Source organism: Alosa sapidissima, chromosome 11, assembly GCF_018492685.1.
Source record: "Alosa sapidissima isolate fAloSap1 chromosome 11, fAloSap1.pri, whole genome shotgun sequence".
NCBI lineage: Eukaryota > Metazoa > Chordata > Actinopteri > Clupeiformes > Clupeidae > Alosa > Alosa sapidissima.
In genome coordinates this window covers 36,285,255-36,427,839 of record NC_055967.1, presented here as the reverse complement: position 1 = coordinate 36,427,839, position 142,585 = coordinate 36,285,255, and the positions used below count along the sequence as shown (strand labels likewise).

At 41.4% G+C, this 142,585-nt stretch overlaps 9 protein-coding genes and 1 long non-coding RNA gene across 18 annotated transcripts in view; 3 read left to right on the top strand and 7 right to left on the bottom strand.

Moving 5' to 3' along the window:
* Positions 1-4,510, bottom strand: part of LOC121723666 — a 19,217-nt gene extending 14,707 nt beyond the window's left edge. The window contains exons 1-2 of one of the 2 annotated variants that reach the window (XR_006035004.1): positions 4,309-4,510; positions 4,181-4,198 (exon numbers count right to left, since the gene is read on the bottom strand). This is a non-coding gene — a long non-coding RNA (uncharacterized LOC121723666). Of the gene's footprint in view, positions 1-2,208; positions 2,575-4,180; positions 4,199-4,308 lie in introns of those variants that run through there. The other variant, XR_006035003.1, reaches the window with a different exon arrangement.
* A 12,725-nt stretch (positions 4,511-17,235) lies between these two features.
* api5 (apoptosis inhibitor 5) lies at positions 17,236-28,632 on the bottom strand. 2 transcript variants are annotated; one of them, XM_042110797.1, is made up of 14 exons: positions 28,300-28,632; positions 27,517-27,678; positions 27,333-27,426; positions 25,804-25,857; positions 25,031-25,182; positions 24,399-24,605; positions 19,994-20,098; positions 19,723-19,812; positions 19,210-19,391; positions 18,989-19,082; positions 18,685-18,741; positions 18,497-18,579; positions 17,831-17,973; positions 17,236-17,749 (listed from the first exon to the last, which is right to left on the bottom strand). In XM_042110797.1, the coding sequence occupies exons 1-14, from the start codon at positions 28,369-28,371 to the stop codon at positions 17,670-17,672; spliced, it is 1,575 nt and encodes a 524-aa protein (XP_041966731.1). In that variant the 5' UTR covers positions 28,372-28,632; the 3' UTR covers positions 17,236-17,669. The 2 variants fall into 2 exon arrangements, with proteins under 2 accessions (XP_041966731.1, XP_041966730.1); XM_042110796.1 differs by having other exon boundaries at positions 25,804-25,869; positions 28,300-28,631.
* Positions 28,633-34,306: 5,674 nt separating this feature from the next.
* LOC121724583 (TNF receptor-associated factor 6-like) lies at positions 34,307-38,290 on the top strand. The gene is made up of 7 exons (XM_042111251.1): positions 34,307-34,867; positions 34,963-35,283; positions 35,396-35,546; positions 35,738-35,896; positions 36,108-36,179; positions 36,839-36,916; positions 37,041-38,290. Exons 2-7 carry the CDS (start codon positions 34,979-34,981, stop codon positions 37,848-37,850), a joined length of 1,575 nt encoding a protein of 524 aa, XP_041967185.1. The 5' UTR covers positions 34,307-34,867; positions 34,963-34,978; the 3' UTR covers positions 37,851-38,290.
* Positions 38,291-38,848: 558 nt separating this feature from the next.
* Positions 38,849-48,238, bottom strand: prr5l (proline rich 5 like). Of its 2 annotated transcripts, none has more exons than XM_042109136.1 (9): positions 47,846-48,238; positions 45,739-45,869; positions 44,063-44,143; positions 43,436-43,484; positions 42,744-42,801; positions 42,442-42,533; positions 41,961-42,101; positions 41,554-41,674; positions 38,849-39,923 (listed from the first exon to the last, which is right to left on the bottom strand). In XM_042109136.1, exons 1-9 carry the CDS (start codon positions 47,891-47,893, stop codon positions 39,589-39,591), a joined length of 1,056 nt encoding a protein of 351 aa, XP_041965070.1. In that variant the 5' UTR covers positions 47,894-48,238; the 3' UTR covers positions 38,849-39,588. The 2 variants fall into 2 exon arrangements, with proteins under 2 accessions (XP_041965070.1, XP_041965071.1); XM_042109137.1 differs by lacking the exon at positions 47,846-48,238 and adding an exon at positions 46,170-47,813.
* A 2,818-nt stretch (positions 48,239-51,056) lies between these two features.
* On the top strand, positions 51,057-58,203 carry LOC121723458 (ubiquitin-conjugating enzyme E2 H). The gene is made up of 7 exons (XM_042109139.1): positions 51,057-51,340; positions 54,926-55,002; positions 55,451-55,525; positions 55,926-55,965; positions 56,068-56,120; positions 56,490-56,618; positions 57,085-58,203. The coding sequence occupies exons 1-7, from the start codon at positions 51,288-51,290 to the stop codon at positions 57,207-57,209; spliced, it is 552 nt and encodes a 183-aa protein (XP_041965073.1). The 5' UTR covers positions 51,057-51,287; the 3' UTR covers positions 57,210-58,203.
* A 1,004-nt stretch (positions 58,204-59,207) lies between these two features.
* On the bottom strand, positions 59,208-73,269 carry LOC121723456 (nuclear receptor subfamily 2 group C member 1-like). 3 transcript variants are annotated; one of them, XM_042109134.1, is made up of 14 exons: positions 72,737-73,269; positions 71,868-72,003; positions 71,479-71,703; positions 71,212-71,293; positions 70,945-71,124; positions 69,949-70,093; positions 69,747-69,843; positions 68,942-69,129; positions 66,640-66,793; positions 64,880-65,001; positions 64,590-64,732; positions 62,365-62,502; positions 62,005-62,110; positions 59,208-61,493 (listed from the first exon to the last, which is right to left on the bottom strand). In XM_042109134.1, exons 2-14 carry the CDS (start codon positions 71,940-71,942, stop codon positions 61,319-61,321), a joined length of 1,830 nt encoding a protein of 609 aa, XP_041965068.1. In that variant the 5' UTR covers positions 71,943-72,003; positions 72,737-73,269; the 3' UTR covers positions 59,208-61,318. The 3 variants fall into 3 exon arrangements, with proteins under 3 accessions (XP_041965068.1, XP_041965069.1, XP_041965067.1); XM_042109135.1 differs by lacking the exon at positions 72,737-73,269 and adding an exon at positions 72,501-72,519; XM_042109133.1 differs by lacking the exon at positions 72,737-73,269 and having other exon boundaries at positions 71,868-72,665.
* A 4,369-nt stretch (positions 73,270-77,638) lies between these two features.
* Positions 77,639-93,246, bottom strand: LOC121724348 (FYVE, RhoGEF and PH domain-containing protein 6-like). The gene is made up of 21 exons (XM_042110849.1): positions 92,918-93,246; positions 89,932-91,939; positions 88,222-88,354; positions 87,897-87,964; positions 87,784-87,814; positions 86,653-86,804; positions 86,284-86,440; positions 86,060-86,147; positions 84,995-85,045; positions 84,797-84,855; positions 84,632-84,703; positions 83,873-83,941; positions 80,972-81,055; positions 80,803-80,882; positions 80,550-80,652; positions 80,139-80,279; positions 79,812-79,938; positions 79,461-79,552; positions 79,210-79,338; positions 78,668-78,819; positions 77,639-78,570 (listed from the first exon to the last, which is right to left on the bottom strand). The coding sequence occupies exons 1-21, from the start codon at positions 92,931-92,933 to the stop codon at positions 78,534-78,536; spliced, it is 3,849 nt and encodes a 1,282-aa protein (XP_041966783.1). The 5' UTR covers positions 92,934-93,246; the 3' UTR covers positions 77,639-78,533.
* A 2,280-nt stretch (positions 93,247-95,526) lies between these two features.
* On the bottom strand, positions 95,527-103,007 carry LOC121724216 (uncharacterized protein C3orf20-like). The gene is made up of 15 exons (XM_042110615.1): positions 102,736-103,007; positions 102,033-102,098; positions 101,844-101,943; positions 101,527-101,721; positions 100,925-101,074; positions 100,354-100,474; positions 99,607-99,732; positions 99,151-99,319; positions 98,233-98,446; positions 98,035-98,124; positions 97,624-97,942; positions 97,209-97,325; positions 96,156-96,298; positions 95,807-95,974; positions 95,527-95,706 (listed from the first exon to the last, which is right to left on the bottom strand). The coding sequence occupies exons 1-14, from the start codon at positions 102,998-103,000 to the stop codon at positions 95,851-95,853; spliced, it is 2,199 nt and encodes a 732-aa protein (XP_041966549.1). The 5' UTR covers positions 103,001-103,007; the 3' UTR covers positions 95,527-95,706; positions 95,807-95,850.
* A 4,537-nt stretch (positions 103,008-107,544) lies between these two features.
* LOC121724300 (methionine aminopeptidase 2-like) lies at positions 107,545-121,923 on the top strand. 2 transcript variants are annotated; one of them, XM_042110752.1, is made up of 11 exons: positions 107,545-107,729; positions 109,354-109,458; positions 111,353-111,412; positions 112,111-112,213; positions 112,721-112,882; positions 113,042-113,223; positions 113,324-113,418; positions 116,557-116,653; positions 116,750-116,853; positions 119,885-120,000; positions 121,134-121,923. In XM_042110752.1, the coding sequence occupies exons 1-11, from the start codon at positions 107,573-107,575 to the stop codon at positions 121,384-121,386; spliced, it is 1,434 nt and encodes a 477-aa protein (XP_041966686.1). In that variant the 5' UTR covers positions 107,545-107,572; the 3' UTR covers positions 121,387-121,923. The 2 variants fall into 2 exon arrangements, with proteins under 2 accessions (XP_041966686.1, XP_041966687.1); XM_042110753.1 differs by lacking the exon at positions 111,353-111,412.
* A 2,787-nt stretch (positions 121,924-124,710) lies between these two features.
* On the bottom strand, positions 124,711-135,653 carry LOC121723527 (cilia- and flagella-associated protein 100-like). 3 transcript variants are annotated; one of them, XM_042109291.1, is made up of 16 exons: positions 135,632-135,653; positions 135,257-135,332; positions 135,057-135,125; positions 134,797-134,888; positions 133,877-134,039; positions 133,714-133,781; positions 129,181-129,344; positions 129,006-129,086; positions 126,732-126,910; positions 126,570-126,651; positions 126,377-126,470; positions 125,958-126,109; positions 125,730-125,865; positions 125,408-125,610; positions 125,177-125,270; positions 124,711-125,018 (listed from the first exon to the last, which is right to left on the bottom strand). In XM_042109291.1, exons 2-16 carry the CDS (start codon positions 135,303-135,305, stop codon positions 124,908-124,910), a joined length of 1,737 nt encoding a protein of 578 aa, XP_041965225.1. In that variant the 5' UTR covers positions 135,306-135,332; positions 135,632-135,653; the 3' UTR covers positions 124,711-124,907. The 3 variants fall into 3 exon arrangements, with proteins under 3 accessions (XP_041965225.1, XP_041965226.1, XP_041965224.1); XM_042109292.1 differs by having other exon boundaries at positions 135,586-135,638; XM_042109290.1 differs by having other exon boundaries at positions 135,492-135,632.
* Between the last annotated feature and the right edge of the window lie 6,932 nt (positions 135,654-142,585).

The window sequence follows — 142,585 nt, the reverse complement described above, 5'->3', positions numbered from 1 at the left end:
CAGTTCGAGAAGACTTATTCTCCACGTATTCTATCCCTCACCTGTCCATTTTCGCACTACAAATATTAAGCAATCAGATAGGCGCCCGGTATGCACTGTTAAGCATGTGGTCGTTTGGTGCATTTCTAAGATGTTTTGCATTGGTGTGTATCAGCGTCTTTACACTCATGCCATTATTTGTGAGTGTGTGTGTGTGTGTGTGTGTGTGGAGAAGGGATACACCAAGGGGTGAAGAGAGAGACTTGTATTTCAAGTACAAGCAGAAGAACAAGGGATGGACAGGTGAGGTGCCCGCTCCACCCCTACCTCACCCCTCCCTCTCCACCCCACCCTATTTCGCTTCTCCACGTGGAACTTGCCCCTCTCAGGATCCCCTTGTGTTTACACCACTTGTTTTCACGGTGTCCCTTCATTCAGGTGCTTTTACTCTTGCAAAAGGTGGAATGAGTATTTTTGCTGGACGGACTGCAATTTTTTAATATATCCAATGTATGATGAAAATTGCCATTGCTCTCCTCATTTGGAAACACCTAGGAAGTCGGGAATGCAATGCGATTTGAAGTTCAAACTTAAATTTTAGTCAACAATATTACAAAACAAAACAGTAAATGTGTTCATTAACAAATCATTTAAGCAACATCAATAATAATAATAATAATAATAATAATACAAATAATAATTATTATAATTATAATTATCCAGGAAACATATGAGAGGTCCTCAGTCTTGCGACGCACTTTCGGTGAATGCGCCCTCCGCAAATGCTTTTTGGGGTAAGGGCTTCCCAGCTTACTAGTTATGAACGGCAAGCCCAGACCGCAAAAAGATTCGCGAAGGACAAACGGCAGTCTTGTCCGGCGGAGTCCAGAATATTAAAGTGATCCAGAGATCTGATTTGTCTTCACAACGTATTTCCTGCATCCATCGGAACACCTAAGCACAGCAACGTTTTGTGCACTCAAGAGCGTCTCCAACTCGTATTTAGTTTGAGCGAACAGAGGACTTCCACTGAGGCCAATATCCCACTGCCAGCAAACTGCCGTCTAGCGCTGTCCGTGGTGCTGAACATTTCCCGTTACAGTTTATTTTCCCTCTCTCGACTCACGATCCAGTCTAATAGGGTTCAGTTCGTTTGTTTTTGAAGGACGCTTGTCATACGCCTTGGCAGTTCAGTGTAGGCTACCATTTAGTTCTCAGTATCTGTGTGCACCAGTGTATTTTGTTAGGTTCTATTTCCTTCGCTCGTGCTGTCGTCCAGTACTGAACTGAGCCGCTGGAGTGCTTTGGGTAAGGAGAGAGCAGTCTGTAATCTGTTCGCAATAAATAGAGAGCAGCGAGGGATCTTATTGGAGCAAACAAAAAATCGTCATCCACCAATCGCTGTCTCGCTCAGATAGGGACCCCCCTTTTTGAAAAAAAGGGGAGGGGGGGTAAATTGTATCCTAGTTGGCACAAGACTCTAGATAAATACATTAGTCTAGCGCTGTACACAAAGCAGATGTTTATATGTATGTGCATGTGTGCTCTCACATTACATCATTCTTTTTCTGTATGTTTAGTGATTAGCCGCCGATACATTGTAGCCCACACCACATTCACCGTAGCGACCGAGTAGCAAATGAGATTCAAAATGCTTTTTGAAAGCAAGCTACATTCACGGTTAACAGTATCTTCACGGATTATCCCAAATTATTTGTAGACCTGTACTGACGAAATATAGGAGAACGTCGCCACGTCTAATGCATGTCATTCAAGTGCGGAGGGCACCATACCAGCCCTGCACGACAACAACAACATGACAAGCTTCTGAAGCGAGTTCACTGGAGGATACCACTAAGTGAGGACAAGGGGGTCTCTAAACTGCTCTCAGAACCATTTAAAGTTTAATGCAATAGTCAAACATGATGGACTAAGATGCTATTAAACAGATGATTCCAGCAATAATGCCAACAATAGTCATAGCAATATAGATATATATAGATATGCCAACAATAGTCATAGCAATATAGATATATATAGATATGCCAACAATAGTCATAGCAATATAGATATATATAGATATGCCAACATTCGTGATTATATTTTAACACTGACGATATTTGCTACTAATAAATACTGTAAGACAAGACTTATGTTGAAGAACAATTATTTTATTTACCTCAAAAAGATAGGTTAGATAAGGACAGGATCAAATATAATCATACTTACTTTTGGCGTCCTTTTCTCAAAGTTCCAATTTTGTATTGACTAGTCGATCTATCAAAACGGACCACAACATGCCCAGCCCAGGCATTCCATTCTTGAAATTGTGTACAAGTAACTGTACCAAGTGGGAGGGTCACGATCTATATCAGGATCAACCCCCTCCCTCCTTCTGTGTCTGATTTCATCCCAAACTAAGACTCCCACCAATCGCCCCATGAAAACTGAGAATCTCCTTCTCCCTTTGTTGATGCAGGGGGCAGTGGATTGGACAAGGAGAGCAATTCAGGCCAGGCATGAACATGTGAAAAATCCGGCTGCGTATGATATCCTGATGAGAGTTTTATTGGGAAGTCTTTTCATTTGTGGACGTCTCCAGTCAGTCACGACCCCCCCCCCCCCCCCCCTCTGCACTGCACAGTGACTGCCTCTCCTGACGCAGCCAACGCGCGCATATTACTCACTTTAGCAGTCACGACTCCAGAAGCCGTGTTGTTTCCACTAAAATTTCACCGCCAGCATTGAATTATTTAAGAAGATATCACCTCTCAGCAGGTTATGACCACTAAACAAAAAACGAGTGGATTTAAGAGGTCTATCTCTTTAGTGTCTTCTAACAGGACATGGCCATACAACATCACAAAGCAGACCATGTATTTCTGATTCATTTGGAACAGAGACAGACCAACTTTCCCCCTAAAAGCTCGTTCTGTCTGGATATCATTGGAATTATCAGGAAGAAGACTGGGGACGGAGGTACTGGGGAGTTTGGGTATAGCCTACAGAGCTCTTAACGATGCTCAGTTGTTGTCTGTCTAGATAGTGAGCGAGGATAACATCATTGACGAGCTGTACAACTGAGATTACAGATCTTTACGCCAATTGAGTGCTACACAAAGTTAAAACGAATGGGTAGTGCTGTTTTGTATGTTGAAGACATTCGGGTGGTGTAAAGAAGAGTTAATGTGTTTCGCTGTTTGCGTGACGATGCCAACAATACCTCTTTACACGGACAGACTTTTAGAGTCCGTTTTTTGCAGGGAAGTATTGATGACACGATAAATTCATATTTCAAGGCTGCACGGGTGGCGTTAAAACTGACGAGCACACCGTATAAGATGATTTCGTCTGGTGCACTAAAGACATACATGACGTGGGCGGAAGAGTAACGCAAGTCAGCCCGCCTATAGCTTCTCTGTTTTCCTGCACATCATCTGATAATACTGTTCAAACATCGCGGGCGGGAAGATCAGCAAACTGCTTTATATTTTTCCGGGGCATTTCACTTAATTGGAGTTTCAAACACTAGCAACCGTCCATAGCTCCGCTGGTAGCTTCTATCAGACAAACAGGCATAGTTAATTTCTATCAACGGGGATTTGTAGGTCTCCTGATGTTCGTGATTTTGTTGCAGGACACTTAACGATAACCCATCCCCTTCTATTCTTCTGTGCCTTAAGACATATTTTCAGCACCACCACCGCGTGGACAGCTCCTCGCACAACCTCTCCTTTCTCCCTATTTGGTCAGCGTTTTGCTGTTCTCCAGTAGATTTCCATTAACGATGTATTATAGTCCTTGTCTTAAAATATGAGAGTATATAATAGGTTACTTCATCAAGGGAGGATTCCGGCCCCTTCCTCAACATACTTGCAGAGAGAGAAATGTGGAAAGAGACTCAACAGCGCCGTCAGACAAAGGAGTTTGCAGTTGCTTCTCATTCACACATTTACCATTAGGGTGATTCCTCTACTGCAGAAACGGGCTATTCTCACTGAAATCGCAGGAGTCCGTTTTGCGTGCACACAAGTGTATGCCTGTCCTATGAGTTAAAATATGAAGATGAAAGGGCAAAAGCAGCATAATATCAAAAACATGCTCCCGCACATGCAAAATATATAAATATATGGAGCTACGTGAACGCTGTGCTTGCAACGCTGTGCTGTGCTGTGCTTGCAACGCTGTGCTTGGTACTTACCAAGAAAGGGAACCCTTCCTGAAACAAGGGAAATAGAAATACACATGAAAAACACTGTAAACAAAGCCGTACATTCCTTAAATACAACACCCCACTTAAAGCAACACATTGCATCAACAAACACTCACTGAGCGATTCCTATCCTCGGCAGCAAGTCCAAGTTTTCCTGAGAATCACGTTCCTTTTTATACAAGTGATACCCTCTGTCTATTTCTGGAGCGCGATCAAACCCGGATGCTATTTTTAGTTCACAAAAGGAAAAAAAAAACACTCACAAAGGCATCGCTCAGGAACGTTACGTGGAGTGAATGTAATGTACATTAATTTGGCCTCTCCAACTCTGCACAAGAGCTCCGATTCCCCTTCATTGCATCATTGCAGTGTTTTTTTTTTAACAATCAGCCTCCGATTAGCCACCCCTTGTTTTTAACACAAAACACTACCTACATGTCTACCTGAGCGCGCAGTGTCGGTATTTAAGTTATTTCAGGTTCGTTTTGCATGTCTTCCACCGTATATGGCTAATCCTTAGTCGTACAGTCCTCTCGTCCTCGCAGAACTTTCGCCGGAAAACCCTAGGCTGATTTGTTGTTTGTATCAACACACACAGAATGGCCAATGCTTACATGATCCATTCAAATGCTGCAGTTGTAATGTTTGTACTTTTTATTTTTCCTACTGAACACCTTACATATGTTATAATTAAAGCTTGCTGACAAGAAAAATAGTTTTTTTTTTTTTCGTTTCAGGTCTGCGTCAGTTACTGGGCATTGACGTCACGTTTAGGTTTTCCCACTTTCTATAGCTCCATGCAAAAACCGCTTTCTGTTTAGTTCTAATGATTTTTGCCTGAAACCATAAAACAATTGTAGGTGAAATATGCGAATGTCATGTGTAACTACATTATAAATGTGTCTTCGAGTCAGATATGTAAGGCTTGGATACTAGCACCCTTAAAAGCATCTCCTGTTCATGCTTAGCTCCCCTTTGCATATTGTGTCAGACAAAGGCTCTGTTCTAGCAGGTGACAATAATAGTGCATAGAGAATTTCAACGTGAGCTTCCTTTTCTGCTAGCAGCTCGTGCCCACGCGCCAGACTCGTTCTCCCACGGAATCGACTCGCCGTGAGCTGTCAGATCAGAGAACAGCTACATGATGAGTTTAACCATTCTATGAATACGACGCTATCCATTCCCCCTTTATCTAACCTCAGCTTCATCTGGATTTGGTCACGGACTCTCTTCCACTTGCGTTCTCCCGGCATCCAGTGGATGTCACGCGAGACATGATCACTGCATTTCATTTAGAGAGCGAGCTGTCTGTACAACGAGAAACGGTTACCTCGAAAAGTCAACTCAGAGAAAAAGGGCAGTGCCCGTCGCATCGCTCGATGCTATTTTTATCGCATAAGCACAGCTCCTCCGTGCCTGCCACTGCAGATTCTCCCCACTAGAAAACACACATAGATTCGTCTCTTTCCTGACCCCTTAGGGCTGCTTAACCTTCGAGTCTATGTCTTTGGCCGAAAATGCATCGGTGGTGTCCAGATTCTATACACAGAGTGAATTATTGGCAAAATCTCGAAAGTGCACTGGACAAGTTCCTAAAGTCTGGACAGACGGTAGCCTACACTATTTTAACTGTAGGGTCCCATGTTAAGCTGTGCAGCTCTAAAAGTAACATTTGCATACTATTGTGTCTAATTGTAACATTTGTGATTATGTTTGTGCGTAATATGAGCACAAAAAAGCGCATCCCTGACTTTATTCTCTTTCTCTTATTGTCTCCCACTATTGTTCTTACAACTCCCTCACGCTCCCTGCCATCCAAAACATACCAAAACACGAATCACATATTGATAGGGAGTACCGGTGCCCGTGCTCACATATGCATCGCATACTTTATCTTATTGATCATAAGAATTGCCTATCTGGTGCGGCGGCACATATCAATGAGCGGATCTGTCTTTGGAAGCCATGACAAGCCGCGTGGAGCTGCCTTATGCAGAGTAAAGGGGGGTGATTTCTAAAGTTTCGAAAATGTCCGCGCGATCATATCCAATTTCCCTCAAATGTGGTCTAATTGAACAGTTGAATAAATAATGACGCATCATTCTTACACTGAATGGCATGAAGTGTATGCAAAGCAAATGCCATTTTGAACATGTAAGGCGGTCAGAAGACCCGGATGTGTGTAGGCCTACATGTCTTCACGGACATGTTGACAACTTCTCTCTTAGAACATCATACGGTCACGGGAAATCTGCCGTGAAGATCCTGCAGTTTGAGACAACTCTACAAAGACACCTCTTAAAATCACTCGTACCGCCACATGCAACTCCTTTTGCCACGAAGGCGGTAAGTGCAGTGAAACACTAATCCTCTAACAGAATTAAGCACCTTGTTATTCACTCTACCTTCTGTTTTTCCAAAAGATCAATTGAGAAGTAATGATTTGGCTTTTTGTCCATCGAGATATGGCACAAGTACAGTGCACAGCACATACACACGTGTGAAAATATAGGGATATACGAGAGTATGATATATAGTTGTCATAAAAACTTGACCGAGGCTCAATTGTATTTCATAAGCACATCACCAGTGTTTCTGAATTATATGCAGGCACTGTAAATAACGGTATAATGAGAGATGTCTTTGTGGACGTTACCATCTTGGAAATGTGCCTGCTAGTCCAATGTCTTCCTCACTCCTGTGATAATGGACACTCATGGGTTGATTTGAAAAGTTGGTACAGACATCATGCCAAGTAGAAAGTTGTTTCCATTCATCATGCTCCGGAAGCCCTCTCCATGTGCGTGCATGTCGTGATGATACCAACAAGACAGACGTGCTGGGGACATTACTTTAAATCAAGAAATCGGGACTGTAAAAAGCTAATTAATTATCTACATTTAAGAAAAGAAGTGATGATTAAAACAAGGTATGAGACTTTGCTCTGCGCCACATCTATCTTGATGCTTTTGGGGCATTGCTGTTCCCTACTCGTGTAATTCCTGTACTTTATTGCAATAGCAAAGAGAGGGATATGAACGTGGCGCTCTCCATGGTCCTGACCAGTTGCGCGCGAGGGCACGTGAGTGGTACACCAGGTAAAATGACCAGACTCCTCAAATTTGACAACAACTGGTAAATAATGCCTGCAGCATTAGAGTATTAACTCTTCTGGTGAGACCTGTTAAACTTTTTGCCATCTTTAACTTCCCAATTTCTGCAAGCAACCAACATTGACTTGTTAACCTGAAGCAGTCTGAAACATTACTTATAATTAAAGATTAAGCATAATCTTTCCGATTGCGTGTATAGTTTCAGCAAATGCCCACATAGTTATTTACGTTGCCCTGATAAAAGTGCCTACCTCATATTGTCAATAAGAGTCACATTTTCAGGTGAACGCGATGTGGAACCCTGCCATTCAGACAGTTCAGTCTGACCGCTCTTAGTGGCGGGCTGTTACCAGGCATTTTAGCAGAATGGCAGGGGTACCTGAGGAACCCAAGCACGTGAATACGCCTATGCATTAGCGCATTCAGGAATTGGTCCTCTCATCCAAGGCGTGTGAATTGAAAGCTTAAGTTTTAATGTAAACAGAACAAAAGATTGCTAATATTTACAAACGTCGGATCAGCACCCATACACATTCATAGTCTAGCCAATTACAATACTGTTGCCAAACATTCACCACAGGTGTTCATTGACAGAAGTGTTGCACTGAGCCACAGCTTCGTATATGTGATACTGTTCTGTATGAATGAACCAGTCTGCAACATATCTATATTTGCCATTGCATGTAACCAGATAAAGCTTATAAGCTACTTACCTTATTGGTAACGTGTTAGGACTTGTTTCAAGAAACTGAAAAAAAGCAAGACATTAAAAAAAAAAGAATCAGATCGCTCCTTTTCCAGTCAGGACGAAGAATATGGGTCACATACCGTGTTGGTTTAGTTTTCTGTTTGTCGCGAAGTGTTTTGTGTTGGCACTCTGGTCGCGAGACTGGAATGGCAGGCGAGGACATCATGCTAGGAAAACCACGTGGTTCTAAAAAGAAAAGGCGATATTCCTGCTATTGGTCATGGGATCGGACTGGAGGCTCCCTACCCTCTGCTCCTTCTAGACCGAGGGGAAGATAAGAAAAAGTGTCAGGATATCGCACTAACCCTATCCCGCGTAATACCACTATTCCTTGGCAGAGTTGCATTGACTTGGGATTTCGTTTTTTTTACGAAGTATTTTGAAGTGTTCTGATGAATTCAGAGCTTTGAGGAGGACTTGGTGTTTATTAAAGACGAAAGACGTTGTTTTCACGTACAGACAGTGGCTTTGAGAGAAGTTGTCCAGCATTCTGCCATAGTCTGCATGCGCAGCCGCCAGCACGCGCAGCCGCCAGCACGCTCCTCTCAACCAGTGTGCTATTGACCTGCATTGACGTCACTGCGTCATTAGGTATCCCTTAGAAACACTGACTCTCAAAAATAGTATCAAATTAATTCAGCAGGCAAGGAGGGTGGCCGAGTGCAAGGGTAGGGTGGGGGTGAAAGGGATAGAAGGGGTAAATAGTGAAAGCCAGAGGGAGGGATAGCACTCTTTACCTTAGCGAATGGAGCGATTAAGACTTGCAATGAACAGTCTTTCAGAACGGACCACATACATCCTTAGCCTACAAGCGAGGACCTTGGGCAGGCCGAGTAGAGAAAAAGGAGTGAGTGAGGGAAAACCCGTTCAATCTGCGTATTATGATCAGGGCTTCCCTCTAAATGCACGCTCAAATCCCGAGGGAAATGTAAACTTTCTAACTTTTCAGAACTGGTTGCTGTCTGAAGCTTGCAGATGCCATTGTCACTGTATGAACAGGGTGTATGGACATAAATAGCCTATAAAACATCACAAAAACTTAATAGTGATGGATCCCGATTAAGATGGAACACGGTAACAGGTAACTCCAATTTTTGGAGGCCTACTCCAAGTACACTTATTGAGCTTTCAAAATATTTAATTGAAAAGCTTCACTGGAAAGGGAAATCTCTATTATTCCAACAGAACAGATACTTCGACTTCAAAATATCCTTACATTATGGATGAAAAGACTAAGAGGAAGGCCATGTCTCCATGACGGTGCTCCAGTCCATGTATGTGATCAAAATGTGTTCTCCCCACATAAAATATAGGCTGTTTTAGTGTCGCATAACACTCATTTGTTTTCATTGTGACAGAGGCAATATGGAACAACAATAGGCACAGTCTACCAAAATCCATTTCCGTTTGGATCTAAAATCCTAGAGTTATAGCTAACGCTCTGTGTGGTGAAATAGGCGGGGTAGTCCACGAGGCCACTTAGCTTACTGCTTGACGCTAGCAGCCTGAAACCTCTATAAAGGGCGTATTCAAACAGGACTCTCTTGCTTTGAGATTTTCTGCAGATATCAGAGCAAAGCTACAACCGAGACAAAAGCATTATTATACGTATTAGACGTCACGGCTGCAGGCCTTTAAATCGACCTCCTATTCTACTCCTATTGAACCTTATAGCATACCTGTCAACATTTAGGGCACAAGTTCAGTGTATCAACAACACTCAATAACAGTTTATGTGATGTGTTAATCAATTAAATTCCAAACAATTTCACAACAGCTAGTTCTGGAGTAGGCCATTCAACTAGCCCGCTTGCTTACGACGAGACTCAGGCTGCGCAGTCGGCACCCCCTTCCTTATTTGGGTTTTGGGTTGCCAGGTTTTAGCCTATGACAAAACGGTTGAAATTGAAACTAAGTGATCGTGTATGTATAGGGGGTATTTCATACACAATATGGCAACCTGAATGGATCAATGATTTTAAAATGAAGTTTGATGGCGTTTTGATGGGAGTTTTCCGGGAGAAATAACAAAACGGGAGGGTGATCTTGAAATACGGGAGAAACCCGGGAAAAACGGGAGTGTTGACAGGTATGCCTTATAGCCTAGGCCTACTGTATGTGATTAACCATGACAGTGCATATGTGCAGAGTTGCAAACAGTGCAAAAAAACTAACAATAAAAAGGGACATTCCTTTTTTACAAGAGATCAATTATCCAGAAGTTCATTTGGTTTCCTTATAGCGCACAGATTGGGAGGATATCATAAACCGTATTGTATTCCGCCCGCTAAGATGACAGGATGCTTAGATGATAAACCCACATACTGTGGAGCAGAAACCATCACTGGAAACAATCATCGTCAAGCGTCACTCAGGGGTCAGTGTCAGTGCCACTTGGGCATAACCATCTCGAGGATGATTAAGATATAGACTATAAGATATAGGCTATAGGCTATAGGGGATGATTAAGATATAGGCTATAAGATATAGGGGATGATTAAGATAGGCTATACGATATAGGCTATAGGGGATGGTTAAGATATAGACTATAGGGGATGATTAAGATATAGACTATAAGACATAGGCTATAGAGGATGATTAAGATATAGGCTATAGGGGATGATTAAGATATAGGCTATCTAGTATGGAGACATTTTCTCTCCCCTCCAAAGACATAAACACACCAGTAACTGCACCCGTTTGGCCGGTATATCAAATCAAGTTAAACGGAATCATTGGCCTTGATAAGTACGTGGACGACAACCCCTGAGTCAATATTGCCCATTTTAAAACATTACACACCCTATTTCCATTAATTAGACATCCAAAATATTTGCTTTGGGTTGTCCGATATACAAGGTTGTGTGTATAGATCTTTTAATATGTTTGATGTCCCTCCCACCTGTTTTAGCGGTTCCATCAGGCGACATGTAGATGTTCTAGGAAACGGACACTGTTTTTGTTGTTTACTATTGGGAGCTGGATGTGAGTAAGGATTGATGGGGGTTTGTTTGAATATCAAGCTAAGATTAAGAATCTCCGCCCCTCTCCTCTCTCCCTCTCTGTTTATTTTTCCATCTCTCCTGCCTAAATGATGTCAATGGAAGCCGAGCTATAGAGCTATTTATAGAACACCGCCCCCCATTCCACCGCCACCACCAGCGTCACATGGTTCAGAGCCGATGCACAATATTCACCTCAAGAGAAGCGCATGAATAAGGGCGGTGAATATTTGTGAACGGACTGGCGTTATCACATATGCCCGCAGCATAACGTTAGAAAAGTTTGTGTATAAGCTAATAGCTGAGATATGTGAGAGCATCAACTCGACCACGCCATCGCCATCGCTATGCCTCAATCAGCGCTTTAGTATGCGGCTTTCTCCAAAGACACCTACTCCTTTGTGCTCATTCATTCATCAGAACTATCCTTTCACGTACCTCTTCATTCACAACCACTTGAAGTAGGCTATCTCAATGGTCAAATGTGCGAACTCTCCCAGGGCCAAAGGGTTGGTTAGTACAGTTATGGTTATGATAAGAGCGCCAAACACAACTATAGCGCTCTGGTCATTTATTTCCTGTGCATGGCGCACTGCATGGTCGACATCTCCTCCCCAACCCCTTCTCGCTCATCACATGCCATGTTACGTAACAAGGCTTTAAGTCTCCTTCCATAATAAATAAACGCACGGTTTGCTGCACAAGCGTCTTCCATTGAGAACTCGGACTGCTATAAATAGAACACACTGTTCCCAGAATCTCTTTGAAGGGAATGAATTACAAGCACTATGCTAAAAAGAAATGTTTGAAGAGAACTACATATCAACATAACCTATAAGAACAAAAAATAAAAACGTCCCAAAGAGCCACTCGCTCAGAGAATAATAACATCATGCACCTGCGGATTCCGCAGTGCATCTGCCGTATTTTCATGACTGAGCTGCATGATCGCTCCAGTCGATGTTTAATTAATGCGAAACACGATATTTATAGCAGTCCGGTCCATATATCTGTAACTGCAACACGTGTGCTACCATTTCCCTGCGCTCCCGCGGAAGCGGACATGTTAACACTCACTGGCTGCTATATTTAGTAACCCTCGCAGTGCTGTTACTATTCCAAGCATTGTACATGAGGGGGCGAATCGTGTTTTTTATGAAAGGGAAGAGAAAGTTCCCCTTCACAAGGCGTCATTTCTAACAGTACATTTCAGACAAAGCTCTTCAGGACTGTGTTTGACCATCACGAACGTTGTGCAACTAAAAGAAAAGACACATTTCCATCATTCCAAGATTTTCATTATGTGGAAATGGTCATTTAATTGCATCTCAATTATTGACATTTGCGTAATACATGTGTTAGCCTACTACACGACCATCTTTATAGGCTAATCGTCCTCGGGATGCTGTCCAAATCAAAGCCCGTGTAGCAGAAGTGTCTCATGTCTGCATTAACGATGAAAACGTGCATTAATGCACCATAGATAGACCACAGATGCAAAGATCCAAAGATCCAAAGTTGAGATATGGCTGTCCAAAGACTATTTTGCTGGCCTGTGGGGGAGGTTCAGTGTAATATTTGTCAGTGAAGAGTTCACCTCATTTGAGATTTCAACAGACACTCCACAGTTCTCGTAGGCTGTCACTGGCAGGTACTTTATTTGGAGGCAATAAATACGAATAGACCAAGGTGTTCACCAAATGCTGTCCATGAGGTTTCTGTATTTCTTCAGATCAGATAAATGGATTGCGTAAATAAATTCCTACCTAATTGTTGCCTATTGACAACCTCGCTGCCACATAAATGATGGTAGTAGGTCTATACGGTAGCCTAGCCTATAGTGGGTTTGTTTTGGGGTTGCTCATAAAATCAACATGGGACAACATGGAACAACGTGATTAGGCTATTTGTTAATGCTGCTGTTCAGGCTCATATGAATGGCACACAATTCGCAAAATGTGGAGCCATCAGAATGAATGCGTTTCTTCACTGTATGTGTTCACTGTGTTCTGGCAAATGGAAACTCACCACAGCCTGTTTTTAAACGATTGTCTTTCTGCTTTCCTTTTTTTGCTGTTGCCCACCTCCGCCTCCCATTTTTGATTATTTTCAGCAGCAGAGTGCGTGTGCGGCACATGTGCAAGGTACCGGCTGGCTGGTCTGGGAAATACCTGTTCACGATCAATCAGAAAGTAGTTTCCATATGGACACATCGCCCCCAAGCGTCAAGATGTTCAAACTGCGTGTAGAACAATTCTATTTACGGAACAAATGTAGCGGTCAGTAGGCCTAGTCCACACATATCAAGTCATCAAGATATCAAACATTATAGAGGAAAGAGGAATAAGAGGGAAGTAGGCCTACAGTCAGTAGTGTCTCTGGATTCTAAGCACTCACATCTATCTATAATCTGCTGATTGCAGCCCATTCTTTCAAGGAGGCATGTAGTTTGAAATACCAAAAAGGGGAAGACTTCTGATGTAGCCAACTTATCTGTGATACTAATCAGTAGTCTCAGCGATCCTGTAATGAACCAAAATTCCCAAATAGGCCTGCTGAGGAAATCTGGTCAACGTTGGTCCTCTAGTGGTGAAACACAGAAAAAACATAGAAAAAACCTCACCCATGTATCAGATATAGGCATTCCATTAGTACATTAGAGTCTGTAGTTTGAGAAATAGAGGCCTCACAGGTCCTTAACTGGCAGCTTCATTAAATGGTACCCTACCCACAAAACGCAAGTCTCAACGTCCACGGTGAAGAGGGATGTTGGCCTTCTAGGCGGAGTAGCAAAGAAGAACCATATCTGAGACTGGCCAATACAAGGAACAGATTAGATTAGATTAGATTAGGATGGACAAAACAACACAGACATTAGACAGAGGAAGATTGGAAAAAGTGTTATGGACAGAAAAATCTAAGTTTAAGGTGTTTGGATCTCACAGGAGAACATTTCCGAGATGCAGAACAAGTGAAAAGATGCTGCAGGAGTAGCCTACCTGACGCCATGCTGCATGGTGGAGCTCATGTGATAAGGGGGGCAGCGTTGGTGCTGCTAAAGTCAGAGATTTGTACAAGGTAAAGGGGAATTTGAATAAGGAAGGCTATCACTCCATTTTGCAACGCCATGCCATACCCTGTGGACAACGCTTGATTGGAGCCAATTTCCTCCTACAACAGGACACTGACCCAAAGCACACCTCCAAACTATGCAAGAACTATTTAAAGGAACCGTATGTAAGAAATGTATTTCAATTAATCATAAAATGGCCCTGATATGTCACTAGACATTAAGAAATCATGTTCATTTCAAATACTTATATCACTGACAACAGTAGTCCGGCCAGGACATTGTCATTTAAAAAGTGAAGTTGCAGCCCTCAACTGATGTTGATGTTGTCATGTTGTGTTTTGGCCTGATGCGCCACCCTCCACCTAATTACTAATCATGAAGTCAGTAGTGTTTCGGCATCCGGGTTGCCAGCTCTGCCAATCGGGGGGGGGGATACACCGCTCTACAGTAATTTGAAAGTGATTGTAGTACCAGTTTTGGCCACAATCTTACATACGGTTCCTTTAAGGAAGAAGCAGTCAGCTGGTATTCTGTCTGTAATGGAGTGGCCAGCGCAGTCACCAGATCTCAACCCAATTGAGCTGTTGTGGGAGCAGCTTGACCGTATGGTACGTAAGAAGTGCCCATCAATCCAATCCAACTTGTGGGAGGTGCTACAGGAAGTGTGGGGTGAAATTTCTTCAGATTACCTCAACAAATTGACAGCTGGAATGCCAAAGGTCTATAAGGCTGTAATTGCTGCAAATGGAGAATTCTTTGACGAAAGCAAAATTTGAAGGACAAAATTATTATTTCAAATAAAAATCATTATTTCTAACCTTGTCAATGTTTTGACTATATTTTCTATTAATTTTGCAACGCATTTGATGAATAAGTGTGAGTTTTCATGGAAAACATGAAATTGTCTGGGTGACCCCAAACCTTTGAAAGGTAGTGTACGGTTTTTGATTTTATGGCTCCCAGTGGCTTAGAAACATATGGCAATTTTACATTTTTTAATTTTTTGTCCCAATTGACCTGATTCATCAGATAATCACTCAAAATCCTTTCCCATAAAAAAGTATGGTGTATAGTTGAAATATTTTGATAACTGGCCAAACAAGTCATAAAATATCACATCATACAATCATGTGTTGTGTTATATCATCAATGTTTTAGCTGCAGCGCCCTTATTACCATCAACACTAAATCAACATGCCAGGTGATTTTCTTGCAAGTTCTGGGTCCAGTGGTTTTTTGAATCGTAACCTCACCTATCTCAGACCAATCAAAATAATTGTTTCTTATAAATCTCTTGTAGTTATAATAACATGATTAGTGATTGGTTTTATAACATTTAAAGAGCCCAAGATGGAAAACCCCATTATTTGCCCCATTTTACCTGATGTCCCAGTTTCCCTGACTTCACCCTAGGTCTACATATAAGTAGAAACACAGCACAGGTGCATCACTTTTGCACCTTTTGGGAGTCAGGGGAAAACTGATTTGGGAGGCAGTGGGTGCTGGTTGGTTGGGTCAGCTGGTCGGTGGGTGTTAAACATGTCACATTTAAAAAGGAAACAAGTGTCCATACCTGGGCGGCGTTTTCCTCTCTGTCTCCCCCCCCCACCCCCACCCCCAATCCCAATACACAGCACATTGTCTCACGAGGAAGCTTCTCCAACACACATATTGCACACTGCCCTCTCCCCACATACACAGCACACTATCCCATCTCCCTTGTCATCCCCCCAACACACACACCAAGACCCCTGGCAGTTGGGTTAGCCCCTTGAGCTGTGGATCTGCCCAAGGTTTCTTCCTTGGTAAGGGAGTTTTTCCTTGCCCCTCCCCCCCCCATAAATGCACAAATAGGATGACACCAGACATAATTTCACTGCATTTCTTACATCCAGTAACTATATGAATGTGACAATAAACTTCCTTGTATCCTTGTATCTTAAAACTATAAAACTGCTGGAGCTTTGGCTGGCCTCTCATCAGGACCATGGACTGGGATATCCCCACATGCGTTTTGTCTGTGTTACGATGTGAAGCTGATCTTCTGTGGCCTTTTCAGCTAGTTGTGGCAAGACACAAGACTGGCCCGCTTAAAGTGATTCTATGAGGCAAAAAGGGGCTATCCCAGCTCCAGATGTTAGTTAAGAAGCTGGTTTTATGCTAAAGAAGAGTTTGAGGTGGTGTTACAAGCAGAATGCAACTACTGGCAGCTACACCGTGAACAGAAGCAAACATACGTGTAGTTGGACCCCTTACCATGCAGTAGACACACCTGCTGCACGTCATTTGAACTGTTGTGCATAGGTTGACTTTATGCAGCCAGATTTGCCAATAATGGTCAACATTTCATCTGCTGGCTAATATTTCTGGGGCATGTCAAAGCGTATTCTGGGGCCCCTCGCTAAAGTCCGTCACTATAGAAGACATTTCTACAGCTCAGAATGTGCCCAATCAGCTTGATAAGATTACGTATATACTTGATTTTGAATGTGGATAATAAGAGGATATTTTTACTATTAATATTCATGCTCAAAAGTAAGTGAAAATGTCAACTTTAGCCAATATGCATACATTAAAAACAGACAGAGGAATGCAAAGAAACCAGTATTTTAAAATCAAATAAATTAGAAACAAACACCTGCAATCCCACCAATTTCTACCCCTGGTTCTAAACTCTTTAAAAACTGATGGTCAGATCATTTGTCAGTAAAATCAGTTTTGTGATAGATGACTACTGCACATTCCTTTGGATAGAAGTTTACATTTACTTTGTTAATACCCTTAAAATCTGAAGTGGATTCCCCACCAGTGCCAATAACAGTACTTTTGATTGCTGATGGATTACTGTGATGTTCCCTACAATCTCACATTTTTAAAAGCAACATCACACTACAATACTTGACTCCCACCCATGATTAAGCAAATTTCACTTCTCAAAAAATGTAAAAAAAAAAATAAATAAAAAACACTGATCAATACTGTCAGACTACTGTATAGACAATCGCGAGTAGTAATATGTTTCTCACAATGACTGTTATATTAAATAGTAGTTCTTCCTATGGTATGCCTAATAAACTTACAAATCTAAATCAAAGAACAGCAACATGTGACTTCAAAGACAAGTTTATGATAAAAATTCAGATGAAAAACATTATCAGGATTTTACAAACTTGCAACAGGTTTCTCTACGTCAAACATGAATCTCTAAAAAAATTAAAAGATTAAATAAAAAAGGTACAATGTAAGTCATTTTGTAAAACAATCATTTTTTTCTCCATCAATCAAAAACAAACTATCAAAGTACAAGTTGGCAGTCCTTGTTCCACAGAAAGGTCAGGCAAAGAAGAAAACTACAACAAAATGTGATGAGGATCATTCTCTGGAAGGGATCAAAAATTCTCTTGGAAAGAACAAAAACAGGATCTAAAACTGCGCTGTTGATTGGACAATGGCACTGAGGTGATCAAGCTCAGCGCACCAATGGTCTTCTTTTGCCTCAGTTTGTGTGTGTTATATGTGGTAACAGACAGTCCTTCCCCACTCAGTAGATCCTTCCTCGGCTCCGGTTGCCTCTGCCTCCAAAGCCTCGACCTCTACCTCCTCGGAAACCACCACGCTGTTCTATAAACAAAAAACAAACACTAAAGAAAACCTTTTTTTTTTCAAATAGAAAAAAATGAATATAACTGCCAAAGTCCTCACCATATGGGAAGTTGCCGATGGTACCACTGTATTTGCCACTGGGTGGGTTGTAGATCTGGCGGGCGTCTCTCCTGGGCAGCGCTGGTGCCAGTTTCTTCACGGTGGTGCCAGTGCCCACGTCGTCCCCAGGTGGTCGTTTCTCACTACAGAACAAATCACATCATTTTCTCAAAATCCAAACTACGTCATCTTCTCAAAATCCAAACCACGTCATGGGCTTCACAGGCTGGATGGTTAAGGTTTGATTCAAGACTACAGGCAGAGGGTTAAAGCGGAGCTAGTAATCAAGGATCTTTGCTACAGGCTTGAACCACTGATAGTTCCTCATTTTCCCCCAACTTCTTTAGTCAATTTACACTTTGAGGGCTATATTTACTTTTCTGCATTTGTAACATTTTACTTGCTGGCTTACTATAGCATGGTGATGTTTACAAATGGCACTTGTTGATGCCACATGTATTGAATTTCACTACCAATCCCAAGATCCCACAAATCTCACCCAACACCTTCTTGGTGTCAGAGATCAAGACCCAAAAGTTTAGCTGTGGACCTACTGAAGGTGAGAATGTACAGTAGCCATTACATTAGAGATCCTGTGGTGGTAAGGGCCTTGAGCTGACCTATGTGAAATGCAATCAGCGAGATGCTCAACTAAGCAACACATACCCTACGGCGGCAGCCTCCCGCTGCACTGGCTTCCAGGACAGCGTGACTGTGCTTTTGTAGGAGGGAGGATTGTGAAAGAGATCCTACAGAGAACGAGAGAAGGATGCCATGAGGGATCGTGTGATTTGTTTGTTTGTTTGATTCATTCAAGAAAGGAATTGGTCATACAGTGTCATTTTGAGAGATACCTTGATAAGGACGTTGATATTGTTTGTAATTTTCAAAGCCACCACTTTGATTTTGTTCTGTAAGAGAGAAAAGGATGCAAACATTAGTTCTGGGAGACCACAGATGGATATTGTGACTGAGATCAAGTATTTAAATAGACCTTTCCCACCAACGTTTTATTTTTTTAATCTTATGTTTTTATTACTATACCAACAACACTGATTTCAAATATTTTATTTCTAACTTTTGGCAGTTCTACTTGCAGTCCAGTACTAATTGCCAAAATAAGCAAGTAAGAAACAGCAAACATGACAAGACACGTACCTCGTCCGTTTTAAGCGCCTCCCCTGTCTTGCCCTGCAGTGCAACTCTGAGCTGACGAATGTACACCTGCAGTCCTCTGGCAAAGTACTGCAACCTACACAACAGCCATGAAGCCAACAATCAAGTACAACTTATAGGACTCAGTTAAAAACATTATTTACAGCAGGCAAAACATATGAACTCAAACTAATAAAGAAACACTCTTAAGAATAACAACTTGCCTGATTTTGAAATCTTTCAACTTGTCTGCATCGATTTTGTCAATGAGGAAGTCGGGCATCTTCTTGCCAAGCTGGTGGAAGCTGAACAGGAGGCACTCCACGTAGCTGAACTGCAGCTTGGGCTCCTCGTTGGCCGCGTTCTCCCCGTGCTCACCTTCCTCTGGGGGCAGCGGCATGAACTCCTGCAGGTGGACAGACGCCACTCATCAACACAATCAATCACAACCCAAATACAGTCATCACAACCCAAACACAGTAATCACAAACCAAACACAGTCATAACAAACCAAACACAGTCATCACAAACCAAACACAGTCATCACAAAACAAACATCAGTCAAGAAAACCACTGAGGGCATTATTTTGAAAACCGATGGACTGATGGATTGAACGGATGGATGAAAATGAATTGCTGGGTGCTCTGGGCACTGTGGCTGCAAATGTCTTGTGAACTTGCTTCGTCACTGCAGCACATGCCATTTACTTTGTGATACTGATGGGTAGCGGTATTACCAGGAGTTTCTCAAACAACATCTTGAGGTTGTTTTCCAGCTTCTCCATATCACCACAGAACGGACTCATTTCTGCCAACAACTTCAAAACCTGAACAGAAATAAAGAAAGATTACGGCATTTATACCACACACACACAGTACGGCATTTAAACCTGCCTTTCAACAATCAGCAAACTGCCCCCTACACACATTCCATCTTGAAACATTACAGCGGAGAAAGAAGCACTGACCTCAAGTTGGATATTACAGAAGAGGAAAAAAAGCACTGACCTCAAGTTGGATATCGAGTTCCGCCACTGGGCTGGTCAATGTGCTGAGATTTGGCAGGACGTGGTCAGAAAAATACGTCACAAAACGTGTGGAATGCACATTTTTCTAAGGAAAAGAAAAAAAAGAAAAAAAAAAAAAAAAAGAGCAAAATGATTTACCGAAGCTTGGCGCACATACCTGACTCATGGATTATATTAGGGCTGCACGACACAAAAAACTGACATTGCAGTACATTAGTTGTTGAAATATGAGAGAGAAAAAATGTTTTCACCGGATGACTTGAATAGCTCTATTTGGGATGAACAAATTATCCCGGATTGATTTGGGTTTTTCATATGAATCAGCATGATGTAAAAAAAAAAAAAAAAAGCTGAGGAATAAATAAATAAATAAATAAATAAATATCGGTTAAAAAAAAAAAAAAAAAAAAAAAAAAATAAATTATATATATATATATATATATTCCAGTACTACTACTACTTGAGCTAGTCTGACAATTTCCTCAGACAAGCAATGCTTTAGTAGCCTAGAAATCTAGATGCGCCCCTAGCGGCCGCAAATTACATTTGCTGCCAGGGCTAGTCTAGCAACTCTCCGTTGGCTTGTGAGCTCCAGAAATCGAAACTTAATCAGGCCAATGAAATCGTGTATAGAGTCGATAGGTGGGCTTAACATAATGATTGATGGCAGAGTTGCAACGGTTTGGCTTGAATTCCCTGCTACTTGAAAACAAATAAGATGGATGTTGCTGCTGGCAAACAGTGTGACACGAGTTAAGCTTTTATTAAGTAGGCAAACGTTTGAACTAGCTAACTAGCTCCGCTGGTGGGAAACGCATGGGACTCATAGCGCTGCCGCTGTCCTATTGCGTGCAGAGGGAATTTGAAAGACAACTGATTATCCCGCCCCTCGGACTGAGCTCTGCGAACGGTGAGTGTCCAGACCCTACATTTTAATGTGGGTCTGGCTCGTCAGGCTAATGCTTTAGGCCTACAACTGATTTCAATGCACTAAACAAAAAGGCACTGCTATGGGGGAAGGGTGAGATTTTTCAACCACTGCATTACTTCAGACTTTTGAAATATTCACTAGGGATAAAAATGCTATAACCACCCCACGCAAAACGGCTAATCAAGTGGTGCAGTTGCGTGCACATCATAGTAAACCGCTTGGTTTTGCCACCGACTTGGTCCAATATTTTACTATATGTGTACGACAACATGGACATGCATACTTGCAAACTCAGAAGGGCTGAAAAAGGGGACATAATTGCGAACTAAATCCTTGTAAAGAATCCCAATGTCCCCAGTAGAGATGCGCGGTTCGCGGTTACAGCCGCGGATCGGGCGGATGACGTGAAGAAATATAATATTTTAATTAAATTCAGGCGGGTGGCGGTTGAACCAATCAAACGCATCACCCATATACATTAAAACAACCAGCGGAAGGCGGGCGGGTGCGGTTTTGAAAATTGGTCAAAAAACGTTGGTGCGGATGGATGATAAGTTTTGCTATGCGGTTACGGTTGAAATAATAGCCCATCCACGCATCTCTAGTCCCCAGACATTTTCAGACCTGTGCCAACCTTGAAGAAATTTTTGAGTACTACCTCAAACCTCACTGTGTGTGTTCACTGTGTGCTGAGTGTGTTTCACTAATTCACAGATTGGGATAAATACAGAGACCAAATTTCCCTCACGGGATCAAAAGAGTATATAGACTTCTACTTATACTATATACATACAAACATGTACTGAATTAGCACATACATTTCTGGGAAAAGAAAAGGAATGTTCTTGCTCATGCAACAGCTTCACAAATCTGATATTTAACATAACAGTAGTTTTGCTGTGCATTTTCGGCACAAGATTATGACAGTGGTAGGTAGACCTCAGTAAGTCAAATCTGATATTTGAAATTGGTAGCAACTAGTGCAATGTTGTTAAAATGACCATAACTGGAAGCTTTCGGGAAGAGCTTGGGAGTATTTTTGCATTAACTTTCTCTATACCCTGCAACGAGACCAGAGGGGAGCTACACAGGCTATCAAGCATCCTGCTGTAACAACCATTCAGGGGCACGTTTCCCAAAACCATAGTTGCTAACTAAGTTAGCAACCTTGTTGGTTGCAATGCAATTTCCCATTGCCAACCAACTAAGTTGCTAACAGGTTAGCAACTATGGTTTTGGGAAACACAGCCCACCATGTTAAACCACTTGTTTGCTAGCTTGTTAGTTTGCCAGCAAAGTTTAAAAAAAGATTGCCTACAGACATTCCTCTAGTCAATGAACTGCATTTGGCGTTTAAAGTGCATTTTGATTGCGGTCACAGAAGTAGCCTACTCTTCAGAACGAGTTAAGTGGTCCCCCTCCAACTAAAACTCTGCCATCACGTTTTGAGTCTGTAGTAAAAGCTTTTTAATTTAATAACATTTATACTCAACTATTGGTCAAGATATGATGGCAGAGTTTTAGTTAGGAGGGGGACTAAAAAGTCACTAGGTTGTAAACGTTCTAAACCACCTATACTTATTTTGTCATTCGTCCTCTAGTACAACTTTTCTCCTGCCTCGTCATTTGCCCAGTCATTCACTTGCGCTCACTGGGTTTGCTTTCCTTAGCGCGCTGTACCGTTGCTCTGTCATATGGTAGTGGGGTGGTGATGGCGTAGTGGGTAAAGAGCTGGGCTAGCGCGCTGTACCGTTGCTCTGTCATATGGTAGTGGGGTGGTGATGGCGTAGTGGGGTGGTGATGGCGTAGTGGGTAAGGAGCTGGGCTAGTGGGGTGGTGATGGCGTAGCGGGGTGGTGATGGCGTACAGCTGGGCGCGCTGTACTAGGCTTCCACTGTGGTGTCCTTGGGCACGTCACTCCCGAGTCCCAAATCGCAGGGACGGTGGCCCTTGTACAGTAATATAATTGACATTATATTGATTCATATAATTGAAATTAATAAATGTAAATGTATAACCCAGAGTTGTCATTTCTTTCAAAAGGAAGAATGTAGACTTTAAATTAACACTTGTTTTGAAGTCTTTATATGCGGCAGTGTCGCGGTCATTCTAAAATTAGATCACATATAGGTGTGAACCAATATTGCGATTTTATTACGGTTAATTATGCAGCCCAAGATTACGTCATGAATATATTTAGTTTGACTCTTCTTGCCCCAAAAAGGAGGACAGAGGCAATGAGGGGCATTAAACAGGTTAACAATAGTCTGGTTTAAAAGGAGGGCTGATTAACCTATATTGTTAGGGTAAAACCATAGAAACCAGAGTGGCCAGTGATCAACCCAGCTTTTTACGTATTTATGTTCCTTGTGTAACCAAGCAAAGGTGTTTTAGCATGCTTCAATGGAAAATGATCGTAACTACAGAGGCCATGAAATGCAGTGCTAAAGGTTGTTTACGTTTGTTTTCAAATGATTACTAGATTTTGAGTACTTTGAGGGTTTTATGGGGTTTTCACGGAGTGAAATAATGGAGCTTCTCCAATAGAGATTGCTAAAACACGTGACCAAGATTATAGGTACCTTTGGCCGTTTACATGGACAGACATGGATTGCAGCGAATCCCCAAAATGCTCTGTGTTTACCAATGGGAAAATGCCATGATGACGACACATTCTCAATCTCTATAGTTACAAGGAAGTTTATCGTCACATGCATATAGTTACTGGAAGTAAGAAATGCAGTGAAATTATGTCTGGTGTCAGCCTATTTGTGCATTAATGGGTGGGGGGTAAAAATTGCAGTAGAAGAGGGGTTTAGTAGATTAAGTGGCAAGGGCTGCATAAGAAAGGTGGGGGAGGATTGGGATTGGGGGGGCACCAACAAGGAGCACCCAAGAGCAACAGGGGCAAGGAAAAACTCCCTTACCAAGGAAGAAACCTTGGGCAGATCCACGGCTCAAGGGGCTAACCCAACTGCCAGGGGTCTTGGTGTGTGTGTTGGGGGGATGACAGGGGAGATGGGATAGTGTGCTGTGTATGTGGGGAGAGGGCAGTGTGCAATATGTGTGTTGGAGAACTTACAGTTGCTGTGAACTGCCATTGACTGCCTACTTGAGCTAAACATTTCAAAACATACCAGTGCACCAAAGATTCAATCAATGGCAACATTACATAACACCCGTGTTACATTTCACCTCAACAGTGTGCCCAATGTCTCTTATTAAAAGCTGATGTATTACTTTACTTACTAAAAACAATCCTGGCAGCAATGCCCTTGACAGAGTAACACAAACTGGTAAATGGCTAAGAACCAGTCATGTACTCAGATCAGTGTTAGATAGGGCTGTAACGATACAAACCGGATCGTGAGGTTGGTGTATCACGATTTTTGACCCACGATTCGATACGAATCTCGATTTTTCTTTTCTTTGGGAGGGGGGTAGAGAGACTCACCGAGAACAGGGGCAGAGCCTGACGTGTGCACTGCAGCAGACGGTCTACGGCGTCGGCGTCGGCCGGGTTGAGCGCCTGCTCCAGGAAGGCCTGCTCTACCACCAGCTCCACCAGCTGCTGCCGGCCGCTCACCGTCTGCAAGTTCTTCAGGCCGGACAGGATGCGCATCAGCAGCACAAACTCCTCCCCCGTCACATCCTCCAGCACCTGGGGAAACAGCGCAACACCGGGGTCACCGGGGTCAAGTGGAGCTACAGACAAGAACACAACACCGGGGTCAAGTGGAGCTACAGACAAGAACACAACACCGGGGTCAAGTGGAGGTACAGACAAGAACACAACACCGGGGTCAAGTGGAGCTACAGACAAGAATAACTAAGAACACTGAAACACCGGGGGCAAGTGGAGGTACAGACAAGAATAACTAAGAACACTGAAACGAAACAAAGCAGTACAAGCTGTGGCAGGGCTTATCAGTCAGTTACTACTCCCTGCTAATCCACTTCTCATTCATTCATCCATATTAAATGGCCATCAACAACCACAATAGTGAGACTCCACCCTTTCCATCAGTGATTGTTAAGTTTTTTTTTTTTTTTACTTCAATGATGATTGCATCTTTCCTGACTTACTTTCTTGGTTTCAGTGAAAATATGGTCTTCAACCTCTTTTGTCATGACATCTTCAGGCATCGTCTTGAGTTTGGTGGAGAGAAACTTAATAGCGCGCTCCCGCACAATGTCCTCTCCGTGCAGTATCTGGCTGAACAGACCGCCCAAAGTGCCTGGAGAACCACAACATGCAACAGGATGAGCACAATGCACAGCACGTCACATAACTAAATACTACATGCAGCATCTGGATAACATTTCACAGCATCAACGGTCTCATGTAACTAGATTATACGTGCTGCATCTAGATGAAATAAACATCAAGTTCATCAAAAATATCAGTTTTAGCCTTTCCATTCATTTGACACTGCAGCAACACTAACTGTTTTCAGACATGTCCTCCGCATTATATGCGGATCTTTGTCAGACAGATGTCCAACCCCTCAGGTGATTCAGATATGATGCTTACATGCGGACATTATGAGTAAACTACACCAATGCACATGAACAGACTCTCCACGAGGTTGAACAGGTTGAACGTGGTCGAACAGGCACATGAATAGAATCTCCGCATGTTCTTCTCTTAGTTCAAACATGAGCTCATTTACATAATGTCCGTCAGAAATAGGAGGGGAGTAGTAGAACAGCCGCCTAAAATCAGAGTTCCAAATGTCGGGACGTGCTGTTCAGATATACGGCCCACCTGCTGGATATCCGCAGAACATGCGGACTTACACCGATGTCTGAAAGCAGCTACTGACACACTGGTAAAAGTAAAACACAAAGAAATGTACCTTTGGCATCAATCTTGAATATGGAGATCAATGCTGTGTTCACTTGGTTGAACTCTGCAGAATCATCTGAGCAGGAAACATGCAGGACGGCATGAATGGAAAATCTCAGTGCATAACAATCATCCAGTATTACCGCTTCTATGACAGCTGCAGGTTTCTGCATCCCTCAAGAAAATGTTTTGACGTCCACCGTGAAATGAGTGCAAGTTTTTATAATTACTACATGTCACATTGTACAGCGTGACTAAAAAGATACCATCTTACTCTACACAGGCTGAATCATCTTGATGACCAGGTTATGAACTCGCAATAAAATGAAAAATGTAATGAGTAAATGTCAATGCACTACACTGTGTAAACCCCCCATACTCAAATAGCTGCCCACAGGCCTTTTGTGGCCCTTGGGGTATCTATTAATGGCCCTCAAGCTGTTTTGAAAAGTTTTTTTTTAATTATTTAAAAAAAAAAAAAAAAATGTCAATCTCGCTGCCTGCTCTTATTTTGAAACCGCGATCTCAATACGAGGCTGGGGGTTGCCTCCATGGCAATAATAAACAGATAGCACTCCAGTCCAGCCCTCCCAAACTCGAGACAGTGGCTCTTTCTCAATGCCCAGTGTTCTAGCCTTGCTAGGACGTGAAACGCCCAGTGATGGGGCATTTCACGTCCTCTTTGGTGAACTCCGTGGAGTATCCAATCACCAAGCGTTTCACGTCCTAGCAAGGTTAAAACACTTGGCATTGAGATGGCCCCAATCACTCTCGGCAGCAGTCACACGTTTACCGACCGGAGCCGTAATGGCATGCTCGAAATTTGCCCCAAAAAGAAAACTGGACAGCGAAAACCGCCAGTTCCAACCTGTGTGGACAGAAAGGTTTGCGTTCTTTCCATCACCGTCCAGCACTCGCCCCCTCTGTGCTTAATATGTCAAGAATCTGTCGCGGCAATAAAACTAAGCGATGTGAAGCGACACTACGAATCAAAACACAAGCATTTTGAAGAGACATTTCCGCAAAACTGAGATCAGAACAACAAAATTAAATGCTCTTAAAGCATCATATCATACATCCAACCGAATCCTCCACACTTCTTTGACAAAGCAGCAAAAGGCAACAATGCTCCCTTAGAGTAGCGTGGGTTTTGGCGAAGCACATGAAGCCATTCACGGATTCAGAGATAATGAAAGAATGCATGATTGATGTGATGGACATGTTGCTTGAAGGCAAAGAAAAAGAGAAAATGAGAGCCAAAATTCAACAAATCCCACTGTCTTTAATATATGCCCAAATTAAAATTATATTTTTATTTTAGGTAATATTTTTGTTTTTAATAAAAAGGAAATGTTATGTTATAAAATAAGTTATAAATGTTATACATAAGTTATATTGTTATGATACGTTATCGTACACGGTCCCAATAAATGTCCCCATGAGTCACTGAAAAAAAGAAATTGTGGCCCCTCATCATTTCTATTTGAGTACCCCTGGTGTAAACGATAAAACCACCAAGGCTGTTGAGGAATCATGTACCTGTTTGCAAAAGCTGTGTCAGGATGTCCGCCACTCTCGGAAGGTTTTCTCCAGCAGCAAATCTAGGGAGTTCCTTAATAGCCTGCCTTCGGATCTACAGAAAAGAGAACATCAAGGACATGCGAACAAGCCCAAACCAAGCAACCCATCTAAGACCGTTTTACAAACATGTTCATATTCTTACTGAGACATCTTCATCTTCACATAGGTCAAGCTGTGCGTTGATGGCAGCGTCAGCCAGTTCAGGGAAACTGCTGAAGAATTTAGGGATGAACTGGGCCGCCAGGCGTTTCTCCTTCGGGCCCCCCTTCACCCCATCCAGAATGACTTGATACGCATCCTTGTGCTATGTGAAAAGGAGCAGAGGTAAACATTACAACATTAAGTTAACACAATGTGCAATTGCTAAAGGTTAAAACACCATTTAGTAAGTGAAGCTTACTTATGCAGCGCCGTTTCAAACGTGAAGTTTTAATGTTACCAACTGGTTAAAGTTAGCTAGTGATACCTGGCGATAAATTAATGTTATTGGCCACCTAACAATAAAGCAATTAACTGTTGGCTAATTTCGTTTAATTAGTTAATGCTAAATGCGTCTGGTTGGGTTAGTTAAAATATAACGTGCGAGACTCTGGAGACACTAGCTAACATTAGTTTTAATATCCATCTCACGTTATATCACTTAGCCAGGAAAGCGGACAATCCCATAGGGTTAGCCAAAAAGCTAACAGTATGCGCTGGCTAGTAAGGAACTGACATAGCTAACAGATAACCCGTAGGCTAACGTAAACGTTGCTACTGCTAGCGTTGTGTGTGGCTTAACACACGGCCATGCTGTAACATTATAATGTGTCCTAGCTACTTAACTAGCTTACTTAAGAGTTTGGTTATTTATAAGGTTAGCTATATAGATTTGTTTCCCACCTAATCGCAAACGACCCACAAAACACTCTCTAAACCGACTTACCTGACTCAAGTTATCCTTTGCGTCTGCAAGGATCCCATAGTTTCGATACAGCTCCTCTACAGTGGCCGCCATCAGCTTGTGACCGTGTTTGTATAACGTTAACCTTAGCTAGCGTTTGCAAGATAAAATTCCTTGTTTGCGAAGTTTCTTCTGATGCCAAAATAGCAAATCCAGTGAAATTTTCTCCCGCCTGCAATACAAACCGGGAAGGGGAAAGGGAATGGAAAATACTAGAAACCAGCGAGATGATATCCCACTGCTTCTTCCTCGCTTTCAAGCTGTTGATGCTACAAGCCCACGGCGACCACGATAGACAGAGCATGCGCATACGATTCACCAAGTACGCAAGCGTCACATATGACGCCAGGGTAACGAGCTCCGCCTATCTACAATCTTTGCTGGTAGCCTAGGCAAAGATTGTTAAGGCGGAGCAAGATATTTCATCAGGAGCCACTTCCCAGAACCCGGATCGCACGAGGAGGGGAGGAGGGGAGGAGGGGAGGAGGGGGGGGGGGTCAAAATCCCCCTTTATGCAGAGCAGAGGCAGCGACTGCTCCATTGAAGTCTATGGTCATAGCTCAGAATTTCACCACATATGCTAAGGTCTTGGTTCTATAGAGTTAGGAATGTGAATTTCGGGTACATTTTCATGATCCTTAAACCCTTCTGAACATTTCAGGTACATTTTTAGCATTTTTGAGCAATCCAGTTTGGAGAAAATCAACCTTATATCAGGTGTGCGCCGGTTATTTATGCCGCTGCTGTTGGCCAGTTGCAACTTACGCTCGTCAATACGTCATCGACACGCCTCTTTATGCAGACAGGATTCGATCCCCATAGAGCATCACAGTCCCGCCCACAGGAGTTTCCGGAAGTAAGAATTCAATGCAATTTCTCCATTAACAATTCGGGTATAAGCCATAAAAACTTAACTGCACATGGTAGACTCAAAACCAGCTACGGCTGTACTAAGCGATTGTGTATGCTCATATAGACGCCAAAAGTTTACGGGGCACTAACCTCGTTTTGAGATAAATGTCTTTTATTCACGATGTCTTGGATAAGTACTTCATTACCCACAATCCTGAACAATCCCACAATCCCACAGTGATGCCTCTGATTGGTGGAAAGGCCGTTATGATCATAGTTTGAAACTTTATCAGCGAAAATTATTGCCAAAGATGGCGTAGTCTTTTACTGCCTATGGAGAAAATCTTAATATGAATAAAAAACTTTCTAGACAAACATTGGTACTTGTATCAACAAGGATTGTGGTTTACATATCACACAAACTTAGTCAGGGCCAATAGAGCATCACAGTCCCGCCCCTCCTCCGAGAGAGCTTAGTTTCCGGAAGTAAATTTCCCATTAATTTCTCCCATTGACGTTTTGGAAAAATCCGTATCTAAAGAGTTTTAGAGCATGTCTTAGGCTAATCAGCTACGGCGTAACTCATAAGCATACAACATATCATTTTGAGTGAAAAAACAAAGAGAAAGTCCAAAAAAAGTCAAAGGTACAAAACTGTGTACATATTTTCATTTCCGAGCGAAGGAACTACTCATCCCATAAACCACCGCGCCTCACTGAAAAATATATAAGCAGCACGAACCAGCGCGAAATCATTTCCAACCTGCGACAGCACGCGAACCCTTTCCTCCAAACAATGATTTTTATATAGTTAATAGCAGTTATTTCAGGAGTAATCGTGTAAATAACAGTGTTTTGGTATTGAATGTTATATTTACCATTATATAACATATATAGCGTATTTTATATCGTGTGTGTGTGTGAAAGCGGTTAACGTTAACGTTAGCAACATTGTACAGTGCTTCGTATCTGACTGCCATCCCGGTGCATGGTCTGCTCTTGGACCACCATATTCAGTTTATTATCTTGCTGTGAATTATTACACAAAATGTTCATTAAATGTACGAAGAAGTATTTCTAGGTTAATGATTGAGGATATGGCTCGTACAGTATGAAGGCTACAGTAGCCTAGCTAATGTTAACTAGCATTACCAACCTCCCTGCAAAACTCACCACACAACTTCGTAGGTTTGATAGGTCTTGTCCCTCATGCTGGCCCTTACAAAACTCACAAGCTGACCCTCGACACACAACAGTCAATAATGTGACCCGATTTAAAGTGGTTTTCACCCCTTTGGACACTCTTGATTTCGTCATTGAAACAGTGAAATATTCACGGTGGCATGGACGGTTTGCTAACCATTTTACTGCAGTGTCTAGCCGGTGGTAGCATCCAGCTTGTGCTACCAGCTAGCTAGCTAGTTCAAAGGTTTAAGTGCTTAATGGGGATATACAGGGCATTTTATGCCTCGACTAAGTTGATGTTTCATATAAACAACAATTCATGTTCATAGAAACAACAAGGTCACTAAAACATAAATAAAACATAAAACATAAAACATAAAATAAAACATTTTTCATTATTATATGTGCCCTCTTATTTACTTATTTACTTACTTTTTTGTTTACTTGAATGTTATGTTTGTCTGTGGACTTAAATTGGTAAAATATGTCTTGTCTTCACCGTGGGATAGTGAGAAACGTAATTTCGATCTCTTTGTATGTCTGGAACATGTGAAGAAATTGACAATAAAGCTGACTTTGACTTTGATAATATATTTCATACCTGTGTTGCAGCATGTAGGCTAATGTTAGCAGCATTATAATGACATTCTAATGTCTAAAAAGGCTAATGATTAGCTGGCCTATCGGCTACCTGAAAAGTTAAGTGTTCAAACTAGCATTTACAGTGTTCTATTTGATGGTGTATTGGCCCTGACTAAGTTTGTGTGATATATAAACCACAATCCTTGTTGATACAAGTACCAATGTTCGTCTAGAAAGTTTTTATTCACATTAAGATTTTCGCCATAGGCAGTAAAAGACTCCGCCATCTTTGTCAATAATTTTCGCTGATAAAGTTTCAAACTATGACCAGAGAGGGTTAAAGCGGAGCGAGAGGCGCAAACGTTCGACAATTTCCGTGTTTGATTATTGCAAGGGGGAGGGGGGGAAATCCCCCTTTATGCAGACCAGAAACCCTCGCTGCACTAATGTCAATGGAGACTTGTGGAATTTTACCAATAAATTGGTCATTATGTCTTTCTGGACTTGTTGAGGGTTTTTTGGAAAATTTTGTCATAATCTGTAAGTGTTTGGGATCATTTCAAGCCTAAAAGTGTAATTTTTTAGCGTTCGGATTTGTAATAAAATAACTTAATATCAGACCATGCCGCTGCCAGTTACTGTCCGGTTGTTAGCATGCTAGCTAGCCTCTTAGCTAAGGTAACATTTTAAACAGAGAAGTGTAATTTCTTTGAAATGACAACTAGCTGAATAACATTACTGACATTAGTTAAAGTGGATAGTTTATACTCAAGTGAATTTGCAACAGTATATTAAGTTTAAGCGAAGTCCTTCAACTACTAGTCACTTGTTAGCGCATAGCTGTATTGCCATAGCTACTCCCATCCACTTGTATAGCATTTTAAGCTAGCGTTAGCTAGCTAGCTAGCTCAGTTCACATGACTAATTAAATGATTAATATCATGTCCTAAAGAATGATTCATTGGTATCATACATGATTATAGACAATAATACTGTGAACACAATTATGTTTATCTGTTCTTATTGCTTATTAAGAGAGAAAGTTTATTTAGTGACGTAGGTGACACTCCCACTTATGCAGACCAGAACTGTCCCCTTTTGCTCCCATAGTAACGAATTACGTTGCTCTATCTTGCTAGTAATCAAGGATCTTTGCTATGACCTTAACGGCCTTTCCACCAATCAGAGGCATTACTGTGGGATTGTGGGATTGTTCAGGATTGTGGGTAATGAAGTACTTATCCAAGACGTCGCAAATAAAAGACATTTATCTCAAAACGAGGTTAGTGCCCCGTGAACTTTTGGCGTCTATATGAGCATACACAATCGCTTAGTACAGCCGTAGCTGGTTTTGAGTCTACCATGTGCAGTTAAGTTTTTATGGCTTATACACGAATTGTCAATGGAGAAATTGCATTGAATTCTTACTTCCGGAAACTCCTGTGGGCGGGACTGTGATGCTCTATACACCATCAAATAGAACACTGTAAATGCTAGTTTGAACACTTAACTTTTCAGGTAGCCAATAGGCTAATCATTAGCCTTTCAGACATTAGAATGTCATTATAATGCTGCTAACATTAGCCTACATGCTGCAACACAGGTATGAAATATATTATGTTTTAGTGACCTTGTTGTTTCTATGAACATGAATTGTTGTTTAAAGGAAACATCAACTTAGTCGAGGCATAAAAAGCCCTGTATATCCCCATTAAGTACTTAAACCTTTGAACTAGCTAGCTAGCTGATAGCAAGCTGGATGCACTGCAGTAAAATGGTTAGCAAACCGTCCATGCCCCCGTAAATATTTCACTGTTTCAAGGACTGAATCAAGAGTGTCCAAAGGGGTGAAAACCACTTTAAATCGGGTCACATTATTGACTGTTGTGTGTCGAGGGTCAGCTTGTGGGTTTTGTAAGGGCCAGCATGAGGGACAAGACCTATCAAACCTACGAAGTTGTGTGGTGAGTTTTGCAGGGAGGTTGGTAATGCTAGTTAACATTAGCTAGGCTACTGTAGCCTTCATACTGTACGAATCATATAATCAATTAACCTAGAAATACTTCTTCGTACATTTAATGAACATTTTGTGTAATAATTCAGAGCAAGTTAATAAACAGAATATGGTGGTCCAAGAGCAGACCATGCACCGGTCCATGCATCAGGATGGCAGTCAGATAAGAAGCACTGCACAATGTTGCTAATGTTAACCGCTTTCACACACACACACGATATAAAATGCACGATGGTAAATATAACATTCGATACCAAAACACTATTATTTACACGATTACTCCTGAAATAACTGCTATTAATTATATAAAAATCACTGTTTGGAGGAAAGGGTTCGCGTGCTGTCGCCGGTTGGAAATGATTTCGCGCTGGTTCGTGCTGCTTATAGAGCTGGTAAGTCTCGCCTGTCCGCTAAACCCCCAGTGGACCTCTAGATTGAAAAATCGTCAATGCAAGTGAATGTGAGAAAATAATTATTTTCTGGTCCCGTTTGATTTGTGCCATGAATGTGAACATATGTCGTCTGTGAATTTTTTATATAATTTTTCATGTTACGAGTTTGACAGTATATTATATGATTCTTCGGCTATCAGTTGTGGAAAAGACATAACGAGAAAGACTACATGTCGCCTGTGACGTGAGCTAATCGCTAACATTAGCTGAGATGCTAGTTTTTGTAACGGCAGGAATAAACACACATGGTAACAAAAATATTTGAAACATGTCTAGCTTCACTCAACACATTAACACTATGATACAGTGTGATTGTAAAGTTGTATGGTTCACTGTGTTCAAAGTCGATCTTAATAACCCTCTACATCTCTACCAACTGATGGTTGTTATGGGAAACTAGTGATCTGTCGTCTAGCGGAAAGTTGTAGTCCACAAAGTGCTCTCACACAAAGTTTAACCGCATCAAACTTCTACCCGCTCAATTGTAGCATTCTTTACACGAAAATTTATATTAAAAATTCACAGACATATGTTCACATTCATGGCAAAATTCAAACGGGACCAGAAAATAATTATTTTCTCACATTCACTTGCATTGACGATTTTTCAATCTAGAGGTCCAGCGGGGATAGCGGAAAGGGCGGGACTTACCAGCTCTATATATTTTTCAGTGAGGCGCGGTGGTTTATGGGATGAGTAGTTCCTTCACTCTGAAATGAAAATATGTACACAGTCTTGTACCTTTGACTTTTTTTGGACTTTCTCTTCGTTTTTTCACTCGAAATGATATGTTGTATGCTTATGAGTTACGCCGTAGCTGATTAGCCTAAGACATGCTCTAAAACTCTTTAGATATCATTTTTCCAAAACGTCAATGGGAGAAATGAATGGGAAATTTACTTCCGGAAACTAAGCTCTCTCGGAGGAGGGGCGGGACTATGATGCTCTATTTCGCGCCCATAAGACATGAACTACGACGAAGTATCTTGCTCCGCCTTAACAATCTTTGGCATAGGCATACTTACTGGCTGGGTTTGGTCAATTAGCCTTTAGGCCTGACTTTGCAGCTTTTCCTACAAAACCAAAATCAAGTAGCAGACATAACACTTTTTTGGCTACACTGTCCGAAACTTGCTACCTCCAAAGTAAAATACAATAGCCTAGGCCTACATATCAGTAGACTATTTCTGTAAAATGCCATTTTGACAGAAGCGTCTGCTCTACCAAATTAAACTAGAAATGTGATTCAAACCACCACAGAACACTGTATCCTAGCCTAGGGCCTACTCTAGTTTATGGTCTGCTCACACACCAGACAGAAATGGGAAGTTAGACGACAGCATTGTTCTCTAAATGATGTTGAACAATTCTCCATATTGAGGAAGTAGCCTTGGCTATAACTTCAGTGTCAGTCAGAACATTGTGTTCACTATTATACCTGTGTAAGAAGTCATTTCGCTTTCGGGTAAGAATAATTAGCAAAAATATATGGGCCTGCTTTCTTATGGGCTACACTTTTTTATGGATATGCAATTGACTAACTTAATTATTTATTTCCAGACATCCAGTCGAAACGATGGGGGAACAGTTTTGTAGTAAGCCTACTATTAAAAACTGCGGAGACGATGAAGGATTTGAGATGGGCCTACCTGTGCGTGAAAAACTTAAACATTCCATTAGGTCTACTGACACTTTGGATTCAGTCTCACAGGCAGACTCTGGTGTTATGCACACGCCTCCGCCACAAGGCTATGATGCAGAGTTTGACCCTCCACTTGAGAAAAAATATGAATGTCCTATTTGCCTAATGGCGCTCCGGACGGCGGTGCAAACTCCATGTGGGCATCGGTTCTGTCGTGGTTGCATCGAGAGATCAATTCGGTGAGTTAGTTAACACGGTAGGCGAGTCGATTAGGCCAACAGACTTTCTGGCTTGGGTTCATGAATACATTATTCCTACAAAGAGGTCATATTTCTCTCATATTATTGACAGGGAAGCAGGGTCAAAATGTCCTATAGACAATGAGGTACTGACATTGGACCAACTCTTCAGCGATAACTTCGCCAATCGAGAGATTCTGTCGCTCACTGTGGCTTGCTGCAATTCCGAATGCCACCAGAAGATGGAGCTCCGATATATAGAAGTGCGTTCTGTCGTAAATGAACACAAACACAAATGCCATTTTACGGATGTTATTTTGAGTGCGGACATACTCTTTCAAAGTTATCACTGTTTTCAAAACGTTTTTTAATGCACCAGATGGTGAAAAACAGTAACAAAAATCAAACGGTCATACAAAAGATTTATCACAAACTGACAAACTCTTCTTTCCAGTCTCATGTGGTCCAGTGCCAGTTCTCTACTGAGCCGTGCCCGCTGTGCCAGGCTGCACTGCTGAAGAACCAGCTGGACGAGCACACAGCCCAGCACTGCCCACGTCGCTCAGTCCCCTGCCCTGCCTGTATGGAAATGTACATCTGGGATGAGAAACAGGTGTGTCACAGCCATCAATGTGGTACAGGCCTACAGTTATTTGAAGTCGGCCTGGAATATTTGTCCTTGTAGCTGAGTGTCATTTAGTTCCATCAGAAGAATTGGCCAAAATGATTTGCATTCAGAGGAGGAAATGACACTGGGACATCCTCAATTTGAGTCATGTTCAGCATTCAAACGTTGTACGTTGAGTCCTATGCTCCTTTTGCAGCTCCATGAAGGCCTGTGCCCTTTCGCCAGCGTGATATGTGAGTTCTGCAGCGGAGAGCTCATTCGTGACCATGTGAGTCAGTGGAATCAACAAGTGCTAAATGACCATTAACTAAACAGTACTGAATTGAACAGTAACAAATCAAAGGACACTGTTATATCACAAGTACCACACACCAGTCAACTCCTCGAAATAATGTAGCTGGCCATGTTTTCACTGTTTTCTTAGTTGAATCAATGAAATAGTGTAACATTATATACTGCTCAAAAAAATTAAGGGAACACTTCAATCATACACTGGATCGGTACTCTGACACTGTTTGGTTCTGAGCACAAGTAAAACTTTTGAGGCGAGTGTTTTATTTTGCAAGAACTGTCAGACAATCTGTGAATGTAGTTTGAGAATGGAGAAAAGGGTGGAAGGTTTCAAAAAATGTGTTTTAATTGTAGAAAACCTAAGTGTTCCCTTAATTTTACTAGATTTTACTAATAATACTAGATACATGCACAGTGTACTGTATAGCCTGACAGCATACAGATCAACTGAGAGTACATTTCAGAGTAGACCACTGTATTGACTTATATTAGGCAAAACATTCTTCCAGACAAAAACACAACTATATACCATGGAGAATGTGGGATAAACGTATGTACACATTTGTCATTTTAAGACTGATATTGTGGCATAAATAAAATAAAAAGTTACATTTTATGTTCAAACTTTTATTGCAGTTGGCGTCTCATTGTGATACAGACTGTCCCGAAGCTCCAGTCACCTGCACTTTCAGTTCCTTTGGATGTGAAGAAAAGGTCTGTTCACTTTTATTCAGTATTATACAGGGGTTACTATTGTCTCTGCTATTTAGCCATGAGGTGCACCTCTACCATCGCTACCACCGACCCCATGAACATATTCAGTTGCTTTTGTCCACAGATGTCCCGCAGCTCCCTCGCCCAACACATGCAGGAGTTCACCCACTTGCACTTAAGTTCCATGGCTGCCTTTCTCAAGCGCCAGAACCTATTTGGAGAGCCATCCATGGGTGCAGCTGCGAGGAGTTCTGCAGTCACATCTGAAATGGATACCAGCTTGAAAAGCTCAGTGGACCACTTGGAGCTGCAACAAATGCGGGAGACGGTGCAACAGCTGGACGGTCGCCTAGTGAGGCAGGTCCACCTGCTCCGAGAGCTGAGCATCCAGGTCCACAGCCAGGCCACGCAGCTACAGGACCTGCACAGACACACGGCTGCTCTGGAGGACGCCGTGCAGGGGCTGAAGGCCGTGCCGTGCAATGGTGCTTTCACATGGCGTGTGAAAGGCTTTCAGGAGCACCTCGAGAACCACAGAGCCAACCGGCCCGTGGTCTTGTACAGTCCAGGCTTCTACACCGGCCGACCCGGTTACAGGCTCTGCCTGAGGCTGCAGCTGCAGCCGCCCACTGCCCCCCACAACCCCAGCTTCCTCTCTCTGTTTGTGCACACCATGCGTGGAGCTTTTGACAACCAGGTGGCCTGGCCTCTCCAGGGCAAACTAAAGCTGACCATCCTGGATCCAATGGAAGGTCTGCACATGACTGAAGTCATGGAGACCAAGCCAGACCTGCTTGCATTTCAACGCCCCACTGCTGAGCGCAACCAGAAGGGCTTTGGTTATGTCACTTTTGTGCACCTGAGCAAGCTGTCTAAGAGGTATATGGAAGACGATATCCTCCAGGTGCATTGTGAGGCCACACTAAAACTTTAAGCTTAAGGGGAAATTAAGCCATTGTGGTTCACCTCAACATTTAAAGATGCTGTAAGTGATTCTGGATGACATCACGTTTGTTGATATTTGAACCAAACACCACACAAAACACCAGGGAAATGAGCTCACTTACTACATTACCTTACAATTACTCTGAAACAGGTTTTTGTATCAATCCCTTGTTCATTAATAGTGCTTTAAAAGAACTTTTAGAGGTTCAAGCAACTACAAGTGATAATCGTAGAAAATATAGTCATATGTTGTCAATGTTTTAATATTTTAACTAAGAACTGGATTTTACCTAACAAAGATTTTAAATCTGGAAACATTATCATCATAAATAATAATAAACATCAATGTTTGTGCTTACCGGTAGTCCTACCCATGTAAGAAAATTGATTTTGCCTTGTTATTAAATTAGTCACATTTAAATGACTGCCCTTCAGTGTGAAACTGTTGTCTGTGGTATATAAAAGGTATTCTATGTGATCGACTACATGAGAATACTGAAAAAAAAACTATGAACTGACTAAATCATGACTTCAGAATTGTGATTAAGCATTCCCGGTTATTTTCGCTCCTGACGTACAGGCTTTAAATGAGAAACCTAGGACTCACAACAAGACTAACCATGGCCAGTTTGACCTTCAAAGGTCAAATGTCACAGTAACACTGAAAGAGGAAGAGCTTACTGCTAGACGAAAGCATATTACGGCACATAAACAAGAGTGCCTCTGTTCTACAGGTCTCCACAAAGGTTTTCCCAGGAGAGGATCAGCACTAGAATAAGGCCGCCAAAGCTCCTTATCCACTCCAGGCCTGTGAATAGATCACGTAGAGAAGCTCTGTACCTAATGGGTAGTGTCTACGGCATTTTGATTATACTGTATGTCAGTGAAAAACTATTAATAATACTTTCATTCTAACTCTCTAGAAATGCATCAAGTTAATAATTCTCTTTATCTCATTAATAATTCACTTTCTTACACATCATGAAATATTTTATTCATCCATTTTATTGAAAAATACATTGGGGAAAAATCTTAATAAACATTCAACACATATATATTTTGTACCAGAGCCTCCATTCACCAAAAAACTGGACAAAACCGCTCCATGACTAAAGTCCAGTTCATCAGTATCACTTGTTCATTAATGTGCTTTACAAGAACCTTCAGAGACTCAAGCAACTGAAAGTAATAAAGGACCAGCTCCTCTACAGACTATACTATGTAAACTCATCCCTGGCACGTCATGGTTGTGTGAGGTTTTGGTGTTAATACCAAATGAAGTCTTTGTAAACGAAGTGGTGATGCTGAGCAGGACTGGAATTCCACACACCAGTGACACTTCCACAGCGGATGGGACCGAAGGGGAGGAGCCTGTGCCTCTCTCCCCAAGATAACAGACCGCTCCGATCCCGTCCCCATTCCTAAAGATGGAGCTTCCTGTGCCTTCGCCCTCCACCACTTAAAGGCATCTGGCTGCAGGCTGGAACACAGTGGCATACAAATCCCACAGCTGGAAAGCATTCATTCCCCTGTTAGGGGAAGTGTTGCATTCATTCCCCTGTTAGGGGAAGTGTTGCATTCAGTGAAAAGCAGGAGTAGAGGCAGTGATCTCCCATAAGGCCCCATCAGTGAAGGGAGTCCTCCTTTACACAAGCTCATCTTCAGAGGGGTCCATTTGGACCTCCCAGGCCGGTGTCCAGTGAAGAGGGCCATCTCCAGTGACAGTGCTAGCTGGGTGGCGCACAGATGAGGTCTCCAGAACTCTGCCGTCTAGATAGTCCGATTAGCCCTACAGGGGACTCTAGGATGTCAGGTTCACTGGAGAATGTCTTGGCCGCCATACTGCCCCCTCCAGTCTCCCCACGGCCAGCATGCATCCTGCTGGCCGTGGAGAGGAGCTTAATGTCTGAGTGGGCATTAGCAACTGTGTGACGTCGAATGCCACCTGCTTTCTCCAGGTAGGCCTCACCCTCTTGTTCCACCAGGGGTCCGAGTGGGTCAAACTGTGTGATCATGATCTCTGGCTGGCCAAACTGTGATCTGGAGTGGGGCAGGTTGCATTCTATGAAAGGTTCAAGAAATATGTTAATGATAACTAAACAAGATGATCACCCCATTTAATTGACTACTCTTAGAGGTAAAGTCTTCACTTCTGGCAAAAGGTTTCTAAGGTTTAATATCTACTGGCAAACCACCTCCCTAATGTCTGGGTACTTGAAAAACAACATGCTGATTGGGTGGAATTGTTTATGGCTCGGACCAGAACTTGCGTTTGTTTGAGCACTCTCACAAAGCAAACAGCTACAAGACTGTGAGGAGTAACTAACTGGGGTTTGTGTGTTGGAATAGAATTATGAACCCCACCTTTAACTGAAACCAGGGATGAGTTTTTGGTGTTTCATGCAATTGCAGTTACTTCAGATAAGCATCTACCAATATGAGTAATTCTGATACTTTACAGCATATCTGTATCTGATTGCAATTTGGTTTCTATCGTTACATGGTTTCTATCGTTTTTCCAAAGTGTTGATAGGGTTGCATTCTGCAGAAATAGATTTAACATCACTTCTAAATACCCATGTATACAACTCCCCAATGACTTCTACACTGCTGGTATCATCTCCAGGTAATAGTGTTTTCACTCTTTTATATAAATAGTCTGCTGTTGCCCATTATTTTCTTTAAATAACTAGACATCATGACATTTAGCTACATGTAGAGACTAACCCCCAGATATATTAAAGGAGAATTGCGGTGTGATATTGACCTAAAGTGTATTGAAACATGATACCGAGTGTGAACGTATGTCTCATAGCCCATCTCGGCTTGTCTCCTGCACTCCAAAATCTGGCGCTAGTTAGCCGATGCTACCAACAGCTTTTTCAATAGTGGTGCTTCGGCATCGGGCTAGCCATGCAAATAAATCACTGTTTTACACCCATTTACAAGGCTCAATGTATCTCCACACTTCATTGGTAGACTTCCGAGGGCCCTGACATTTAAAACGAGACATTGAGAACTTTGAAAAAGCACTCCTGCTAGTGTTGCTGCCCCAGATGCCCTGCACCTTATAGTGTTGCTGCCCCAGATGCCCTGCACCTTATAGCGTTACTGCCCCAGATGCCCTGCTGCCCCAGATGCCCTGCACCTTATAGCGTTGCTGCCCCAGATGCCCTGCTGCCCCAGATGCCCTGCACCTTATAGCGTTGCTGCCCCAGATGCCCTGCACCTTATAGCGTTGATGCCCCAGATGCCCTGCACCTTATAGCGTTGCTGCCCCAGATGCCCTGCACCTTATAGCGTTGCTGCCCCAGATGCCCTGCACCTTATAGCGTTGCTGCCCCAGATGCCCTGCACCTTATAGCGTTGATGCCCCAGATGCCCTGCACCTTATAGCGTTGCGGAGAGCGGCCTCCACATGAGTGCAGCACACTCAGCTTTGGTCATTTGATGACTTTTACAACATTTTTCTCAATACAACCAAGTTACCATTTCAGATCATCATACAAGTCTAAGCGACAACGTGACACAACAAGCAGAGTCTGGTAAACCAAGTCCTTACTGGCCAACTGGCCCATTTATCTGCGTCAGGCTCGGATTCTCCTACTGTAGAGCAAAGCTTCACTCCACGCTCTGAGTACACCACACCTCTGTGTGAATGTTTATTTTCTGCCCTTCACATGGCTGCTAACCTGGAAGATGTTCCCCGTTGCTCCAACTGAGGTCGTTTCCCAGGTACGGCGAGATGACCATAGCCACTAGTCTCTCTAGAAGGCAGTATTCCTCAGTAGGCCCATTGGGTTCATGGATGCCCTGGACCAGAAACACACACACGCACACGCGCACGCACACACACAATGCAATGGGTGATGTTTTTGAAGTGAGACTGGGCAAATGTCATGATTACAAAACATCTACAGTACCATCATGGAGCAACACACACTTCATCAGATTAAATCAATCATGTATAAGAAATGAAATTATGTTTGAGGCCATACACACTTTGGAAAATAAGATAAGAACTATATGTGGGTTCATGTAAACACGTTATGGAGGGAGGATGAAGTGGTACAGACGGCAGTGTAGAGGCTTCGTTCACCTGGAGGATGAGCAGCATTTGTGTGATGGCGGGAGGGTGAGGAGGAGGCGCTTTGGGGAGCAGGGTCTCCAGGGGCAGCTTTAGGAGCACAAGGTCTCTGAAGCCCAGTAGGGCCATCTGTCTGACTGTGAGCTCCTGGCCCTAAACACACACACACACACACATGCATACACACACCACCACCAACAACAGAAACAGTTAAATCCAGGGATACCTTTCTTTTTCACAATGGACTCTGTCATGGACTGACACATTATGAAGTCAGACTTCCACTCTGAATTACTGGAGTCCATTTCTAGCCCTAACCCACAAAAGACATGGCATAGCATATACATGTACCCAAATTAGAATCACACACGCGTTCTCATGGGAGGATCATAGTTCCTGGGCGTACACCCACGTAGTCCAGAGAACATTACACCTCATTTTACAACATGAGACAAACACAGATAATGGGGCTGTGACGCCAGACACGACCCACCTGCACTGGATAGAAGATGGCCTGAAGGGTCGGCATGGTTTCTGTAAAGAATCTGCCCCACATCTCAGACAGGATGAGCAGCTGGTCATCACCTGAAGGGACTCCACAGAGCTAGAAAGTCATACCTGTGCCTCTACTCTTACTGTGCCTCTCAATTCTAGATTTCTCCAGCTACACAGTATATGAACACTGAATTACTGTCTTATTTGATTTGGCAGATAGAGCAATCAATAATTAAGCAGGAGTTGAAAGCAAATTATCTCATATAGACAAGCATAACACAACGTTGCCATCATGCATACCATCATATAGCTGAATTCTCTCCAGTATATAAGCAAGGCCTTTGTTTAGAAGCTGATTCTGTAAAGGAGCATATTACAAAGTTTCAGTTAGTAAAATTATTTCATTAGCAAGATACTGATTTTGCCTCAGGAGTGTCTATTGTCCACTATGCCAAACCTTTACAACATGGTGGTCTTCAAGAGACACCTTTAACAACATTTCTAAATTATGTGGTGTATTTATGTTTTTTTTATGTTTCATTTAGTGGATATGTAGGTTTGTTTCCATCACTGAACATATCAGCATTTATTTTCTGTCATGCATTTACTTGCATCATCTTATAACATTATCATAATGTTAAAAAATATGACATTTTGTCCTATAGTCTTTGCCCCAGTTGAAGTCACACATACCTTGGTCTGCCAAGTACCCTTGACTTCTCACCCCTTAATTTAAGCAAGGTAGCAGAATTTGGCAAGGGTGCAACTGATTAAGATGCCCAAGCATGCAAGCAATTTAAAGTTCCTTTGTGTAACTCTGAAACAAATCAATCTACTCCCCACTTTCCCAACTATTTAAGGTAAAGGTCACATGCCCCAACAGTGAGTTCGTTCTAATTACATTCTAGTGCTTTGTCCACTGACATACCCAAGGACATACCCAAGGCTGACAACAACAAAAAACCCATATTGTTTTAATGAGTCAAGTCTACCTGGAAATACTCAGTGATGAAAGAGCCCAGTTCTGTTTTCAGAAGCCACCTGCAGGAATGAAGCAGGAGAAATCATGTCATCAACACGACTGTACAAGAAATGATAATGATGTCAAATGTAAATGTAAATCAGGTGTATTGGCCAAGTATACACATATACAAGGAATTTGTTCTCTGCATTTTACCCATCCGAGGGTAGTGTACTACACACCCCCCCCACACACACACACACAGTGTTCACCTATTCATACACACACACACCCTCAGTGAACCCACACTAGAAGCACACACACACACCCGGAGCAGTGGGCAGCCTTAATCCTGGCGCCCGGGGAGCAGTTTGGGGTTAGATGCCTTGCTCAAGGGCACCTCATCCGTGGATGTGGATGTGGATGTGGGAGAGCACTGTTTAATCACTTACCCCCACCCACATTTTTCCTACCAGTCAGGGATCGGACCGGCCACCCTTTGGTCACAAGTCGGATTCCCTAACCAGTAGGCCACAGAAGCCCCACATCCGTATAATAATACAAAAAATAACAATCAATAGTCTTCAAATATAAAAACAAGACCTACAAGTTTCCTACAAAACAAGCATAGATTACTGTGGGCTATATCACTTCGTACCTTATGCTTTCATTGAGGGTGAAGAGCTCATTGGTCTGCAAGCCTCCTCCTTGGAACACTTTGACCACAGCAGACTGGACACTACAGAGCATGAGACATTAGAACAGAACCCAAGCAGATGACATGGCCATCCTCATTTTCTCTGACTGTTGTACATTTAAGAGTTGGGACCTCCATTTACAGCAGAGGTTTTCAACTGATTGTGAACCAGGGACCACCATTCTGACTAATTACACCACCACTGAATAAAAATACTGATTCTGACATTGAAACTATATTACTGAATCCATGGTCACGGCCCACTTGCAAAGTCCTCACAGACCACAAGTGGGCTGCGGAGCACTGGTTGAAAAGCCCTGATTTACAGTTTATTAGCAGGTTAACTAGTCTATGCAGCACAAAACAGGGATGTCCCTTTATTCGGCATCTTTTGGCTAACATTAGGGCTGCTATCTGATCTCTAACCTCATATGCTGATGTTGTTTTCAGTCTAACAGAGGTAACATAACAGCCATGCTGTATGATTTCAACACGAACACACGAAGACAGAAAGACAAGAAATCAGAAAAGCCATAGCTGACGGTCACTGATCAGACTGTCAGACAGTTATTTGCTTTTTAATCGTTTCATTTGTTTGGACTTTCTGGTCCTCACTTTGAGCACAATACATTACGCAACAGGAACTTTGGGTGCTGCATTTGATGGCACCAGATACACAATGCAACCTTTCAATTGGCTGATACAAACACCAGTGTGTAGAAGTGAGGAGATGTGGCGATATGAGGAAATGTGGGCAAGAGTATCTGCCACTCAATCATGATATGACAGGATCTAATGGAGGCAACACCCTTTCAACTTACAAAGCTTTCATGGCACAGTATATTTCAACTGATGCCTTTGGCAAAAACTATACTAGAAAAACTAGATTTTTTAAACTATAAAAGGGGTGTGGACTGGTCCGTTGCACTTGAATTCATCAAACAAGTCATCACCCAATATAGGGCCAAAACAAAATACAGAACATGCTGCACGTCTGCTTTTCACACTTAGTAACGGTAGCAAACTCACACATGCAAATGAGAACTTGTCACCGAAGACAGCAGTCATTGATGCCTGATAATATCCTGCTCCAATGGGGCCTCTCTGCCCTTTCCTGAATGGGAGGACCAACCTTGCACACGTTTCCACACGGAAGTAAAAAGGGCAGAAGGCTCACTTCCGTTTCCCCAGCAGGACATTCTCAGAAACAGCTGCCTCAACAGGATTCTCCTGCCTCCAGTATTTTTCCACGCCTCTCGACCACACATTGGGCTTACCAGATGACAGGCTAGGCACTGTGGTTTGTGAGGATACAGTGATGATCTACCTCGAGTTGTCCAATTCTGACCCGAACACGTACTGACTACACGTCGAGCTGACTGCCCAGCAAAACATTGAATTAACTTCTACTTCTAGTCCCTAACACTTTAGCTATAGACACTGGCATACTTATTACGGACATTGATGTGGAAATGACGGAGATGTCCAGATATATATTTGTGAGAGTTATGGCTTGTGATGTTCTTTGTTAAAGATGAGATGAAGCCTGATGTAAGCCAACAGTGACAGCCTTGAAAAAATCTAACGATCCATTTTGGACCAGATTGTCCATATATGTGTAAAAGCAGTCCACCCACCTGTTCCACATGCTAGCATTTGACAGCTGCAGCGCAGGCGAACTTGCATGGAAGCGGGCAAGGTCTGTGAGCACGGGCGAGCTCATGAAACGAGGGCGCGGGCGCCTAAATGAACCCATCACACTCAGCGGCTGGGAGAAAAGAGACAAATGTAAACATAGAAACACAGGCATCCTTTTCTGTTTTGTTTTACAGGTACAATCAAAAGCAACTTGTAATTCACATGTAAAGGGTGGTAGGGTGTGGACCTCACAAGAAACGCACACGTGCATGGTGTAGTGATACCCACAGTGAGAGTTTACACTTTAGTTTTTAAGTTAAAAAAAGGCGAACTGGAAATACCCAGGGCTTGTCAAATAAACAGCACCACTGTGTGCAACCACAAAGTCGCTAAATAGAGGTGTATGTCATTCTGAAACCGGAGTGACAACCCTGCTCAGTGTGTTCATGCTAACTTCCTCTGGTCTGCAAACTTCCTGCCTCTTCTGTAGGGTAAAATTATGATTACAATGCAATACGTGCAATGCCTGATGCCTGTTCTTGCTTTCTGTTCAATAATGACTGGATGGTGCTTATGAAGTTTTGAAGTTGAGATTGAATGTAATTAAGTAGACTCAATAGGAGAATGGTCCTTTGAGAGGCTAAGCATTGTCTGTAGGCACAGAGAGTTTTCATTGTCAACAGGCTGGAACCTAGTCAAAGGCTACAAAGCATGTCCCTCCACTCCCTGTGCTCAGTACTAATTGCCATGAGGCATGTCCGTCTGCGTCTGTGAGCGCCCAGTCATGGACAATCCTACGGCTCATGAGTAAGCCTCTCCCACTCCTTTTTGGCTGTGATGAACCCTTCTTCAACACCTCTTTCTAAACAACATCTGATAACTGCATTTGGTTCTCACAAGCCTGTGCTTCTGTGGTTCAACTGTACGTTGTCCTTCTTCATTCATTGGTTCAATCAAATCAGAAAATCTGTGAGTTATCATCAACTGGCAAAAGAGCATGCAACAAATCTGGAGCATGCCAGTGAGTCTATTATGTTTTTTAAAAGCGGACTACATAAAACGTGTTGCTAATGGTATATGGACCAAGATATCCATGGCAGAGTTGAAAAGGCAGCTCAATTGGTCCTTCTCATGTTCACAATCTCTCCCAGCCTCTCTGTCTTTCAACCCCCTCTGATGCCGTTGCCTTTGTCTGTGCGACTGAGGGTTGCTTGGCGACGCTAAAGAAGTATTTAGCGATGCCTTCTCTCTTTGGCAGGCAGATGAAAATAAACAAAGGCATGCTTGTGAGCACCAATCCTAAGCGCTCAAAGTGCCTGGCTCCAGAAGCGCGTGCTTATGGATTGAACTGAAACGGGCAAGCCAGAGCCGACACTCCCATTATACCCAAACAGCCAATGTGCTGGCTACTTTGTGTGTACCAGTATAAAGTAAAGCGTTGTTTTTCTAAGACCACAAATTAAAGATGTGTTGAATGTGCTCATACATAACATCTTATAGCCTAAGGTTCAAGAGTAGCCACAAGCATAGAAGACTTAGCCTACGGCCTGTTGTCTAAAAGCAGGCAAGGATCTCTGCAACATTTTAATTGTGAGCTCCATCAGTGACTCGCATGTTGTATGGAGAAAGGTAATTCTTGGATCTGTAATCCTATAAACGAAGACCATGGTCATGGGAAACTACTCAGTTGGGTTAATGCAATTAAAATGTCCAGAGAAAGAGTGACATGCACAGAATTGTTTGAAATGTTAACGCAATGGAAAAGTGTCTATGCCCATATTAGTTCAAGAGAACAAATGACCATTCAAAATTCAACAGAACACTGGCTAGATGTGTAAACCTCCAACAACAGACCTAATTATAGCATCATTCTGTTGTTTTAGTTATGGAAAAGTAACGTTATAGGCGGATACTGTCCCAAACTCAGCGTTTATAGCCTAACTGAGTCCAGCGGTGGCCTCCATTAAGTTCTCCATACGGCATTTCCTTGACTTATCTAACATTATTAAGACAAATGAAAGCTCAAGATAAAAGATGAGATCATTTGAGAATTCGGTCATTTTACATTTGACAGCAACGCTCAGCAATTAAGGATAGGCTACTCACGGTTCTCTTGCTCCAAATAACGTTTTCCCAATCTTGTCGGTCTAACATCAAACGAATGCACAGGTGCAATGAACAGTGGACAGATACTAAGATAGATACTTCAGGGACAGTAGCCTAACACTGGACTACTTTTCAAGCCTACTCCCATCCGCTTTGAAGTTAAAGATATTCGTGTAGGCAACGCAATCAATGCGAAACAGAAGCCTCGGATTCTGTCTGATCCATTTCCAATGACCAATCAATGACCCAAATATACAGCTATGGGCTTTATCTTAACACATTGAAAATAATTGTGATGCTAGTCCCGTTACAGCTCGCACCTCCGCGAGGCATGGCGCATGCGAAGTTTTAACGTTGATTTGGCACCTCCCAGACTTTAGGGAAAGTCCTCCTCTTTATAAATTAGGCTATGCATAGCCTACTTGTCAAACATTTTCGAAGATTGTGACAGCAACTCCACAAAAATTAAAAATGACAATGTGCACTCTCTCTAAATGAGACTCTAGGCTCACTGTCACAGACTTAACACCCAAAGTTAAGCAGAACACTCATAAAGTGGCAGGCGCCGTAGGCTTCTAATTTACGACGCCATATGTAGGCTAATCTAAACGCCAGAACGCTGTCTACGATACGATGCCTTCAATAATTATTCAATGAAATAAAACGTAGGCTACAGTGAGTAGGTTTTTGTTGTGACAAGACATTTACATGATCCTACTCACTCTGAGGCACTTCCACAATGTTATTTCTATAGTTTAGACAATAAATAGGCTATTTTCCAGTAGCATGAGGAACTCAATGTACCTGAAATAGAGGCTGGGAACATTTTATTATTGGTAATTTCCTCCTAATAGAGTTTAGGACAGAAACCTAATTTAACCTACCTGATAAGTGACGAGCGGAATCTAATAATTGAATATGTTCTGCCACCCAGTGGCTCACTGTAAAATAGCTTAGGCTAATTATCCCAACACCGTATGACAGGATCATTCCTCCTAGGTCCTCTTATATTGTCTGTAGGCTAATAGGCTACAGCGCTGGTGTGGTCACCTAGGCTATTCAACTTTCCTTCATAGGACATCCTCGTCCGAATTGGATGATCACCCAAATGTTTTTGTCCTCAAAGGCCACCCTCATCCTCTGGTCACCTACTAGACTCATGTTTTTTTCTTCAGAGGACATCCTCATGTGGTTCGGATGAAGATGTCTTCTGAGGGGAAAAAACATTAATGATCAAATAACATTAAATAATTGATGTTGATGCAAGCAGGAATGACTCTGAAACACAGCAGTAGAATTACCAGTGAATATATTGACAATATCTCATTTTATCCCATGCATGCAGCATCTGCAGCTAGTGACAGACAGGGGTGGATAAAGTAAATTTACTTGATTACTGTACTTAAGTATGATTTTTAAGTATCTGTACTTTACTTGAGTATTAATATATTTTTTTTAAACTTGTGACTTTTACTCCACTACATTTGAAAGACAAATACTGTAGGCCTACTTTTGACTCCACTACATTTGAAATAATGAGTATGAAATATGAGTATGAAGTATTGTCAGCCTGGGAGAACATAAATAACCTGTTTGCAATAGATTCTTCATCAGAACATCCTCATGTATACAGCCTGGGAGAACATCAAGAACCTGTTTGCAATAGATTCTTCATCAGAACATACAGCCTGGGAGAACATCAAGAACCTGTTTGCAATAGATTCTTCATCAGAACATCCTCCATGTATACAGCCTGGGAGAACTACACGAACCTGTTTGCAATATTCTTAATCAGAACACCCTCCATGTGGGAAACTACACAAACGTGTTTGCAATTGAGACTTGAGAAGTGGTCTGGTGTTAACCAGGTTATTCTCCATGATCATTGTGAAATTGGAATGAAATTATAATCAGCTGACATTCACCACATAGATCTTTAGCGTACATCACTAAATGATAAATAATCTACTCAAAATTGAGTTATCTTTTGTATTTGCCGGTTAAAATATGTTTAGATTTGTGAACGGAGAATGAATAATGATTTAAATTATATTATTGCATCCATCCGAACAGTTGCAAGGTTATGAAAATAGGTAAAATGTTTTCGTTGGATGTAAGTCCTATGAATGACCAAATGATGTAGGCCTACACCTTATTGACCAAATAAACAACAATAAAAGGACAAATACTTGTACTTCTGAATACTTAAGTATTTTTAAAAGCAAGTAGGCCTACTTCTGTAGAACTACTTCAACTTAAGTAAAAATCTGACTTAGCAACTTTCACTTGTATTGGAGTAATATTTGACAAGGTGTATCTACTTTCACTTAAGTAAAGGAATTGTGTACTTCGTCCACCTAATGGTGGCAGATGGGTTTCTCCTTGTGACAGATTCCAATTAAATGTTTCTTCCTGTTAAAATAACCTTTTTTCATTCTGTGCTGGTGTGCTTAGTAAAGGTACTGGTCTTTGACTTCTTAAAGTAGTTTAAAACAACAATTAACATATAAATTACAAGATTCATATCTTAGAAGAAAAGTATAACCACTCAGACATTCATTCCTATGTTTTTGCTTGCCTTAAATATTGTTGGATGAATGTGCCTAACTGAATCTGAATGCTGGTCACGAAAAATTAGAGTAGCATAGCCTAGAAATCTAGACGCACCCTAGCGGCGGCAAATTAATTTGCTCAGCCTGTACATTTCAATGATATAGGATGGCCTGCCAGGCTAGTAGGAGCACATTCCAAGTAAGAATGTGCTGATTGACTTCACATTCTCACATTCAAGGTAAACAAAGAGAGTCTGCTCTAACAAGATCAATGAAAACACTTTTAGGCAAGAGGATGGGAAGATAAGAGTAGCCTAACAACATTAACTTGACGAAACAAGATCACAGTGAAAAAAATCCTAGCATCTGATTCATTGTGCAAGATGCCATAGGCTAAGGCCCAGCCTGCAGGCTAGCTCAGGTCAAAGGGTAGGCTACCTATATTATGCCTTTCATCAACAATCATGGTAATCAGATAGAATTACACTAAAATAAACATGTGGTCGAGTATCAACTATGAAGCGCTGCCAATGTTGGTGATTTGATTTTGATCAGTACTGGTCTATGATCTTGAATTAATTATAAACTACATGGACTACAAAGACGCATTTGTGTGACGTTTAATATAGGCCACTTTGCTGTGTCGCTTCTAACACGTCATTGGCAGAGGGAGAGAAGGTTCAATAGCTTGTTAGTTGAGGAGAAACAGTGAACTGAGTTCTCGTGGTTGACAGAGGTTATTGTGGGGTGAAAGTGGGCAACGTTGAAAATTTTAACAACGGGAGTAGATTAGATTGTGTGTACGAACTAAGATCAAACTCTGATATTTAGTGTCATATCGCACAAAGGATTTCACTGCAGTGAGTGTTGCACTGTACAGGGACGCAAAAATGTCGTCTCCAAGTCCGGGCAAGAGGCGAATGGATACCGACGTGGTGAAACTGTATCCTTTTTCTAAAGATTAAGAGAAGCTAATTTTTTGTTCCGAAATTACAATGACAGTTATCAAGAAGTAATTGCATATATATTATTATTCTATGTATGCTGTCCATTTCTTTGTGTAACGTTACTCTTATGTCAATTTACAAATACTTTTTATTTGTGTTTGTTATGGGAGAACAAAAGTACAAAACATATTTTGACGGCCACCAAACGTTCGAATAAGTATTGTGTTGTCTTGTAGTAAGCCTTTGTAGTTTGTCATTTCAGTGACGCAAGGTAACGTTAGATAGCTTAATAGCCGAACGGTCACTTGTCAAATTTGTTATTGCGAAAGAAAGAAAAACAACGTCTAGGGAGCCAACTTCCATTTGCTATCTTGCTACTTAGAAAACGTCAGATAGTCTTAGTTAACTGAGCAAACAAGAACTCGTCGTGGCAGTCGAGCTAGGTAGCTAGCCACAGAGCTGTTGAGGAAAACAACTCGAGTTCATTTGTCGTTAACCGCTAACGTTAGCGTTAGCTAGTTATCTGTAACAGTTTACTATTACTCTCCAGCCTGTTATATTTTAAGCTGCATTAACGTCAACTACAGCTGTTACCTTTATTTGATGCATCCTGGCTATCTTTTGTAAAGTATTCTATTCTAGCCAAGTATAACGTTGACAGTTCGCTAACGTTAGCTAAGTAAACTGGCGTAGTCAACCATATTTATGGAAGCAGTTCACCGAAGGAGTAGGCAACCATAGTTCTTTGATCAGGTTTTAGATGCAAAGCAGTTCAATTATTGGTCGTCAGGTTGAACATAGTGGTTAGATTCATAGATGGCTATCTAACCATCTCTTGTTTTATAACACAAGTACTCGCTTGGGTGATATCACGTAGAGGGGTCTGTATGAACAATCGTTAGTGCAGGCCAACGTTGTTGACAGGCCTGCTGTCTGAAAAGACAAAAAATACAACGCAGTCTCTATATTTAGGCACAAGGGTATGACGTTGGGATGAAAATCACATATAAAGTGCGAGTACAAAAATTCTCATTTGTCCATCGACCTCTCCTTTTGTATGCAACATTTGGTGGGGATTCGGATAGATCTTGTCTGATTGAGCTTGTTATGCAATATTATTAAGCTTTTTACGCATCCGTATCTGCAATCGCATATGATTTATATTTGGGTAGCAATTGATAGGCCTACTAGATATGACAGAAACAAAATAGAGGCAAAAGTAATATAGGGTTCTTGTCGAGACGTGGCCAAATGTAAGCCATAAGGCCTATTACAGTGCCGTTATGCATGAATCCGTACTGCAATTAATTCATCAATAGAGACATGTCGATATTGACATATGTTATGGCGTTCGTTAATTGTGCATGTTTGTAGCTTAGTTACGCTGTGCGCAAAATAGGGGATCACTGAATGTAGAACTGCGCGTCAGAATTCTGCATTCAAATCAGTTTTTTGTCAAATTTGTATGTTTCTGTAATCATTTGCGAATATTTTAAAAATCCAAACTGCCTGGAAAATAATTCGTGTTTGACACAGTGCGACCATAGAGAAGATTAACTGAGCTCTGGTATCTGTTGTACATTGCGTTTCTCAGAATAGCGCCTTTGCAAGGAATCTATCTGTCGAGTTGTATCGTGTGTCCGAGTGCGTTTTACTGTATGCATCAGCGGGATGTAGCCACCGAAGTTTGAGCAAAGGCAGTGTGGACAAACGGGTCTAGTATTGTTTTTGTGCTCATGCAGTAGCAGCTGGGAAAGTGATTGGATGGTGTGTTACCATCCGGAAACGGGTTGGAGGCGGAGTTTTGCAAACAGCTGATCGAGGACAACAAACCATACACTAGTCAGGAGCAGAGGCTGGGAATAGCATGCTCAGTGATCAGACTATAAATTGGGTCCCACCTGGCTAACGTGTCCAGATTATGGGAGTGAGAGACCCCCCCATAAAATCACTCACTCCTGAAACTTTTTGGAAATTATTTCAAGCTACAAATCTGACATTGATTTGTGTCTTACCATTTAACTCCCTTTAACTCCAATACTGGCTAAAAATATTCCCAATTCCAATGTGGCTAATACTATTTCCAATACTATTTCCAAATGATTTTAAAAGGAGTAACCAGTTGTACTGACATGGTCATGGATCCTGTTTTACTGTTCGAACTCTTTAATGCTCTAGAACAGTACACATGCTGTAATGCCACATGTTGCAATGTTGTGTGACCTTAACATTTAAACATATCATTTTACAAGTTGAATGTACTTCAACTTGTATACGTTTTACATTGAACTTAATTTAATTGAATTTGATTGAATTTAAATAGCTGGAAATAAAGTTTAGCCAGGAGAGTCAACGGTTAAAAATGCTGACCACTGGTGGCGGGATGGCAGTTCTGACCCAACAGGTTGAGGCCTTTTTGTATGTGTTTGTGGGGGTGTCTGTTGTTGCTTGCCTATGTGAGAAGTGGGACCAGAAGTGTAAATTCCCCTAGTCCTTCTCCTCATCCTGGAGTTCCGCATGCAAATGAGCAGTGTTTAGGATGACACAGCTTTCACAGTGGAATTCTGGAGTTCAGTTTCATTGGAGCAGCTGGATGGTCTTGCTTATGAGGTTGCACTTCTCTTAGGTTTCTCTCCTCATCAGTGGTTGCTTCACTAAGAAATGGTCTCAGGCCCAATTGGAAGATCTTATCCTAGTTTTGCATATTTGTGTCAAGTCCACAAGGGCTTTTATTGAAACACTTGTAATCTAAAAGAGGGGAAAGAAACAAATAATAATATTTTAAGATATGTGAAGCTTATTTAGATATTGAGCCTCATTAGCTACTTGTATTTAACCTTTTACACCACAGGCTATCTTTACCAGATGTGGTGACAAAAATCCAACTGCAATCCAGAAGCGATTCAGTATTCTTTTGGGCAGGTCAAAACACCGCAAATAGTGGATGTTTGCTAGTGTGTGGAAAACAAACTAAGCTACATGCAGTACCAGCCACAGCAAGGGAAACGGCTGAAAGAAGAGCTAAGAAAGGAAACACCCAAAAAATAAAGCACAAGAACAGTGCAGGGTGAACAACATAGCCCTGCTTGGGAGTTGATGTGATTTCAAGTACTTTGACAATGTTCACTGGATTTAATAGATTTCAGACAAAATACATTTTCTAGTGACTTAAGTAATCTCCTTTGCTAAACTTGTGTTTGCTTTCAGACATTTTAAAAGTTTACATCCTCAACAGGAGAAACGGGGGCATATAGAAGCATATCATAACTCACAATATTTAGTGAAGAGAGATGCTGTAAAATTACAAAATCGATATCAAATAATACAAAATCTGTTATTTAGCAGGTTTCTGCCAAAATAGAGGTGGGCCTCATGTACCAACTAAAGGTGTATATAATGTTGCTGTATTACAGGTGTGTTAGAGTTTTTAATGTATGACCTATTGAGACCTAAGGGGATGTTCTCCTCCTCTGTCTCTGTACTGTGTAATGTCATCTTCGGAGTGACTAGCCTCAGCAGCAAAGGTGTATGTTTTTTTCCCCCTTCTTACTCCGTCATGTTTCTTAACAACGTGGCAACAGCATTGAAAGCAAACATGAAGTTACCATCTTGAGTGGACTGAACGAGTTTGTGGTGAAGTTTTATGGACCACAAGGAAGTAAGAGTTTTGATGCTTATGTTCGTGTTTACACATTACCAAGTTACACCATTTGTTTCCATTCATGTGCACATTGTGCCATTTTCTTTGTTGTGGCCGCAAGGAAAGTCTCAGAGGTCATGTGTTTTGAGCTGACGATTTTTACACTTGTGGAGCAAATGCCCTTTTTTTGTTGAACAGCTGTGAGATAAGCTGTTCTAATTTTAGCATCCATGAAGGGAAATGGCTTTTCATATCCAGTCAGACAGTAGGATGCACATACATATTCACTTTGGTCTTATATAGCTGATTGCACATACATATTCACTTCAGTCTCATATAGCTGATTGCGATCTCTGTGATCTCATTTTGGGCCACATGACCACTATAAAGTAGGACACAGAAAGAATGTTTCTTTGGAGTGTTTTTTTCTGTTGTCAAATTTTTCAGTTGATTAATTCTTTTTCAGCGCCATATGAAGGAGGAGTGTGGAAGGTGCGGGTCGACCTACCAGACAAATACCCGTTCAAATCTCCGTCTATAGGTATGGGTAGGGATGCTATGTGCTGTAATGTCTCGCCACAACTACAATAACAAAAAGATGCTTGCTGCAACAGGAAATCACTCCTGAGTCATCTGTTCAGTTAGTAATGCATAACCGCATGCTCAGTGTAAAATAAATGTGACCAGTATCATGTAAACAATATAACAATAAGACAGATATGTAGTTTTATGTATGGATGTATGTAGTAATGTAAGTGATATGTGTTTCTGCCACACAAATGTCCTATTACAATCTATGTCAACTATCTCTATTCTGACTTGCACTATTACGCTATACACATAACATATTTATGCATTTACACGTACACGCTCTTGCAGACAAAGTGTGTCAGATTTGTACATACATTTGAGGTTTGACATGGGTTTTGTTGTCTTTACAGGTTTTATGAATAAAATATTCCACCCTAACATTGATGAAGCGTAAGTGCAGATAGGAGGCACTGGTTTGCACAGAATTCTAACATTTGCTGCAATCTTCCTGACACCCCCCGGTATTGATACACTTTCTTGTGCACCTTACAGATCAGGCACTGTCTGCCTAGACGTCATCAACCAGACATGGACAGCCCTTTACGGTAAGCAAAGCTGAAGCATACATTCACCAGAAAAGTAGAGGTACACCCAAAATGGATATTTATGTATCTTGTCCAGTTTTGTGTGAAAATGAGGAAAAAAAGGTTTTACAGTGTATCAGTATAACGTTAAAATGACACAAGTTACCACGCCAGTAAGCTTTATGCAGCTGTTGTTGCTGTTTTGCCTTTTTGGTCGTTATTAGTAGATTGGTAGTTTCAGAACTTACTGCTGCTCTGGTATATGTGACCGACTTCCTCCATGTGTGGTCATTTTGATACGTCAGTTGTAGTGGTAAATACTACAGTGATTCTGTTAATTTCATTTCACTATTTGTGTATTTTTAAAACCGGCCATATTTTTCCTTTCAGATCTCACCAACATCTTTGAGTCCTTCTTACCTCAGTTATTAGCGTACCCTAATCCCATTGATCCCTTAAATGGAGACGCAGCTGCCATGTACCTCCATCGGCCAGAGGAATACAAACAGAAAATCAAAGGTAAGCCTCGAAGGCCTGCTTTTTGAGCTGAAACTCGAAGGCCTGCTTTTTGAGCTGAAAACATTTCAATCTTAGTTAAAAAAAAAAAATGCAACTAACTCAATCAACATAATGAGATTGATTTTTCCAGTTCTTACAGAGTGTGAGTTAGAATGTTGATGAGGCATATTACTGTGATTTTTATGTAATGTTGCTTCTGTTTTAAAACATTAAAGTGGAAGAGGTCTGTTTCTTTTAGAGCGGTAGAGGTTAGTCTGTAAAAAGGTTTGCTTGAAGATCGTTATCTGGCCGAGCTGCTCCCGTTAGTTATTGACCTCTTCCCTCAGGGCTTTCTGTGCTGCTCATTCTGTTTCTGTGACTGATCTCAGGCCGGGGTCAGGCTGTTTAAAATGTGAAACTAGATCATTACATTTCTCATAACTTCAGACACAAACATTGTCCACTGTCCCGTTTCCCTCTCCGGTAGAATACATCCAGAAATATGCAACAGAAGAGGCTCTTAAGGAGCAAGAGGAAGGCGCTGGGGACTCCTCTTCAGAGAGCAGCATGTCGGATTTCTCCGAGGACGAGGCCCAGGACATGGAGTTGTAGTGTCATCCTGACTCCTTTCCACACAAAGACTATGATGTTTTTCCTAAATATCTGAAGCAGACTTATGATATTCATATTTAAACATGGCAATTTTTTATTACTAAACAGGAATTTTTATGACTATATTATTAGCGTTTGTGTTAAATGGCACCCTTTTGTGAGGGTTTTTCTTTTTTTTAATTTCTTGATCATCTTCCCTTCAAATTTCACAAAGCATCGTCAAGTCCTGTCCCACAACAGTAGTAGCCCAGTCTGACTGCATGAGACGACTCATACCCCAGTCATTATTCGGCACAGAAAATAAATGGGGCTGATGTTGATGGTAAACGGTGGCCTCCTACACCGACTGGGAAAAAAAAGGAAAAGAAACTGTTGCTGCATCATAGCAACACTAAAAAGTTCACTTTCACAAATGGCCACTTTTCGTCTGTTTTGAATTGAGCTGTTTATTTTTACAGTATAAGTAGTTCTATATGGACCCGAGTAAGGATTTCACAGGCTTGTGCTCGTTATCTACTACCTTATTTGCCTCTTGCAAATTTTCTCTGCGGATTTTGGATTTCTTGCTTACTCTGAGTTGTTTGTGTGTGTGTGTGTGTGTGTGGGGGGGGGGGCAAAGGGGTGTTGGACACAAACATCAGCAAGACCTTTTTTATATGCACAATGGATATTTTCACCTAATTGTTCGTATTAAGAGCATCTTGTGTACATAGAACATGGCGCCAAACTGAGGAGCGGGGGCTTTTCTGATCTGAGATGGGAACTCTTCGTAGGCATCAACCAAGACACTCTTCAGGTGAACTGTTGCCTGGCCACGAGGCTGCTGCCAAGGCTGTAGACATCTGTAGTGAAATGCAGCGATCCGATCGTTAAGCCTCAGCCCATCTGGTTTTGTGTCTTATGCGTCTTTCATCCTTTGCTCGTGACCACAAGGATTATTGTGTTATACATGGAGATACCCACAATAAAATGCCCTGAGCATTGCTTTTAAAAATAGCCTGCAGATATTTTGGGTAACTGGCTGTATGTATGTATACATCTTGTGTAGGCTAATCAGTATTCAGTTTTTATTTGGGGAGTGGGGAGTGGGAAGGGGGGGGGGGGGGGGGAGGGAGGGGCGTAGAGTGTGTTTCATTTATCTTGTTTTTTTTTCCAGATTGTTGTTTTTAACACATCAATGTGTTGATTCAAAATAGTCCCGCATATCATTCTCCATGTTGCCAGTCTAGACGATGGCTCTGTATCATGACAAATAATTATTATTTCTGCATGTCAGCAGGATTTGCTCTTCTGTTCTGTCACTATACAACACACTGTACAAGCCATGTCCTGTAAAGAAACCCAGTTGTATTCCCTGACCAGAGGAAATGGCAATAAAGAGTGATGTGGGGCAAACAGATGATATGTTTGAAAATGAAGAGGCCTAGTGACTCTAGTTGGAGCAAGAACAGTTAGCTATTTGCTATATTTGAACCCTGACACAAACAAGCCAGCACGTTTCGAAAATCAATTGACTGTTGCCATCTTGTTTGAAGGTATTGTAAGAGACGGCAGACTGATATTTTTTCTTGAAAGTAACACCGCAAGCCAAACTTTTTTTTGAATTTCCATTTCAAAAGCACCTTGATCTGTTAAGTTTTACTGCGCTATGGGAGAGAAGCTATTGCTCAATGGTCTATTGCCTGTTGAGTTACATATTAATGCCTGCTGGAGTTTTCATACAGGGGGAAAAATAATAAGGGGTATCAGTCCCTCTTATGAAGAAACTATAGATGTATACAACAATAGCACAAGGCTAATGAGTTCTCCACTAGATTGTCACTAGGTTTTAAATGCAAGTATATGCTAATGAGCAGGAATACTTTCCATGGTTCTGGCATTTGACATTTCATTGGAGTGACCAGAGCTTACTGGAGTTCTGTAGGCTATTGGCATTTTGATAGATTTTAGTGTTTGAATCAACCAATAAATTCATGTTGAATGAACGGGCACAGAACGTGATATTACGTTATTTATTATTTGACAGAAATTAGGCTGAAATGTGAAATGATATGTTTTGCTAAACACTTCTAAATTGTTGCTGTGGGTCAGCTATATCCCATAATTGAAGGACTCCAGATGCAGCATCATTGAAACATTATTTGGGTAAACCTTCTGTGTTTTCTTCCTTTATCTTCATAATCAGTAGTTCAGAAGCCGTTGTTCTGCTTCCTCTCTCCTTTTCACATTTGCATACTCTTCTGTCACATAGTGGTCATTTTAGCTTTCTTCTCTCTGTTCAAAAACGTTTCAAAGCCCTCATTACAATTTAGGGGAACTAGACAAGCCTGAAGCTGAACAAGGTGTTGCTGATATTATACCGGAAGGTTATTACAGCACCACAATGTCAAAATGTGTCATAAGCCATACAAAAAAAGCCAATTCATTAACTTGTTAAATCAAAGACAACCGGATACTTTGACACTTTTAAGTTAAAAGATTTTCTCAAGAACATGCAAATGGGTGTTCTACATGATTAAAGTTATGACAACCAACTTACACAATAAAATGGCTTCGCTCCCCTCCCCAAGACTGTTGTTCTCAAAAGGGTGGGCCTCATAGTGGTCTGTAACACTTACCTCTATACAAATTTATACATGTATGACAGAAAAAGGTCATTCAGAAGTTAAAACTACCCTGTAAAGGCCTCTGAAGTTTCAATGTCACAATTAGGACTGTAACTTACTATTAATCAGATATTATTATTAATAGTATCTTAATAATAAATGAATACTGTTAAATTTGTTCAATTCCTGAATTATCTGTTTGGACTATTAGGTGGTATCAAACGTTAGCCAGTGTGCTCCAGAGCCCAAGCCATATGGTGCCTTGTTTTGTCCTTACACCAAACACATTCAGTTTATTGTCATAGAACTGTAAGTCAGCTAGAAAAAAAACAAATTTAGCAAGATGGAATCAGAGAAGAAAAAAAAACCCTACTGAAACCGATTGATTGATAACCAAAACAGGCGGTTAAAACAAGACTTATTAGAACAGGCGGTTAATTTAACCTCTTAAGTTATTAATTATTTGTTGCAGCCCACTGAAGCCAACATGGCCCAATTTGCATTAGTTAAATTAGTTTTTTTTTTGTGGGATGTTGGCTACACTCACCACAGTTGGATATACAAGATAGTTAAACGAGAACAGAACTGAGATGGAACGGCAAGATGGGCACCATGTGGTCCGATACCCTTAAAACTAATTTTAAAAGCGTGCAAATCTCAAATGTTCCAAAATGACAAGACATATCAAAGTAGAAAAACTCTTATACTATACCCATAAAAATGCTTACAATAAAATACGGAATTAAAAACAAAATTTGATTGCGTATACAATAACTCCCAAAGCATTCGTAGCTAAAACTGGTAAAAGAAATATCTGTGGGCTGGTGGAGCATGTTGTTGTGTGGGCACAGCTCTGGGTTCTGCTAGCTGTTTGTCTGTTTACACTATTCAGCTTTTCACCAAGCTCACAACATTGTGAGTCATAAAGACACAATTACATGTTAGCTCATCCACCATCAAAGGGTTCCCATCTATGCTAAATATTTATGTTAAATAAATAAATACATAGAATGGTAATTTTATCATTATTCAAATCATTATTAATTACATTAATTGTAATGGATTTAACCATAAGCAAGAATTGGCCCGACTAATGAAATGTTCTGTTTATATGGCTTTGATTGCAATGATAAATCAACTAATGAAAATACAGAAACAGTTGATGAAAATTCACCTTTCGGCGTGGCTGTAACAGCCTTCATGCACAGCAGCCATTGTGTTTCAGGGCATGTCCGGTCATGAGTAAATATTTTGTGGCAAAGCCTATCCAGGTCTAGTCACGATCAGGTCAATGCCAGGACTAGACCTCATGACGGGCTGCATTTCTTTGTCTTACATGGATGATCACATATCCGGGCCTGTTGTCTCTCCTCTTTTAAGGCAGAAATTATTAACTCCATCCACAGTATTAACAACTGAAGGTAGGAGGACCTTAAGCAGGTGCCCATCTTGCTCATGCAATCTGTGATCAGCAGTACAGCCAAGACAGTGGACTTCACTGAATCAGACTGTCGCAGTGACCACCTGGCTGTTGTAGTCGGTGGACTCCATCTTAAGGATATAGGGGATGATGCTGTCGATCTGGACATTGCCAATGAGACCAGCGAAGAAGAGCTCCTCTGTGATGGCCGCACTCATCAGTCGAAGCGCCGGGAGACGCAGGAGCAGCTTGGACAGCCTGAAAGAGGGAGAGAAGAACAGCTCAGTGAGACGCCTGAAAACAGAGAAAGAAAAGAGGCTCTGCTGACAGACTTCAATGTGTTGGCAATCTGTGCAGGAAGGTGTCAGTTGGACTTGTCAAGTATGGCAGGCGCTCATTCAAATGTAAAGCCCTCCAGTCTGCAGTGCTCTCCTCAGTCAACTGCTATAAGATAGCTGCTGACATAAGTGGAATTCTTTTCAACTGCGGCACGCTAGACAGTTGACAGATACGCCCAGACAAACACGAGATGCTTGTTTGTTTTGTGTTATTTGCTAAATCTTTTGCAAAAAACATGTTGTGCCATGTATGTAAACAATTCCAAACATTATTACAGTTTATGACGTAACTACACTTACATAATGTATATATGAAGGGTATCACAAATACTGTACATTGCCATATAAAACTTATATCAGACAATGTATCAAGGCTGAAGCCTGTGTCTTTCTTTTCTCCTGGCATTTCTGAGAGTGGGTGAGTGTCCAACCTGTATGCGTCCTCAGGATAGGTCCTGACCACATAGTCCTGCAGCTCCATGATGGCCTTGTCTTGGAAGCGCTCGATCTGCAGGGTGTTGTCAATGCCTGGGTGATCTGTCAATCACAAATGGATTTACAATCACAAGCGTCACAAGCACAGGTCTATTACCTCCGATATGGAGGCTACAGCTCTGCAGCCCAGGCCAGACTTACTCATTAGGATGCCAAATTACGCAACACAGAGGTAATTATACTCAATCTATTTATGACCATCCCTCCCACAACCATCACACACACGCTCTCATGTGTCTGACCTCACCAGGGCTCCCACAACCATCACACACACGCTCTCATGTGTCTGGCCTCACCAGGGCTGAAGAGGACGGCAGCTTTGAGGTAGGCGTACTCATACGCATCTGGGGAGAGCTTGGCCATGCTGTTGCAGAACTCCTGCATCCTCCAGATGTGCTCCATCACCAGCTTGATCCTCTCGGCAGAGACCTTCTCTGCAAGGCCATAACCAAACATCAGTCATTCTCTGTAGACTTCAGAAGACCTCTGTAGAGTAGACCTCCAAAAAGCTGAAATAAGTGCTGGCAAGTCGTGCATCTCCCAGTATATGTAGGGTTAGGTTATGTAGGCATGCATCTCCCAGTATATGTAGGATTAGGTTATGTAGGCATGCATCTCCCAGTATATGTAGGGTTAGGTTATGTAGGCAAATACATACAGCCCTCTCTACATACAGCCCTCTCTACATGCAGCCCTCTCTACATACAGCCCTCTCTACATATCTTGTTTTGGCACTTTATCTTAGTTTAACAAAGTAAACAGTGATCTTGTTTTGGCACTTTATCTTAGTTTAACAAAGTAAACAGTGAAAAAAAGCCATACTTGAAGGGAGACAGATTTATTCTGAGAAGAAAAAAACTCATTTCATGAAGTTAGAAAGTACAAAGCAGGGGATTTGGGGGCTTTCCTCTTTACAGAATATCTCTGCATCGCTCAGATTGCTAGGTCCACTCTTTTGCATACACCTCTTAGGCTGGTCTGGGAACCATGACAGAAACTTGATTTTGTGTTCAGTAAACCATTTTTGTGTTGATCTGTACATATGCTTTGCATCACTGACCTTCTGGGTGATCCAGTCATGACCCACTTTTGGTATCTTGGCAGAGGCATCCAGATTTTGATTTAAAATGCCCGAGTATTTCATGGAGTTCATGATCATGAACCCTAAGGAGGATCCCTGAGCTTCTGGATTAAAAAGCCCCTGAACACCCAAGACCCACACCATCCTTAGGCATGGGGTTTGAAGTCTGTCAGATCTTTTTATCTGACCCTAGAATATGATTCCAGGCCAAGTCCCAGTAGCATTAGCAACCCCTGCAATTTGCATGACACGAAAGGATATTTCCTGGCATGTCTTTTCAATAATCTGTTAGCATGGAGGTCACTTGTGATGTTTTTCTAGGTTTGGTGACCCCAAGATGCTATATTTATCTGTATGTTATCCATCTTTATTACACGGCTCTTCACAAGGCAAGTAGAACGCTCCATTGACTTGAATGGGATTTCCCAAAGTTCTAGCAGTCATTATTTCTTGGGAAAGGACCTCTGAAAAAAATAATGACCGCTGTCAATGGCAACGGAGTTTGTGCTTCAAATTCAGGTCTTTCATATCACTACGCAAGGACTGGAACTTCATTCAAAAGTGAAAGCAGATGGTTGATCAGCTGTGTTCTAAAGAATGTTTGATTCAAGTTCAGCGTGTGTTGTTGCGAACTATTTGTTTCTCAGCAAATGCTACAATGAACGGTAACTAACAAATAGGCTAGGCTATGTAGGCTAAAGTCATATCGTGGGGAGTTTATTATTTCGTTTTGGCAAGTAGCCGTGTAATAAGCGGGATAATGTATAGAACGCCGGTCATTATTGGGAAAATAAGTCCCTTCAGGGCTCCACTGCGCGTCGGGGTCCGGTTCGCCCTATCGGGACTTATTTTCCCAATAATGACCGGCGTTCTATACATTATCCCTTACGTATCTCTCCCAACAGTGATCCTTCTGGACTGTTTTGCCTTTTACTTCACTCCCCACTGTGTGCAGGGCAAGGTACACATGTTGATCAGATCTTGAGACATTCGATTGGAACTTTTTAATTATAATGTGCATATTTCCAAGTATCTGTATTTTATACCCATTTCTTGACTTCTTGACCATGTATTTTTGTTAAAAATATGTAGATCTTTTTTGAGGACCTTTTTTCATCTCAGAATAAATGTGCTTCCCTTCAAGGTCGGGTTTTTTTCTCATTGCCATTTTGAAACTAAGAAAAATAGATCATTTTTAAATACCTCTGTTTACTCATCTGATGGACTGGGGGTGCTGTACTTTCATTGTACAGTACATACCTACACATGTGGTACATGTATAGACTGCTATTTTCCAGACGTTATTCTTATCTGGTCAGTGGCGGAGTAATATAATACAGTAGTACTGACCTTCCAGTAGACTGGTCTGTGGTGGAGTAATACAGTAGTACTGACCTTCCTGTAGACTGGTCTGTGGTGGAGTAATATAATAGTACTGACCTTCCTGTAGACTGGTCTGAAGATGGTTGATGATGGCTGCCAGGATAGTGGCTACGTTCATCACACTGGAACACTGAGCCAGGCCGAGAGCAAACAGCTCGTTCCAACAAGCCTTCATCAAATTGATTTCATTCTCTTGCCCACTGCAACACAGAGAGCAAACATAATTCTTCTTCTTTCTTTCGTGATTAATTTTCTTTTTAAAAATTTGCTCTACTGATTGCTGCCATCCTCTTATGAATCTAGCCAGTCAGCAGTGAGGATGCAGATGGAGATACAGCCAGACTCACCCTAAAAGTTGGAACGCAGGTAAGGAGCGCGCCCAGTGCACCGAGAGGAAGAGGAGGCGGGAGGCTGACTCACAGATGTAGTTCACGTTGAGGTATTCAGGCGTTGGCGAAGGCATCATTAGCTAGATACAAAACGAAGGAATGTCAGCTCTTATCTCAAACGGGCAGAATGCACTTTGATTACCCTTGAGTTTGATCCCTGCATATAAAGGAACAAAGCTAAACCTAATCCTCATTATTAATATTTGTGGTCATCTAAGGCAACAGATTTCCAATATTATACAGTTTGATAAAAATCATCTCACGCGAGTACAAAGGTAATGGCATGATGCCAAAATATTGGTGTTGAACTATGTGTACTGAGCGTATTAAAGCTATGGAAAATACATATGAAATCTATAGAACACAAATTAGAGGTCTGCACTCCCGCGGTAGACCCGCGGGTCCCGACGCAAAAGAGTGCGGCGCGGGACAACTTTTGAAAGCTCTTTGCGGGAGCGGGCGGGATGAGAGAGGTGCGTTCGCCGGTGTGGGACAAACCGATGATTCACTGCACTCCCGCAAATTAAATATGTGCGTAAAATTAAATATGGAAATGATTAAAGTAGTGTTCATAACTATAGTTCAGCTGGATGTTCTGTTAGGCAGCATTAAAAAACGGGGTTTAAGCATAACTGACGGATAGCAGGCCTATAGCCTATATTGTCGTTTACGTGGGTTCAATTTGTTCCTGCTGCTCTTTGTCAAAACTCGAAATCGAAAGCATGACAGAGGAAGAGGGCACCAGACTAGGCCTACTTCAGTTGTTAGCCTACATTCAGAACCAAGAAACTGACATCTGGAGTCTCTCATGTGTGTGTGCTCGTTTCGAGACAGAAAGAAAAGCTGAATAGGCTATCCCTCCTGCATGTGGGCTTTAGCGGGCGGGAGTGGGACATCATGTTATAGATGCGGGCGGGAGCGGGACTAAAAATGACACATTAATGCGGGAGCGGGCAGGCGCGGGACAGAATATTGCGGGAGCGGGACTGAAAAATCAGTCCCGTGCAGACCTCTAACTCTAATACAAATCTTTGATCACTGGGAGTATTACAAGTTCAAGAAACACATTTCCATATCTGAGGTGAGTCTTTGCAGATCTGCGTTCACAGATTTGGGGGAGCTGTACTGTAGACGTAGCAACAGCGATCAGCACCTGTAGTCGTAGCAACAGCGATCAGCACCACATACTGTAGCCGTAGCAGCAGCGATTAGCACCACATACTGTAGCCGTAGCAACAGCGATCAGCACCTGTAGTCGTAGCAACAGCGATCAGCACCACACTGTGGCCGTAACAACAGCGATCAGCACCACATACTGTAGCCGTAGCAACAGCGATCAGCACCTGTAGTCGTAGCAACAGCGATCAGCACCACATGCAGGCCCAACACAGCGATCAGCACCACATGCAGGCCCAACACAGCGATCAGCACCACATACTGTAGCCGTAGCAACAGCGATCAGCACCACATACTGTAGCCGTAGCAACAGCGATCAGCACCACATGCAGGCCCGACACAGCGATCAGCACCACATACTGTAGCCGTAGCAACAGCGATCAGCACCACATGCAGTACTGTAGCCGTAGCAACAGTGATCATCACCATACAGGCCTGAGTAGTTCAAGGTCCTTTAATTTCTACTATCCTGTCTCAATAAAGGCAACAATATCCCCAAAGTAAACAAAAAAAAACTGTCCCTTGTTCTCCATCTGTCTCACCTTGAAGGGCACATGGCAGTCTGAGAGCAACGGGCCCTCCAGCTCCAGGATGCTGCCAGACTGGTCTCCCGACACCAGTTGCATGGTGGCCTCCAGGGTCTCCTCAGCAGGGCTGTCTCCGGGGTTCAGAGCCTTTGCCAGGGTGTCCAATGCCCTGCCACAGAGATGCAGCACAGTCAAATACTACTGGATTTGTGTGTATATATACTTTGACTTATTTGGAGACTTGCACTGAGGAGCGTATATTTCCCAAGTGCTCTCGGTGGCCTACAAACTACAGAAGTGATCTTGTGGAAGCAAACGTGTAACCAAATGGTCCCCAGATCAAATCTCCAGCTGATAATCAGAGGTAAAACAACGGCAGACACCGCATAGGACAGGGTTTTTCAACCTTTTTTGAGCCACGGCACGTTTCTTTCATTAATAAAATCCCACGGCACACCACCAACCAAAAATGTAACAAAATTACACACTGTAGCCTAATACAGCTTTGTAGTTTGTTTGTAGTTCAGTTCAGTTCAGAGTCTGCATTTTTTACTTTTCAAGTAGGCTAGCCTATTTATCTACAGCATATGTAGCGCTGGTTTAGGTCTTTTCACCCATAGATATGCCTGCCGCACGGCCTGTGGAGCTCTATTAAGTGACATAGGCTACGTGAATGCGGCCGTCACATTGCTGGGGGCAAACACCTATGGGCAACACTTGCCGACAATCAGAGACACCTGCCTGATTTCCAATCAGAGACACCTGTCTCCCCATTGGCCTCCAATGATTGTTGCCCGCGCCACAAAGTCCTTTTATGCAATTCCTCCACTCAGCGGCCATATTGCGACGCTTTTTGGGCACATATTGGGCATCTATTTTGGGTAGAACTGCTTCACGAATCACGACACACCAACCTCGCTCAAGCTGCGACATCACAACACATGATTGGCACGATGTACTATTCACAACATACCACATGATTGGCATGATGTATTCACATGTCAACTTTTGGAGGCGGAAGGGGCAGAATGTGTAGATGACTGCCATGTTTGCGTTACAAACTAACCCCATACATTCCTATGGGAGATACTAACCCCATACATTTCTATGGGAGATACTAACCCTATACATTCCTATGGGAATTTCTTTGAGTGCTGTGTCTCCTCATCAGAAAGTCTCTGCCCACCATGATGGCAGTGCTATTTATGTAGGCTACATTCTGGAGCCCAATGCTGTATCTAGCTTTCTAAGATCTATTTTTCACATCTACATCTCGTGCGCATCACTTAATTAACAAAGTCATTATTGCTCTACCCAGTGCCACCCACTGACATGAAAGAGTATTTATTTACTTAGCAAGTCACTACATTGCAGGCACAGACGCTCAACAATGGCATAGCCTACTATTTGCAACAACTAAATAATACATGTTTTGGACCGATTAAATAGGGCAATGGACTAGTTACACGAAAGGCTCTCGGTGAGCTTGTATGTTTCCTGTGAAGCCTTGTGTGTTTGAACCTGCTGCTACTCTGAATGTAATTAGTGTCTAGACGTCCTTCTTTATCGTAATGTGCTGATCACTAGGTGCATTACCTAACCGGGTCCATGTAGACACTAATTACATTCAGAATAGGGGCAGGTTCAAACACACCTGGCTCCACTGGAAATAAACGAGCTCACCGAGAGCCTGCAAATAGTCCATTTCCCACGGCACACCTGACCATCTCTCACAGCACACTGGTGTGCTGCAGAGTGGTGGAAAATCACTGGCACAGGACACCACTAGGGGTGTAAATATTAATCGATTCGTATCGATGCATCGATTATGCAGCCGGCGATCGATTCGTCCGCAAGAGTATCGATTAATGTGTTCATTTTGCAGCCTGTTTGTTTGCCTATCTATTTTCAGCATCAGCTCCGACCTTTCTTTTTCTGTCTATGGCTCCAATGTAAGCGCACTACCTACTCCTAAGCTGCGGGTGGGTTTTTTTTTTATATGCAAAGACATGAGGCTGTATAACGAAGGCTTTAGATACCTGCTCCTACATTCCGAACTTTTGTTGATTTATTTGAAACTTCATAGATATCATGTAAAAATATTGAGTATTGAATCGTATCGAATCGTATCGTGGGGAATTCTGAAGTATCGAAAATAATCGAATCATTGGCTTAAGAAATCAATATTGTATCGAATCGTCATGAAGACTCCGATTTACACCCCTAGACACCACGTTAGCTCAACATAGGACTAAAATAAATACACATAACATATTCTCACCATAAGCATCTGGGGGGGAAAGGCTATTTCCCTCACCTTGTTATGTCACTCGCACTTTGCTCTTTATCCATCGGAACCTCAGCTGTGGTGCCATCCTCGTTGCTTTGCCTCTCTGTGGTCAGCGTGTCGGGGCAGCCATCGCTCATCTCCCGGGCCTTGTTCAGGTGGTCCAAGGACGTGACCACATTTGCGAGAGTGCTCAGGTCATCCTGGGAGTGCTCATTCTACAGAGAAACTGAAGTGTGAAGTCCTGAACCCAAAAGTTTTCAGACAAACCTAAAACTTTTTAAATTGATGCATGTAACAGACCACCACAAGAATAGGTGCTAAAAGCAACGTAAGCATTTTCCTGAGCTAATCCATATCTTTCAATGCTTTCCTCATGTGCACTGACACGTGACAGATGCTCACCAGTCCTTTCTTTTGGGTTATAAGAAGAGAGGAATGAGATACCTGGGCTATATTTGAGTATGAGTGCGGTACGATCAAGGGGCAGTCGTGGCCTACTGGTTAGGGCTTCGGGCTTGAACGCCTGAAGTGACCTTGAGCAAGGCACCTAACCCCTCACTGCTCCCCGAGCGCCCCGTAGCAAGGCAGCTCACTGCTCTGGGTTAGTGTGTGCTTCACCTCACTGTGTGTTCACTAATTCACAGATGGGATAAATGCAGAGACCAAATTCCTTGTATACGCAAGTATACTTGGCCGAGAAACCTGATTTACATTTACATCAAACCAGGATTTACAGGGCACCCTTTGAGGCACTAGAAGCATCCTAAAAAGCTGTGCATTTCACTATAATTTACAGTCAAAAGCATTTGTTTTAAATTGAGATTAAGCTCACCATTTCAGGAGATGCTGAGAGCAGGACTGTGTTTTCCACTTTGGGAAAAGGTTGCTGAATGTTTAGTAGCATGCTAGACTCCAGCAAACCTGAGGATCTATTGAAAGAAAAGCCAAATAACAAGCAAATCCTATTAGCATTCCTGCAAGAACACAAAAAAGAATCTGAGGCTGCAGATTCAGTTTGAAAGTATCCCCCATACTTTGCTGCTTTGCTGGTCACAAAGGTGGGCATTGCAGTCAGTGGGCTGCACAGGTTCTTCCGGATGTAGATTTTCTCTGTGGATGCAGCACAGTTGTTGGGCTTTTCTCTGCATACCTCCACTGGCTTCCTCTCACACTGAACAGCTGCATGAGTTCAAATCCACATGAGATTTACATAATAAATAACAATAGCATGATACATAATAAACTAATGTTAAGTTATTTCTGAGTAGAAAGTAGAAAAGTAGAAAATAAGTATATAGTTGCACTACTGTGAGTTTCCAAGACCCAAAAAGTATGCTATAACCCCTATGGGAATTTAAACAAATCCATAGAACTTCCTCAAAGCTCTGACAGACTTAAAGGTGCTCTAAGCGATGCCACACGTTTTTTAGGCTAAAACATTTTGTCACTTACTGCAAACATCACCTAACCAACCGCTATCTGTCTGTGTCCTGAATACACTGTAAAAAAAACGCGATCTCTGTGGACAGTCCAGGCTCCAAAAATGTCAACAAAAACAACCTGGGCAAACCTAGCCCATAAAAACATAACAAACTGTTCCAGCAAATCACAGACGAGATGCGCGTTTAGGAGAGTTTCAATTGCATGGGAGCAGCACGGGAGAGAGGGGGAGGAAGTAGCAAGCTAGCTCTCTGTTTTGTTTAAAAAAAACAACAGATGTCATGTTACCCAGCATCACTTAGAGCACCTTTAACTGGACAACAGCTGCCTTGTTTAGCTCTGCTTTCTGTGCTCCCGGCTCTTTTCACTGATATCAGGGGTTGCTTTATCACATGTGGGACGTACAGGCTCTTTTAACAAGTCCAGAAAGAGGTGATCACAATTTTGCACTTGGCTAAATTAAACTAAAATATATGTCCCCTCTACCTGTGTGTGACTTTAAAGAGGTTCTGCCTTATAGCCACATTCAGAATAACCAACAAATAGCTTTCAATAATAAGTCTACTTAAAAAAATAACTTCTGTTCATACATTCTTGCTTCATGCCAACAGCTATGCAACGCTGCAGTCGACAATATTGACAGCGGTTGCGATGATGCTTGTTGATAACACACTCTCCTGATCCTCTGCATGTGTACATGAGGTTCTTCCGGATGCTCCGCTTGAAGAAGCCTTTGCAGCCCTCACAGCTCACCGCTCCATAGTGTCGCCCTACACAGAGCAGCAGAGTGAGTGTGGGAGTTATGTCTGTGTTTGTGATACGTCATGCAACACATGTTGTGACCTTGAAATCGTTACCTGAGGCTTTGTCTCCACACACCACACAGTACTCAACCAAAGTCTTGACAGGTGACTGCTCAGAACCATCTTCGGTCACAAACTGAGGCGAGGTAGTATTAAAAGTGATTTTTCAAGCATAATTTTCAAGTTACAAAACACACCACTGAAATGCAAACTTTTCTCAACATTTAGACATTTAAAGCTACAATAACTTATTATCATCACAATGTATTGATCTAAAAACTCACAAACAGCTTGATATGAGAGTGCAAGTGGAGTCCTAACCTGTATTTGTTGTCCAGCTAGGTCAGAGGAGGTAAACAATAGCTGATTGCCATCGGGTGTAGCAAGAATGACTTTGCCCTGAGGGGACTCCTGCTTGGTTAGAATCACTTTGCCTGCTGTGCCATAATCTGCATTGGCCAAGATGAACTGCTGTTTCCCAGCAGACAGCTGCTCCAATGCTGTAACAATCTGTAGTTTCTGGCCTGTCTGTTGATCTGTCACAATCTAAAGAGGACAAATCATTGAACCACACACAACAGTGTTAACTTATCTTGAGCAATTGCTTGTCACCAACACTAATTAGTAATTACTCAGATAGGATGTTCAATGATTTAAAAGTTTACACATAATTATGTATTATTTATATTTTGTATGTAGGCCTATATGACCTGAATGCGATGTCCTAGGCCCACTGCTGAACCTTCTCCTGAAACCAGATGAATTTGAGGAGTCTCTCCATCCATGCTGATAACAACATCAAAGCTGTCACTTCACAGGCCCATGATGTACATGAAATTGTTGAGACTGGAAGACAAAGACTTATGTGACACACAGAAATCATATCTGCGGAGTCAACGAGCAGGATGAGCTTTCCTCTGAGAAATTTGGAGGCACAGAACGTGTTGCTCAAAAGAATGGCGCAAGCACTTTACAATCCCATCGTCAATGCTATCAGTATGTGCTTTAGCATCCATTGACATGTTAGGTGTTTTGGAGCTTCACCGAGCATTTTAACCGATTTAATCATGACATTAGGCCTACACAGATATATTGAAAGCGTGATCGAAAACATCGAGTTTATTAACAAAATACTACATCTTCAGTGTCCCAAATAACTAGAGGATAACATTTAACGTTAGTCTGTTCGTCATGCTATTCAGTGTAAAAATAATGGTTTTACAACGTTCCTTTGTTTGCTAGCAGCTAGCCAGCTAGTCAAATACGTAGACGGTGTGGAACTATTAAGTCAGCTAAAATTATGTGGTGAAATATCACGTTTTATGGTAATGTAGCAGAGATACCATATCTGTCAACATTGAATCACGTTTAACACACACAGTCGGAGTTCGTAACAACGGAAGATAAATAGATATTTCTTTTCCTGTAGGTGAAAGGTCAACATTGAAGGGTTAAAGAATGCTGAGGTCGACTGTGCAGCAGCCACGAGACGAACAAACACAAGATGGAATGCAGTGAAGCAGCTAAACATAGCCTCAATGTTGCTAAGTCATTAAATAAATCAGTTATGATAACACACCAGTTGTCTGTATGGTTGTCTGTCATATCATCGAGGAGCTTCGGACCAGACGCTTCCAACTGTTCTTCAGTCGACACTCGATACAATGTCGGCTAGCTTATCTGGCTAATATTAGCGAATTTGCTAACGGTGAAAACAACTTAGCTTGACAGCTGTGTTGACGTGGCTACGTTTCGAGTGAAATGTACATCATGAAATACAATGGGTGCTTCCACTGTAGACAGTTATCGGAATTAACATTACTGCGGCTGTGAAACGATGCAACTTTAACAGTTCTTAGATAACGTTAACATACATCATTTTGAGCAAAGGGCAAAATCTAGGCTAATTACACTGGCTAACTTGCTAACTATAAATGCATGTAGTAATATCAATCCTAATGTTACACTTATTTCAGTCGAGTGTAAAGGACATTTTGATAGCACTCTTGAAATAAGTCAAGATTAATTTTTTGAGATCATGATCGACACTGCTGAATTTAAACTCGTAACGTTACACATGCGCAATAGTTATGCTTGTTGGGAGCATCTTGCTGGCAGCATTTACTAATGTGGCTACGTGAAACGAAATACAATAAAATAAACGTTTCCATGTCTGGTTAAATGCCTTCTTTTTCATTAATAGTTACAGTGACTATAAGGTATTAATCTCAACTGCCCTAGCGCTTTCTTCAGGTAAATACAGGTGCTGGTCATAAAATATCATCAAAAAGTTGATTTAGTAATTCCATTCAAAAAGTAAAACTTGTATATTAGATTCATTCTTTACACACAGACTGATATATTTCAAATGTTCATTTCTTTTAATTTTGATGATTTTAACTGACAGCTAATGACAATCCCAAATTCAGTATCCCAGAAAATTAGATTACTAAAGACCGATACAAAAAAAAGTTTTTTTTAGAAATGTTGGCCAACTGAAAAGTATGAGCATGTACAGCACTCAATACAGGGCTGCTTCAGCTCTTCTGCATTGTTGGGTCTGGCGTATCGCATCTTCCTCTTCACAATACCCCATAGATTTCCTATGGGTTAAGGTCAGGCAAGTAGTGATGGGTAAATGAAGCCTCGAGTGCATTAGGGAAATGTGCCGAAGCTTCGAAACATGGAAGACAAGAAAAACACAGCGACATCTGGTGTTTTGCATAAATTATCGCAGCCACGGACTAGTGAAAAGAATGCCTACAACGTTCAACACAATGCCAAAGCTTCGAAATGTTCTCATTCATTACATTAAAAGTGTTACAAGAAATTTGCATTTCTGTTTGTCTCAATTTAATACAATAAAATACGATTAGGCAACATAATCCCGTCACTCGTTATCACGTGAAGATTGGTGTTTCCGTGGAGGCGTGAAATCATGTGTTATCCCAGTCAATGATCCAATCGGTCTCCCATCCCCTTAACGACCGCAGTAGACACTACTTAGCTTTTGAACCAGGACGAAGTATTATCAGCCTCAACACGCTATGGACGAGAGTGAAAAGGAAACGACCAGGCGCCTAATTAAACCAAACCCTACATGGCCTGACATAGTTTGACGTTTCATGAATCAAACTTTCATTAAAAGGAAAATATTATGACAGCCATTATTGTTAGGCCTACATAGAAATTATTAGCCTGTATTGCTTTTAAATGACATGATTGAAGTTGAGACAAGATTGCAACGCAGACACGTTTTAATGTCATTGTTCTAAATGGCAAAGCTTTAGGCTAGGCCTAGGCTATTTCTTCTTTATTTCTATGTGCATGATATTATGGATTATGGACATTTTCCGGAAAGAAAACAGGGCTACCCACAAATTTCGCCTGACTCAATACAACACAACTCATTCCGACACTAGAGCGGGTGCCATGGTCCGCGCAATGCAAAGCCTTTGAATCAGATTCCGAAGCAGTCACGTGGGTGGGTGTCAAAAACGAAGCTTCAGACATCACATTCACAAACCGAGGCCTCGTTTGTCATCAGTCACGTGATTTTTATGGAAACGACACAAGCCTCGAACCGGGGCTTCATCTGGCACGCCCCTTTCTGCTCGACGCAAGCTCCGAAGACTCGCTTCATTGGGCACATCATACAGGCAAGTTTGCTGGCCAATTAAGAACAGGGGTACCATGGTCCTTAAACCAGGTACTGGTAGCTTTGGCACTGTGTGCAGGTGCCAAGTCCTGTTGGAAAATGAAATCTGCATCTCCATAAAGTTGGTCAGCAGCAGGAAGCATGAAGTACTCTAAAACTTCCTGGTAAACGGCTGCGTTGACCTTGGACCCCAGAAAAACACAGTGGACCAACACCAGCAGATGACACGGCACCCCACACCATCACTGACTGTGGAAACTTTACACTGGACTTCAAGCAATGTGGATTCTGTGCCTCTCCTCTCTTCCTCCAGACTCTGGGACCTTGATTTCCAAAGGAAATGCAACATTTACTCTCATCAGAGAACATAACTTTGGACCACTCAGCAGCAGTCCAGTCCTTTTTTGTCTTTAGCCCAGACGAGACGCTTTTGCCGCTGTCTCTTGTTCAAGAGTGGCTTGACATAAGGAATGTGACGGCTAACCTCTTGCATACATTTGTGTGTGGTGGTTCTTTGTAAATCTCCCCCACATAGTGATGTTACGGTTAATACCGAGGCTCCGAAGCGTGTGTCGAGAACGTCAAGCCATTCCCAGCAAAGCCCCGTATCGAGGTTTGAGTTGTATTGGTAATTTGACGTCAGGCGTGACGTTCGAGGCCACGTTTGGCTCCACTGCTTCGAGTTGTGGTTCACTTTAGGCAGGACGCTTCGACGAAGATGCCCCATACTCGAATACGTAGCCTACTCGCGGGTAGTTGTCATTCGTTGGTTGGTTGTAGGCCTATATTTCACTGCTCTCTGTTCATTTAAAATACTACCCAGTTACCAAAGCACTTTCGCTGCCCTGTGTTCTTCAAACATACTCAGTTACAAAAGCACTTTGCTTTCTTCTGTGTCATTTTACCATAGACTGTAAAAAATACCCAACGTCAGCCTACAATTTAATATAGATTTTTCTCTGGAAGACGGCTGATTGTAGGATAGGACACTGGGTAAGACGTTGGACTAGAAATCGCGCGTCCTGGGTTCAATCCTCTTGAGATTATATGTTCTCGCGGATCACCTTCTACTTCATTTGTTACAAAAAGAGAAAATATTTCGCTACACTTAAGTCACTCTTTGGGACACTGGGCAAGGCGTTAGATTAGGGATCTTGCAACTTGGGTTCGATCCTTGTCTCGATTTTCATGAACTTTCAGAGATCGCCTATAGCTACTACTTTAATTGTTAGCCTACAAAGAGAGGAAATATTTCAACATGGGAATCGGTTGTATTCCCCAATGCCTGTACTTATGAATGTATCAAGCATTTGCAGACCAAATGGCGCTTTTTGTATTGCTCTTGTGTGTGGAATTTTTATGTGTTTTTTTATTGACCAGTAGGTGTCCTAGGGTGCATTCGAAGCCTCGAGAAATGAACCACTTTTCAACACATTTGGCTGGAAAGCTTCAAGAGTTCAAGAAGGTTCATCTCGCCATCACTACCCCCACATATGGGTTTTACAATCCTTTCCAGGGTGCGGTTATCCCTATTGATTGTACACTTTTTTTCTACCACATCTTTTCCTTCCCTTTGCCTCTCTATTAATGTGTTTGGACACAGAGCTCTGTGAACAGCCAGCCTCTTTAGCATTGACCTTTTGTGTCTTGCCCTCCTTGTGCAAGGTGTCAATGGTCGTCTTTTGGACAACTGTCAGGTCAGCTGTCTTCCCCATGATTGTGTAGCCTACAGAACTAGCCTGAGAGACCATTTAAAGGTCTTTGCAGGTGTTATGAGTTAATTAGCTGATTAGAGTGTGGCACCAGGTGTCTTCAATATTGAACCTTTTCACAATATTCTAATTTTCTGAGATACTGAATTTGGGGTTTTCATTAAGCCCTCCTTACACTGACAGACTTTGGAAAGATTCGCAAAGATTTGGAAAAGATTTGTGAAAGACTACAGTCTCAGACCCTCTCACATCTAAAGACAAGTAGTAGAGTTTTAAATCACAGACTATGATTTTGCAATGACTAGGGATCTTGCAGGGTCACTATTTACAAGACTGCAACTAGATTCCTTTACATTATTACCCATCGTGCAATAGATAAACAGGAACTGAAATTATAGCATACTAAACTCAAAGTCGTATTTTCGTGTTTCTGGAGCATTGTTTCATCCCTAACCGATATAGAGTTGTTCTGTCACGTGGAAGAGCCGACTAAATATGTATAAGAAATTACAAAATTTATAAGAATAACAAATAATCATATAGGCTACATCTGTCGCCTACTTTGCCCCTTCCTGTTTGGTGTTGGAGAGAGGTCACTATTGGCTTTTATAGTTCACGTCACTATTTGCATGAGCCACGACTAGAAAGACTTACGATAATATCAAACATGTTTGATATTGTCGTAACGACAAAACTAGAAAAGGACTGACTCCGACTGACTTAAAACCGCTAAGATTGGCACCTTACACTTAACGATCTAGTTGACGGGAGCGCGCCGCGATTCCAGCACAACTCTCATGATTTCTGTCCGACTTTGGAAATTTAGACGCCGACTGTAAAAACAGACCAAAATCGTACAATGTAAGGCCGCCAGTTGTCAGTTATAATCATCCAAATTAAAAGAAGTAAACACTTGAAATATCAGTCTGTGTGGAATGAATGTATACATTATACAAGTTTCACTTTTTGAATGGAATTACTGAAATAAACTTTTTCAATGATATTCTAATTATATGTCCAGCATCTGTATATAACGGCTTGCCTCTACCTAAAGCAGTGTGGATGGGACATATAGTATAGGGATAGGTCTATAAACAATCCAAAATCTGTGCATTTTTATATATTTTTTATATGAATCGTCACTTTTCCATGATGTGCAGAGTTATCTGCACCAAATGCAAAACAAGGCAAGACATTAAACAAGTTAAATAAATATTGACAATATTTACAGTGCATATGAACAAGGGAAGGGTGGGCCATATAGGCTTAGCCTACATGAAAGGATAAACCTGCCTTGTGGTGAATCTCAAGTGCTCTCTAAAGACTTGAGAAAAACAGAGTCATTTATTACCACAATAATCTAACATGGAAGTCCACTTCTCACCTAGTGGTGAAGGAAATGGCCATTTAACTAGAATCACCCTGTATTATATGACAGCTTAACTAACTAAACATTCTGATCCATCTTCAACCATTTCCAACAATAAAGAACAGAGGCTTTAAACAGTATGTTACACAGGTAGAGACAAGACTTTGTGTCAGTTCCTGTTAAGATCTCCAGATAGTTTAGTACTTTGTTTTCTCGGTATTAGAAAATATATTATCTTATGTCTGAACCATAAATACTAAAATAGCATAGTTTATTTTAAAAACAAGTTTTACAGAATGTATATGGTGAGATAAAAGTTAGCCTGCTTATCAAAGGGTGGTAAAAAATGTTTTCATACATTAAAATCATTTCATTAATTACATTGCATAGCCCATCAAATGCATGGTTTCATGAGTCCACTGCATTCATCTATGAAGCAGTCACTGAAAACTACAGAAAATATATTTGGCAGTTCCCACTTTAAACCTATTTGTTTATGGGATGCTTCAGGAGAACTTCAGCCGACTCTTGGAAGGTTCTCTTTGCGGTCAGTATTTGTGTTGCATCCATGCTATGTCCATTTACTGATTCACACAATAAAGAGCCTGAGAATCCAAGACTCATGGATTGTCTAAGGTCACAGGACCATGGCTTTTTGGAAAGCTTCTGTCCATCTGCATAAGAAACACAGGAACATATCACTTCACTGTTGCCCAATACATTTAATTAGAGGCTACTCATAAATCTGAAAACAGAGCTGAATCAAAATACCTCTGCAAAGCATGGGTGTCATCTGCTTTAAACATGTGATGGAGGGTGTCTTTATGATAGAGCTTGAACTGCAGGGTCTGTGTGGTGCCAGCCCTCTCCTCCGTCCTCAGCTTGAAGCCCAGAAGAGGCTGACTCTCAAGAGCGGCAACATCCTAAAACAACAACGAACCATTCAATATTAGAACTCTTCATTCACTTGAAAAATGTTTCCGTCTACCAACTGTATCATATATAATATGATAAATATTAGGACTCTTCATTCACTTCAAAAAGTGTTTGTCTACCAACTGTATCATATATAATATTATAAATATTATATAACATATATCATCCAAGTAATCTTGAATGATTGATTGGAATGAATGAATGTGAGTATAATTTGTGTTTAGAGTACTCACACAAAGTGAATATTATATTGTATGGTATTAACTAAAATAATTTATTGAGCCAGCAATAGTTTTGATATGTATTGTTTGTAAAGATACCAACACAGCACTTGATATACAAGTCTAACTAAACAAAGAAAGGCACCCGTTTCTTACCTCACTAGCAGCATATGTGTATAGGACTTTATCCTTGATGACAAACCAAAACCTTTTCCATTGCTTCTTGTTACCCTTTGACCTTTCAAGGTAGCCACTCATAGATGAGACATCTGTGTTTGCGGACACCTAAAATGTGGTTGGAATATGACCATTTGAAGCCTTTCATCTCTGTGAACATGTTTGATAGATTTTCTATAACTGATTTAAGGGTTGTAACTCTATTGTGCACAATGGAGAGAAGCAGCGACCTCTTTGAGAGCTGCAGGGATCCTCTTATGCTTCCTGAAGGGGAAGGCGGCAGATTTGCCAGTTGAAGAGGCATTGCTTTGCGCCTGGCCACCTAAGAATGGACAAGTTGGAATGTTTTAATCTTCACTCTTCATTCTTAAAAATAGAAACTTCCACAATATTAAATTTACATTTACTGCAATAGTTAAACTACATAGTAATTTTAAGAGACACTTGTTAATGAGCAAATGAACAGAGCAAATTCTAAATGAAATAGCACTACTCTGAAATGGAACCGAATCTTCATATTACTTTAGAATTTTGTCTGTCAATCCCAATGTTTAGTTATTTGAAAAGCCGGATTATAATACCTGTGCCGAGGGTCAGTTCTGCTGTCCTCTTCTGTAGAGAGACAAAGCACTGATCACACACACGAGCGGGTTGGTTCTTCAAGTACTCGAGCTGATGCTTGTTATTTGAACAAGTCTGACACACCACCTGCCACAAGTAAACACAAGTTAGCAATGTACAATGCCCAACCTAATAAAAACTTTAACTAAAATGTTTCAGTTTGCAACAATATCCTAATTTTTAACATGTATAGGAAGGGATTTTTCTGTTTTTGTTTTCAGATGCCACTGTCTGTATTTGGATGTGAGGAAAGGAATTGAAATGGCGGGGGGTGTGAAGCACCTCACCTTCCCGCAGGCCCTGCAGTGGTGTCGCCTCCAGGTGAGCGTGAACTCGCAGGTGCAGATCATACACATGGTGGTGCGCGGGTCTGGGATCCAGATGGGGGCTTTAGAGCCCAGGGAGGCCCCAGAGGCATCTCCCTCCCCCTACACACACAGAGCATCCTCCAGTTACACTTACAGGAGCCCAGGGAGGCCCCAGAGGCATCTCCCTCCCCCTACACACACAGAGCATCCTCCAGTTACACTTACAGGAGCCCAGGGAGGCCCCACAGGCATCTCCCTCCCCCTACACACAGAGCATCCTCCAGTTACACTTACAGGAAGATAGGTCATGCAGTGATCACAGAGAAGAGGTTTGGGCTCACAGTCAAACATGAACCCTAAAACCATAACATGACAGCAGAGGCTGCTTACCTCTTCCTGATATCTGCTTGAAATGAAAGTGATCATCTTCTTGGTATATTCACCGATGGCTGTAGAGATGGCCTCTAACCAGGCATCCCGTTCTGATTCGGAGCTAGGAAGAGTGAAGAAAAACGGAGTACGGTAAAGAAGACTTTTCCATTGACATGACGACATAAATAGTAGATGTTATTCTAAAAGTATACAGAAGCCATGTACCGGTATAGCCTTCATTGTCTGAAATGTCTGTGTGTAATATAATTACCTTGCTGATAGAATGAAAGAGCGCTCAACACTCTCGATGTTGAGTTCATTTTGGTAACCCTCCTGACTGGGTCTAGTGACCTGCACATTGAGCGTCATACAGTCAATAACCTCACCGACTCATGCATAACAGTGAGACAGAAGTCAGACAACATTGTGTTCCAACCCACCTTCATTCCTGCTAGAGAAAGCATGTTGTTCAACTTGAACTGCCCCGACTGGACCGGAGTTGTGTACAGCAAGGCATCGTTGAACTAAGAGACAAACATGTCGTTTTGTAGTAACTATCGCACGCACAAAGTTATTTTAGCTCATTTAAAGAACAGCAGCAGCATTTTTTTGTCAGAAAACGCTAAGTAAACAGAACAGGAGTTTTGGAAGTTTGTAAAAAAAAAAAAAAGTCTTTGTATAATATTCATAAATATGTTACAAACATGCAGTGGACATAGTAAGCAGCTAGATGGCAGCAGTGAACATAGTGAGCTGCTAGGTGGCAGTAGCTTCTGAATGAGGATAGACTGCATCTTGCACCAACAGAAGTCCAGTTCTGCATTGTGATCAAACTCTACAACAGAAGGCATCACGTGTGGGCCAAAAGCTCTGGTTTCAGGCATGAGGAACTAAGCAACACGTTTCACACCACTGAGCTCTGTGCAGATGTGGGGGCAGCTGTGGCCTACTGGTTAGCGCTTGTAATGGTCTTCGGACTTGTAACCGGAGGGTTGCTGGTTCGGACCCCGACCAGTAGGAACGGCTGAAGTGCCCTTGAGCAAGGCACCTAACCCCTCACTGCTCCCCGAGCGCCGCTGTAGCAGGCAGCTCACTGCGTCGGGATTTCACATCACTGTGTGTTCACTGTGTGCTGCGTGTGTTTCACTAATTCACGCATTGGAATAAATGCAGAGACCAAATTTCCCTCACGGGATCAAAAGAGTATATATACTTATACTTAGACATTGTATATATTAACGTCCTAAACGCAACTCCCCTTTTGTTTCCCTCCCAGTCTTAACCATGGTCCGAATGCAACCTGAGAAACATACTCCAGCTCTGAGACCAAAACCTGAAACCTTGCGGCATACATAGAAGAAAGCTCAGGGAAGGAGGTTCATACACAGGTTGGATCCACTTGCCCACTGACATTTTATATCTATATAGCAGATACTAGGTATTATATCTATATAGCAGATACTAGGTATTATATCTATATAGCAGATACTAGGTATTATATCTATATAGCAGATACTAGGTATTATATCTATATAACAGATACTAGGTATTATATCTATATAGCAGATACTAGGTATTATATCTATATAACAGATACTAGGTATTATATCTATATAACAGATACTAGGTATTATATCTATATAGTAGATACTAGGTATTATATCTATATAACAGATACTAGGTATTATATCTATATAACAGATACTAGGTATTATATCTATATAGCAGATACTAGGTATTATATCTATATAACAGATACTAGGTATTATATCTATATAGTAGATACTAGGTATTATATCTATATAACAGATACTAGGTATTATATCTATATAACAGATACTAGGTATTATATCTATATAACAGATACTAGGTATTATATCTATATAGCAGATACTAGGTATTATATCTATATAGTAGATACTAGGTATTATATCTATATAACAGATACTAGGTATTATATCTATATAGCAGATACTAGGTATTATATCTATATAGCAGATACTAGGTATTATATCTATATAGCAGATACTAGGTATTATATCTATATAGCAGATACTAGGTATTATATCTATATAGCAGATACTAGGTATTATATCTATATAGCAGATACTAGGTATTATATCTATATAGCAGATACTAGGTATTATATCTATATAGCAGATACTAGGTATTATATCTATATAGCAGATACTAGGTATTATATCTATATAGCAGATACTAGGTATTATATCTATATAGCAGATACTAGGTATTATATCTATATAGCAGATACTAGGTATTATATCTATATAGCAGATACTAGGTATTATATCTATATAGCAGATACTAGGTATTATATCTATATAGCAGATACTAGGTATTATATCTATATAACAGATACTAGGTATTATATCTATATAGCAGATACTAGGTATTATATCTATATAACAGATACTAGGTATTATATCTATATAACAGATACTAGGTATTATATCTATATAGCAGATACTAGGTATTATATCTATATAACAGATACTAGGTATTATATCTATATAGCAGATACTAGGTATTATATCTATATAACAGATACTAGGTATTATATCTATATAACAGATACTAGGTATTATATCTATATAGCAGATACTAGGTATTATATCTATATAACAGATACTAGGTATTATATCTATATAGCAGATACTAGGTATTATATCTATATAACAGATACTAGGTATTATATCTATATAACAGATACTAGGTATTATATCTATATAGCAGATACTAGGTATTATATCTATATAACAGATACTAGGTATTATATCTATATAGCAGATACTAGGTATTATATCTATATAGCAGATACTAGGTATTATATCTATATAGCAGATACTAGGTATTATATCTATATAGCAGATACTAGGTATTATATCTATATAGCAGATACTAGGTATTATATCTATATAGCAGATACTAGGTATTATATCTATATAGCAGATACTAGGTATTATATCTATATAGCAGATACTAGGTATTATATCTATATAGCAGATACTAGGTATTATATCTATATAGCAGATACTAGGTATTATATCTATATAGCAGATACTAGGTATTATATCTATATAGCAGATACTAGGTATTATATCTATATAGCAGATACTAGGTATTATATCTATATAGCAGATACTAGGTATTATATCTATATAGCAGGTGAAACAATTCGTAATCGTTTGCCTTCCTGAAATGAAATGCGCTACCACACTTTCACCATCACCAACTTCAGAAAAAAAACTCTGCTTTTCCAAAAGCCTTTTTTTTTTTCAAAACCTTTTCACAACCTTAGTTGTCTCAGTAAAAAGTCTTACCAGGAAAAACATTCGTGGTTGCATGACTTTCCGCGAGAGCTTCATCAGAATTCCCTCTTTCAGGAACACCTGCCATGACAGAAAATCCCAGAACCTCAGACTCATCACAACACAAGCCTAAGCTCACATGGACTACTTTAACCCAGTTTCAACCGGTTCCTTGTTTTTCAAATAGTAGGTGAACACTCAAAATCCAATCATGCATCACAATCTGTGATTTGTTGTACACTAAAGACAAACTTCTCTGTCAAATGTCTGACAAAAGGAACAATAGCTAGTGACTGGTATTGCATTACATCCAGAGATGAATGCTAGGCAGAGGTAATTCATAGTGGAACTTATTAATGCATGTTGGTAAAACTATTTTTGGGCAGGAAAAAAGAACTAGTGTATGATGACCACCTTCATCATGCTATGATGACACTACTTCCTGAGTATATAAATAGAGTTAGACTGCTGCTAAGTGGATGTAGCAAATGCTTACGGAACAGAATACACTCAGACTAGAATATCTCTCTGTAATGCAGGGTCTGAAGAACTCACCCTGCCCGGCTGAACACACTCAGACTAGAATATCTCTCTGTAATGCAGGGTCTGAAGAACTCACCCTGCTAGAATATCTCTCTGTAATGTATGGTCTGAAGAACTCACCCTTCCAGAATATCTCTCTGTAATGCAGGGTCTGAAGAACTCACCCTGCCCGGCTGAACACACTCAGACTAGAATATCTCTCTGTAATGCAGGGTCTGAAGAACTCACCCTGCCCGGCTGAACAATCTCATGGTGCCCAGTTAGCCTGCACTGAACTTCGATGAGTTTCTGAAAGTTATCCTGTGAAAACAGAAATCAGTCTACAATTGATAAACTCTGCTATAACACTTCCCTAGATAAGTATACACATATTTAATTGGATTATGCCCTTACCCCTTGTTTCATGATGTCGTTGGCGTGATTGGCTACCTCCTTAACAATACTTAAAGCAGCTGCACAAGAGGAGAACATAGAAGACAAGAATATAATTTTACAGTCCAATTTAGGAACTGGCATCTTACAGTACACCAGGATTACACAACATCAGGGATTCTTGATACATAATCTTTAATTTGTACTGTGTTACTCAACCTTGGGTGTCTTTGTAGTCTGTTGAGTCTTCTGTGAGATTCTTTAAGTAATCTGGAAAGATAATTAAAAATTGTTAAGCCTACAGTATACTTTACAAAATTAAATGTTTGCGACAAATTTGCAGCAAACTTGCGGGTGATTTGTGGGAAACAAATAAGTTCACTTGAAAATATTGCCAGAAGTTTGCCAATGTTGGCCGCTAGAAGCAAACTTTCAGCAAAGTTCTGGCAACAATGAGAAGTTTGCCACTAGTGGCAAATGTGTTCGCCAGTGACCTGCCACCACACTTAGTCAATAATGGCAAACTACCAGTGAACTTCTGGTGACAAACCTAATTTGCATATGACATTCCTACAAATTTGCTACAACATAGGCAAAAGTTAACCGCAACTGTTTACCAGAAATCTAATTTGCATGTGAAAATGTGACCTTGTCGCAAATTTGCGGCAACTGTTCACCAGAAACCTGACATTTCTGTAAGGGATGTCTGAACTATACCTTTATGTGAATACATGTGCATACAAGGTTAACAAAAAGCCTGTTTAATCAGATTTGATACGTAGTTTTAGAGCATCAAGAAACACAAAGCAATGTAAATGAAAAATGTTTTATGTAAGACATTCTTTGGAGGATGACTTTTGAACAGGCTGGTCAGCTATTTCCACTTAGGGTCCATGACTTAGGCTTTTTGGAGGCAGGAACATGATGTAAATAACAACATATTTTACTGGATTTACAGAAAAGATTATATAGCATGAGGTGCCACTAAGACTTAGAGAAAGTTGTGTTTCATAAAATGATACAGTAATCATTCCCTGTAGGAAGTGCAGCAGAGCCGGCACTAAGGGGGGACAAAAGGGGATGGTGCCCCATGCCCCCTCAAATAAAATCTGTGCCCCCTCAAATAAATAACGGTAATATCAAAATATAAATACTAAACCAATAAAGAAATTGCTACAATATACTGCACAACATTACATTAAAAGTAGCAGCCACTGTACACTGTACCACTTTAAACTAAATGTATCAGTAGGTATGACATTACTGACATATCAGCTAGCCCACCTGTTAGTAATAGCTGGTATTGAGGTATCCTCTGAATGGGTTTCAGTAGGTAATGCCTCAGTGCTAAGTTGGCACAACGAGGGCTTGCCTGTGACAAAAAAAAAATTAGAGGATGAAGACAAAATTTGTCTAGTGGAAAAACATTATCCACCTAGAAATACACCAGGCACTTCTTCAAGGTATAAGCCATAAACTGACCAGACTGGTTGACCTGGATGACTTACTTCAAATTCCCTCACAGCTGCGGCGAAGCTTGGGTTCTTCCGACACTGCTCATCTAGTAGGGCCACATTCTTGTCGAACTCGCGGATATACGTGGAGTACATCTTTAGATATGGCCCTTTCTTAACAAAGATGTCGGCTAACTGGGAATACTGATCCCTGTCAAAACAAAAGGGAAACTTTTTGTTTTTGTTTTATTTATATTCACATAGACTCTAAAGCACTTTGTGCTTTTATTTGATAAAAGATAAACCAGTAAATAAATAGCAATACACTTTTTAGAGCTGAAATGGCCACTTTATATGGCATCTTATTCTTCCTCTATTGCTGGTGCTATGCATAAACAAGCATGTAGAAGATTGTGAAGGTACCATTGGGCTACCCGGTCCTCCAGCTCTTTAAGCAGGTCCTGGTTGAGCTCATATAACTGTGGGAGGTAGTACAGGATCTGATTCAGGTTGCGCTCCTCAATCACAGGCTTTCCTGCCTGCTGAGAGACCTTGGCCACTGCATCTCGAAAGTCCTACAGAGTCACAAATAGGTGCATCAGACAGAAAACCAACAAACAGTGACAAAGGTACAAAAACTCACTCACAACATTCTAAAATGTCCTACTGTAACTGTGCATAACAATAGCAAGACTCTGCCCCTCTGAAGATACACCCTACAATTTCACACAAAAAATAAAATGTCACACCAGCAAAATATGGCCTAATTCTCGTTCTCTGGCGCGTCTGACAGGGCTGCCCTGGGTTTCCACAGCCTAACAATAGCATGGGCTTCAATGCAAGGGTCCGCCTGGTACAGCTTAGCAGATTGCGTGGTGCTTTGTTGTGTCCAAACGCTTAGCTTGAAATACAGCACTTGGCAAAGCCTTAGGCCTTTTAGACGCCCCTGAGTCTTATGACCACAAGTGCTTCAAACAAGGTCTGATATTTACGTCTTCATGTAAAGGTCTGATATATTTATGTCTTCATGGAAAGGTCTGATATATTTACGTCTTCATGTAAAGGTGGACAGGCCAGTTCTTTCTACAGTTACTGCTGTCAGTTGTTGACAGAACCAAAGCCTTTAAACTTAAACCATGACGTCTGAAATGGTTCAGACTTCTGGAAGAGGGCACAAACTGAGCATGCTACATGTATATTCACAACACCACATCTTAATGAGTTCAGACCTCCTCTCATCTGGTCAAAACAAAGCACAGAGCAGAGGGCACAGAGTTCACAGTCTCAGTTCCCAGTCTCAACACTCTGGACTAAGTTGAGACACAAGTGCGCATGGGTAATTTGGGGGCCACAAACAACCACTGAAGAGCTGAACAAAACCAACAAAAATGCCAGAAATTCAGCCTGTTCTTCAGACTAAAAATGTTCATGAGTACCATATGGGTGTGCCCCGACTGTGAAAACAATCTAAGACATAAATGGCACTCTCACACACACTGTAGCACATAATAAATATAAAACACTCAGAGGTTTTAGTTGCTTTCAAATACTCACAATATGAAGAAGCTTCAGAACATCCACAAACCTATAGGGAGAAATGAAAATGATTACTTTTTCTTGCTAAATGTAGGTAGAAATAATAATATTCCTGTGGTATAGTAACTTACACTTTTTCTGAACTCATTATTTCTCTGGCGATATGAACCACTTTGCTCTTCTTGGTTTCTCCAACATGCTGATGAAAGACCAGTTTGGTATTAGACATTTTATGGGGTATATGACATGGGACATATGATTGTATGTCTGTATGGGGTATATGACATGGGACATATGATTGTATGTCTGTATGGGGTATATGACATGGGACATATGATTACATGTGTTTATATAGTGTACTGTAACTCCAAATTTGATCCACACCTTCAACTTTGATCTCAGGTTAGATATACATCTGGATTAACCACAGTAAGCCCACAAGCATAAGAGACTCACATGATTGTGTTCAGAACCTTCATGATCCCCTTGGCTTGAGCTTGTGCTCCGATCATCCTCATCCTCTGAACTGTGGCAGATCTCCTCTTCAGAGTGCCCATAACCCTGACCCACATCCTCCTCAATCCTGGCCCTGTGAAAACACACAGAATGGTTTTTCGTTTGGCATGAGACCAAAACATCCCTACCCAGTTGTAATGTTGTGTTTGCCATAATTGTAATGTTGTGTTTGCCATAATTGTACTGAAGCATTTTAAGAAAGTCAACAAACTACACAATGTTTTATTAGCTTCCAGATCATATTTGCACAATAGTATTTTCTGTTTACTGGTTTTACCAAACTATGTTTTATTAGGTTCCAGATCATATTTGCACAATAGTATTTTCTGTTCACTGGTTTTACCAAACCGAATCACATGTTTTGTATTGCCATGGTAAATGGCACTTGGTGCGAGAGCTTAGCTTATGATAATCTTGTGGAGCTATCCCTCTGTAAAGACTAATCTCCAAAAACTATAGCTAACAGATAAACCTGTTTTGAGTTTGTTTTGAGTTATTGCATTGAGGCATCATCCATAATGTCCTTAACATGCATCATTGTCCTGTGACTTGGTTTCATGGAACGATATGCTGTGCAAACAGCTGTCCAACACATCGGTTACACAGTGGATATTAGTCAAAACTGTACCATCCCAAAAGACAAAACACAACAAGAATATAAGACTGTAACTTCTACACAAACAAACTAATGCAATGTTGTTGTAAACCAAAAACATTGTGAGTCTTCCAGTGAGAAATCATCCAGATGATCTCTAGAGAGTATAGTCCATCATTAATCTTGCAATGTCATAACACCAACGTTGTTGACTATGTTAAAATGAGCCAACAGATTGATCTGACAGACTCGAGCATCTCCTACTTCATCACGGAGTGTAACAAACTACGCAAGGGACATTAACATTCAGAACATTCTGAATCCAGAGTTTGGATGCAACGCCGCACTGAGCTGCTTACTGCTGCGGATGTGACCACTTCTGAGCCCGTTTGCAAACAAGCCTCTTATTGAAGGGCGCTTGCTGCTCAGCACAAGATTATTATGGTGCAAAGTATTAACCCTGAGTGTTTTTATTTTCAACCATGAGTATTTCATCAGATCATAAATATTTGGGTGACAAGAAGTTTGCTGTTACCTGGACACTACTTTTTTCTTACTTCATTCACACAAAGTTTACCAGGGCTTCCTTGAATTCCAGCAGGCCTATAGACATGATGCTGTGGGTTGCAATTGAGGTGTTGAAATAGAAAGGGAAACGACTTGGTGGAAACACCTAAACATATTTAAAGAATACTTTGCATACTTCTCGAGCTTGTACTCCACCTCGTCACCTGGACTAGCCACTTTATTGTGTCATCATAATGACTGGTCTGATAGAAGAATGAGGGTGTGGATATGTAAGAGCATAAATCATTAAGAAACAGCAAAACTGTGAATTTACTATATTGTGCAAGGCTGTCATGTTCTCCCAATATTAAGAAACTGTACGTCATCAATGTCTGAGAAGACATTGCTGTATGCATAGCAGGCAATTTGAAATGAAGGTAAATTCTATCATATCAAATCAAGTGTTTTACCCACTCTATGCTGGTGTGATGAGGTATTATTATTGGTCCATTTATTAGTCTGTGTTCCATATGCACATTGATAATTACCTCTCGTATCCGTTGTGCTGTTGTGTGTCATCAGCGTACTCTCCTATCAGCTCATAAGGATCCTGCTCCTCATAGATGTTCTCCTCATCCGGCCAGGAGGAGCTCTGCCACGAGTCTGGGGCTGTCGAGGGAGCCAACGCACTTGAGCCTGGAAGGTTCATGTAATCTGGAATATCCTCATAGATTGGGAAGTTCTCGTACTCCACTGCAGCTTCTGCCCCAGGGAAGATGTCCTCTCCGTCCACACTCTGCTCCATGCCGATCACTGGACAGGACAGCTTCCGATTCGCGGGAGGTCTGGCCTTCCCAGCGGGGGCTCCCTCTCTCTCCTCGTCCCCATCCACAGACTCTTCCATTTCCACTGACATGCAATCAGTGGCCTGTCCCCGTTTGGTCAAAAGTTTGGGCAGCTTTTTCACAGAAATATTAATGTCCAGAAACTTCCGGAAAGAGATTTTTCTGCTTCCATCAGGGCGAAGCAGATCCACGGATGTGAAAGACTTGGCTTTTGGCCTCAGGCTTTGACCAAACAGCTTCCCCTTTGTGTTGCCAGGGCTGGAATTAGAAACTTGCTTTCCAACTGACTTCTTTGTATTGTCCAGTTCTTTTGGAGCAGGATTAAGATAGCTCTGATTGTCTTTAGCTATTCCCAAGGTGTTCTCCTCTTTCTTTGTGCTCTGAGATGTGACAGTAGGGAAGTGCTGTCTATGTTGCTTTTCTGGGGATGTTATTGGTGGCTTTCCATTTTCTGACCTTACCCTTGTTGCCACAGTGAGTTGATTGGTAAGCTTCAGCTGTTTAGGTTGGATAACTGTGCATGGACTCTCACTGTTCTCAACGTCACCGTCATCAGCATCTACTGAGAATTCCGTTGCTTTATAGAAATACTCTGCCACGTTTGCGAGCTCCGTCCGGCCAAACGGAGCAGGCTTTTCCAGGTTTCCTGTTTTCTGTCTCGGAATAGGAACTGGCATGTGCAAATCCACATAGCCTGTTTCAACAGATTCATATAAGGAGGTGTTTTCACTAGAAACTGCAGTGATGTTCACTGCATCAGTCATTGTCTCAGTGAGATTCATACCACTAGATGTTCTCATGTCAGCTTTGCACATTTTAGTGTCCCCCTGGTGTACTGGGGTCTCTGCCCTCGGCCTGCGGGGCGCTGGAGTAGGTAGGGGCTTCTGGGGGGCTGCTGGGATTGAGGGGGTGATCCCTGTGGAGTCTCTGATTTGGTTCCCGTCTAATCTGTGGCTGTCTGAGGGCTCTGCAGAGGTCCTTGAAGGTTGACAGTGAGTGTTGCCGTTGACCTCATCGCTCCAGGTCCTCTGAAGAGGAGTGCGTCTAGTTCTGAACGTGGAGTTCCTGTGAGCAGCGTTACGGTCATCAAGCCTCTCGACAGGGCTGCTCTGCTCCGCCATCACTTCCTGAGCCCTTCGCACGGAACTACTGTTGCTACGGAGACTCTCAAGCGGTGAGCTATTTGGAATCCAAGTGCTGATAAGGCCGTTCTTGGTTTCTGCCATGTCAGGCTCTATGTCAAATTTTGTTCGACATCTTGGTACAAGCTTCTTGAAGCCTTCATTTTGCTTGTTTCCCTGGTCTTTTCCTGGATTTGTTATAGCTTGTTTGCTGTCCTCCTTTGGCTTGCATTGTGGACAATCGTCCCGACTGCAGACACAAATTGGAATTATGTAATCCCATTCACGTTTCTTTGGCCCCAGATGTATACCATTCCTTGAATTGAGCAAACCCACATTACTAGTGGTCCCTAATTTCTGTTGTGCTAAGAGAGGACCATTTGTCCTCAGAACTGGAGGTTTCTCATGTGCGGATGTGTGGGTATTTTGGGGAAGGCATGGTTTAGGTGCAATTGGTGGCTTCTCTGTTCTTTTCTCCACTGAAGAAGGCTGTGAAAGTACACCTGGCTTAGGTGCTATAGGTGGTGGTTTTGGTTTTTGTGTCTTTTGAATGGCTTTTGGCTTGGGTGCCAAAGGGGGTTTTTCCACACCTGAGTAATTAGATGACAAATGATAAAAGGACAAATCATATCAAGGATTAAGATAAATAAGTACTTAAAAAAACAATAAACCAGCAAATAATTAGCCAATCGGAATCGGATTATTCGGATTGTATTAAAGAATTCCTGTAATTCTCCAACAGTACCATGACAATTGCCTATTTGTTTTAGTTAGTAAATATCTGAAACACAAGGCTGAAAACTAAAAAAACATCCCACAGGATCCATGTAAAAATGACACATGGCATAGCGGGTTTGTATATTATATCTTATATGCTGTCTCCTGTATACTGTGCATCATCTTTACTGTGCATTATGTCTTGCATGTTCCATTTGAAAATATTCCTTTATACGCTATAACTTAAAAATAAAGTTTTTAATAAAATAAAGCCCACAAGACTTAAAGACTAAAAGTCATCTTTACAAAGGACCATGTAAAAATGCTGTTGTCAAACTTGTTTATGATACTAAATCTAAAATTGTTACTACAACAACGTCAACAAATTGGCATTCACATCTCCTTGCTGATTTAGAGGGGGAAAACAGTGTTAGACCACACACTCCATATATGATAAACTGCAGCTGGCATACAAGGAGTTTAATGTTCTGACAAGGTGCCAAGGATTTCCCTGTGCCCCACAAAAATGTTTTTCTCCAGGTAATGTGCCTTATTTTTCGATAGTTATTCTGTTAAACAGCAGGTTTGCCCATCATCAGGTGCTTTTACAACTTGATCACAGATTATGTGGAAAGTAAGGGTGCCTAATAGGCCTAATTGACTTAAGGTAGCACATCGTTCACAAAGAACAACTATGAAAACAATCACAGCCAACTGTAAAATCCTGTTTAGGCAAACACAGTGTTGGATAGAGGCCGTTCAATAGGGTAAGAGAATGCCTATTCCCTGATAAGTGTATAGGCAACCTTAGCCTAGGCCTACTACAAATAAGTGAAGGGTAATCAACTTACCTGTTCTCATCATCATCGTTCCAACGCCGCTGTTCTTACAGTTCTCCAGTAGCCTCAAACATAATCCAAATGTTACTTCTGAACGAAGTAGCCTATAATTGACATCGATAAGACAGCAGACATAACTTCTGTGTTGTTTTCATGGGTAGTTACAATTTCCTTCTCAATTTCGCGTGTGCTTCAGTAGCCTAGGCTACAACTGCTTTCCTCTGTTCGAGCTTCACAAACACTGCGGAGTAGCAGCATACTGCCTACTCTCGAGTCGAGTGGAAGAGCACGGTCAGTAACCTAACTCACCGCTAGAGGCGCTAAATGTTCTTCTATCTCAGCTGTGTCATCATGAACCACACTAATGGCAAACGCGTACAAATGTAAGACCAAGCCCAACCACATCTCATATTTAGGCCAAACATGATGTCACTGGGGTTTAGACAGACACCCGGTAATAAGATGCCATTTCATCAGTCACGACATTTCTCTTCATTTGGCTCATTGCCGATTTGTTGGTTGTGAACTTATTGCAGTATCATCATAACTATTCCACCAGTGTGTGCATAGTTAAAATTCTGAAGTGCATGATAGTTTAGGCTACAACACACATATTTCCATCCATAGATAAAAATAGGCAAGTCTAACTTCTTAATTTATTTTCAAATGTACCAGATTGATGCATTTAAGCATTAAAATATACAACATTTTCTTCCCAGGGAGCATGCCCGAGACCCAGTTAGGTCAGACTTGCTCTTCACAAACTCAAATCTGGTCACCCTGCCTGTGATAAAGTCAGCTGTTTCAAGGGGTTGACACTGAGTCTGGATTGGATTTGCAGTGGATTTGAACTGGCAGCAACAGCAAAGGACCAAACTCTGGAAGAGGCCACACATGCAGTGTGCCAATGCGGAGAAGGTATTTAGTGCCTTGGCATAGCTTACTCACGGAGGTCTCACGTGATGGTGTACCTTCGCCATGCCACATGTGTAACTGATGAAGTTTTGTGCATCCTGCCTGTCCTCTGCTCCCTCAAGAGGATGTGGGCCTGACTGGGTGGTGAGGCCCCTGCATCCTCCCGTGAGGACTATCGGCCAGTCCTGCTCACGCCCTCACCGTCACCACACCCTGCTCTCACCTTGGGCCAGCTTCACTCATCAAACCGCTACAGTGCCATTCTCTCATAAAGTGCTCTCTCTCATTAAATGGCTTCCACATTCTTAGACAGTGCCATTCTCTAAATGACTACCACATTATTAGATAGTTGCCTAAAAAAACGAACTGATGATATTCTGCTAATGGTAAAGAGTGCTAAAAGGTTTAGATTTAGGTTTATATTGTGCTTTTACACTATATTGGCAAAATTATTAGGTCACCTGCCTTGACTCGTATATAAACTTAAGTGACAACCCATTCTTAATCCATAGGGTTTAATATGACGTTGACTTTGTGCACTGGTGCACAGTCATATTGGAACAGGAAGGGGTCATCCCCAAACTGTTCCCACAAAGTCGGGAGCATGGAATTGTCCAAAATCTCTTGGTTGATGCTGAAGCATTCAGAGTTCCTCTCACTGGAACCAAGGGGCCAAGCCCAGCTCAGGGATGCCCCTTTCCTGTTCCAACATGACTGTGCAAGTCAAGGCAGGTGACCCAATATTTTTGCCAATGTGTATATTAAATGTAAGATTAATATGGAGGTGATAGAGTAGCTAGTTGATAGAGGGTTGATTAAGAACTTAGATGGCAGCTGAGAAGGCAACTGGGGGACCACAGAATAGAATTTAACGAGTGATGACAGAGGTTTTGAGCAACATCAGTCTCAGGAAAAGGAAATTGGTTATGATGTGGGTGGTTGTGTAAATATGGAGTTGCAGAAAGGTCCGTTTCAGAGAAGTGACTTAAGGCTGATCACAGAAGAAATATCAGGAATGGAGGCAGTTCACGTCATGAACACTGTTTCAATTACACTGCAGCTATATCCTGAAGATCAGATTATGCTCAAGTTGGATGGCCAAAACCTATAGAGCTAAGGTTTTTGTGCGTTGTAAGATTACTGTTAAGAAGGTGCTGACATTGTAAATAAAAAGTGTTAATGTCAGTCACACAAGACTGTTGCTCAAACTCCAGCACCCCCTCACTTAGCCCCAGGGAGTAAGTGGTTGAATTAGAGCAAGAGTGAAATAAGGAATTTATATTTTTGTTCATGTACTGTTTCTGTAATCCTTCCTCTTGGTAGACTATTCATAGATTTTGCCACATCATCTTTGTGGGAGTATTGTCATGTAAGCTGTCTATGGTAGAAAAGTTTTATATCAGCAAATGCCACCTAATGTGTCAGAAAATGTCACATGTCAGTGTCCATATCACATGGTATGACTGACCCATGTCAAGGGCTGTCATTTGAACTTTTGAATGTTTATAAATCTTTTATGATGTTACATGAAAGAAAACACATCTAAAATACAAGTATCTGAAATACAAGATACAAAAGCCACATTTAAAAAAAAAGCCACATTTTTTCTCCACCAATGACAGAATCTAGCCAGGACTGTCAAATCTCTGTGCGACAGCAGTTTCATCCATGCTTACTTATGGTGTCAGCTGATCTTATTTTGTTTCCATAGCTGGCTGCACGTTGGGGGGCCTGTTGCGGCCGTGGGCTACAGTAACAAAACGTGACACTGTTGGTTCCACTGCACTCAGGCTTATCCTCATCGCTTCAGAACATGCTGCTTACACGAGAAGCAGCAGGAGGCTACTGTGGTTACTGAAGGGTGAACTGCAGAGAGTCTTCTTGGCCTGCGTGAAATAGAATAGCAATCAAAATGAATGTGTAGTATTTGTCAGTAAACGCTTACTATAGATGATCTTTGTTCATTACATGTGAGGTAAACCATACCTCTTAAAGTCCTGCAATATTCCCCTGCCAATGCCTGGCACTTGTTATGTGTATTCCAGGGAATCTTTTGGGGACTGATTCATACACAGACCTCCTTCAGCAAGAGTTTGATCTCTTAGCCCTGGATAAGAACCATCACCAAGGACAGTGCCACTCCTCAACTGTGAACTGACCGAGGGGATATGTCAGGGATTTCTGATGTTTGCTCAGAGTTAGAGTTGATGTGCACATATTGCAGAATATATCGTCTAGAATTGTCTTGAATACATCATGTACCATTAATACAGGAGAATAAGATGTTTTTACTTATCACACATTATGTGGCTGTTAATTCTGGCTTCCTTGGTACCTGGATTTAAAGTCTGAAGGCAGGAACTGGCCAAGCCGGTACTCTCTTCTGGTTTTGGCCACTTGTTTTTGAAGTTCCCTAACAGAGCAGCCGTGAGCACTACAGATGTAGTCGGCGAAGAGAAGCTTCCCTCTGAGGTACAGCTGTGGACAGTTCAAATAAATACATTTCCCTGGCAGAATAAAGCACACTACAAACATTTAGTATCTATCCGCTTCTTATGATCTAAAAAGGAGTTGGTTTCAGCTGTGACAAAAGATTGAAGATTACAATAATTTAAAGCATTTTCAGTAGTAAGCCTACAGTTACAGTGTTTGGTCTTAAGTGTAGGCCTATCTGTGTTCATTTTTACATGTGCAGGTAAAAACTGATTTCAGGATGATAACACAGTTCATTTATCGACATGAGACCATGTTTTCAGTCCATGACACCAAATATTTCAACTACACAAATACAACACACAATAACAAAAGTAATTCCAAAAAAACCCAACATACAGCTTAAAGTGATGATACATGGGGCAACTTCTTGAGCAATGTTGCTGGGCAACCACATAACCAGTTCCATTTATTCTGATTGGATGATCATGACAACTTGCCTACTGATGATTAAAGTTTTCCAGAAAAGAAACTGTTGCCAAATATCAATGTGAAAATGCCAGAACCACAATAATGAGGAACATTGCCCAACAACATTGCTCAAAAAGTCCATGTATCATCAGCTTTAAACAGGGACAGGGACATGACAACTCAGTGCTATTGTGTTTTCCCTCAACCTGATCTGACCTGTTCTTTACAATGGTTATCTGTAGTCTGACGGAAGTAGTGAGTCATGTGTTAGAGTAGGGAACGTAAAATAATATCACTGTTGTCACAAAAGAGAAGTATGTCAGGTACTCTTCTCTTCTAAAGCTAATCATCCTCTGCATAGCAACATGCCAGTGACCCTGCACCTCTGACACACTTAGACACACTTAGAATGACACATAATACACTGCAAATGCTGCCCTCTAGAGCATTATGATAAAAATGCATGCTAAAACAACTGACATACCAGGAACATCCCAGGAGCAACATTATGTCTACGCTGCAATAGCGTGATGTGGATCTCCCTCCGGACTTCTGGACTAGGAACTTCATATCGCAGGAGTCGGTAGGAGTCCATCTGACACTGAAGAAACAATGTAAAAAGAGCTAGAGTCCCTGAACGTACAAAGAGCAAATCAACCAATAAGGGTAGATTTACTTGTTTGCTCTCATCCATGTAACTCATGATGCTGTCTGAACAGACTTAACATTCACACCAGAATTCCCAAGAACTCTATTCCCGTTCTTCAGATTGCTACTCCTTGACACGCATACAATTTTAGACTTTTAGAACCTTCAAAACAGATTATTCATCATTATTATTTCTTATTAATGTGCAAGCCTAAGGATGTATTAATGATGAATGACATGTTTGGCTTTACCTGTGTACAGGGCATATTTCTATTTCTGTTGATCTTCCTGTAAAGCTCTTCCAGTCTGTCACTACTGGGTGAAGGGGGTGAGGTGATGCACACCACCCAGATCTGCTCACTGTCTGACCCCTGTCCAGCTATGAAGGCATCGAACTCCGTGTCAGTCAGGGTGGGTATCTGCTTGCAACTGCAGCGGCGCGACTGCCAGCTCTCCTCTCCCCTCAGGGTGGCACAGAGAACAACCGGGCAGGCGATGGCAGAGCCAAAGGGATCGTGGGGCATGGGCGATGGGTGCCAGTTTGCAGGGAGCCATGGAACTAAAACTGAACTGCAGAAGAGAGAGCATTTTGAGATGGGTCAGGTACAAAGGGAGAATGGAATGGTACTGGTTGCATGAAAACATAAAGTCCTAAATTGTACTTTAGTTTGATGTTACTGTGAACCCTGATGATCCCGGCGTCTGTGAGGTGCTGCGGCTCGTCCTTCAGCGGCTTCATCTGCGCCACATGGCTGTCAATACACATGGACTGAATAATCATTCAGTCACAACACAATCATTAAGATACCTAGCCAAAGTAGCCATCTATGACTAGATCGCCATCTTGTGGTCTTCCTTACCACTGTTTTTTCAGTGAGGAAGATGCAAGGTGACTTATCGGAGCACATAAATGTCTGGTGGTCTGTCCTCTTCCAGAGCCTCTGTGGGATTGAGCTGAGCTGTCGTGTTTTAGGACAGAAGTGGCCAAAGAGGGCAGGGGTACAGACTGCGTCTTCTGCCCCAGCTTCTGCTGCCCCAGGGGCTGCAAGCTCCTCTTATCCAGGCCGCAAACACCTGATGGAACAGAGCATTGGGGAAGACACTCTGTGTCTGCATAATTATGACAAATGAACACATTTTATAATGAATAATGCAGAAGTAATTAATCTTCATTGTTCATCTGTGAATTTCAAAAATCAAAAGTCTGTGTAAAAATTGCTGCAATATTACTCAGCAATACAAGCGAAGGCATTCAAGTGACAAGTGACATACAAGTGAAATCAAGTATAATGTCCTAATGTACATAATCCCTGAGAGGCCTTTTCAGTATTATTTTCCCCCTTGAAGCGCCCCATGAGGCAGCGGTCGTCTCATGTACCCGTGACTATGTGGTAGTGCTGCAGCCACGTCTCATGTACCCGTGACTATGTGGTAGTGCTGCAGCCATGTCTCATGTACCCGTGACTATGTGGTAGTGCTGCAGCCACGTCTCATGTACCCGTGACTATGTGGTAGTGCTGCAGCCACGTCTCATGTAGCCGTGACTATGTGGTAGTGCTGCAGCCATGTCTCATGTACCCGTGACTATGTGGTAGTGCTGCAGCCACGTCTCATGTACCCGTGACTATGTGGTAGTGCTGCAGCCATGTCTCATGTACGCGTGACTATGTGGTAGTGCTGCAGCCACGTCTCATGTAGCCGTGACTATGTGGTAGTGCTGCAGCCATGTCTCATGTACCCGTGACTATGTGGTAGTGCTGCAGCCACGTCTTATGTACCCGTGACTATGTGGTAGTGCTGCAGCCATGTCTCAGCGATGAGCCTGGCTCTCCTCCGCAGCCTCTTCAGCTCCAGGAGTGGACAGGCTCCCTGCTGAAACCGAGATGGAGCCTCCCCACATGCGGCCTCCTGGTCGACCCGAAGGGCCTCACTGGCTTGTGATGACATCTTGACAATGCAGAGGGTTTTGTTACTCTAAAGTGAGCCACTGAACACTCACAGCCAGACACTGAGGTACATGCAACAAGGCTAGCTAACAACATCAAGAACACATTCATTCACTTTTACTGTCTCCTGTATTCTTCCCAATAACAGGTCCTAAAATATAAAGTGGGTGCAAGCGTGTATATTTTCTCTATATTGTAAATAAAAGTAACAACTGTAATCGGCAAAGCAAAAAGCACTCACACAAACTTACAGTATGCATATTCAAAAATAACTGACAGACACCTAACCTGTTTGTTTTGCGTTTCTAGCTCAGGTAGAACAGGTAATGAGAGATGGACAGTTTCATTCTGAGCTATGAACATCAGGCTAGCGTTGGTGCCACTGCATAGTCTCACAGTCATTTCTTCTGTTACCTGCAGAAAATGTAAGTGTTAGAAAGTATTAGTAAATTGATTGAATGCTATTAGGTGACCATAGGCACCAACTGCACAATGAATTACCTGCAATAATACTTGGCTGAAACCTAACCGGACCAACAAGTTATGAACAATGGCTGTCACTCCTCAATATAGGCTGTTTGGAAAGCAGATAGTGGATCCTGATCAGGATAATAATAGGCCTGGCACTGATACTGCAATTTGATAAGCTGGGTCTCCGAGGGTCACTCGACAAGTCCAATGTGCCCCCCTTTCTCTCTCATTCTTCTCTTCTCATCTCCTGCCTCACACAGGCAGTCACATGGCCACCTGTCCATCACCCATGCACGGCCCTCTCTCCAGCTGTCAGTATATGATGACCCTCACCATACCCGATCTCACCATATCTGACTAAAACGAGCACCTTGCAGAGATATACACGTAATATTCAGAACCAACATGATATTGCAACACATAGGACTCAGGCCTTTAGATATATATTTGCTAAATACATTGTCAGAAGAGCAGCGCAGTGAGCAAATGAACTGAGCTGATAGTGCCAAAACGGTCAGAGTGAGTGTAGCTGTGTAGTAAATGTCCACCTCCAGTTGCCCTCACCTCGATCAGCACGGCCTTCCCTGGCTTTTTGCCCGAGCACCAGCTCCATCTCTTAGTCACTCTCCCAGTTGGGTCCAACATCATCCCCCCACTCTGATCCCACACAGCACACATCACTCCCCTGGAGGAGACAACGGAAGACTCAACATCATCCCCCGACTCTGATCCCACACAGCACACATCACTCCCCTGGAGGAGACAACGGAAGACTCAACATCATCCCCCGACTCTGATCCCACACAGCACACATCACTCCCCTGGAGGAGACAACGGAAAACTAAATACATTGAGTTCTGGGCTTGGAAAATGTGTGAGTTTACACTTCAATAAGCTAATAATTTGAATTCTGGAATTCATATACTGTAATTAAACATGTATATGTTCATAACTCATATAACATAGATCAATATACATTAAGTGTGAATAATCGAAAACAACAAAGATTATCATATGGACCTTCTGAATCAGGGTCCATTGACACTGAATAGTGTCTGAATGTTTATTCCGCATTGTGTAATGACACACATTTATTTTTCAAACTTGTAAAGTGCACAAAAATCCTTATGTTTACCTCTGAGGCCGTGAGACAGTTCCACGTCCAAATGCTGTGACAGTGGCCAAAACACACGCTGGGGACGTATCGCTGTAGACATGTGTGTAGAAACCACCAGAGCCCAAGCCCGAGTGACTCTGGCACACGGCAACTTGACCTGAGGGATAGCTGATTAAAAGCAGTCATGGGGAAACACACGGTGTTGTGTTTTTTATATATATAGTTTACATTGAAGGGACACCATCCAAACCAAATACATCAGGTAAATAATGTCTCTAGAATTAGGCAAATGTTCAAATACACAAGGTAAATAACGTCTCTAGAATTAGGCAAACGTTCAAATACACCAGGTAAATAACGTCTCTAGAATTAGGCAAACGTTCAAATACACCAGGTAAATAACGTCTCTTGAATTAGGCAAACATTCAAGTTTTTACATAAAAGACTACAGTCTCACAGAGAATACTGGTCTGAGTAGTTCCAAAAAAAAATCTTGTGCGTGGATGAGTGTTTGTGTGTGTGTGTGGGTGTGTGTGTGTGTATGTTTCTTTATGTGTGTTCGCAAGTGAGCGTGCCAGTAACAGAACTCTTCATAACAGATGCCAGATGCTTAAGGATACTAAATGACCGATGTTCCATCTTGGACCCTGTAGTGTAGTTTCTGCAGTGGTGCAGTCTCAAGCCTTAGCGCTGGGACTTTGGGGGTGCCATTACGCAGAACAAACATCTGAACTTTGCTGGTGGTGATTTTATTCCCATGGTCTTTCGAGTCACCATAGTGACGAAGGAGAACTGCACTCTGCCCCGGCACACCTCTTTATTTACCAATGGGAGTAATCACACGAAACATAACAGTCGTACAAGTCAGTCATATGTTGCAAGTATTGCATATGTGACAAATTGTAAGGGATATATGTGAGATCATTGTATCACTCACAAAGGTTTTTGAGCTTGTTGAAGCCGATCCAAAACCCACTGACACATACTAGTCCAGTGAGAGTTAGTGGGAGTTGCTTCCACTGGCTGAATGATCCATTCTAGACGAGACACATCACTAAGGTATATAACAACAAGTGTGTGCCTGCTCACAAACGACATGATTCATTCAAGAAATTGGAATTGTTACCTTGGTCTTTGCAGGATTTGGAAGACATTGCAAATCCAATGGTTGTTGATGCTTGAGACGCGGGTACTGAAAAGAATAATCGTAGATGTAGTCGACTATATAATGTCAGAAAGGTCTTGCATGTATCATCACATTCCTGGATGTCCATTTCTCCATCTGTTACTTATAGCAGCATAGCCAATACAACTAGCCTAGTTTAAGCCCAGCCTATTGAGGCCTATAAAACACACATGGGAGAACAATGTAGACTGTCTACAGTAATTCTTTAACAGTCCAAGTTGCTTTCTTTTAAAAGGAGAGAGACCTCACACTAGGTGTGCCAGTATTCTGAATAGAAAGGGGGATAGATAGTTGTGTCATTAACACTTTGTTTAGTGTAAGTTTATCTCATCACGAACAACGAACAGGAACCAGATAGGCAAGTCAAGAGCCAATGATGTCATAAGTGTTGACTTTGATAAATGTGATTGCTTAATTTTTCATCAACCGAACTCTCTCTCTCTGGTTGGCCTATGTTGTGACTGTTTAAGTAAATATCGACTTCTTTGCTGTTTCATGTAGCCTAAGCTAAGTTGAAATAAGTTGTTCTGATCTAACTAATTACCTGTATGGTCATTCATACCCAGTGTCAGTTTAATGTTATTTGGAGCATCTTCGACACTTCCCAGCGGCTCATTTCCCAGTAGTTTTGCTTGCGTTTTACCTCTGTTCTTTCTAAACGAAACACCGGACCTTTTCTCCTTTCGTTGTTTGATCGTGTCTGTTTGTGAGGGGCTGCTTGTTTTATGATGAGCATCCGCAGTCAGTTCTTTCCATGTGCAGTTCAGAATATTCACCAATCCGCGTGGGAAGACGTCTTCTCCCGACTGTGCGTAGCGGCAGAGAAGTTCACCCAAATCCGTAAGCATCTGCGGAGCGGCGCGTTTGCGTTCCTCCATCAAGGAGATATCATTTTGCCTCTCTGTCATCTCAGGATTGATATTTTGGTCCATATAGCCCTCTCTCTGAAGGTGCGAACTGTCCTTTGGTTCCACGATATGGATTCTATCCTGCGCGTTTATGTCCTGGATATTCATGAAATCTTCCTGCTTGTCTTCTAACTTTGTTGATAATCTGTAAAGGGTAAGAGAAAATAAATAAGTAACCTAAATGTAAAGTAACCTAATGCTGTTCATTTTCACATGGTTCCTATTTCGAATCCCTAATAACTTACCTCTTTACAGATGACTCCGTTTGTCTATCCTGTTTATTTACACGTTGTTTGACAACTGTTGGCTAAAAATGTTGAAATGGCTATGAATTACTCGGAAGCAAAAAGTGGTTACCATAACCTAATGAAGTTTTACATGTAAGTAGGCTATTAGGTATTAGACTAGCTCACCTGGTCAAAGAAGAAAATAGGTCCCGTGTTTCCTCTGAAATGAATCATTTCATAAGGCGATCAGTTGTAAAGCGAATAAGCAGTGATGAGTAGATGTAGGCTTATGTATACTCGACGTTTTTTTTCATCATTATTTATATGATGTCTATTCTAATTAATCATTTAATTAATTTGGGTCATCACTCGTCGTCACTGGCGTCGTGCCTACAGTCTACCACTTGTTGCTGGGAGACTTTGTGTGCTGTTTGCGTCCCCTGTTGCCAAAGTCATCAGTCTCTGACTCTCTGTTCTTCCAGCAATTTTCTATCTTAGAAAGCAAAATGTCCCAGACAACATCATACATCAAAAATAACCTCTCGCAAGTAATCTGGGATAAAAAAAATAAATAAAAAAAAACATGCAACAATAGTGAAAGTGGTCCTCTGTGCAGCTCTGTCCTTGTCACTTATGGCGACTTAATATTTCCATAGAGACACATTTTGACACAACCATTCATTGTTCTGTATCAGTTTTGTGTATGATGGACTACATTTCATCTGCTTTGCTATCTGGATCATGGCATTTGTCACTGTTTAAAAAGGGAAGCAACGCCTGTTTTGAATGAGTGAGGTCAGTTGGTGAGGACAGTTATTGTAATGAGGGCAAAAGGTATTATATATACTAATAGGCGAAAGGCGACACTATGACAGCGTTATGCTTTTGGGGTGAACATGTGATTGTAACGTAGAGGGAGCAACACACAAGTGTCTTTGGCTTCTCTTTGTGATACACACATACACAGCAAGCATGAATACAGATCATGGAGCAGTTGCCACAGACTGAGAGCTCATGTTACTGGTGAAGGGATGGGGTGTCAACCCACCCCCCATAAGCCAAGGGCCAGTAGAGCCAGTCGGCTTGTCCTGTGTGACCTCTGGGTGTTGTCCCGCCAGCTGTACCCAATACACAGTGTCTGACAGCTTTTTCTTCCTCAGTACATGCCTCTGCCCATTGGCTTGTTGATGTATAAGTAAGTAGTAAGCATATATACTCTTTTGATCCCGTGAGGGAAATTTGGTCTCTGCATTTATCCCAATTATCCCGTGAATTAGTGAAACACACTCAGCACACACACAGTGAGGTGAAGCACACACTAATCCCGGCGCTGTGAGCAGCCTGCAACAACAGGGGTTAGGTGCCTTGCTCAAGGGCACTTCAGCCGTGCCTACTGGTCGGGGTTTGAACCGGCAACCCTCCGGCTACAAGTCTGAAGCGCTAACCAGTAGGCCACGGCTGCCCCTACAATCGAACCCGGGCCGCGGCGGTTAGAGCGCCGAATCCTAACCACTAGACCACCAGGGAGACATGTAAGAGCTGGGTTGCCAACGTGCAATATAAATGTTACTCAAGTCCATTACTCTGGGCATGGCCAGCCTCTGGGAGACCTTATTGAACATGCCAGCCTTGAAGTCAATGTGCAGCATCACAGGTACACCAAAATAGTAGAATGTCTTGCTGACCTCTTGCTGCCTCTGGTCACCTGGTGAACGCCACAAGGACGTAGTCAGTGTGTTGGGCCCAGGACATCCACGTTCACTAGCTCCAGTTACCTCCAGCTGCCTGGCCATGACCCGAGGGGAGGTCCTGCCAGTGATCAATGAATGAATTTCCTACAATCTGGTATTGTAAATCAGGTCTCTGGGCCAAAGCTGCACTGTACAAAACTTTAAAAGTTGGTGTGAAAATCACCCATGCAGCCTCACTGACGTCAGTCAATATGTCTTGAAAAAGCCCCACTCCCCTCTGGGAGGCGTTACAGGTCTCTCCGCACCCGAACCAGCAGGTTCAGAGGAAGCTTCTTTAGCTCTGCACCCTGGTGACAACCAACCAACTAAGCCCTCCACCGCCCCTGCCCGATGCCTCCTTGCCTGTGCCTGTTGAGGTGTCCACGACCATGGCTACCTTGACAGGGACAACAAGGAGGCGGACCCCCCCACCCCACATACTGTAATTAAACTTACATATAGCCATTTTCTACTGCTCTTCATACTATCCATCCTGCACATACACTTATTCTTCTTATAATGTTACTGTTTCTGCACTACAATGGTACTGTTACCACACTGCACATAGCTGTACATTCTGTATCTGTATATATTTTTCATACTGAATATCCACATTTATTCTGTTTTCTTATTTTATATTCTGTTAATACACTGCATCTATATTATTCTTACTACTATTATAATGTTACTGCTACTACATTGCACATACGGTATCTGTACATGTTCATGTTCATTGTTCATATTACATAGTCATATGTATTCTGCTCTTAGGTAAGGTTACTGCTAATACACTGCACATATTTATATTTAATTTATACTACTCTAAATCTCCTTCTGTAAATAAACTGTATACTACCAGAGACTTTCTAATGTGGAGACACAGCACTCAAAAAATACTCCATAGAAATGCATGGGGCTAGTTGTCACGCCAATATGGCCGTTGTCTACACATATCCCACTCCTTCCTCGGCAAAACGTTGACATGTGAATACATTGAGCCAATCATGTGGTGTGATGTGAATACATTGAGACAATCATATGGTTTGTTGTGAAGACATCGTGCCAATCATGTGTTGTGATCTCGCTGCTGGAGCAAGATTGGTGTCGTGAAGCCTTGCGCACGCGCATTTCTGCCGAAATGGATGCCCGACGAGTGCCCAAAAAGCGTTGTCAAATGGCCGCCTAATGGAGGGACTTGCCTAAAAGGACTTTGATCCTACTGGCTACACTGCACTATATTTATTGTCCTGTCTATGCTTTGTATCACATTGCACTTTTCTGCTTTTTGCACTTCTGGTTAGACGCAAACTGCATTTTGTTGTTTTTGTACTTGTACTCTGCACAGTGACAATAAAGTTGAATCTAATCTAATCTAATCTAATCTAATCTAAAAGGCAACTTCCATATATCAGTCAGTGCTCACCCTCTTTACCTGTTTCAGGTAACCTAGGCTACTTTCTGACTCCCGCATAGACTTCCGTCTGTAAAAACTTATTCAGACACTCATTTGTTCCCACTGTAGTTTCTCTGCTGATCTCAGATCAGGGACAGAGATAGTTTGCATTGGTTTATCATGTGATATGTTTTAAGTGGTATATGACCTGGCTGTGTCTCTTTGGTCAGTATTCCCAGGTTAATTCCCATCCACCAGCATTATTCCGGGCCCTCGGTGCTAATTAGTTTGATGAATTGCCTAGAAGTGTCTGTAATGTATGAAGACTTACATTAATATTATACAAGGCATAGTTTTCGTGACACTGGTGGATATATTTTTTGTCCTAGAGCAGTGTTTTTCAAAGTGTGGTCCGAGTGGTCCGTGAGCAGACGTGGTAAAATATAATATTGATGAGTTGTTTGCAATATTGAACCAACTTGTATGTAAATCCAAACAGTTCTGCAACACTGTCTATAAGATATGCCAGTTTAAATCATATGAATCATCATATGAATGAACGCAATAAGCAAAGTGCAAAGACAATAGGCAAGGTGGTTCAGTGAGTAGGCCTATTGTGTAGGCTAATATACTGTTGAAGCAGGTCTAATCTTTTTTTATTTTTTGGCTAGGTGGTCCGTTGAGTGGTCCTTCGTCTGAATAAGTTTGAGAAACACTGTCCTAGAGGATAAGGATATGATACATCCTGCTTTTAAGGAGAAGGCATGTTATGTAAATACTGTAGCCTACATCTGCACAGGGCACCTGCATTGTTTAGGTCATGCAGACATGGCAGACACGAATGCAGTAATAAAAAAGTTTGCAGAAACATATTCATTTAGTTGAGGGAGAGCAATTGTTATTAGCTTAGTCTATTGGCACACATAATTGGAATGGGCATAAGCGTCGTGCGGTATAGAAATGGGCTCATTAAAGATTGTTCTATGTAAAGCTGCCTACGTACATGCATGGATACTCGCACACTCCCTATGTAAAGCCTGCATGGATACTCGCACACTCACAGGCTACTGCTTCATGGTGTGTGCACTGCGCATTATCTGCGCAAGAGTATTCTCTCCACACTCAATTTAGAACGACACCCCCCCCCCCCCCCCCCCCCCCGGTACAGCCTGAACTCCCAGCAGCCTATGCGTCTGTCTTTTGCTAGGCTGCATCAGTAATCATGGCGGACGGAGAAGTTCAGGTGCAGGGAAAACTCGAGCATGAGGCAGTAGCTAACGGGGAAACAGTGAACAATGTGATAGAGGCGACAGATCCCGCTGAGGAAACTACTAAGAAAAAGAAGAAGAAGAAGAAGAAGAACAAGTCAGCTGCCTCAGGTTGGAATTATTATTTAAAACTGTCTCGCAGTATGACTTGTGGTAAACTGCTTTGGGTAACATTATGCTAACGTGCTACTTAGCTAAGCCAGGCCAGAGTAACGTGAAGTGTCAGCTAATGTCTGAAGATTGGATAACGCTGTGATAGTTAGCTTGCTTTTGTGGTGCATTTAAACTAAATTGAAACAACTTTTAAAGACCATAGCAGTTATGACTATGCAATGTCGGTATTCGTGAAAGCGTAATAAGAAGCATTTTTGTCCAATTTAAACATTGCGAGCCAGCCATGTGATGGAATGTGCTCGTAATATAAATGTCTCAGCCTGCGGTCTTACGTGATTGTGCCAACTCCATGTTTTCAGTTGTAACTTGTGTAACTATATGCAGAAACTGCTTACATAGACACTAGTCATACTAGCATTAGGTGCGCTTCATCTTTATGGCGTGAAACTCATGTGCGTTGGCTTTTGAAAGGGCAACAGGCCTACATTTTTTGTTTTGTGCAGGCATTCGTTTAGCTGCCTCTCAAAGCCTGCTAAATGTTATAAAACTGTTTAAGTTACTCAGTAACATTCTCTGAATACTCGTATTCGATGTATTATTGGAATATAATGTTATGCATCCACTACTTTGTGTCCATATAACACATGAGCTAGATAGATAGATAGATAGATAGATAGATACTTTACTCATCCCGAGGCAAATTTAGGCATCCAGTAAGCTTATAAAACCATAACACACATACACACATATATCTCACATACATAACAATCACTCACAGAAATGTTAAAATTAAAGAGCATGTGAAGTGATTAAAAAGGTCTGGTATGGACTGACCATGTGACTCATTGACCATGATAAGGTGCTATGGTAGAGTGTGTGCAATGGTGCAAAAGTGAACACTGCAGGTATTGAACAGTGCAATAACTTTGCTTGTTATTCAATATTAACTATGACTATGAAAATACAAGAATGTAAACATAATAGAATTGCTTAACAAACCAGAAAAATAATATACTTTAAGAACAATATAGAACAGGGAATAAGTTATAATACATTATAATACGTTATGAGTTATAATCACAGTTATAAGACACTGATTGTGTAGAAGGGCTAATATAGCCTGTAACAGTCAGATGGACAGCAGACAAAGTGATATGATGGTAGGGGCTGAGAGAGAGAGGCTCATGCTGAAAAGTCAATTTCTCCCCTCCCCTTTTGTGTGGCATTGAAATGTTGGATGGCCCTGGGAACAAATGACCTCAACCTATAGTGTTGTGGGGCATGATTGTCCTCATATCCTTAATGCATAATCTGTGTTATTTCCTCTGTGTAGCTTGTATTTTGGGTGCTTCTGTCTTTTGGTTCCCCTGGGTCACAACAAGGGCATGTTCTATTTTCATCAGCGTGCACCCAGTAACCTATTGATGCCAAGTAGCCTAACAGTGCAATTAGAGTTGGAGAAGCCAAAATGCAAGAAGTATTTATGGCGTATTTTTCAGACCCATTGGGGAATGGTGGGATCTTGCGTTGGTTATAGTTTTTTTGGATACCTCTGCTGTATATGGCCTCGTTTAACGTTTGTGTGTGCGCACGCGCATGTGTGTGTTTGACTTTGAAACAGGGAACAACGAGGCAGAGGGCGATGGAGACTCGAGCGGTGTGGGCAAAGTGACGAAACAACTGGAGCAGCAAGTCCTGGAGGAGAAGGAAGAGGATGCAGAAGAAGGTGTGTCTCGCCACAGCTGTTCCGCACCACTATCATCCATGCTTGCACCACTATCCTCCATGCTTGCACCACTATCATCCATGCTTGCACCACTATCCTCCATGCTTGTCATGTTAAAGCAACACCAAAGAGTTTTTTGTACCTTAAAATAATGTTTCCAAAATCGTTTCAGTGGTTCATCAACTCGTAATAGGCTGAACGGCACTTTCTGCATTCGCTTCGCGGCCCTCTATCGACTATAACGCACTATGTAAGTTTGCAGGATCGGGTAGCGGATCTGTAGTTTGATGGAATGAGACATAGTCAGGGGGCCAATTATGAAAAGGGCTTCCGTTAAGACTTTTGCGGACATGTTTTGGTACAAGCTGTCACCCTATTTTTTTAGGTAGAAGACACCCATAGGTAAGAAATTAGGGTGGTTGTCAAGCTGAATTTTTTTTGTGTGACTTGTACAAGCAATTTCAGGCCAATTTTTTGGTTTCCTGCTCAACACGACATGTCAGCAATAAATGTTGAATATCTCCACAACCACAAGGACCATATACATACAAAAGGTATCAAATGAAAGCTAACACTCACGGGCTGTCTGCAGAAGTGTCAGAATTGACATTTATTGTACAGTGTAAGAGACAACAGAACTAGAACATGAAAAAAACAATCTCCGCCTAAAGAGTGCTAGGATCAGCAAGACTAGTTATTACTACTAACTAGTTACTAACCCCTTACCCTAAAGAAGTGAGAGCGCAGTTATGTTAGGATGGAATTAATAACTATAGTGATATGTCAATTAAATATATAATTTGTTACAACCTGGTACATTAATGAAGTCAAATAGCACCATAGACCACCATCTATAGTTCTGCATTGCTGTCTTGACATTAAAGAATTATAACTTGTGCAGCATTGCACTGTCTCTCCCTACAAGCTTTAAACTTGGCTTGACTCATTCCCATAGATAGGGGTACTGATTGATAGAGGTTTTGGGATACTATGCTATTTTTCCAAGCTGATATTCACTTTGAAAATGGGTTCTTTTTAGGTGAAGATTGTTTTTTTTTTTTTTTTTTTCATGTTCTAGCTCTCTTCTCTTACACTGTACAAGACATTTCTGCAGACAGCCCATGAGTGTTGGCTTTCATTTGATACAATTTCTATGTATATGGTCCTTGTGGTTGTGGAGATATTCAACATTTAGTGTTGGTATGTCATGTTGAGCAGGAAACCAACAAATTGGCCTGAAATTGCTTAAAGTCATACACACACACAAAAAAAATCAGCTTGACAACCACCCTAATGATCATGCTTGCACATGTGGGATTATATTGCACATTTGCCCAAAATTACAGTAGGTACTGTAACATGGAAGAAAATGAAAGCACTTTGGGGGAAAAAATCCGCTTTTACCACTTATAAGAATATAGTGTTAAAATGGACAAAAAACATTTTCTAAGCTGACAACCTGGCTAAAACACATGTTAAGGGGTTAAATATTAATACTGGATAGGTTGTATGCTTGTACCAAAAAGTGTCCGACAGAGTTTTAATATCATTTAATATAATACCCCCTGACCTAACATGAGAAACTACAAATTTGACTTGCATCTGATGTCGCAATACATAGTATTTTCATAAAATCATGCAACATATTCTACATTGTCTGTGGACATTGTTATTTGCAAAGCTGGTGCTGGATAAACAAATAGTGCGTGCGACAGAGGAAAAGTTCTTTGGTGTTGCTTTAAAGGGTTGCCAATGGCGCCGCTGATAGTTTTATAGATAAGTAAAAGCTATGGTGCTCGCTGAGTAAGTCATGCAAGGCTAATGCTGTCAATTTTTTGTTGCTTCATGCCTCACTGAACAAATGTAATTACATTAATTGTGACGACTGTAATAGATGGAGAAGAGGGGGAGTCAGCAGGGAAGAAGAAGAAGAAGAAGAAAAAGAAGAAAGGACGTAAGTACCGTACTCACATGCCCCCACATGCCCCCGTACTCACATGCCCCCACATGCCCCCGTACTCACATGCCCCCACATGCCCCCGTACCCACACGCCCCCGTACTCACACGCCCCCGTACTCACACGCCCCCGATTTGCTGTTTTCTAGTACCGTCATGCTTCATGAAGGCTCACGTGCCCCTGTATGTTAGTGATTTGCTGTTTTGTAGTACCGTCATGCTTCATGAAGGCTCACGTGCCCCTGTATGTTAGTGATTTGCTGTTTTGTAGTACCGTCATGCTTCATGAAGGCTCACGTGCCCCTGTATGTTAGTGATTTGCTGTTTTCTAGTACAGTCATGCTTCATGAAGGCTCACGTGCCCCTGTATGTTAGTGATTTGCTGTTTTATCGTATTGTGAGAATGTGTTCCAGCTATGCACATAGGCGAGGAGCAGTCATAGCGCTTATGGTAAAGCCTTTGTTAGCACTGTGACCACTGAAACATGTATGTCTCTGTGTTCAGAATATCTCTGACTTGTAGTGCTCATCAACCAAAAAGTGTCTAATACAAATGTATTCAGGTATTGTTTTTTTGTCTGTTTAACAATGCACATTCTTTATTTGCAAGATTTCACTTGTATCAGGCACTTGTCCCCATCTTATTTGATAGCATGACATGATACAGAGTTGCATATGTCTGATTTCCCTCACAGCAAAGGTGCAGACAGATCCTCCATCCGTTCCAATCTGTGACCTCTACACTAGTGGTGTTTTTCCAAAGGGACAGGAATGTGAATACCCATCTACACAAGACGGGTGAGTGTGATGCACTTAGAAAAATACTTTCCCAAGACAATTTTTTGAGTTGTGCTTGAGATTGTTACATTCATTATCACTTTTGAAAAACCTTTTTGAACTGCCCCGTTGAATGCTCTGTATTTTGATTGTTAAACATCTGTAACTGTTCTCAGCTGATTTGAAGAAGGAACATGTTAAAGTCAGTAAGTGAAAGTAAGACTTGCAGTATGATAATCAGGGCAAACCAGGGCAACTTCTCAACCCCTGGTGTGTTGTATTAGGATTTCGTCAATTGCTGGGAGGTTTTAAAATCCGAGAAAACCCTTGTTAAGAACACACATCATTTTTTTTTCTTCATGTAAGCAGTTTAATTTGTGTGTGAGAAACATCTAATGACATGTTAATGTCAGTAAAGCATAGAAGAGATGCATTCATTCAGATGGCCTGATGTGTGTATCCATGTATTTAACATGTAGCCGCACGGCAGCGTGGCTGATGTGTGTATCCATGTATTTAACGGTGTAGCCGCACGGCGGCATGGCGGATGACGAGTGAGGAGAAGAGGGTGCTGGACCAGGCCAACGAGGAGATGTGGAGCGACTTCCGGCAGGCCGCGGAGGCTCACCGGCAGGTCCGAAGTTACGTGCAGGGTTTCATCAAACCAGGGCTGACCATGATCGAGATCTGGTCAGTTTGCTTCATATTATTTATTACTTATGCAAGTGTATGAGTTGTAGATCTAACTAAAAGACAGTGATTCATGTTTTACTCTTTCACTCTCTCTCTCTCTCTCTCTCTGTGTCTGCTTTTTCACACTTTCTCATTCTGGCCTTGTTGTCTTGGCAGTGAGAAGCTGGAGGACTGCTCCAGAAAGCTGATTAAGGAGAATGGTCTGAATGCAGGCCTGGCGTTCCCCACGGGCTGCTCGCTCAACCACTGTGCTGCCCACTACACTCCCAACGCAGGCGACCCAACCGTGCTTCAGTACGACGACGTCTGCAAAATCGACTTTGGCACGCACATCAACGGTTAGTGTGGAACATGGCACCCAAACCCTGGCTGTCAGTTTAAGGCCATGAGCATGATTGTCAAGACTACAAGTCTCATTTAGAGGTGTCTATGCTACAGGTCGGATCATTGATTGTGCCTTCACCGTCACCTTTAATCCAAAGTATGACAAGTTACTCGAGGCTGTGAAAGATGCCACAAACACTGGAATCAAGGTAGTTTTCTTGCTTTCCCCTTACTATACCATCATTTAGTGATCTTCCTTGTTTTTCACTTACTATATCATCATTTAGTGATCTTTCTTGCTTTCCCCTTACTATATCATCATTTAGTTATCTTTCTTGCTTTCCACTCACCTGTATATTCCGGACTATAAGTCGCTCTGGAGTATAAGTCGCATTAGTCAAAAAATGCATCATGAACAGGAAAAAACATATATAAGTCGTACTGGACTAAGTCGCATTTATTTAGAAATGTATTTCACAAAATCCAAAAACGGAGACTGTTACTGGACTATTGAGGCCAAAAAGATTAATGTTAATGAATACGAAGAAGGAGTGAAGGCAGCCAAGAAGAAGGCTGGATAGGCCTAAAGATTCACTGAAAGAAAATGCCATGTGGTACACCAAAATTGAGCTAAAATGTGGAGAATACAATGCAATCAAGCATTTTGGGCAATGTGGAGTCACAAGCTGGCAGCAGATTAAATGGTCACGAGAGAGAAAAAGATGGTTTTAAAAAAACATGACTGAAGCAAGGCAGGCATAGATCTATAGGCCCGAAGGTAATTGTAAAGCAATTTACAAACGATTCACCGAACAAAAATGCTGATATGGTACATGAACATTTAGCTTAAAATGTGGAGAATGCAATGCAATCAAGCATTTTGGGCAATGTGGAGTCACAAACTGGCAGCAGATTAAATGCTCAGGAGAGAGAAAAAGACTCTTTTAAAATGACGTGACCAAAGCGCAAGCCAGGCGATCGGCCTATAGGCCCGATAGTAATTGTAAAGCAATTTACAAAAGATTCACTGAACAAAAATGTTTATTTGGTACATGAAAATTTAGCTAAAAATGTGGAGAATGCAATGCAATCAAGCATTTTTGGCGATGTGGAGTGACAAGCCGGCAGCAGATTAAATGCCCACGAGAGAGAAAAAGATGTGTTTTAAAAAGACTGCACAGACTGGTTTTAATAGGACGTGCAGACCAAAGCTGCAGCAAGCAGGTGATACTTAGACATTTATTTCACAAAATCCAACACCAAGAACAGACAGATGTAACTGGACACATAGAGGCCAAAAATATTGAGAATTCTACAGGGAATGTTAATGAAGACGAAGGAGTGAATAGTGGCAAGAGGCAAGCCGAAGGCTGCTGACGAGTGCCCGCGCTAATTGTGAAGCAATTTACAAAAGATTCACTGAACAAAAATGCTGATGTGGTAATGTAAAAATGTAGCTAAAAATGTGGAGAATGCAATGCAATCAAGCATTTTGGACGATATATTGGCACAAGCTGGCAGCAGAGCAATTACTCGCTGGCCGCCTCCGAGAGAGCGAGAGAAAAAAAGATGCGCATTTAAAACCAGGGCCTAAATTTCAGTGCTGGATTGCGGGTAGTGCACATAAGTTATTAAGTATTGAACATAATAATAAAAGTCCCACAACTCCATCATAATGAGAGAAATTCCCACACATGTTACAGCGCTGTCTGATAACGTTAATCTAATAATGGAGCGGCCTGAATGCGGGACTATTGACTGGACGGACCAACTCTGACTTCAATTGAACCCCATGCAGAGACACGCGCGCATGGACTACTTTGCGGGTGCCTCTCTCTCCCTCTCTCATCGCTGAAGTCAAATTATAGCCTATGAGGTGCTTCTACATCAACCGCGATCAACAGGAAAAGGAAAACAAACGTTTAGCGATCAGGAACCGTCAGGAATTTTGTAAACACAGAAGCGACAGCATATAACGCGAGAGAACTTGAATTTCTTGAATTTCCCCTGGGGATCAATAAAGTATCTATCTATCTATCTATCTATCTATCTGATCTCCATTTGAGGAACGTTATAATCGATTGCGGACGTGAACAAAAAGACACAGGGCGCATAGTAGGCCTACTTTCACTGTCTAGTGTGCATATTCAGTACGTGAAAGATAATTAGTAGCAAAACGGCGATCAAATATTAGCCTACATGGCAGTGAGTTTTGTTTTCAAATGTTTTCATGCATGTCTAGATAACGGGTGACAGACTATCGTAACTTTTCAAATTATCGCTGGGGTCTTTTTATTTAGGCTGCGCAAAGCACAGCACCTTTATTTGGGGCATGGCTTACTGTTTGATTATATTGCTAAATATCGGGACTGATGACCACTGAAATCTATGGGGTATTTGATGGTTCACTAAGTTTCATGTATGGAAGGGTGTTGGGATCTCCATCTGCTTACTGCGAGATAAGGCATCCACTTTCATTTATTCATGGAACGTGTGTTGTGCTGAAATGGAAACCTTATTCAGCCTAAATTTAGTTATTTTTTTAATTATGCATGGTTTACTTTTTTTATAAAATTTGTAGGCTGATGCCTGGCAGCAACAATTGTGTTTAAATGTAGGTTACTGCTTCAGCCTCTGGCAAGCTCAGAAGGGGGCGGCATGCAACTGGTAGCTTGAGAGCGACGTGTTGGAGACTCATGGCAACAATATTAAACCAACCAACAATATAAAATATTAAGAATAGCTCTTTTATGAGTTAAATTGAAACAAAATTATTACTGGCCTTTATTTGTCCGAATCTGAGGCCCAAACAGAATCCTGGGCATAATTTGAGGATTTAGGTATGCACTTGTGTTTCAGGCATAGCAACCACTAATCTCTGACTGAAAGTGCACAGGACTTGTGCATTTGAGAGCGCTCTCTCGAGGCTGTAGACAGTAATGTTTCATGTAGGGTTCATGTCAGTTAATATGAATTAACATTTAAAAACATGTTCAATTATATATTTTTTTTTCATATGTATGTCGCACCTGACTATAAGTCGCAGGGCCAGCCAAACTATGAAAAAAAGTGTGACTTATAGTCCAGGAAATACGGTACTATATCATCATTTAGTGATCTTTCTTGGTACTCTACTCTTTTGGTTTTCTTTTTTCTATCAGTTTGATTTCAACCTATCGTTCAGAATGAATGTTCACTAAAGAGAATAAATCATCTTTTGAGTTGTGCTTGTTTTCTTGAAGCCCTAGTGTGCATTACAGCTTGAATCGTATCTCTTCAGTGAAATGGTTGTAGTTTGCGTTTGTAACAATTATTTTGTGAGATCTATTTCCATTCTGTTGTTGCAGTGTGCAGGTATTGATGTCCGCCTTTGTGACATTGGGGAAGCCATACAGGAGACTATGGAGTCTTACGAGGTAGAACTAGACGGGAAGACGTACCAAGGTATTTATCCTCCCCCCTCATGTCCCTTATTTGGCTGTGGAAGTTGAAATGAAAACACGCGTACTCTGTTCTTTACTCCCCTTGTACCTATTTCAGTTAAGCCAATCAGGAATCTTAATGGCCATTCTATTGGACAATACAGAATACATGCTGGCAAAACAGTGCCAATTGTCAAGGGTGGAGAGGCAACCAGAATGGAGGTAAGTCCTGTCCTTGAGCTGTCCTCATACAGCTTCTGTGTGGTTGTGTCATGAGTGGGCCTACCAGTGGCTTTCAGTTCAATAAAATTACCATAAAGTTCTACATTTAACCTGCCACAACATGATGACATGTTGGTATAATGTTAAAGGCAGAAGTCACTGTCTAACCAGCTGGGTGACTACATACTGCAGTGCCAGTTGAGTGAGCACAATGTGAACATGGCCTTCACAGACAGTTCAGACAGGACAAGTGATCTGTTTTACAGTGCTGTTCTCTTGGACTGCTGTGCCCTGTGATGTCAGTGTGTTGCGAGTGTGAGTTCTGCTGTGTAAACAGAATGAGGGGATGAGCAGGGGGGTGCGGGGGATAGGAGGTGTAGCGGGGGATAGGAGGTGTAGCGGGGATGAGTTGGCTAAAGGGAGGGACGAGCAGGGGGAAGGGAGGGACAACATGGCGTCCTTAGTAAACTCTGGGTTTTGTAATGAATCTCTGTACAGTGTTTCCCACAGAATTGGATTCAATTTGTGGCGGTAGCTGACTTTGACAACGGGGGAGGGGGGGGTATTAAGATCGTCTTGTTAGTGTATAGGTCTAATTGAGTGCCTGTCACTTTAAGACGTTTGAGGGAACCCTTGCAATTGTAACACAGTTGAAAGGCTCTGATGTGTGGATGCTATTCATAACGTTTTCTACATAGTTAAAATAAAGGTTCGTACTTCTCCTTGGGACAAGCACTTTTGAATTTTGGAAAACACTTTTCCATTTACATCGGGATTTTGCAAACATTCAGTGTCAGAGTCAATAAAATGAGCCCTTCAACGAAATTGACAAGCAGCTGTAAGTAGGCTAAGCATGCTAAATTCGACATCCAAACAGTATTCTAACGTTAGCTTTGAGATACTGCTTGATTTCATAACTTAACTTAGTAGGCTACATTGAAGAGACTAAACTATGTTGTGATTAGACCTTAGCAGAGTTCACTTCAATGCAGCAGTTTTGAACAAATTTATCAACTGGTGGTTGAGCGATAATAAGCGATAAAGACTGGTTGTCAAAGAAGCCCTATGCAACAATTTTAGCAAAAATGACCTTAATTATGCAGGTTGAGAGTCGTTCTGATGGTTCTACAACACTTTTTGGGTTGTTTGGTGGGTGCTTCGTCTCCCCCTATCGCTTCTCCGCGGAAAAAACGAATATGCAACTTTCTGAACCCGGACCGGGTAAATCCGGATGTGACTCCTATCCAATCGCGCCTCGAAAATGTAGTCAGATTGTAGTTTCTAAGAAGACTGCAAAACGGAAGCCGACTTGGCTTTGTTGCTGTTGAAATTGTAAGTAGCCTACCCTTGGGCGAACTTCGTTTTTGTAATGTGGTTTGACAGTCTCTTGAACAATGTGTTTGCTCGACCGTTTTATTGTGAGTCCTGTATGTGTTCAGCTTGGTTTCTTGATGGCTAGCTCGCTAGCTAGTGGGGGTTTAGCATAGCAGTCACTTGCTACCGAAGCTGGAGGGGGAGTTATGTATAATACATACCCAGTTTGTCCCTGAAGGGATGCACTATGTATTTGGAATTGATTTAGTTTGAAATCGCTGTTCCTTTTTAAGCACGCCTGACTGAGTGTTTTGTGCGGGAGCCTCTAAATAGACAGGGTTTGTTTAAGTTGCAGATGGGTAGGGCTGGCCGGATTATCGGGGCAGCCAGCTGCTATCAGCTCCTGCCAGAGGCCTGTCTATACAAGAGAGCTGCGCTCTTCACAAGGCTCAGTGTGGACTGCACATAGCAGTCGGAGTCTTTGGAGTCTGAGGCAAGAGCAAGTTAACTGTCCTCTGACTGGTCTAAGGCTTAGTGTGGACTGCACATAGCAGTCGGAGTCTTTGGAGTCTGAGGCAAGAGCAAGTTAACTGTCCTCTGACTGGTCTAAGGCTCAGTGTGGACTGCACATAGCAGTCGGAGTCTTTGGAGTCTGAGGCAAGAGCAAGTTAACTGTCCTCTGACTGGTCTAAGGCTCAGTGTGGACTGCACATAGCAGTCGGAGTCTTTGGAGTCTGAGGCAAGAGCAAGTTAACTGTCCTCTGACTGGTCTAAGGCTCAGTGTGGACTGCACATAGCAGTCGGAGTCTTTGGAGTCTGAGGCAAGAGCAAGTTAACTGTCCTCTGACTGGTCTAAGGCTCAGTGTGGACTGCACATAGCAGTCGGAGTCTTTGGAGTCTGAGGCAAGAGCAAGTTAACTGTCCTCTGACTGGTCTAAGGCTCAGTGTGGACTGCACATAGCAGTCGGAGTCTTTGGAGTCTGAGGCAAGAGCAAGTTAACTGTCCTCTGACTGGTCTAAGGCTCAGTGTGGACTGCACATAGCAGTCGGAGTCTTTGGAGTCTGAGGCAAGAGCAAGTTAACTGTCCTCTGACTGGTCTAAGGCTCAGTGTGGACTGCACATAGCAGTCGGAGTCTTTGGAGTCTGAGGCAAGAGCAAGTTAACTGTCCTCTGACTGGTCTAAGGCTCAGTGTGGACTGCACATAGCAGTCGGAGTCTTTGGAGTCTGAGGCAAGAGCAAGTTAACTGTCCTCTGACTGGTCTAAGGCTCAGTGTGGACTGCACATAGCAGTCGGAGTCTTTGGAGTCTGAGGCAAGAGCAAGTTAACTGTCCTCTGACTGGTCTAAGGCTCAGTGTGGACTGCACATAGCAGTCGGAGTCTTTGGAGTCTGAGGCAAGAGCAAGTTAACTGTCCTCTGACTGGTCTAAGGCTCAGTGTGGACTGCACATAGCAGTCGGAGTCTTTGGAGTCTGAGGCAAGAGCAAGTTAACTGTCCTCTGACTGGTCTAAGGTCTGTGACTTAAATGAAGATATCTGATTAAAAAACATCCAACTTGTTTTCTACAAAATATTTCTGTTTTGTGAGTCTTCTGTTGAAACACCAAGATTATTCCTAAGTTAGTTGGGTTTGGTATGCACTCTCACAATATGAAGATTTATGTAGATTTTGACTTTTTTTTTTAAATTTTTTTTAACCCCCCCCCCCCCCCAACAGGAAGGAGAAGTCTACGCCATTGAAACCTTTGGTAGTACTGGAAAGGGCATGGTGCACGATGACATGGAGTGTTCACACTACATGAAAAACTTTGAAGTTGGTCATGTGCCAATAAGGTGGGTGAAACATGTTTTGGATTCTTTATCCTCCAGAGCAGATGGAACTGCTGCACCCCTCCCCTCTCATCCTGAAACTATAATCTTTTGTTAGAGAAACTGTGTTCAAGGTTATTTCTGGTCCATAATGAAATTGTTTAACTATTTAAATCTAACTTCCAACTAAGGGTGTTTTCACACTTGGCCCCTTCCAGGCTTCTAAATGAACTCAGATCGATGACTTTTTGTGCATATGTGATCTCAGACCCCTCTAACGTGAACCGAACTGAGGCCACCTCTTAAGTTGTTTTGGCACGGTTCGCATTATCTGTGCATTGTGAACACAAATCGCCCTGGGTTCTCTTTCACATTTTGCATTGTAGACTAGCCTATTTTGTCCTAGTTGACTTTCCATTGCCCAAAGAGAAGGCATGTCGTTTATTATTTTAAAAAAACTATTGTCATGATAGGCATCGGCTAACAAGCGCCAGATTTTGGAGTGCAGGGAACAAGCTGAGATGGGCTATGAGACATACGTTCACACTCGGTATCATGTTTCATCACACCGGAATTCTCCTTTAATGGGCTGCTGTTCTGAGCTAAAGAAGGACATAGCAACAGTAACCAGGCCTACCACTGAATTAGACAGGGTGATTGGCTGGCATGTTAACCGACAGTTCAAGAGGATATTTGCAATAACTTCACTTTTATGAAACAAAATCACTACACCAATTATGGGTTATGATAATTATTTCTGATAATTGATGATTTCATTCCTGATAATGAATGATGATTTGAAATTAGCAACTACATAGCCCATAATCCAAAACAGTAGCCTAAGGTCTGAGACCTCCAGAGAAGGTATAGTGTGAACAGGAAGAAAACTGAGGCCTCATCAGAGCTGAAGTGCACCAGAAAGCGATCCAAGTCCTCTTTCAAATGAACTCATAATGTGAATACAAAATGAACTGAGTACTTTTTGTTTTGGTCCACTTTCTGGTCCCCTTTTAGTAGACTGAGTTCGGTTCTTTTAAAAGGGACTATATGTGAAAACACCCTTAGTTAGCTGTTGCTATAAACATAGCTACTTAGCTGTGAAAGACAAACTGTCTGAGTGTGCCTTCACACCCCGTGCATGTTCCTGTCTTTCCCAGACTGCCAAGAGCCAAGCATCTGCTGAACGTGGTCAACGAGAACTTTGGCACGTTAGCCTTCTGCCGCCGCTGGCTGGACCGCCTGGGCGAGAGCAAGTACCTGATGGCGCTGAAGAACCTGTGTGATCTGGGCATTGTGGACCCGTACCCACCACTGTGCGACACCAAGGGCTGCTACACAGCCCAGTTTGAGCACACAATCCTGCTCAGGCCCACCTGCAAGGAAGTGGTCAGTCGTGGCGCTGATTACTGAACACGGCCGAACGCACGTACCCCCCCAGACCAAGAAGAAAAGGATCACGCACGGACCCACTACTACTCTCTCGCTTTTGGCTGGCAGCAGATCTGTGTATAACAACCTCTTGAGTTATTTCATTCGCTTCAGCTTCTTTTCCCTGATCAGCCTGGACAGAGGGAAATAGGATAACATGCCCTAGCGCCAGCCTGTTTGCATCATCAGATTTGAGACAATAAGAAGAACTTTAGTGATAACTTTGTCCGTTTTCATTCTTTTGCCTTTTGAGCGCTCTGCCAGGATACTTCCTCTCTTCTGGGTCGGTTCAGGTTACAAATAAACTTCTTTACACCTTAGGTTTTGAGCAGGATATTGATAACCTGTTCCAAAGAAAGGCTAGCAATTTTTAGACCACGACACAAAGGAAGCACAATGTAGCGTTTACATTTTGAATGGCGTTACATCGGTATGAAATCCTGTGTTTGGATACATTACGGTGGATGTCGACTCTTTAGAGTCATTTAAAAATACATGTAATAAAAACAGATAAGACACCCTTTTTGTGTTTTTGTTTATTTTATGGCAGACTGAGATCTGTCTGACTTAAACTGCTGCTCATTTAAATGTATTAGCACAATGTGCTACTGGTTGGTGGTTGGACCATTCTGTTCAACCTAACATGTCAAAGTCAAGGCCCGCGAATGAATTATCTACGGCCCCCGGGATGATATTTGATTAGTATTAGAACCTGCCCGCAGGCCACAGCTGCCGGCTGCTGTTTTGCGCATCAATACTCCATTCCCCACAATGCAACGGTAGCCCACGAACTCACTGCGGCGCCGCAAGTGGGCCTCGGCTTCATTATTTATCAGTATTCAGTCAGGGCACATGTCAACTTTCAGCTACCCCCCTCCCCAATGCTGTGTGCCTGAACGCGTTCATTGAACGAAAGTCACTCGTTCATATGTATTTTGAGCGAACGTGAACTGAACGTACTGTATTAGGCTACTACTGCCTAATGAACGTTTCTGTGAACTCGTTCATTCTGGTGTCTGTGAACGGCACGCTCTTTCAGTTTAACTTCGTTGAATAGGGTGCCAGATTTCTACAGAGCCTTCCACTCGAAAACACACCGTAAAAAGGCCTTAATATGGCAGCATGCAGGTCACCATTTGTCAAACTATGGGCCGCGGTTCGCAATGTGGACAATGGTCTACAGAGTGAAATTATTCCGGGGCCATCGTCTGATAATTTGCTGCGCAATTGGTCAAGGAGCCGCGGACAGAAAAAGAAAACAAACATTTCTGCAATTAGTCGGAAATACTTGTTAATTTGTTGTCATCAAACATAGAGGCATAGAATTAAGTCGTGGTATGAGCGTTTATTCAATGCATGCGTGTGCACGTTGGTAGCAAAGCTAAGCTTCAACCTATTGGAAGGCTATTTAATTATGAAACGACATTTAATAGAACGACGTGGATTTATGCAACTTCCATAAAAAACAGAGCACAGACTATATAAAACACTGTTTGGCATTAAGTATTAAAGTCAGCCAAAAGCTATTAATTAGTTAAAGATAGTTAAAGATCTCCAGATCAGTGATTTACGCATGATCTGATCCGCCATTTACCATTCACACAAGCTGGTATTGTGTCTCCTGAATCCTTACATTCAGGCATTCAAATGAAATGTAATTAGCATATAAATATTCTATCAGTGTATGGTGCTTGCATGAGGGAAACATCCCAAAACAACGGCACCCATATAACTGCTGTTGTTTTGAGAAGTATTTCTCATGCAAGCATCATGCAACAATGCAAAAACAATGAAACTATTGTAGGCCTAATTATATTTTACATTAGTAAAGCAGTACTCTGATGTGCATGTTTTCACAAACTTTTGTCAACAATCTTAGCACTTTAAACATTGACTGTTTTGAAGTGCATGTATAGCAATATAGTATAAAAATAATAATTGTGATATCATTATGATAATTTAATGGGGGGTGGGTTCATGTAGGTGGGCCCTATGACCCCAAAGTATGCCTTGACTGGGCCTCAGGTCAAAGAAGTTTGAGAAAGGCTGATGTAGACGGCAAAGCAGCAAGGAGGTATCATGATCATTTAAACTTTTTATGACAAGGTCGGTGAGGATGGGAAAAATCGTACGTTTGAGCAAACTTTGCCCGCACTTCAGTCACAGTCATTATTCATTTAATCTTTGTCAAGTCTTGGTTCAATAGGTTACATGCAGTCATTTTAATATGTTTTAATAAACATTGAACCAGTCCGGCCCACGGCTTGTAGCAAATTTGGTTTTTTGGCCCTCTAATGTATTTGACTTTGACATCCCTGTGTTAAACTTAACAGCACACCGAAGCCTAATGCAATGATCTTTAATGTTTGCAATGTTAAATGTATTTTGTATATTGAGGCTGACCTTTGTAAGCATGATAGTAAATGAGTTAACACTAAATAAATGGCACATGACATTTTATAGCAGCCTACTGGAAATTGTGCAGAAAAGTATTTTGATATTTCTTAATTTTCTACATCTACTGTATACTCATCAGGTAATATTACTAGATACACTAGGTGCAGAAGGTGTTTTTTTCCATGTGATTTCCACCCCTTCAGTCTTGATCTTTCAAATAATACCTTGTATAAGCCGTACCATGTTAAACAGTTATAGGCTTAGCCAGATAGCTCATGTGGCTCTATAGGGGGGTACTTTAAATGGGTAATCTTAAAAACAAACTGTTTTGAATTTAGTGCAACTGTTTTTTCGCTGCATGTTTTAGTAAACTTCATCTTACAGACCACGGCCCCAGATTGTTTCCGTCACGTGTACATTCATTTACAGCAAAGGTAGGCCCTCATACATTGCTTCCTGACTGCCAATGCTGTTTAGTGTCAGTTTGTAAAGTTTAGGCGAAGTAGGAAGTAACTATGAATCCCTGAATAATGCGATTGGTTAGGCTAGACCAAAGATTTCAAAGTGTTGGAAAGGTATCACAATCGTCAGTGATCAAACTAGTTTTGTTTACCAGTCTAAGGTGTTACCCTCCATACACATCATAATGTTTAATCACAGGTGATTGTCACTAGTAGTTATGGAGCCTCCTCCCTTCTAAATATGTGAAATATGATGGAGGCTTCATTAAGAGTTTCTTAGCATAGCTCTGTGTAAATACTTTTCTATGAATGTCATATTTTATATGAAAATTAAACTAACCTGAAAAAAAATCACACAAATGTGGCACATGGCAAAGAAAAGTTGGTTACTTGGAACAAGATGCACTCTTGATCACACTGGTAAAATTGAAGAAGTAAACGGCAGAAGTCCAAACTCTAAAAGCCTTTAATACTTAACAGTAGCAGATCCTGAGTAGATCTATTCTTGTACACAACTGAGCCAGATTGAACATATCGTAGTACAATACTATAAAGAAAACTACACACAGTACATTTGAACTGACTTGCGTGAGTTAAAATATATCACAAAGTTACTACGCTTGCTTGCTATTTGCACGTCGTAAATTAAGAAAAGAAATACAACAAATCCTCCTGTTCTTTTGTTGTCATCAAATGATTTTGATCATTTTTCTTGATCGCAGGGGGCTCAGATCGTCCCATCAGTTTTCTACCAGCCTAAAGAGATCACAAGAGAATACAGATGACTCATCTGCACAGTCATTTGAATTCATTACGTGCAAACCCAAGGATCTGGTGTACTGATACTTTGAAGCACTTCTGTTCAATCTGCTGATAGCACGGAGTACTGGTGCATTTTGAAGTGGAAAACAGACCCATTTTTTGGCAGCACGTGTGGCTCTCTCCAGGGCTACTCTGATCCTCTCCTCCTGATGCTGTTGCTTTAAGCGGGCCTTCTCCTCCCTCAGTCTTGGTTAGTAGTGGGGGAAACAACGATAGAGAAATAGACATAATAGTTATCATTTATTGTCTCACCTTGAAATATGTGTTCACAATTCATAAGCTAAAATTCAAGGTAAAAAAACAGCACTGCTTCAATGTGTTACCTCATTCTGGTTTCCTTCTCTCTAGCAGCCTTCAGCATTTTCAACTTGTCTTGTGGCTGGAGCTCGAGGCATTCCAGCATCTCGAGCATTTTGTGCTCTATTCTGGCAAGCATTTGTACTGTGCTGATCTTACAGTCCACGTTCCCAACACAGCTTATGTAGACCTCCCTCACTTTTTTATGAAGCTGATCAAGCATAGAATCCTGTGAGGGGATATAAAACAAATAGGTCAGATTTTTTACACCATGACATCTTTGTATGGTCCATTTGTAATGGCTGTTAAATCTATATATTTTGTTCTTTTTTTTTCTGGCCAGAAGACCTGTTTATCAGCTCTGAACTCCCCAAAAGAGAAGATTTTTGACTTCAGTTGTAACTCTTGGGTCTTCTCCTTTTCTCTCTCAATGGCAGCCTGAATAATTTCAATTTGTTTCTCAAGTATTTCCGTCTGACTTTTCCTTGGTGATGAAAGATGCAGTTAAAGTGAGGAGAATAGTCCATTACAAAATGAAATTGCTCTTATAATAATTTGTCAACTCAGAACACTCACATTTTCTTCTGTGTCATTAGAACTTGACAGCGGAACTCTTCCGTTGCCTCCTCTGTCTCCTGAAAATTCTGGATGTAGGAGAGATTTTGTTCCTCCAAGTCAGCCAAGATATTCAGCATCTCTTGCAGGTCTGTGAAGTAGATCTCAGGCTCCTTGAAATAGTAATCAAGAGTTTCTTCGTTATGAAATAGTAATCAAGACAGGAATGGCTTCATTATGGGGCCTTCCTCACATTACTCATGACAGCTGAAACTGTATTATACTGAAACAAAAAGGACTGTATCTACAGGACTTCTTTACAATAGTACGTAGATATTAAAACAGTGCTGTAATCTGTACATCACATCACATCACATCTCCACACCTCCGGTCATGTACTCTACAGTCTTTGCTCTGAAGCTTGTCTATTAAAAATATACCTCATCGCTCTCAAAAACATCAGATTCATATTTTGGTTCCTCAGCTATTTCAGGAAGTGAGTTTTTCTTCCCTTGAAGACCAGACGGTCTTCTTCTGCAGTCAGACAAAAAATATTCTCACATATATGTAGAAATTACTCAAAAATATACCATTTATATTCACCAGTCATACACTAAAATAACAAATGCTCACGTATTCATGGAAGGTCTAGTCGGCACTGTCTTCAACATCTTTGAATTTTGTCTTGTAAGGGCCATGCTTGGTTGCTTATCCCCTGTATAAACAAATGGCACCGCTGGTCAACCATGTATTTACGTCCAACTCATAGGTGATTATTAAGGTTGCTAAGAGCACCTTTGGCAGATTGCAGATGTTGGTGAACGGCCTCATCTCTCAGCCCAGATAACTTCACCCATCTCCTTTCCTCTCTTTTGCGCTTCTGCTCGTCTCTCCACTCGGGCGGCGCCAAAGCTGTGAGGAACTTCCTGTATATTCCGTACTCATTTAGCACCTCCTGGTGCCTCGAAATGTCACTGACAGATAAACATGACAACAGTTCTTAGACAAGGTCATTCAACCTTTTAAATAAGACTTTGTTTAAAATGTGAGATATCTACACCCTTGGATTTGTAATTAAAATGAATATATGTTAACAAACCATATCAAACAGATTGGTGTAAAGCTACAGTGCGGGCAGGGATTTAATCTGAGTGAAGAAACTTATTTAAGGAAAAGTCCGTTCTCTTCACATTACACTAAATTACAGAACATAATGCCTGGCCTTTAAAAACAGCAAGACATGAATCCTACTTAAAAAGCCACAAATACTCAACCACTTCAATTACAATCGCAATAGACCCAGGAATCAATTCAGCAGCCAACATGTTAAATCAATTACATATGTTAATATTATTCTATATAGCTGTTTATTTTGATGGTGTAAACCTATATAGTTAGGGAAAGTTAGGCCTTTTTTTGCCAATCTACAAAAAAATGTCTTACCAATAGCTTTTTTTAGTATGTGTTTCTGTAGGGGTCTAGTAACATCTCCCAATTTATCCACGGCCAAATCTTCGGGGAAACGCCTGGAGAGCCAATCAAGTTTCGGGTGCCCAGAGGGACTGGGCGAAAATAATGAAAAACATTTTTCTTTACCAATATTAGCTTTTGAGATGTCTAACTATGGGTTTTTAGGGGTGCTGAATCTATTCCAGCCATTAGTGACTCCAAAAAAATGACTCCAAGTCCATAGAAAAATCCATAAAAAGTGGATTTATTGAACAATTACAAAACAAAACTTCTTTAATCAGTTTAAAATTGAACAAACCTCATCCAACTCCCCTGCATCTCCCTCACTGTAACCTCCCTGTTATCATCTGGCTGGTTGATGTTACCATGACGGTTCCCACCACACTACACGTGACTCCTTTTTACAGCACCTCCTGAGTGGCACAGTCCCCTGCACAGTTGCAGCTGACAAACTCCAGAAGGTAGTATGGGATCTGTTGTAGGGACTGGTGCATAACCTTGTTCTTCTTGTTTCTATCTGTTGTAGGGACTGGTGCATAACCTTGTTCTTCTTGTTTATATCTATGGATACAAGACAACAAGGTTATGCACCAGTCCCTACAACAAATCCCATTGCACAGGACTACCTTCTGAAGTTTGTCAGCTGCAGGTGTGCAGGGGACTGTGACACTCTCAGGTGCTGCTGTAAAAAGCCAGGAGTCAAGTGTAGTGTGCTGGGAACTGTCATGGTAACTCCAGAACATCCACCAGCCACATGAGAACAGGAGTGAGGGAGAACAGGGGAGTTGGATGAGGTTTGTTAGCACCCCTGAAAACACCTAGTTAGACATCTCAAAAGCAATAATTGGTAAAAAAAAATGTTTTTCATTATTTTCACCCAGTTCTAGTCTGACCAGCCAGACCCACATCAAGATGTAGGGTCTGGGAACTCACCATTCGCAGTGCTCAATCCAAAGGCCGGGATAAGCGGTTGTCTTTCAAATTCCCTCTGCACGCAATAGAATAGCGCTACAACTCCTGAGTCCCATGCGTTTTTCCACCAGCGGAGCTAGTTGATTTAACTTAAAAAAAAGCTTAACTCGTGTCACATTCTTCGCCAGCAGCAGCATCCATCTTCTTTGTTTTCAAGTAGCAGGGAATTCACACGGAACCGTCGCAAACTCTGCCATCATTATGTTAAGCCCGCCCACAGACTCTATACACGATGTGATTGGCCTGATCAAAGTTACATTTTTCCAGCTCGCAAGCCAACGGAGAGTTGCTAGACTACCCTGGCTGCAAATCACATTTGCTACTGCTAGGGTGCGTCTAGATTTCTAGGCTAGCCCAGAGGGACCCCAAACTTGATTGGCTCTCCTGGCGTTTCCCCGCGGATTCGGCCGTGGATAAATTGAGAGGTGCTGCTACACACTACAGGAACACATAGTAAAAAAGCTATTGGTAAGAATCTTTATTGCAGATTGGCAAAAAAAAAAAAACTAATAGCTGTTTCTTGAAGAAAGTCTTTGTCACAAGTTGGATCTACTAGTATTTGAACTGCTACAACACAGGCATTCTAGTCATAAAGTCTTGCAAAATGTACAATGTGTGCAAACATACCTTTTGACAGTCATCATTTCTGACGTCACTTTTTTAATCTCTGCGGTTTTCTCCAATTTAGCCATAGTTTCCTTCTCTGCCCTAAGGAGCACAAATGATCATTTTGAAAAAGAAAAAAAAAAGACAGAGAAAAGGACATGATCTCAAATGGTGGAATAGCAACTGGAATACTGACAGTTTTACAGCCTCCACAGAACTTTGATCGTTTAGTTTGAGGAATTCCTCAAAGGCCACTGCATCCTCCTCAAGATCCAGTTCTGCCTGTTTCATTTTGCGCATTGCATGCTCTGAGTCTCTCTTCATCTTTCGAATGGTTTCTTTTTTAACTGCCAATGCATACTGTGAGGGAAATACCGTTCAGGGGGTGTTCACAGATTTGTCCAAAGAGAAAGTATGATACTTATTCTCCTCAGTCTTACCTGCGCTTGATGGTGTTTTAAGCCCGTCGACTTCAAGGCACCTAACCCTAACCTTAAAGCGTAACTTTCGCCAAAATGCATCTTAGGGTGTTTTTGTGAATGTACCCGAGTCCAACTTTTGTTTAAAAGCATAATTACATCCGAAGCGCCACTTTTAAGCTCGTCCTGTTGTCCGCTTTGTCGTTTTTCGGGTCAAATGGCCTTTTGAATGGGAATCATAGGGGCACTACTATTTTGATACATGATCTCGTCAAAATCACTATTTTTAAAACACTAAGAAGGCTCGACACAACATGAAACTTTGATCAAAGTATCATCAGTGTCTCTACACATGAACTCGAGCATTGAGAACATTGTTCGTGTCCACAGTTTACTAAAAAGAAAGGTTTTGGACGCCCCTACGATTCCCATTCAAAAAGGCCATTTGACCCGAAAACGACAACACGGACAAGTTTAAAAGTGGAGCTTCGGATGTTAAACAAAAGTTTGACTCTAGTCAGGACCAGATTTCAGGATTCTGGAGTTGTTATACAGCATTTTTAGATAGTTCAAATTGTCCTTAATACAAATCCACAATATAACATTTTTTTTAGGTCCCCAGTTTCTCGGAATTTTCATTCAAAAATACAGTAGATGCTTTGTACTCAGGCAAGAAAAATACTGGTAGATAGGGTCAAATTTTAAACTTTTATGTATCACCACAAAACTTTCCCAGTTTGTCACTTACATTAAGACAAGTATTTTTTGTATTACAAGTTTTCTGAAATGTAATGTTTAAATATGCAAATGAGGCTTAATCTACTGAAATATGCGCTAATATGCATACATTTCCAAATTTGACACGTACACATTGGATGAAGCCATTTGAGGGTAAAAGTTGTTATACATGATATTTTGAAGGTTCAATGTCTCCTGAATATAAATCCACTATATAACATATTCATTAGGGTACCAGTTCTTAATATTTTGTACTGAAACAATATGCGTCTCAGACACTTTCAAAACACCACTGTATGAATGAGGCAAAAAAAAAAAAAAAAAACATAGATATCACCGTAAAACTCAGTTTTCTGAAATGTTATTTTAACTTATTATTGATTCATACAAGTATCACATGACATTCTGCATTTGCAAGCAGCAGTACATGGGTTAGGCTTACAACTGCAGCTGTCTTGCATCCTTTGGTGCAACCACAGGAGATAAACTCCTCACAAGCATCCGGAACCGGAGGTAGTGACATGAGTTGAGGAACAAGTGAACTTTCCTCCATTTTCCATCCCATGGTCTCAGGGGGTGGCAGAATTGGCTGCTGCATGTGGGCCTGCCGCCAGACCAAAGCCTGGAAGTGAGAACGCTGAATGTGGAAGTAGAGAGAATCTCTGGTTGGTGGCAGTCTTTCTATTGTCATGCCCTTCACAAACATGCCTACTTGAACGTCGTTGATGTTGTCAACATTCATTGCTCCATACAGTTTGCAGAAAAAATGTTCTACATTCTGAATGGTGAGTTCACTAAAATCAGGACCTTCACCAAGCCCCTTTAACAGATGATGATGCTGTACAAATACATCCCAACATGTTTTTTTTTGTGCGTCCAGCAATGTACGAAGTCACTTCCAGTCAAGCGCATGAAAACCTGGAAGCAGATCGAGGACCTGTGGTTCCATCTGCAAATGTTCCACTATGGCATGAACTGGAATGTACTTCCTGTCCTTTGCTGTACCTGCCTTCATCCAGATCATGTGGAAATGGGCCATCAGCAGTACCAAGATGTCGGTGTCTCTTGCTGAGACAACAATATTTGATGTGTTGCTTCTAATGCAGTGAAGAACAATTCTTGTGTCTGCTTCTTCATGCTTGGCTTCCAAGCAGTCAGTGTTAAAGGTTAAATTAGAGGCTTCAACTCTCTCTTCATCACTGAAGCCACCTGCAGCAACTATGATCTTATTTGCTGGAGCTCCAACAATCAGCTGTTGGGATAAAAAGTGTGCAAGATCAGCCTTGTTGTCTGCATGAGCAATAAAGTTCTCCCACTTTGCAGGAAGAGGCAAATCTCTGCTCTCCAAGTCTCTTCCACGGCGCTTTCGTGTTCCACTTTTGATAGAATGTGTGTGGTAGCGATCAAACAAAACATCAATTCGCTGGAATTGTGCTCCACTTCTGTGAACAGGTCTCCAAAACTCTTTCTGCTTGTGGCTTTCCAATGGCAATGACCAGAGCTTGACTATCAATGATGAGCATTGGTTCATCCCAAAGGTCTCTGTTATCAAGGTGGTTGGGACATGGAATGCCAGCAGCTAGAATCTTAGTAAACACTGCCTTTGAACCTGAACGAAGCTGTCCATTTACATCTGCCAGAGACAAGGGCACAACAAATAGTTCATGCATCATAATGCTGTCAAGATTGACTGGGCGCCCTGCATCATATGCATCAATGTTTCAGTCTGCCTTGACAGTTTTCACCTTTCCAGTTTTTAGATCTGACTTCTTAACTTCAAACAAGGACGCAAACGTTAAATACTTGTTCTTTTTAAGTTTGACCCTGAACGAGACTCCCCCCCCCTCCCCCAGATGGCAACAGCCTCTCAACAACAAATGTATCTAATTGACTTTGACCTTTCTGTGGTGCTGTCAACAGCTCACTTTCAATATCCTGCGTGGCCAAGTCTTTGTTTGCAATGTGTTGCAGGGTCTGGGACAGGTTGGCAAAGAAAAGGCCAAACCTCTGCAAGACTGCAAGCAAAGCATCTTCATCTGCATTGTCCCGTTTCATTCGAACTTTTGTCGTTTCACTATGGATGTAGTTATCATCTGGTCACTGGCCAAAAGCAACTTTAGTGTCATGGGCAAGACTGGATTGGAGGTTGAAAGACAGAGCCCACCTACTTAGTGCTGAGGATGTCTTTGTGTTTCCAACAATGCCTCCGCCTTTCTTTCCAATACACCATAGCCACTCCTGACTATGATCAGGGTCCACTTGGTTGAAGCGGTGACTACAAAGTTTCCGGGATCAAACTCCGTTTTTACTGGTTTAGGAAGTTGGTGCATACCCCTGCCTTAGTATTTTAAAACTAGCCATTTTGATGCGATCATAGTAGTACCCCTAGCCTAAGTTTGGAAATGTGTGCATTAGCGCATATTTCAGTAGATTAAGCCTAATTTGCATAATTAAACATTACATTACATTTCAAAAAACTTGTAATACAAAAAATACTTGTCTTAATGTAAGACACCAACTGGGAAAGTTTTGTGGTGATACATAGAAGTTAAAAAAAAATTCCCTATTTACCAGTATTTTCTCACCTAAGAGCAAGGCATCCATTTTTAAATGATAATTCCGAGAAACTGGGGACCTAAAAAAAATGTTATACGGTGGATTTGTATTTAGGACCCTTTGAACTGTCTAAAAATGCTGTATAACAATTTGCAAAATGCAATTGATGCTTCATCCAATGTGTACGTGTCAAGTTTGGAAATGTGTGCATATTAGCGCATATTTCAGTAGATTAAGCCTCATTTGCATATTTAAACATTACATTTCAGAAAACTTGTAATACAAAAAATACTTGTCTTAATGTAAGTGACAAACTGGGAAAGTTTTGTGGTGATCCATAAAGGTTTACATTTTTACCCTATCTACCAGTATTTTCTCGCCTGAGAGCAAGGCATCCTAGCCTGGCGAGCCAGACCCACATTAAAATGTAGGGTCTGGACACTCACCGTTCGCAGTGCTCAGTCCGAGGGGCGGGATAATCAGTTGTCTTTCAAATTCCCTCTGCACGCAATAGGACGCAATAGGATATTTGTTTTCAAGTAGCAGGGAATTCAAGCCAAACCGTTGCAACTCTGCCATCAATCATTATGTTAAGCCCACCAAACGACTCTATACACAATTTCAATGTCCTGATTAAGTTTCGATTTCTGGAGCTCACAAGCCAACGGAGAGTTGCTAGACTAGCCGCTAGGGCGCGTCTAGATTTCTAGGCTAAAGGCATCCATTTTTGAAGGAAAAGTCTGAGAAACTTGTGACCTAAAAAAAATGTTATATGGTGGATTTGTATTTAGGACCCTTTGAACTATCTAAAAATGCTGTATAACAACTTTTCCTCAAAAATGCCTACTGCCTCTTTTCTGAGGCCTTTTTTCAATGTTTGGTCCAGACTACTCGGGTACATTCACAAAAACACCCTAGGATGCATTTTGGCGAAAGTTACGCTTTAACCCTAACCCTTGCCTAACCCTAGTGCCTGGAAGACGATGTTGGCGGCTTAAAACACCAAGAGACCTTACCTGCGCCATGAACATTTCTTTTTGTTCATCTTTATAATCCTGTATGCTTTCCTTCTCTTTACAGCGGCCTATCAGAATGGGAATGAACACACAGGAGGGTAAGGGGTAATATCTCAGGACGTGATCTATAGTTTTTCGAAAGTCAAATATCAGACATTCTTGCCATTTGAAATAACTGTTGTCCATTTGGCTTTATCTCTTTTGGATCGGTTTGTTTCATATTCCGGCTCCTCCCTGAGCTCCCGTAATGGGGCAGAGTGGCATCTGCGGCGGTAAAGCAGGGTGGTCTTCTCATGAACAGGCAGTTTGCTCTGAAATACTTTCTCCTAAAAGACATCAGATGTAGTGTTATTGCTTCACTCAAACTACAAACAAATTAGGGACCATAAATGCATCATTTCTTGTCAAATCAGATAAGGTTCTTGCTGCACCATCTCTAATTTTGATCAACCCTTGTCTACATCATAAATGGGTATCAAAACAAAGGCCTGTAAAGTATTTTTGTTCATATCCTATGTCTTCGGGGGGCACTGAGGCACAACTGGCTACAAGACAAGACATTACTGAGAGTGTAATAACTAAAAGTGTATAACTAAGGGTGAAAAAAATGAAATCCATTGGATTTACAAAACACATTAAGCAGACAAACTCTGAGCAAAATTTGAGACTGACTCTTTCTGGATTCAGTCTGATCTGACACAGAATGACCCAAATGCTTTGATCTGGGTGCTGCAGGGCAAGAGGCTGCAGCGTTTGTACCACATGGACCACATCCTACCCCAGCTCTCTCTGCCACTCATGTCCTGTCACTCATCACTGTCCTATCTGAGGCCAAAACTATGTTCAAAATAAATAAATAAATGTATCTTAGATGTCCAATGTTCTAATTTGAACTCTGCAAATAGAAGTAAATGCTTTATCTTATTTTTTGAGCTTCTGAAGCTAATGTGATGTCAAAACAATACTGATGTTAAGAAAAGTGTGCAGTGTCCTGCCTTGGCTGAATAGACTATCTATAGCCTTGGCCCAGGAGATTAAAAATAAAGAAAATTAATTGAAGAGGAAAAAATTCAGTAGGCCTACTTGCTGTTTCTCATGGCTTTCTTCTACTCTTCTTTTGAAAATGTCAATATCCGTGGGAACAACAAATGGGTTTTGAGACTCTGTCTTCTTATCTGCATGGTGTACAATATCAACAAGAAATGCAAGGAAGTACTTGATCTTTCACTGACAAAAAGGAAGAATGTATTAAGCTTACTCCTATTCGTGTATTACTCCTGTTCATCTATGCATTTCTGGCCAAACATTGTCAAGTGAAAATATCATGTAGATGTTTAGCCTACCTGAAGCAAGGCCGAACCTTCTTAAGAGATAATTATAGTCATTTGATGTTGCTACAGTCTTCCCCGTTCCTGATGACAATGGCAAATAAACCAAATCAATGGTAAGATCGCTTGCCAAGCATGAGAAGGCGCACAATGTGTGACTTTTAGTGAAAATGACAGTAGCCTAACTTATGACATTTTACTTTGGCTCATGTTACCTTTTTTCATCACAGGCACAGCCAGTGAGACATTAAAATGTTTCTTCATAGTGTTTTGACGTTACCGTTTAGCTTCCTGGAAAAGAAAAGTAAACATTAGGACAACAACATTAGCATAATCATACAGAAAATTGAGCTAACATTAGTGATTTTAGAGTTTGCCAGATAGGTGAATTTGACGTTCATGAGCACAATTAACGTTAACGCTAGCTGTCAACTAGCATAACTTTCTTACATAAATATTTCTCCTCAGTAATTAAGGCAAACTACAAAAGCATTCTAACACAGATTGCAATATCAAGGTCGCCTTTTGTATAACCGTCACTGACATGTGCATATAAATATTTATTATTGACAACTTTCCCGAACTTTAACCTTTCCCATGAATCGCTATGGCAACGTAGAATAAGGTCGAGGCCTAATCGAAACCAAAGATTCTAGAGCGCCACGCGCAAGATAATGATTCATCTTAGTTAACTATAGAATCTTTGAGTACGTTCTATCAAAGATCCTTGATTACTAGCTAGTAACGTACTCAAAGATTCTATAGTTAACTAAGATGAATCATTCCTGCATTGGGCCTAGGCCTACTCATATAGCCTATTGTCTCCATGATTGCTTATTTAAAATATGGATTAGCCTTGACAGCCTAGGCTACATTATTTCATAGAGATGTGCGTAGTGTAGCCTAGGCTAGCACGCATTCTCTCGCCTCAAACGGGTTCAGCCTGCATCTCCCCAAAGCAAGCAAATCAAAACGGTGGCTTGTGCAATACTGTTCATGCAGACTTCAACTGGCGCGGTAGTACACAACTTAGCAAAGTCAACTTGAATGTATCAGTTTTGAACAAAGTTAGTATTATACCCTATTTATCACAACGTTGTCTGTTGCGTTGTCAATCGCAAACGCAAATTTATTCAAACGGCTAAGGAATTAACTGTAGCTTAATTTGTGGAGATCGAAGAGAAACCATCTGTTTGACATAGGCCTACGCGTAGTCAGTCTTGCCCGTCCGATTAGAGGGCTTTCCTTCGTTTACGCTCACCATCTTAAAAAGACGCGCATGCAAGTCAACACTGCGCTGAAACCTCAAGAATCAGTCAAATCGCGAACAGCCACAGCTCCGTTTAATTGTCAGGTGTGATGAAATGCGTTCATATTCCACTTCTTATGTCATAAAAGTTGAATGCCTATGGAAAGGTTTTGTGATAGGATTGTCCAATGGTCAGTGTTGCTTCAATTTGTGTTTTGATTTATGCGATGCAACTGGGTTAATCAGTTTTGCGCAAGTTTAAAACGTTTAGCCGACTGCCTAATTTGTCATTTTCGTTCTATAAGTTCCATTTTTCATGTCATGAATGTAACATGCCTATGATAAGGCTTTGCTGTTGTACAAGATGGTCAATCTATTGTCTCAATTGTGATTCATGTGACGCGCACACCGATGCTGGGTTCATGCACTTGATCAGCCTAGAACAGGAACATTTTGGAGAGGGAGTGAGAGAATGAACGCACGCAAGAAACACTTTTTAATTAAACGTAGGCTAGGCCTAATTTACAAAGACATTGTAAAACACTGAAAGATAATATTTACACCACGGGTCTCACGTCGCTCTCAAGCTCAGTCGCGTGCTGCCCTCTTTTGAGCTTGCGAGAGGCTTAAGATGCACAATTGCGCAGCCTATAATAAAAAGTAAATAATGCTTAATTAAATAAAGGCATGTGCTTACGCAGCCTATAAGTAAAGAAAAGACCCCTGCCATAATTTGAGGATTTAACTCAAGCAAATTGTTTTTAATTAACATATAATTGCACAAATTAAGTTAAACGGTTAGATTCATCTGGACGTGTTTTAAGTTGGCTGCAGCCTGTAAATAGGCTAGTGATTTTTGAAAACGAACTTCTGTGGTCATATGCATTTTACATAGGCAAGCAGGACAATTTGGGAGTTTCTGACTGCATGGAAACGATACAATAGTGCCAAGCACGGTTGTGTTAGGCCTACCATTTGCATTTATTTAAGTTATGAACATCAGACGCTTGAGTGAAATCTCGACCTTATTAGTGATTGATAGCCTATCTTAGCTGTGCGCTGTGTTTAAGCAGGCCGTGAACAAAGGGTTAACTTATAGCCTACAGGTAGAAAAAAGAAAAATGGTGATAATATAACGTTAACTAAGTTAGTTTGCCTGCTAGCTAGCTTATCAGTAGGCTATACAGTCTCTCAATGGGAATTTATGTGATCTATTTACCAGTGCAATAGCTACTTCTGTCTAAATAATAGGCCTATTTACCTCTCCTTATTCAGTGTAAACTTGGAAAAAGATCAATCGGGCATTTCACACTGTCAGTTCTTGCAGTTCATTACCGAGAAGAAAAAAAAAACAGCTGGCAACGTTAAAAACAGCTGTTCAGGTGGGCTCATAGAATTGGAACTGTAGCCTATATGAAATTTTGCGCTGAGCTTATTAAAATGGCGCCCTGTCAGGCTCAGAGCGTACTTCATGCCTATGACGTAACTGATTTATCTTGCTCCGCTCTAGAATCTTTGATCGAAACAGTCGGCTGACTGTTCATGCATTGCAGGACTAGGGAACTCTTGTAGCCATGCTGTCTTTTGGAAGGTAGGTATGTTAGAGCGATCTTGCTACACATTAAATCTGTAAATTATTGAAAACAATATACATACCCCTTACAAAAATACAGCTAAACTGCATTTTTTTTTCTAATTACAGTGCAGTAGCCTAATGTCTGTGTCATATTGAATTTCTGCAGTAGCCTACTGTAGTGTGTAATGCAGTTAATGTAGCCTATAAACAGGTAATCAACAACAATATATCATTATGGCTGATTCAGGTCCAGAATGCAGTGGTAAGTGGAAAGACAGCTTGCACACAGTAGCCTACTGACATACAGCGGAGATGGAATGAAGGGACATCCAAGCTCAAGCGTCTTAGTCCAGTCATTTTAGGAGAAAGGGTTGAACAAATTGCAACACAAGCAAACTTAACTGATTTTGTATCCTCAATATGTCCTGAGTAAGGGGAAAAAAAGCCCCGAAGAATCCCAATAGGGGAAAGTTTAGAAAAAGACCTAAATATACCCTATTCATGCGCCTATACAGTATTTTTCTCACGCAAATAGGGGGAAAAAATTAACCCTCACATATCACAATGAAAATTACTGAGTTGATTACTTACATCAAGACAAACAAAAAATGTATTATAAGTTTTTTGAAATTGTTTGTTAACATGGGCAAACAGGGCATAATGTAATGTATAGTGACCCAAAACTAACATTTGACAAACAAATTGTCCAAGGCATGGAGGAAGATAATACATGTCTTAACTGGTATTATATCTCATCTAGAGGGTATATGCTTATAGAAAATATATAGTTTATGGTGTTTAATTTGTTTTCCCTGGATAGTGTAGGCCAGGGGTCTCCAACCTTTTTGGGAATGAGGGCTACCTGAAGACCCAAAATCATATGGAGGGCTACTCATTTGAAACAAACAGACCCTCACCCCTTTTTTGCGAGGGTAGTCCTCCTAAATAATAGGCCTATGTGATTTTTACTTTTAAATTATCAATATTCTGTAGGCCTATAAGTCTTTATATATTAAGCAACTGTATTTTCATCTGATTCTTCTACTTTAATATCAATATGCAACACTACCAACATAATTGTTCAGTTTGTCCATTTCAAAGTTTGCATGGGGAATCTAATCTTAATTTTTTAGCAAAACAAAAAAACAGTATATATATATATATATATATATATATATATATATATATACAATATATTTTTGTGCATTTAATAATTTGGGCTACAATTTGTACCCAATTCATACCCACCCACCTGAATTCAGGGGTTGTTTAAGTTCTGATTCCAGTGGACAATTCTGTTTTAAAATTTCAATAGCAATCACCCACACCACCATAACATATGTACACCTGAAATCTCTCCATGATCTGACAAAAAAGGTAATGCACAGTTCTGCTCAGTCAAGCATGCCACAAAATTAATAGTGCAGACCAAAATGTATCAGCTGTTCACTTGATTCGCCTATACAGAATAGAGGAGTATGTGTTATGCATGGTATGGAGGAAGATGGGACATAAGTTGATTGATGCTATATTTCATGTACAGTGCATATACTTTTAGAATATGTATAGTTTTGACTGTTCTATGACTTTGGTAAAACCATGACCCATGCATAGGCATGCATTGTTAATTATTATTCTTAAACTATATTTATTAGTATAGCATTTTTGCCAGATGTCACAACAATAGTCACTTGGAGGCTAACTGCAGTTATCCCATCTGCACCCTTCTGTCGAATTAGGACATGATCATGTCCATCTTCAACTTTGTCTTCACAATTTTCCTGCATTCACTAACATAAACATACTGTGCTGTCCGATTATTGTTTTAGACAAAAAATGTGCAAAGTAAAGGGGCATCATACAGCCCCCTCTGATTGGACAGACAGTATATCAGTCAACCCCTGGGCAAGAGGTCAATTACTATAAGACTTGCAAAATGATGGACTGATACTTTAGTGTGATATACTGTATGTTTCAGTGACCTCTAAATCAGATTACGTGAACACCAAAACCACTTTCCTAGGCTGAATAATGCCTAACTATGTGTTTGTACAGATTACACATTGTGGAACACTTACATGCAAAAACCCACTTGGCTCTATTTAAAGATTCAACAACCATTTCCATTGATTCAAAGGGCCACAATGTAAAAATAGACACCAATTTTGCAACAAACCAGTCTGAAATAAGCCAAAGGAATTCACTCTTTGAAAATAAAAGAATGTTCCTCAACAATGCAAGATTCTAAAATTCCATGTTAAGTTAGATGGGGTCAGATATTCTTTAGAATGTGTATTCTACAACATTCTAATTACAGTTTTGTCAGTATTTGCTGAAGAATAATGCATAAAACAACCCTAATTTTAACATATTTCCACCAACTGGATTTTCATGGTCTTTTACTATGGTGTGAAGATCACCAATTGAAATATAAAAATGTGAAAATAAATTCTGTTGCAATTAGTTTTGGGTCAGACCTTTGCCTGGACTATTAGCTCCGTTGTGGTATTTATATTATCTATATGTAATTACATTATGCCCTGTTTGCCCATGTTAACAAACAATTTCAAAAAACGTATAATACATTTGTTGTTTGTCTTGATGTAAGTAATCAACTCAGTAATTTTCATGGTGATATGTGAAGGTTAATTTTTTCCCCCTATTCACGTGAGAAAAATACTGTATAGGCGCATGAATAGGGTATATTTGGGCCTTTTTCTAAACTTTCCTCTATCGGGATTTCTCAGGCTTTTTTTCCCTTACTCAGGACATATTGAGGATTCAAAATCAGTTAAGTTTGCAATTTGTTCAACCTTGACCCCTATTTTGGCTTAAAATGACTGGACTACTGAGCCAGATACATTTTAGCCTAGGCACCACAAGGCAGAGGATAAGTATGAGGGAGAGACTATAGGGCAGTTGGCAGACAACTCTCAAACACACCACAGTATCAGTCCCACAAATACTTAGAGAGAGTGTGGACACATCTCAAACAAAAACCTCTATTTCTTATCAAGAATTAAATTAAAGAGATTAAATGCTCCATCCCAAATGAAAATCACCAGACACTCAGTGAACTGTTATCTCAGAGAGTTAGTGATTCTAAGATAGTGGATGGAAAACTTGAGGTTCAGGAAACGAGCCGAGGCTATTACATGCAAGTCCAACTATAATGTTTTGCACAGGTCTCAAGGCAGCCAGACTGATGATCTGGACACCAGATGAGAGTTGGTATTTAGTGTACCATTCGATGAGCTGTTTGTCACGGAACAGGTGAAGCGGTTGAGAGCGTTGTACTAGCCTACTCATCCATGCTGCCTCAACTTGTTGATGAATTTGCTGCGGGGCGGCTTAAGTTTGATGGGAGATGAAATTGTGGGGAAAGTGTAAAATTGAAATTGTGGGGAAAGGGTCCAAGGGTCATTGTTAGTGCCCACTGTTGAAAATAATTCAATTTACAGCAATGAAATGGAAATTCATGGTTATTACAATGCAGTTAATTTCACGTTGATAAAAAAATCAAATGTCTACTGACAATGTCTGACATGGACAACATTTCAACAGTTACAAATATTAAATGTGTTTTCATTACTTCTACATTACAATTCTTGAGTTTATTTGAAGCTGCACTGAACTCTCCCCCTGTTCTCCTCCGGTTTTAAACACGCATGAAGTGACCAACTGCGATCCATCACGAATGAGATCACCCCGCAAATTCACAAGGGCAGAACATATACTTAGAATTTTGTCTACTTTTGGGACCAGGGAAATAGGCACAACTTGTGATTAGATTTTAAACACGTTTAAGCGTCTGATGGCCCTGTCCACATGTGTTCTAACATTTGCAATTCTTCTAGTGGAAGTGACCTGTTCTTCAGTAGCTAAGTTTTTTGTGAATGAGGTTATGACTAGGTTAACTTTCTTTTCAAAGAGTATGTCTCTAATTGTGAATCCACGGTCTGCCATGACCTCATCACCCGGTTGTAACATTATCAATCCACATGGAGCAATACTTACAAGAGACTTCACTATTATGGGAATAATAATGGCTACAGGACTCCTCTTGAGTCTAGGTTTTTGTAACAGGCTCTCGCTACAATCCAAAATGCATGTTGTCTTGGGGTATTTAGTTTTAAAAGCTAGTGGCATAGTCGCCTGAATTGTTTCCCTAGGACGCCAAGGGATGAGGTTTCTTGTAACTTCCTCCAATTTGCGAATCATATCAGAGATCCGACAAGAGAAAAGACCAGCAAACTGTTCAAGCCCTGAAACAAGAGTATTAAATGTTTGAAGTGGAATGCCAATGTACAGTAATGAGAATCATTGAAAAGAATATTATGTGCCTCACTGCACTGTGTTGCTTGATGACGGACTTCTTTAGTGTTGGTGGGCAGCCTCGCATAACTATGATGCAGTATCCCCATTGCAATCTAAGTTGACAATGAAAATCAAATCAGGTTTCAGGCCTAATGTTGAGCTCTACTACTTCAGGTGGCAAGGTAAGTCATGTTATCTATAGCTATACCAATACTAATTACAATTTTATGTAGAAGTTTAGGCACCCCTGTTCATTACTAAGATTTCAGTTTATCATCTGTGCAGACACCAGGGACTAAGCACTGTGACCAGAGGATCAGACCAGAGGACCAGAGGCTGTTGTAATTTTTGCACCTACTATTGTATTATTGTTATTAGGCTATATAACATTGTTGAAATTGA

Coding starts and splice junctions, on each gene's coding strand:
- api5 (XM_042110796.1), bottom strand. CDS start 28,371: ATGGCGGCCACTGTAGAGGAGCTGTATCGAAACTATGGGATCCTTGCA. Junction 27,427..27,516: donor GTGAAGATGAAGATGTCTCA/GTAAGAATATGA, acceptor TCTTTTCTGTAG/ATCCGAAGGCAGGCTATTAA. Junction 19,083..19,209: donor TTGAAAGATTTCAAAATCAG/GCAAGTTGTTAT, acceptor GCTGTTGTGTAG/GTTGCAGTACTTTGCCAGAG.
- LOC121724583 (XM_042111251.1), top strand. CDS start 34,979: ATGGGGGAACAGTTTTGTAGTAAGCCTACTATTAAAAACTGCGGAGAC. Junction 35,547..35,737: donor TGGAGCTCCGATATATAGAA/GTGCGTTCTGTC, acceptor TCTTCTTTCCAG/TCTCATGTGGTCCAGTGCCA. Junction 36,917..37,040: donor CCTTTGGATGTGAAGAAAAG/GTCTGTTCACTT, acceptor TTTTGTCCACAG/ATGTCCCGCAGCTCCCTCGC.
- prr5l (XM_042109136.1), bottom strand. CDS start 47,893: ATGTTAGACCGACAAGATTGGGAAAACGTTATTTGGAGCAAGAGAACC. Junction 42,102..42,441: donor CCATCTTCTATCCAGTGCAG/GTGGGTCGTGTC, acceptor GTGTGTGTTTAG/GGCCAGGAGCTCACAGTCAG. Junction 39,924..41,553: donor CAACGGGGAACATCTTCCAG/GTTAGCAGCCAT, acceptor AACCTTTCATAG/AATGCAACCTGCCCCACTCC.
- LOC121723458 (XM_042109139.1), top strand. CDS start 51,288: ATGTCGTCTCCAAGTCCGGGCAAGAGGCGAATGGATACCGACGTGGTG. Junction 55,526..55,925: donor GTTCAAATCTCCGTCTATAG/GTATGGGTAGGG, acceptor TTGTCTTTACAG/GTTTTATGAATAAAATATTC. Junction 55,966..56,067: donor CACCCTAACATTGATGAAGC/GTAAGTGCAGAT, acceptor TGCACCTTACAG/ATCAGGCACTGTCTGCCTAG.
- LOC121723456 (XM_042109134.1), bottom strand. CDS start 71,942: ATGGATGGAGAGACTCCTCAAATTCATCTGGTTTCAGGAGAAGGTTCA. Junction 71,125..71,211: donor GTGTGGAGACAAAGCCTCAG/GTAACGATTTCA, acceptor TGCTCTGTGTAG/GGCGACACTATGGAGCGGTG. Junction 70,094..70,944: donor TGTTGGCATGAAGCAAGAAT/GTATGAACAGAA, acceptor GAACTCATGCAG/CTGTTCAGTGTGAGAGGAAG.
- LOC121724348 (XM_042110849.1), bottom strand. Junction 84,704..84,796: donor ACGACATCATGAAACAAGGG/GTAAGGGCATAA, acceptor CTGTTTTCACAG/GATAACTTTCAGAAACTCAT. Junction 80,653..80,802: donor TCTTTCATTCTATCAGCAAG/GTAATTATATTA, acceptor CACTCTTCCTAG/CTCCGAATCAGAACGGGATG.
- LOC121724216 (XM_042110615.1), bottom strand. CDS start 103,000: ATGACAGAGAGGCAAAATGATATCTCCTTGATGGAGGAACGCAAACGC. Junction 101,722..101,843: donor CAACAAGCTCAAAAACCTTT/GTGAGTGATACA, acceptor TGGTAAATAAAG/AGGTGTGCCGGGGCAGAGTG. Junction 95,975..96,155: donor CCTTCAGACTTTAAATCCAG/GTACCAAGGAAG, acceptor CCCCTCGGTCAG/TTCACAGTTGAGGAGTGGCA.
- LOC121724300 (XM_042110752.1), top strand. CDS start 107,573: ATGGCGGACGGAGAAGTTCAGGTGCAGGGAAAACTCGAGCATGAGGCA. Junction 111,413..112,110: donor GAAGAAAAAGAAGAAAGGAC/GTAAGTACCGTA, acceptor TTTCCCTCACAG/CAAAGGTGCAGACAGATCCT. Junction 120,001..121,133: donor GTTGGTCATGTGCCAATAAG/GTGGGTGAAACA, acceptor TGTCTTTCCCAG/ACTGCCAAGAGCCAAGCATC.
- LOC121723527 (XM_042109291.1), bottom strand. CDS start 135,305: ATGAAGAAACATTTTAATGTCTCACTGGCTGTGCCTGTGATGAAAAAA. Junction 126,652..126,731: donor ACATCTGCAATCTGCCAAAG/GTGCTCTTAGCA, acceptor TTGTTTATACAG/GGGATAAGCAACCAAGCATG. Junction 125,866..125,957: donor CTAATGACACAGAAGAAAAT/GTGAGTGTTCTG, acceptor TTCATCACCAAG/GAAAAGTCAGACGGAAATAC.